Consider the following 121,896-nt stretch of genomic DNA (forward strand, 5'->3'; position numbering starts at 1 on the left):
TATTTTTTAAAGGGACAGTGTAAAAGAAAAAAAGAAGAAAAAAATAATAAAAAAAAATATATAAAGCACCCTATCCCATACGAAAATTGCGCCCACAAATGTAAACAGTGTTCACACCACACATGTGAGGTATCACCATGATCGTTAGAGTGAGGGCAATAATTCTAGCACAGGACCTACTCTGTAAATCTAAACAGGTAACCATTAAAAATTTGAAAAGCATCGCCTATGGATGTAGTTTGTCGCCATTCCACAAGTGTGCACAATCTTAAAGTGTGACATGCTAGGTATCTATTTACTCGGCGTAACAGTATCTTTCACATTATACAATAGTTAAAAAATAGTTTTTTTTTTTAATTCACTGAAGTCTATTTTTTTTTTAATACAGTGTGACCTAAACCACTGCGCAAATACAGTGTGACATAAAATATTGAAATGACCGCCAGTTTATTCTTTAGGGTCTCTGTTAAAATATATATATATATATATATATATATATATATATATGTAGCAATATTTCCAGGCATTGGGCCTGATATGATTCTGCCACTGTTAGCGGTAACACTTCCAACACATTTAAGTTGAAAACCCAAGTGTGAGAGCTGAGACAATGACCATTCCGGCATCTTTGGTTTGTTTTGTTTATTTTGTAATGGGGATGGGAGAAGGGAATGAATGGGATACTCCTCTGGCTCAACTAGGTTCAACTGGGACACTGTACAGAAAAATGGCTGTTAGCGCTATCTTGATGCCAGCTGAATGCCGGCCAACGCTCCCTGGCGCTTGAAGATACTGTTGAACTGTGCTGAAACTTCAACTTTAATACTCAGGCTAACTCCTGACACTCTGTTTAGCTCAAAAGTCTGCTTAACAGCTCCCTCCAGCCCTTCACTGACTGAGGTAGCTCCTTGTAACTGCTTGTGCTGCTGCAACCCTTAACACTGTACACTTAACTCTTCAGGGCCCAACCGCTGGCGTCCCTCTACACTTCAGGGTCCTCTAGCTAGGCACCCCCTCTGACACTTTAGGGGCCTCTCGCTAGGCACCCCCTGTAACACTTCAGGGTCCTCTTGCTAGGCACCCCCTCTAACACTTCAGGGTCCTCTCACTAGGCACCCCCCTTGACACTAGCTGGCTCCTGTATCCTTGGGACCTTCACCGGAGTGGTCCCCTCTACACTTCAGGCAGACCCTCAGGGGCAATTTACAGTACTCACGAACTTGGCATGCTTTCCTGGAACTGAACCCCTCTATCTCCACTGGTCCTCGGCACACCGGATCCTCTCTGCAGCTCAGCTCAGCTCTCTCTCGGGACTCTCAGGCAGCCACCCGAGACACCCGATCCTTCTGACAGGAGAAGAGACAGCCGTACCCTCCCTCCTGGGGCTCTGCTTTCCGCCAAAGACGCTGCGTCATGGATTTCCCTCAAACTTATTCCCAGAATCCTCTGCGGCAGAATCTGCCTTCTGGGGTAGATACAGGCCTGAATGAGCCACTGATTGGGTTTCCTCCACTGCCCAATGAGAATCCTCTCATGGAGCCAGTGGGGAGACTCCCCTCTCAGCAACCACACCTGGGAGACATGACAGCCCAACTGAAAATCATGGCCCTGCTGTTAGGCAGCCAAGGCCCACTATGCTTTTACTTAGCACCTACCTTGTAGGGTGCTACATATATATAATGTTTGGGGGCTCTAAGTCATTTTCTATCAAAAAATACTGATTTTAACTTACAACAAATGTCAGAAATAGGCCTGGTCTTTATGTGGTATTTTGTTAATCAAGTCCATCCAAATCTGCTAGTGCATCTAACATTACCCTCCCCCCAGACAGACGCCCTACGACAGGAAGTGTGTCTTTAGCCGGATCACAAGGTCAAATAAAAGGGGGGGGGGGGAACGAATGCATCCACAACACTCAAAGACTGGTAAGTTGCAATATATTACATTTTATTTTGATGAGCTGTTAGTGCCCACGCAGCAGGTGCAGTGATCTGAGAATTTGAAATGCCCTCTCTTCTGCCCCTGCTTTGTGCATGGCTTCACTTTGATGTGTCCCGCAAGCGATACACAGAGAAATGGGAGTAGAGCTGGACCACTGTACTGACTGCATGGGCATTGATAGCTCATCATCCATAGAGGTAAGTACAGCAGGGGGGGGGCGGAATGGTGTTAGTTCAGCTTTTCATTTTTTTCTGTAAAGATGAAGTAGCCCATTAAGTCTTACCATGTACTGAAGTTTTCTGCTAAAACATTGATGGGAAAAAGTAAAATGCACAGACCTCACTTTGCAAGCTCTGTAGACCAACACATGATTACAATGAGAAAATCTATCATTTATCAGTGAGACAAATGTATCCACTGGGAAAAAAGTACTGTAGTTCTTTTTGGATTTAAGTACACACTGAAGTGCATCTCCTAAGCCCTTTAACGTATTTCACAGCTCAAGTGATTAATCTTCAAGGAGCTACGCTGTGTGTTATGTGTGTGCACATCTCTGCTCTGCGCTGTCAGGTCATTTGTCACTACACTTCTTAGGTTTACAGGGAGGAGGTAAAACAGAATAAAAAGCATTAAAATATCAAATTGCAGACATTGAACTCTTTATGTGCTGTAGTTGTAATTTAGTCTCTCTTCCAAAAAAATAGATAAAAAGCCATAGCAATTAAACCCGCACAGGGTTTCCTAGAAGATTTAGGAAAGTAGGCTAAATGCTATTCCTATAAGAAAAAAAATACATTATAGTAAAAAAAAAAAAAAAACAAAGGTTCTATGTAAATGTATAACTTTAAGTGAAAATACATAACAAGGTCAATAAGAGAGCAATTGTGGTGTTCAACCACTTGATTGCTGGAAGATTTATCCCCCTTCATGACCAGGCCATTTTTTGCAAAGCGGCACTGCGTTATTTTAACTGAAATTGCGTGGTCATACAACGCTTTACAAAATAAAACGTATCTAATTTTTTTTCCCACAATTAGAGCTTTCAACTAAAATAAATGTTCCTACTCCTGATGTTCTCAGCAATACCATGTATATGTGCAATATTTTTTCCTGTAATATGGTCCAAATACAATAGCACAGATTTTGTATTTTTTATTCTACCTAAAACTCCCTGACCCTGACCCCGACACTGACCTTGATACTGTCTCTGACACTAATTTAGATCAAGCCCTAAGTGCCGGTTTACATATGTGCGGCTTGCGAGACCGCATGTAATTCGTAGCGCACTGCTCCTTCATTACAAGGGATCTCCAGTGCGGATGCGAATTCAGCCATACACTTTGTATGGCTGAATTCGCACTGTATCCGCACCAAAGACGCACATGAGGCATTTTTGCAGCCGCATCAGGATCGGATCGCACAGTGGTTCACACTTGTGCGATCCGATCCTGTGCGAACTGTCCGATCGCACTCATAGGCGTGCGCAGCCTATTAATTTAGGGTGTGCACCCCAAAGCTCAAACACATGTGTTTGTGTGTGTCTTCATATATATGACCCCAGCACATTTATCTCCCCTCCTTTTATCACATTGAAAGGCAAGTGCCTAAAGACTTCTCTTATGGCAGAGCCAGTAAGAGAGAGATTTTTCCCATCTTCATACCAGCACAAAAAGTGATAATGTTAATGTACATGGGGTGATTAGGGTGTGCCCAGGCACACCTGGCACACCCTGTGCGCACGCCTATGATCGCACTGCGATATGCGATCAAACTGTGGGTGTCGTTAACATTTAATTGACACCCCTGCGTATCGCATATGGCAGTGTGAACTGCCAGAGGTGCGGATGCGATGCGGGAACAGGCTGCGAATTCGCAGCCTTCCCTCATCGCTCAAGTGTGAACCGGCACTTAACAAGCTATTTTATCTTTATTTTATTTATTGTTATTTATTTTATTTTTTTGCGCACTTTTTTTGTTTACATTCTTCTCTAATCAGGAGAAAAAGACAATGTATTTTTTTTTATCTCCATTCAGATGAGAAGAATACAGAGGAGGGTTCTACAATTGGTTCTATCACAGTGATCATGTGATCAGTAAGCTGTCCTCCCAGCTGGCGATCATTAGAACGAAGCCTGCAAATGTTGGTAAAAGCTCTCTGTGCTGGGGTGCGCTATGGAGTGCGCATCCAGCACTAACATAGATGCGCATATATGCAGCCCAAAAAAAAGTCCACTTCTGTGAAGATGCATATGTGCACAAGCTTGGCAGGAATGGGTTAAACAGTATAAACCAGAGGTGTCAAACTCAATTTAATCGCGGGCCGCATCAGCATTATGATTGCCCTCAAAAGGGCCGGTTGTATCTTTAAGACTAGATGTCAAGAGCCTCTCCAACATCAGAAGTTGAGTCCCCCACCCTCCCTTACATCACAGTGCACCTCTCTTACCTTGTGGTGCTGCTGGGAAGAAGCTGGAGGCATTGCTGGAAAGCAGAAAGTATAAGGTCTGGAGGAGGACTGGAGCTCTCCTGCAGCTACAGGAGAGGTGTGAGGGCCACATAAAATGGCCTGGAGGGCTGGATTCGGCCCGCGGGCCTTGTGTTTGACACCTGTGGTATAAACAATACGAAAACATTACAACATCGTAAACAATACTCATACCACGTAATCTAACTGGCTTTACAATTAAAAAATCAGAACAATGGGGAGATTTACTAAGACTGAAGTACTCAGAATCTGGTGAAGCTGTGCATGGTACTCAATCAGCTTCTAAGTTCAGCTTGTTCACTTTAGATTTGACAAAAAAACCTGGAAGCTGATTGCATTACACCAGATTTTACATGCTCCAGCTTTAGTAAATCTCCACCAGTGTGATAAAATGAGAGCATAACTATGATTGTGAAATACCTAGGGCACCCCGGAAAAACAAAGTCTGAGGCCATAGATGGGCATTGGCAGATTTTCTCTTTGTATCATGAGTGGTTCCAGGGACACGTGTATATCCATGTTCTGAGAATGATTTCCTATTATCCTCTCCCCCCCCCCCTTCTTGAGCATGTTCTGAGAATATTTTCTCATTATACCCTAACCTCCCCACCCCCCGCCTTCTTTAGCATTGGTCTCCCATCTTTTTTGGTTTGCACTTACAATCAGTCTAATTGCGTTTTTTTTTAATAAATTCTAAAAGATGTCTTAATCTAATTTTTTATTTATTATTTTTCATTTATCATTTATTATTCATTGTTATTATTTATTGATTTCCACTCTTTTAGTGGACTATTTCCATTGTTTAGGTAACATGTCTTTCAGTTTAATGATCCTCAGCTCAGGTCCTCCAGCTGCACATTGCATCTCATTCAAGACGATTTGGCTAGCAGCTCTTTTTATACTAGTCTTCCCAGCCTTAGCCCTTTTCTCTAATCCATGTGCCTAATGGGTTAACTTGGAAAAGCTGGTGGACGGGTATTTAATCCCAGAGGCATGGGCATTAGTCAGACTAAACCAAGTTATAAAAACTGGCGCAAAGGGAGGAGAAAATTAGAAACTTAACAGATTCCACACTAGGGACCTAAAATGGCAGGAAATAAATAAATAAAATAGGACACAAAATTATAGGACACAAATTAACAGTCCATAAACAGTGGTCCATAAACTGGTAGTCCATATAATCAGGTCCATATGTGATCCATATGGGAAATCCAAAAAAGCACTCTGTAGGCTGCACTGATGACAAGTAGAAGCAACTTGGGAGCAAACTGTAGGGAAAACACAGGTGCCACTCTAAGTGCAGTATAAGGATTTATTCATAAAAAAACATGTATAAAGGTACTCACAAAGGAAAATACAAATAGGCATGGGAATATCCGTGAGGGTGAAAAAGGCCCATCATTCCAGTAAAATGTTCAGAATCGCTCGAGTGGTCACAATCCTCAGGACGTTACTCGGTGATAAACGCCACTTCCTGGTTGTTTGGAACGCACTAGGAGCTCTCCCCCTGTCACTTCCAGGTATGATGTAATGGCCTTTGTGAGTACCTTTATACATGTTTTTTTATGAATAAATCCTTATACTGCACTTAGAGTGGCGCCTGTGTTTTCCCTACATTAGTCAGACTAAGAAAGGAGGGGGGTCTAAATGTATTTCCATGCAGCCCTAGTGGTTTGACAGGTTTCTCAGTGGTGGCTCTGGTGATCTCTGTGGCGCCTTTCTACAGCGGCTCCAGAAGAGGAGTAGATTAGGCTGCTGTGATCCGGCCATCCCACCTCCACCAATCCTTGAAGCCGACACTGACTTCAGAGACTTGCTTACACTTACTCACGCTTGTGAGTGCAATGTATACTTTTTTTTAATCATCCGAAAAACCTGGTCACTACACTATGATCTGCTTGGCGCCCTCTCTCTCTTCACACAAATGAACCTCAAGACAAAGCATCATTTTTAAAAAAATAAATACTTCCATTATGTTTTTCTGTCTGACCCTACCCAAAAGAAGAAAAAGGAAAAGAAGATACTTCAGGGAAGTAAAAAAAGGGCTTTCATTCTACTAACCCAATCAGTTAGAGAAAGATGGGAGATAGGAGAGAGACATAGGAGAGAGGGGCAAGTTTAGCCTGGAAAGGGGCTTTAAGATTTGTTATATAATAGGGAACAATACATCTATATGTGTTAATTGTGCAATACTGAAAATGCACCTCTGGAACAAATTGTAGTGGACTTCTTGACATGTGACTGTGCCTAGGCACTGCTGTAGCCTCGTGGCTGTATATTTTCAGAGGCCAGCCATACACAATTTGAACTGTTATTGGGAAGGCTGAATGTACCAAGTTGATCGATCCATCAACTTGGGTACAACCAGCCTGACAGATTCTCTTTTGATCCATACAAGATTTGAACCGTTAATGGGAAGGCTGAATGTACCAAGCTGATCAATCCATCAACTTGGGTACAACCAGTCTGCCGGATTCTCTTTCTATTTTCGCTAGTAGCTGCTAAAGCCACTAGCAATAAGCTCTGTCTTCTCCCCCTTAGAGAGAAGTCAATTGCTGATTCCCCCGTCAGCACTGTCTGTGTTGATAGGAGAATTTTGTGAATTTCTTACCTGCAGCCCATGGATGGCTGGCCTTAGGCTGCCTCTGACAAGATTTGGAGTGAGATTTGGTGATGCTATTACTGTGCAATTCACTAAACACATGAAGGCTTGCTGGAGAGAAAGCTGTACCTGAGGACCTGCAATATACAAATCTCTTTGCTTCTACCTCATTCATTACACAAATCAGTGATTTCTTCTTTTCTGTTGCTGCTTCTTGATCATTACCACACTAGTCATCAAATCACCGGTTGTGAAATGAAGGGGCAAAGCCCTGGTCCTCTACAAGATGGCCACCTTCATGCAGGGAAGCAGTGTAGAACAAGGCATGGTAAGTCAGTAATAATGGTAAAAGATCAGCTGCAGGAAGTCTTCAAGAAATATTAGTGACTAGTCTATTGCCCTTTTCCTCTTTACTTTTTTAGGCACAGCCTCCACAGTACAGGCCCACTTTAAGCATTGTACAGTGTGAAGATCCTTTTTTCAACTCTTTCAGCTGTAAGGAGCTAACCTTAAGAAGACATATATAGTGCAAAGTAGAATGTACATTCTCATTGATCTCCGATAGGAAAAAGTAGCTGACATGCTTACTTATGGTGATGTGGGCATTTGCATAGGTCAAGATGTCACTTAGCAGAATTAAACCAGTCAACCAAGTTCATGTTTTACTTCATGAATCATTGATGCAATGTTTCCCTTCTCAATCACAGCTAAAAAAAAATCATGCAAACTCATGTGACAAGCACCATAAAGAGCCAAATTCATGACAAATAAATAAACACTGTTGAAGTTTAATCAGAATGAAATTCACTATTTATTTTTAAAAAGCTGAAGTATGAAGACATGCCCAAAACTGATTACTCTCACACAAAAGTTTGAATTGTTATGGCTTTGACTGAGGCTGTCAAAAAAGGTTATTCATATACTGTAACTCTTTCATTACCCATCAATCCAAATGCTTCTGTGCTGCACACCAAATCTAAGTAAAGCCCCGTACACACGTACTGATCGTCGGCCGAACGATCGGCCGTCTTTTGTCCAGGGCTGTCGTGTCTGTTGAAAACTGCAAAAGACTGCACACGAATTTTGTCGGCCAACAACAGCCGACTGCAGAAGTGATGTCATGTGATGGTTAACTTTCCTTGTCTTTTTTCTTTTCTGAGCATGCCCAGTCTTGCTAATCTGCTGTCTGTCGGCCGAAATCTGTACTGACTGGCGAACAATCGGCCGTTCTGGTGTTGGCCAACAAAAATTTTAATACCTGCACACCCGATTCTGTTCGGCCGAAAATGCGCTGTCGGAAGCATCATACTAACAATCGGCCGATCGGTCGGCGGCCGAATATTTACGGCCGACAATCGGTACGTGTGTATGGGGCTTTATTCTCTACCAATACCAATAACAGGTTAATTTTTGCAAAAGACAATGAAGTTAAAGTGTATCAGTCACCTGCATGGCCACATTTAATATAGAAATCAGCCCTGGCCCAAAAAGCTAAATGGCCCACATCTGTGTGTCTGACCAAATCTTTGAAAATAGGAAAAACAAATATCAGCTGCATTCCATTTAGCTCTTCTTGGAGTATTTTTAATAATCAGTGAATTGACTGCACTCCGTCATGTCTCCAACCCAAAACCAACCTTCCTGGATGCGTTTCGCAACTTTTTTGCTATCCTTGGGAGCAAGCTAAGAGTGGTGGAACGCACCAAGGAAGGTTGGTTTAGGGTTAGAGACATCACTGTATGCAGTCTATTGGAGTGTGGTTGATATTTTTTCCTATTTTTAATGGAGATGGACTGTAATGGCCGGAACCCAGGTTGTCCATGTGCAGGAAAGGCAGGTTTTGAGCGAGCTATTCCTCTATGTGTGTTTCTGTTCCAAATCTTGTTAAGCCCAGTGGGGTATTATTGGGGTAATTATATTCTTGAACCTTCTTTAACATATTTAATATATACAACATATTTTATTTGATCAATTTCAAATTTGAGGTTGAATAGATAAATACAGTTATCACCAGTCATAAAACATTTAAATCCCAACTCCAGCTTGAGAAAGAATACAAAAGTATAGACGCCAGCATTGGTAAAAGTAAGGAGCTCTGGCAGTTTTACTTACCTACTTTCTTGCTCTGTTCACTGCAGACTCACTGTTTACTGATCCTGCACTTCTCCTCTTCCTAGTTGAATGACACCCAGCATCATTCAACCCACTTCCTGTGAGCCTAGGGTGTCATGGCTCTACTCCCCATCCTGGACTCAGGGGAATGCTACAGAAATCGGTACCCGGTCACAACATGGCGCCATTCTCTGCAGCAATTAGAATCCACTCATTGCTGGAGGAAGACGAGGGTAAAAAGCATGTGATTTGACCAAACCAAAGACAGTTGGAAAAAAAGCTATTTATAACGTTGTATATATTTATTTTTATTGCTGTGGTTTTTGGTAACTAATTCTTTACTCACATATTAACTCAAATAGGCTCTATAGTATATCGGATTCAGATTGTGCTTCACCAGCATGTAATCAAAGAATTTCTGCAATTAATTTCTACAATTCAAAGTCTTCACATATCTCAGAAGTATTCCGGAGTGAATTGATTGGTTGCATGTTCATCAATACTAAAAGGTTACTCCAATTTGTTTAGGCAACAGGCACATTCTGTAGTAATTACGTGTTATTGCTCACCAGATCCAGATCCTGCTACATTTCTGTGTTTCAGTTCAAATAAAACCCTTTAAATAATTAAGGTTTGGCTGCGGTTCCTATTTTTCTATGTAATGGCATGCCTAATGGCACTTTCCCACTGCAAGTACCGGCTCGGCTCTACTCGGCCCTGCTTGGCCCGGTTTGGTTTTCCACTGCAGGGTACCGCATGGTACAGTGTTGGAACGGTTCGGTACGGTTTGGCAGTGGCGTCACTAGGGTTGGTGTCACCCGGTGCGGTAACTCATGGTGTCACCCCAACCCCTTTTAATAATGTGTTTTTATTTAACTAATGTAACTCGTAAATCATAGCTCCCATATAACACTAAATGTAATGGCAATAGCGACATTAATAACTAGGAGAATTAAAATGACCTTTAAATTACAATTTCATGCATCCTCCATGCATCTCTATGGGGCAGCGGATGTCATCGGAGACACCTCCGCTGACACCTGCTGACATCCGCATCCGATCCTGTGCGTGAAATCTGGACGGATGGAAACCCTATTTTTCCATCCGTTCAGGGATCGGATCGGATGATTGCAGAGAGGCGGTCCACTCTCATCCGATCCCCCATAGAAAGCAGCGGGAGCTGTGACACCTCCCTCTCCGCTCTGCAAGCGGAGACGGAGCCGTCATCCGCCGGCTCAGCGGGGATCGATCCTCGCTGAGCAGCACGGATCCGCCTACGGAGGCGGACCGTGTGAAAGAGCCCTGAGAGCCTGCCAGACTGGTTGATGTGTTTTTTGTTTGGACTACTTTATAGACTGTAGATATATATATATATTTAGCCTGCTCTGTTTCCCCCTTGTTGCAGTTTCTCTCTTTTTGCAGTGGAGACAGTGCTGAACTGGAAAGCTTCTCCAACAGAGGAGGAGCAACAAGCATTTTGGGGGAGACCAGGGATGAAGGAGGACTGCAGTGCAACTGGCTGCATTGGCAGCTGTACTCTGTGAAAGTGAAACTGCTCTTGATGAGAAAGGACTGCAGGCTGCAGCCACTACATGGATGGGACTTGACTACATTGCTGGATGGAGTGGAGAGAGCTGTGTGCAGAGCAGCAGAGCCCACTGAAAATCTGTCTTTGGTGGGCCAAGTCCAGGCTGGACTTCTGGGGAGTGGAGACCATTGCCAAAAGTAGGGCTGCAGCCTGCATTCAGAGAGAAGAGTTTGCGGTTACTGAGTCTGTCACTGTGCTAGCCAGCCTGTGCATAATGCAGCATTAATAAGGGACAGACAAATTGCACCAGTGCCACCAGATCAATTATTTGCACTAAGTTCACTTCACATCACCCGGCCTGGCCGCCCGCACATGACTACTCACCTCCTCTCCCTAGTCCCAGCGACTGGCTCCGCCCCCGCCCGCTCTGCCTGAACGTGAGAGCAGGGAGTGAGGGAGGGGAGGCTCAGGGCGCGTGGCCTGGCCCAGAGGAGGCGGAGCAAAGAAGTCCAGCCTAGGCACTGGCTGGCAGCAGACTGAGTGACACTGACACACTCACTGTCTGTCTGACACAGTACGTCTATGCGGCGGCGGCGCAGCGGCGATGCCGGCCCGGCAGCCAGCACAGTAAGAGACAAGAGAGGCAGAGCGGTGTCACCCTTCACCCGGCGGACACCCGGGTGCGGCCCGCCCCCCCCCCCGCACCCGGCTCGTGACGCCTCTGCGGTTTGGTATGGTTTGCTTTTCCACTAAAAGTAGTACTAAAGTAAGTGGGTGGGATAACAACGATTCTCTGACCAATCAGTGGCTAGTAGTGACAAACAGTCAGCTGCATGCAAAGGATCGTGGGATATGGTACCGGTATGGTACCTCTTGGAACCACAATCGAGGTGGTACTCTTTGAGCCGTACCGTTCGGTTCCATGTAGTGGAAAAGCGCCACCGTACCGTACCGAACTGTTCCTACATCGTACCATGCGGTACCAGCAGTGGAAAAGCACAAAAGCGAGCCGAACCGTTCGGTTCCATGCAGTGGAAAAGCACCATAACAGACCTTGGCTACCAATGGCATTGAAGTTATGGTCAGTATTTATATTTTATAAATGTGCATATCTTCTAAATCTATGAATCCAATGTCACACAAAAAACACCAGCACTTACTTATACAAAAGTGAATTTATTCTTTAAAATACTAATAAACAGATTGAAATTTAAAATAATTAGGGTTTTGATTGGCAGGGAACAGTAAATGTTAGAACTATGACATATTGCATACCAGTTTGTGCAGGAATTATCAAAACTCTGGCTCAAATTAATATGGATTTCAATATTGGGAAGTAAATTCAGTAAACTGAGAATTATTAGCAGCCATGGTAAGCGCTTGAGATTTTGCAGTATATGCTAAAATTATTGTTACCTGGTAAATAATGGAAGATATTTAGATAAACTGATAGAGATTGTGACATTACTTGTAAGTCATTGCCTACTATAAATCATGTGCTGGCCAAGCATGCAAAATACAGTTGTGTGTATTTGTAACATACATTCAATTGGTATTGATAATGAGAATTTTTTATCTCTTTATTTTACATTGGGTAGTAACATCAAAACATTCCAACACTTGTCATTTTTATCCATTGTTTTCTCTAATGATAACTTGCTATGATCAGTATTACCTATTTCCCTTTACAATTGTCATACAAATATGCTGAACTGGTTCATCAATAAGAAGACCTCTGGCTAACATAAGTCTAACCAAACATCAATAATTCCTAAATGCCGAGACCAAAATTGACAGTAAAAGTATAATTCTAAGCAGGGCCAGGAAAAGAGGTGGGCAGAAAGGATGGCTGCCCTGGGCGCAGCGTGTATTGTAGAAATGGGGGCGCCACAAGCTCCTTCTACTATAAGGCTGACAGGAGTAGTGACATTGGCATCACTAATTCTGTCAGCCCAACACTTGTAGCGGGAAGGAGAGGACGAGAGAGCCAGGAGGAGATGTGGGCTGTACTATCGCTCCTCCTCCTCCTCATTAGCGCACACATAATGAAGGGAGGGGGGCACAATTTGGTATCTTTGCCATGGGCACTGGATGATCTTGTCCCGGCAATGATTCTAAAGGCTTTCAGGCTGCAGTTGTATATTTTGTATTATATTATAGCTGACTTACCCAGATTCGTTTTTCAATTGTCAGTGGAGACAGATGTTGTCAGTCACAGCCTGGCTTGAGAGCCATTTGCCATGCAAAGTGTCAGCTGGTGGCTTTCAAAGGAAGGACAGTTATTATTGTATCCCAACATGAGACATCAGGCAGGTTGTGGATGGGAAGAGGATCATTTTGAAAGTATCCTCTTAAAGTGTTTCTAAAGGAAAGATGTTTTTTCAAAAAATAATAACAAACATGTCATACTTACCTGTGCAATGGTTTTGCACAGAGCTGCCCTGACCCTCATCTTTTTGGGTCACACGTCAGCAGTCCTTTCTCCTCCCCCCTGACGAGTGTCCCCAATAGCAAGTTTCTTGCTATGGGGGCACTCGAGCAGGCTTTCTCCCGAGCCACGTTGTGTGTTCTTGGCCCCACCCCCCCACTCTCTCCTCATTGGCTCACTGTCTGTGATTAACAGTAGCAGGAGCCAATAGTTTCCCCTGCTCTGTGAGCCAATGAGGAGCGAGAGACCCCGGAGAGCTGCTGCTCTCACTGGATCGTGATGGGGTTCAGGTAAGTATAAGGGGGCTGGGGAGGGGAGCTGCGCCCGATAGGGTTCTTTTACCCTAATGCGTAGAATGCATTAGGGTAAAAAACCTTGGGCCTTTAGAACCACTATAAATTGATGAGAAATTGTATTGATATGTCACTGATTACAGTATTACTATTTTTACACCTTATCTTTAAAGCTTGATTTCTTACAGCTTTAGATACATAGTTATAAAACGGGAAGTACTGAACATGGATCTGAAGACAGAACTTATATTCCATCTCTCTCAATAGCATTCCAAGCCATACCCCTCACCAATGCATCTTCAGTCTTTGAGACGCTGCATTTAGATGTAGATCATGAATCTCTTCTTTGTTTCTCCACCAGAGACAAAGTGAGATTCTCACTTCAATCCATCCCTAGTGAGGGATGCCTATGGCAAGGTTCTTATCTTCATTATACTTTTCTATCATAACTGAATGCATTTCTATTACCTGATCAGTCTTATTATACATGAAATCCAAGCAAGGTCTGTTTGCATCATGTCAAAAATGTGATAACTACAATGTATATAAAATCATTTTTTATTATTTTTTTTATATATATGGAACGCTCACACGCCTTGCGCAGGGGCCATGCTAAGGGGCCACACTACTCTGTATCGTTCCATTTGTAGTATATGCCCTGCCGAAGCGAGGATTTTTTTTATATATATATATATATATATATATATATATATATATATATATATATATATATATATATATATGGAACGCTCATAAAAATCATTTTTTAAACATAAAACAGTTTGATGATATCTCGCAGCAACAAAAGTATTAATGCACGCTCTGGTATTCACAAATATTAAGCCACATTGGCTGTTTGACTGATTTCAGTTGTTGAGATTATGCTAATAAATATTTCCTTGGGCTCTTTATGTGAGTGGGAGAATGATGAGGGTCAGAGGTTAATGTTCCTTTGGGGCCCTGTGCTATACACATCCTTGATCTTGCTTTTCTATATTCACTATGAAGTCTGCTGAAGCCATTTGCATGCAGTGCGGCCGACGTGCTGATAGACAATTTTTGCACAGCTGATTTTGTAATCATTTTACTCTTCCTTAAATCAGGTTTTATTGCAGACTTCTGTCTAGAATACAATGCAGAAAAATAACATTTGTTACAACCAAAAACAACAGACCATAAATTGTATTTTTATGTCTATTTTTATAGAAACTGAGATCAAAAGGAACATCTGTTAAACTGACAGCTAATGTATCTATTATTATAATTAACTGTCTGATATGTGGATACTGACATGCACTAAGCAATCTCATCTGTAGAAAATGCCCACACCACCTTCAGAGCTAATTCCGGGCTTGGTGTTAATCTGGAATGTTAGTGAAAGATGATTGCTACTCTATGATGCTATAATTTGCATGCCTTAGTAAAAAGTGGGGTTGCATGAGGATAAAAATAGAGAGATGGGAACCTAATGAGCCTAACAACAAGTTTCACTGGTTTTAAAGGGATAAATTTTTATACCTGGCTAGGAGAAGGCAATGGCTTCTTTCCCTGGTAGTGGATACTGCCTGACCCCCACTGGTGTGGACAAAACATTATTTAGATTAAATCAGGGGTTTCCAAACTACGGCCTGTGGGCCACATTCGGCACACTAAGAGATTGTATCCAGCCCCCAGCTAGGGTTAGTGGCATGTCCTTAACCACTTAAGCCCGGAAGATTTTACCCCCTTCCTGACCAGGGCCTATTTTGCGATTCGGCACTGCGTGACTTTAACGGACAATTGCGCGGTCGTGCGACGCTGTACCTAAACAAATTTGACGTCCTTTTTTTCCCACAAACAGAGCTTTCTTTTGGTGGTATTTGATCACCTGTGTGATTTTTACTTTTTGCGCTATAAACAAAAAAACAGCGTCAATTTTGCAAAAATAACAATATTTTTCAAATTTTTTATATGAAATTCCCCCAAAAAAAAAGTAAAAATCAAAATTTTTTAACATTTTGGGCCAATTTTTTTTTTACCATATGTTTGGTAAAAAAAATTGCAAAAAGCGTATTTTGATTGGTTTGCGCAAAAGTTATTGCGTTTACTAAGAAAGGAAAAGATTTTTGTCATTTTTGTTGTTTTTTTTTAACGCGTAATGGCGGCGATCTGCGATTTTTTTTGCGGGACTGTGACATTGCGGCGGACAGATCGGACCCTTGACTGACATTTTTGACACTTTTGGGGTTACCAGTGACATTTCTACAGTAATCAGTGCTATACATATGCACTGTTACTGTAAAATTACACTGGCAGTGAAGGGGTTAACTTTTTTTGAGAGGGAGGGGTTATTTGTGTCCCTAGGGGCATGATTCTAACTGTGATTGGCTGTGGCTTGAGGTGTAGGAACAGTGATCAACAGTCCTACATAGTAGAACCGTATGATCACCATTCCTACACAGGGGAGAATGACAGGCGGCTTGTTTACATCAGCCGCCTGCCTTTCTCCCTCTCCACCCGACGATCGCGAGTGACCAGATGTCCGCCGGTCACACGCGCGGGGGGGTCCGTGACCACGCGGGAGCGTGCCTCCGGCGATGCGCGCTCGCTCCCTAAACCCTCACAGGCTCTGCCTGCCCCTCACTGCCCTCTGCCTGTGAGGGGCTGACCGCCAACGTAAATAGTCATGCGGCGGACGGCAAGTGGTTAAAGTGTTACGAAACCCCCAACAGTAGAATCGGTCTGTATATGCAGTAAAGCATGTTTGTTATACTCACTGTGAAACCTACGTTTTTTGGGGTTTTTTTATTGGTTGAGCTAGATAGACTTGTGTCTTTTTACAACCTGACTAACTATGTAACTATGTAATAACTTGCATTGTGTATAAAGGCTGTGTGATCCTCTACACCAGTGATCCTAAAACTACGGCCCTCCAGCTGTTGCAGAACTACACGTCCCATGAGGCATTGTAAAACTCTGACATTCACAGCCATGACTAGGCATGATGGGAATTGTAGTTCCCGAACAGCTGGAGGGCCATAGTTTGAAGACCCCTGCTCTACACCTTCCACTGTCCCCAATATATTTCCTGATAATACAGAGCCAGGGGACGGGGTGCACATGCTCAGTTTGGTGTGTATTGATAGATAGTTTTTCTTTTGTCTTGGGGAAATGCATGTGATCAGCACAGGGCCAATCCGCACTGTCTAGACATGTTAAGACAGAGGATCAGGGAAGAATGAAAACTCCTCCTACAAGCTTTACTAGGAAATGATACAAGTCACAAGGCTGCTGTTGAGAAAAGTTTTTTAGCAGTTTATATTATTTACTAAAATAATTGCATTTCCATGTTCTGTGTACAGTGGGAGACCAGATATATTGAATGTAGGGTCCTGGGTTTAGTAATACTTTAATTTGCACAGATTGAGAACTAAAGTGGTTCTAAAGCCTCAAGGTTTTTCACCTTAACGCATTAAGGAGAAAAACCTTCTGTGCTGCAGCTTCCCCTCAAACCCTTTTTTTCTTACCTGTGCCTGATCCGATCCAGCGATGTGCACAAATGCAGCAGCTCAAGCCACTGTCTTCCTCTGTATTGTACAGATTGATAGCAGCAGAAGCCATTGGCTCCTGCTGCTGTCAATCAAATCCTATGACAGGGAAGCTGGGGAAGGGCCGAGCCACGCTGTCTGTGTCAATGGACGCAGCAGTGGGACTCTGGAAACGAGCCCGCACGGGTGCCCCCAGGGAATATGGCTTTCCGTGGGGGCACCCGATGAAGAGAACGGGCCTGGAGTGATGGCGGGGGACCCCAGAAGAAGAGGATTGAGGCTGCTCTGTGCAAAACTATTGCACAGAGCAGGTAAGTATGACATGTTTGTTATTTTTATTTTAAAAATAAATTGATGGTTTACAATTACTTTATGGTCTCCATTTGAGCCCTCCCGGGAGTACCCGGGCACTCTGATGGGTACCCTGATGTTTAGGGGAATTTTAATGTAAGAGTGGCTTTAATTGGGACCCCGATGTAAGGGGGGATTCTGATGGGATCCTGTTGTAGGGGGGCTCTTATGGGGATCCTGATTTAAGGGGGACTCTGATGGGGACCCTGATGACGATCCTGATGTACGAAGGGACTCAGATGGGTTTTTTCTGCCCATGGATATTTGTAAAATATACTCGTACTGAAAAGTCTGGAGACCCTTTGTTTAAATGAACAGGTGCGGACTGTCCCTAAAGTAAACCTGTTACAAACCTCAGCAGTTCAAGTCCTGCTGAGACTGAGGACACAAAGGGATTGATTTACTAAATAGGCTGTTCACTTTGCAAGGGAAATTTCCCTTAACTTTGTGAACGAGGTGAATCTCGACTAACTTCCATCATCTAACGATGTGCAAACAAAAAATATACATTTTATATATATTTATATATATTTTTTTTTTTTTCACCACATTCACTAAGCTAAGAGAAAATTTCCTTGCAAAGTGAAAATTTCCTTGCAAAAAGAAACAGCCTATTTGTATTTAGTGAATCAACCCCAAAGGCTAAAAGAGATAGTTTTACCCATTCTGAATAAGTACACTTACAACTGACCCCCTAGCAGAGTAGGTCAAACTGTCGCCCTAAATTCAAAATGAAAAAGAAGACGCAGCCATCTAAGTTTATCTATAGTATTTAATAGTTAAAACATACATTAATTAAAAGATTCCACTCACAAGATGTAGGGAATGCTCATGGGAATGTTTATAGAGTATATAGATATAGATATATATATATACAGTATTGTATGAAAATAAATATATACTGTAAAATTTTATATATATATATATATATATATATATATATATATACAGTGTATATATATATATATATATATATATATATATATATATATATATATATATATATATATATATATATTATACTATATATACACTCACTGGCCACTTTATTAGGTACACCTTGCTAGTACCAGATTGGACTCCCTTCCCTTTTGCCTTCAGAACTGCTTTAATTCTCTGTGGCATAGATTAAACAATGTGTTGGAAACATCCCTCAGAGATTCTGGTCCATATTGACATGATAGCTTCATGCAGTTACTGCAGATTTATCTGTTGCACATCCATGATGCAAATCTCCTGTTCCACCAAATCCCAAAGGTTCTCTATTGGTTTGAGATCTGGTGAATGTGGAGGCCATTGGAGTACAGTGGACTCATTGTCCAGTTTAACCACTTAAGCCCCGGAAAATTTTACCCCCTTCCTGACCAGGGGGTATTTTGCGATTCGGCACTGCTAGACTTTAACGGACAATTGCGTGGTCGTGCGACGCTGTACCTAAGCGAATTTGACGTTCTTTTTTTCCCACAAACAGAGCTTTCTTTTGGTGGTATTTGATCACCTGTGCGATTTTTTGATCATGCGCTATAAACAAAAAAAAGAGCGTCAATTTTGCAAAAATAACAATATTTTTCACATCTTTTTATATGAAATTCCCCAAAAAAAAAATGTAAAAATCAAAATTTTTTAACATTTTAGGCCAATTTGTTTTATGCTAAAAAAAATCGCAAAAAGCGTATTTTGATTGGTTTGCACAGAAGTTATTGCATTTACTAACTAAGGGAAAGATTTTTGTCATTTTTGTTGTTTTTATTTTTAACGCATAATGGCGGCGATCTGCGATTTTTTTTGCGGGACTGCGACATTGCGGCGGACAGATCGGACCCTTGACTGACATTTTTGACACTTTTGGAGTTACCAGTGACATTACTACAGTAATCAGTGCTATACATATGCACTGTTACTGTAAAATGACACTGGTAGTGAAGGAGTTAACTTTTTTTGAGAGGGAGGGGTGGTGTGTGTCCCTAGGGGCGTGATTCTTACTGTGATTGGCTGTGGCTTGAGGTGTAGGAACAGTGATCAACGGTCCTACATAGTAGAACCGTATGATCACTGTTCTTACACAGGGGAGAATGACAGGCGGCTTGTTTACATTAGCCGCCTGAATTTCTCCCGCTGTCACGGACGATCGCGAGTGCCCGGCGGACATCGAGTCCGCCGGCACACGCGCGGGGGGGTCCGTGACCGAGCTGGAGCGCACCTCCGGCGGCGCGCACTCGCTCCCCAGAGCCTCACAGGCTAGTGACATACCATACGTCACTTTGCCTGTGAGGGGCTGACCGCCGCAGTATATGTACTTGCGGCAGTCGGCAAGTGGTTAAGAAAGCAGTTTAAGAATATTGAGCTTTGTGACATTGTACATTATCCTGCTGGAAGTAGCCATCAGAAGATGGGTACACTGTAGACATAAATGGGAGGATGGACAAGGTAAGCAACAATACTCAGGTAGGCCGTGGCATTTAAACAATGCTCAACTGGTACTAAAAGGGCCAAAGTGTGGCAAAAAAATATTCCCCACACCATTACACCTCCACAAGCAGCCTGAACGAATACAGAATGACACTTAGCGAAGAACATCTGTATAAATTAGCAGAAGGCGATTACATATTTCTTGTTAGTACATAGGATACAAGGAAATGTGAATACATCACCATGTTCTTTAAATGGTGGTTACTGTCTTACCTCCTAAATTCCTTTACATAACACATATGTACTGTTCACATCAAGAGTTTGGCCAGTCAATGTCCTATATTTGTTAAATCCTACATCAAAGATAAAGTGCCTGACCCATAAAATGATTCCTCCCCTGCTGCAGAGAGAAAGGGAACGTACCGCTCCCATTTATGCATTTTTAGAACACAAGAACAGAAGAAACTGATTACTGTAGTATGGAGTGCAGAATGACACTTAGCAAAGAACATGTGTATTAAAATACAAGGGTGGTCTTAAAGGTCAGTAGGTAGAAATAATGCTGAACAGATTTCTTCAGTGGAGAATCACCTAAAGCTATGGCATAAGGTTTGCATATGGTATGACATTAGAGACTCAAACACAAAGCAAGATGAAAATTCACTTAACTATTTTAGTACATTTGTGTGCAGGACATGCCATGTTTACATAAATAAGCTGAATGCAAATCAGTGTTGCTTTTTGCACATGCAGGCATATTTAATAGGCATTGCAAAAAGTAAGGATAACGTGATGAACTATAGGAGCCAAAGAAATTTCAGTTACCATAAGTGTGAAAAAAATGATATGCGAATGGTTGTTAAAATTACTTTAGGGTACAGATCTTTGCACATTGTTTCATGTCTTATTTAAATAAAATTATAATATACTTTAAAATAGTAACCATTTTAAGTTTACACTTTATACCAGAAAGTATATTTTGTACTTTTATAGCAATTTATATTTTAAATCAGAACTCCAGGCAAAATAAAGAAGATAAAATGAATAGTTAAACGAATAAACAACAAAACTAGTTTTAGCTGCAATATTCACCTTTACTCCACATTTCCCCCCCCCCCCCGGCCCCTTTGGTTCTGGTATGGATTATAAGGGAACCCCATGCCATAATTTAAAAAAAAAAAAGGCATGCCCCCCCCCCAAATGGGAGGAACCCCATGCCTGAAGCCACAACTATCTATCAGTGCAGCAGCCATCATGTGTTCCCACCAGACTGCTGCGGGTAGTGCAGAACTTAGAAAAACTTTTTTGTGTTTCTACTCTGTCCTGACTGGTCACATGTGTTACACAACCCTGATGCCTGCATTCTGTGTGTTACACAACTGCAAACTCTGTGCAACGCTTCTGACCCCTGCACACTGTGCGTTACTCTCCCCTGATCCCTGCACTTTATAATCTCCTGACCATGGTACCCTGTGTGTGTTACATTCCTGGCCGCTGCTTCCTCTGCGTAACACTTCTGACCCCTGCACATTGTGCCTTACTCTACCCTGACCCCTACACTCTGTGCATTACACACCCCTGACTCCTGTACTCTGTGCATTACATACTCCTGACCCCTGCACTCTCAGGTTTACGTAATCCTGACCTCTGCACTCTGTGTGTTACACACCACTGAACCCTGCACTCTGTGCATTACATACTTCAGACCCCTGCACCCTCTGTTTTATGTAATCCTGACCCTGCAGTCTGTGCGTTACACACCACTGACCCCTGCACTCTGTATGCTGTACACTTCTGCACTATATACACTATGCTTTACATTACATACTCCTGACCCCTGCACTCTCGGGTTTACGTAATCCTGACCTCTGCACTCTGTGTGTTACACACCACTGACCCCTGCACTCTGTGCATTACATACTTCAGACCCCTGCACTCTCTGTTTTACATAATCCTGACCCATGCAGTCTGTGCATTACACACCACTGACCCCTGCACTCTGTGTGCTGTACACTTCTGCACTATATACACTATGCTTTACATTACGTACTCCTGACCAATGCACTTTTATGCTATATTGTACATTATATATTCCTGACCAAAGTATTCATTCATTCAATATTTTCTTGTTGCTAAGTAGTCGCTGACTATTTTAATGAAGTTCCTATGTAAGAAAGGCTCAGAAAAAGTTTTAGCTCTATTTCCACTGTGCAGAAAAAAAACATATGAAATTTATAAGTTTTGCTTTATAAAATTATTTGTTTTATAAAAATTATTGTTCTGAGATTTTTACATGTCTGATGGGTACAATGACATCCATTCGATTACATATGTACTGTATAAAGAGACATTTAGAGCTCAAATACATCTTTGTGGTACTTTAAGGCACGCATGCTAACAAGTACTGTTATGTGGTAACATGCGCCACCTTAGACCAGCCCAAGGCACAGCAGAAATGATGTATGCAAAATTTCTGGCAGCCCACAGCACTGTAGCACACTTTAGTGCGCTGCAAAACAGGTTCGTTAGCAAGGAACATCAGGGTGATTTCAGAATGAATGGCACTGCATTGCATCAGTGCATGCAACATTACATGTAGCTCATATTAAACCATTAAAATGTATTTTCAAAAATCATTTATTACCTTTTCTTCGAGTATTTTCTTTTTATTGTTTGTACGTAAACCTTTTACATTTGTGTTTCGATCGACGTTTATAGTACCAAAAAATACTATGATTTTAGTACCTTTATAAAAGGGACTAATCACAGAATATAATTTGTAGCTTACTCTAAGTCTGCATGCACACTTACAAATTTGCCGCGACTCTGCCCAGGTGTGAATGACAAATCACAGAACGCACATTTTGGATGCCATTCATTTGAATGGCACCTAAAATCGCAACCCGCATTGCATGAAGCTTGCCGCCCAAAAAAAAGTTAAGGAGTTTCTTTTGGGCGACAAGCTTCACTCAATGCAGTTTGATGCGATTTATCGTACAATTGTTGGCAAAACCGCACTATAATTTTAGGTGTCTTTCAAATTAATGGCATCTCAAATGTAAAATCATTAAAGGTCTGTAGGGTGGTGGCCAAACAGGACTGAGCTTCATTGAGTGATGGATTGCAGGGAAAGAAAATCCATCACTTCCCTTAGTAAAAGCATCACACAAAGTACACATAAAACACTGACTAGGCAAACATTTAACCCTTTGTTCACCCTAGATGTTTAAGACCTTCCCAGTCAGTGTCATTAGTACAGTGACAGTGCATATTTTTAGCACTGATCACTGTATTAGTGTCACTGGTTCCCACAAAGTGTAAAAAGTGTCAGTTGGTGTTAGATTGTCAGCCGTAATATCGCAGTCCTGCTATAAGTCAATGATCGCCACCATTACTAGTATGAAATAAATAAATGAATACAAATTCCAATATATATCCCATAGCTTGTAGCTATAACTTTTGCGCAAACCAATTAATATATGCTTATTGGATTTTTTTTTTTTACTAAAAATATGTAGCAGGATACATATTGGCCTACATTTATAAAGAAATTTGATTTTTTTTTTTTTTTTTTATATCTGTTTTATAGCAAAAAGTAAAAAAAAAAATATATATATATATATATATATATATATATATATATATATATATATATATATATATTTTTTTTTTTTTTTTTTTTCAAAATTTTTGGCCTTTTTTTGTTTTGTAACAAAAAAATAAAAAACTCAGAGGTGATCAAATACCACCAAGAGAAAGCTCTATTTGTGGGGGGAAAAATGGAAAACATTTTATTTGGGTACATCATCGTACAACCGTGTAATTGTCAGTTAAAATAACACAGTGCCATTTCACAAAAAAATGGCCTGGTCATGAAGGGGGGTAAATCTTCCAGAGGTCAAGTGGATATAGTGATAACTTGTCCTCCAATGCCCCCACCTGCAGAGCATGAATATGTGGGTTAGCACAAAACTAGGGGTTCAATGGCCAGAGGAAAGAGGCCCAGAGACAGGGGGCAGCCCCGTCTTGTGTTCCTATAAAGAGTTAGGCTGCGTTCACATATGTGCAAATTGGATGCAGGTTTCCTTGAATTCGCATGACAGGTGAGTGTCACCGGCTCTCAATGGAACCAGTTCACACGTCTGGGGCAGGTGCGGAGCAAATTGCAAAAGGGTCCTGTGCATGTTTGGTCAGGTTCAGGTGCAAATTCAGGCAAAAATCCAGACCTGAATCACACCTGAACCAGTGAACAGACACGCGCCAGACCCCAGGCACGAACCCGGCCTAAAGGAGGTAGACAACCCTTAATACTTTTTTAATTCTTTGATTCCCTTCTCTGAGCATTTTTTAAGTGTCTTAAATTTGTGTTTGTTTTTGTAGCATTGAATTAGTTGTTCAGGGAAAAAGGGGGGCACATTTAGCAACCGTCCTTTCCGTAAATAAGTGGTCTCTGGATTGTATAAGTCACTTTGAGGGCTGTCCAAACCATGGCTCTCAGGCTCTCACCCTCCCCATGCAGCAGTGTCTTTTGGATTGCATAAGTAACATTTAGGGTTGTCTTAGCCTTAGCACCAATCATTCCCTAAGGCTCCACGTACACGGGACGTTGTAAATGGCCGTTTAGGAGCAGTTGGGTGTTTTTTTCAGAAGCCCCTGAACCCACCTGCATGTTATCTTATCTGTCCATGTACACATGGTCGTTTACAGTCATTTGCAGGCTGTTGAGTTCAGGGACTTTTTTGGAACGCAATTATTTGCGTTCGAACGTGTGTTTCCAGGCGTTTTTCCATTTTAAAGGGAAATGATTTTTTTTACCTCTAGGAACGGTTTTAAACGCAAACGCCCACTAAACGCCCGCTAAACGCGGGTGCAAACGCAACACAACGGACGTTTTAAACGTCCTAGAAAAAAAAAAATTCCAGCATTCAAGAGACTTTTACTAGCGTCCCGTGTACATGGAGCCTTACTGTAGTGTCTTCTGTATAGTATAAATCACATTGAGGGCTATCCTTGTCTTGGTTTCTGTGCAGCACAGTGTCTTCTGGACAGTATTAGTCACATTGAACTCAGTTTACTCTGGTACGACCTGGAAGTCGTTGCGGCTTACAGTTAAGCCCCATACACACGTACCGATTGTCGGCCGTAAATATTCGGCCGACGACCGATCAGCCGATTGTAGGCTTGTTAGTATGATGCTTCCGACAGCCGACAGCGCATTTTTGGCCTAACAGAATCTGTCGTGCAGGCATTAAAATTTTTGTTGGCCAACACGAGAACAGCCGATTGTTCGGCAGGCAGTACAGATTTCGAGCAGATTAGCAAGACTGGGCATGCTCAGAAAAGAAAAAAGACAAGGAAAGTTAACCATCACATGACATCACTTCTGCAGTCGGCTGTTGTTGGCCGACAAAATTTGTGTGCAGTCTTTTGCAGTTTTCAACAGACACGACAGCCCTGGACAAAAGACGGCCGATCGTTCGGCCAACATTCGGTACGTGTGTACGGGGCTTTAGAGGCACAAGTCTGATAGAACTTGCCTTGAAGTAGTAGAGGAACCTTTTCTGAAGTCAGAGGGAATTCAGTAGTGCTAATTAAGACAGCTCTCATTGACTAACATGGGATTTCACATATCATGCTTGGGGTCTCACTAGTTGGATATCAAGTCGCAGCAGTGTGAATCGAGCCTGGGGGCTGTCCCAACTTTGGTATGCATTCTCTTAGTCTGTGTTCACACTGGGGGCGGCTTCAAAGTTGCCCGACTCTGAAGCTGTCCGTGCAGTGCAACTTCAGCGGGGCTTGCAAACGACTTCTCTAATAGAAGTCAATGCAAGTCGCCCCCAAAGTAGTGCAGGAACCTTTTTTCTAAGTCGGAGCGACTTGAGTTGCTCCTATTAGAACGGTTCCATTGCACTGAATGGAGCCTAACTCGTCAGGCAGCTAAGTCGCCTGACAAGTTGCCCCAGTGTGAACCCAGGCTAATACAGAAGTGTCTTCTAAATGGGAGGGCTGTCCCAGCCTTGGTATCTGTCCTCGTGATATAGTATATCTTCAGGATGGTATGCATTGGGATGGGTACTATGCTTGGTACCCTTCTCCCCCATCCAGCAGTGTCTTCTGGATGGTTAATGTTCCATTTATGCCTGTCCTAGCCTTGTTACCCACCCTCCCCATTCATCAGTGTCTTCTGGATGGTATAAGTCGCATTTAGAGGTGTCCTTTTCTTAGTACCCATCTACTCCATACAGCACAGCGTCTTCTGGATGGTATGTCACATTTAGTGCTATGCCAGCATTGGTCCCTTACATACAGCACATTGTTTACTAGATGGTTTAGGTGACATTAAGGACTATCCCAGCCTTTGTCCCCTTCATACAGCACAATGTTTCCTGTATGGTATAGGGGACATTGAGGGCTATCTCAGCCTTGGTCCACTCCATACAGCACAGTTTTTCCTGGAAGGTATAGGTGACACTGACGACTATCCCAGCCTTGGTCCTCTCCATACAGCACAGTATCTCCCGGATGATACAGATGAAATTGAGGATTATGCCAGCCCTGCTCCCCTTCATACAGCACAGTGTCTCCTGGATAGTATAGATGACATTGAGTACTATCCCAGCCTTGGTCCTTCCATACCGCACAGTGTCTCCTGGATGGTATAGATGGCATGAGGACTATCCCAGCCTTGGTCCCCTCCATACAGCACAGTGTCTCTTGTATGGTATAGATGACATTGTGGACTATCCCAGCCTTGGTTCCCTCCATAGAGCACAGTGTCTCCTGGATGGTATAGATGACATTGGAGACTATCCCAGCCTTGGTCCCTCCATAGAGCACAGTGTCTGCTGGATGGTATAGATGACACTGAGGACTATCCCAGCCTTGGTCCCTCCATAAAGCACAGTGTCTCCTGTATGGTATAGATGACATTGAGGACTATCCCAGCCTTGGTCCCTCCATACAGCACAGTGTCTCCTGGATGGTATAGGTGACATTGAGGACTATCCCAGCCTTGGTCCCTCCATACAGCACAGTGTCTCTTGTATGGTATAGGTGACATTGAGGACTATCCCAGCCTTGATCCCTCCATGCAGCACAGTGTCTCTTGTATGTTATAGGTGACATTGAGGACTATCCCATCCTTGGTCCCTCCATACAGCACAGTGTCTCCTGGATGGTATAGGTGGCATTGAGAATGGCATAGGTGACATTGAGGACTACCCCAGCTTTGGTCCCTCCATACAGCACAGTGTCTTCTGTATGGTATAGATGACATTGAGGACTATCCCAGCCTTGGTCCCTCCATACAGCACAGTGTCTCCTGGATGGTATAGATGACATTGAGGACTATCCCAGCCTTGTTCCCTCCATACAGCACAGTGTCTCCTGGATGGTATAGATGACATTGAGGACTATCCCAGCCTTGGTCCCTCTATACAGCACAGTGTCTCTTGTATGGTATAGATGACATTGAGGACTATCCCAGCCTTGGTCCCTCTATACAGCACAGTGTCTCTTGTATGGTATAGATGACATTGAGGACTATCCCAGCCTTGGTCCCTCTATACAGCACAGTGTCTCTTGGATGGTATAGATGACATTGAGGACTATCCCAGCCTTGTTCCCTCCATACAGCACAGTGTCTCCTGGATGGTATAGATGACATTGAGGACTATCCCAGCCTTGGTCCCTCTATACAGCACAGTGTCTCTTGTATGGTATAGATGACATTGAGGACTATCCCAGCCTTGGTCCCTCTATACAGCACAGTGTCTCTTGGATGGTATAGATGACATTGAGGACTATCCCAGCCTTGGTCCCTCCATACAGCACAGTGTCTCCTGGATGGTATAGGTGACATTGAGGACTATCCCAGCCTTGGTCCCTCCATACAGCACAGTGTCTCTTGTATGGTATAGGTGACATTGAGGACTATCCCAGCCTTGATCCCTCCATGCAGCACAGTGTCTCTTGTATGTTATAGGTGACATTGAGGACTATCCCATCCTTGGTCCCTCCATACAGCACAGTGTCTCCTGGATGGTATAGGTGGCATTGAGAATGGCATAGGTGACATTGAGGACTACCCCAGCTTTGGTCCCTCCATACAGCACAGTGTCTTCTGTATGGTATAGATGACATTGAGGACTATCCCAGCCTTGGTCCCTCCATACAGCACAGTGTCTCCTGGATGGTATAGATGACATTGAGGACTATCCCAGCCTTGTTCCCTCCATACAGCACAGTGTCTCCTGGATGGTATAGATGACATTGAGGACTATCCCAGCCTTGGTCCCTCTATACAGCACAGTGTCTCTTGTATGGTATAGATGACATTGAGGACTATCCCAGCCTTGGTCCCTCTATACAGCACAGTGTCTCTTGGATGGTATAGATGACATTGAGGACTATCCCAGCCTTGTTCCCTCCATACAGCACAGTGTCTCCTGGATGGTATAGATGACATTGAGGACTATCCCAGCCTTGGTCCCTCTATACAGCACAGTGTCTCTTGTATGGTATAGATGACATTGAGGACTATCCCAGCCTTGGTCCCTCTATACAGCACAGTGTCTCTTGGATGGTATAGATGACATTGAGGACTATCCCAGCCTTGGTCCCTCCATACAGCACAGTGTCTCCTGGATGGTATAGATGACATTGATATCCCAGCCTTGGTCCCCCATAGATGATGGTGATAGAGCAGAGTGAGAAGATGTATAGCAAGCAGTAGCTGGGTCCTGATTGCAGAGCAGGATGGAGCAGATCCCTCCTCCCCCACACGCCCCTCTGTTTATAATGCAGAGAATAGATCCGGGCTCTGCCAGTATTCTGTAGACAAGGACGGTGAGCCGGGGCTTGCAGTCTGCTGATCGCTGTACAGGACGATCGGCCTGATCTGGATTATAGTGCACATCGTGTGTGGATTGTATCGGGGGAGGATTACTGGATCTGATGGAGATGTCCTGCCCGGGGCTCAGATCTGTCCTGCTGACAGTGATCATCGTCTCCGGTATGTGTCCTGTCCTCATAGAACCTCATAGAGGAATAGGGGGGTCAGTCATCTCAGTTTTGGGCTGGATCCCCCCTTAGTATCTGATGTCTAACAAGAACTGTCACAGCACCTTCTCCTAGAAAACACAGCTGCTCTCATCTGCCTTGCAGTCTCACTCCTCTTGCTGCACATAAAATAAAGGGAGGATGAAGCTTGTAATGGCCAGGGCAGATGAGTGGACCTGTGATCCTATGTGTGATCTTGTCCCTTCAGCTCCTGGCCTATGGTGAGTTAGGAAGACATGTGGACTGACCCTTTAAATTGTTTTGTATTTGCTGACTTTTTGATGCATTGTATCATGTTGTTTGTAATCATCTTATCCAGTGATATAAACAACTTTGTACTACTGAACTAACTTTTTAGAAAAAAACAAACAAACAGGGCCCATTCTTATTTATTTATTTCAGGTACTTATATAGCGCTGTCAATTTACGCAGCGCTTTACATATACATTGCACATTCACATCAGTCCCTGCCCTCAAGGAGCTTACAATCTAAGGTCCCTAAGTCACATTCTTATTATATTATATGTGTATAACTGGTGTGCATGAGGCTGCCCATATATTACACAATTCTTTTGTACGATTTTCCATTAGTTTTACCAAAACCATATAATATGAGGTCAGACCTAAACACTTTCAATTTGTATGCAATCTGGCAGGCCCTTGCACTACAGAGTTGAAGGTAAATCTGAAAGAAATTGAATGAGAAAATTGTATAATGTATGGCCGGCTTAACGCTGGCTGCACTGATGTGCATTGTGTACAGACATCACCTTGCTTTACTTTAGAAAAAAAAAAACATTATTAAAACTTCTTAATGCTATTGTTGTGGTGCCCATAGGTGTGCGCACAGGGTGTGCCAGGTGTGCCTGGGCACACCCTAATCACCTCATGTCCATTAACATTATCACTTTTTGTGGCGGCAGGAAGATGGGAAAAATATCTCTTTTATTGGCTCTGCCATAAGAGAAGTCTTTACGCACTTCCCTTTTAATGTGCCGGCAAGGAGATAAATATGCTGGGGTCATATATATGTAGACACACACAAACACCTGTGTTTCAGCTTTGGGGTGAACACCCTTATTCAATAGGCTGTGAAAACCTATGGCGGTGCCTCACGGTGCGCTGTAATGCACCGTGCAAAAATGTAACATGTCCTACTTTTTTAGTGCACACCAACACAGCGTGAATGAAACCAATAGGACACAATGAATTGCCTTCTTCTTATGTTCGTTGGGCAATGCTTTTTTGGTGTGAATGGGCCCTTAGTAAGGAAGGACCATTGCTTTGAAATGTATGTGCCGAAAATTAGGAGCTCATTTACTTCTTTGCAGTGCATTAACGCATATTTTGTTGCGTGTTAACGTGCGTTGTGTTAAGGCAGCCCATTTATAATGAAATGGGCAGCTAATGCACCCGAACATGTATAAAATCGCACATTATTATTATTTATTTATTATTATTATACAGGATTTATATAGCGCCAACAGTTTGCGCAGCGCTTTACAATTTGAGGGAAGACAATACAGTTACAATACAATTCAATACAGGAGGAACTAGAGGGCCTTGCTCGTTAGAGCTTACAATCTAGAAGGGAGGGTAAAGTGAAACAAAAGGCAATAACCGTAGGGGATGGGTTGATGGAGAAAATGGAGGTACATTTATTAGGGGCTGGTAGGATAGGCTTCTTTGAAAAGGAGGGTTTTCAGAGATCACCTAAAAGCTAATAGAGTGGGAGATAATCGCACAGATAAGGGTAAGGAGTTCCATAGGATTGGAGAGGCTCTGGAAAAGTCCTGGAGGCGGGCATGGGAGGAGGTGACGAGGGGGCTAGAGAGCAGTAGGTTTTGAGAGATGATCAAACCAGACGTGTCTGTGCACTACAACACAGGTGCATTGCCTCGGATCATTTACAATGAATGACACTGCGATACGGCAATGCATGTTACGCACATTACCACGTGTTGCAGTAACGTATGCTGGAACACAAGTGTTACTGCAATGCTAAAGTCTGAATCCAGCCTTAGGGCCTATTCACACCTAACATAGTGGAATGCAGTTGGCTGCATTTTTAACTGCATTCCAACTGTATAGACAGTCCAAAATCAAGGTAATCCTATGGGCATAGGTCACATTATAGCAGTCAAAAAAAGTAGAGCATGCTGCATTTTTCAACAACGCGAACATGCAAAGAAGAATGCAAATGCATGCAAACGCATGACAGTTCACATAGAAGTCCAGGGAAAGAAAGAAGAAGGAACTGACCTCACAAGACAAATGCAGATAGAATAACATACGTCAACTGCATGTAAATGCACATAAAATTGCACATCAAATCCATGCATATGTGCAAGGAAAAAATGTGCAGTAGATGTGTAGTTTCTAGTGTGGAATTGTCTATTAGGTATCACATTTTTTGTGTTGCTGAACGGGGGTGCCTTTCTATGGCCGATTTCACACAGCTACACTGCTGTCTGACCACAGCTCGGATGCAGCGCAGCGTACCAGCAGTTTTCATGGGGGTTACCCATAGTTTTTGCATAGACCTCTATTATGTCCTGCGTTTTTGTCACATTTTTCTGGAAACTCAACAAAAGTTCAGCATGGTGCATTTTTAGTGTGCTTTCAGATAACGCACCAAAAAACGCAGGACAGAATAGAAGTCTTTGGGAAACCGTGGGTAACCCACACAAACTGCAGGCAGACTGGGCTGCACGACAGCCACCGCCAAACCAAAGTGCACCAGTGTGAAATGTACCTATGGCTAGGCTCACACTAGCCTGCATGGTAAAACGCAGGGAGCTGTGTGATACGCATTTTAGACGTTTTCAGTTTTGCTTTTCCGGTAACAGGCTGGGGGCTGCGGTGCTTGCTCTCCCATCTCCATAAACTTACAAGTTTGCCCAGCGTTTGTGCAGTGATCCTTTATATTACCTGGACCGTCTAGTGTCTGTAGGCACCTTACTAGCCAAGTGTTGTAGATCCTGTGTGATAAGTGCCTTCTTTATAGAGTTGGTATATGAGACTTTTTCATTTACCTTCATGCAGATTTGTGATGGATCACACGGAGAGGAAATAATGATTCAAGAACTGTATTATTCTGTGTAGGCCACTTTTATGATCAGACAAAATACTTGCAATTTGGCGAATTGACCTGGTTTTTGATTCTATATACCAGGGTTTCTCAACCAGGGTTCCTCCTGAGGTTGCTAGGGGTTCCTTGAGCAATGGGCAATTTCTGCCTCTCAGACAAGTTTCCAATGACACCATTGTTCCCTTTAGCGATCTGTAAGGGGGTAATTCTTCCCAATTATGACAAGAGTAAGGAGCATTCTTCCCACTGACTGTCACTAATGCGTCATGAGTTGTAGATTTTTAGTTTTTAGCAGGGGTTCCCAGAGACCAGAAATTTATTTCAAGGGTTCCTCTGAGTTGAAAAGGTTGGGAAAGGCTTCCTTATACTCTTTAGCATGGGTGTTAATAAATACATGTTGTCATTGTCAGCTTCTAAGGAATTCAAGAGACAGTCAGTAAATGAGGGTCCTTGCACATGGGACCTTCTTGGTGCAGTGCTCGTCCTGGCTGTTTCGAGTTACCAGGAGAACCAGATGCAGCACCCACTGCTTGCAGCCTGTCAAAGTCTGTGGCTGGATAGGGCTGAACACTGTGCTGAGTGGTACTGTTTAGGGCCCTATGTGTTCAGGAATGAAGGCCCACAAGACAGGTCTTCTGCGCTCCAAACCTTTGACCTTGAACACATAGGGCTTTAAACATGAGTACCACTAATTTAATGTTGAAAAATGTAAAGTAATGCACTTGGGTGCCAGAAACCAGAAAGCAAGCTACTCACTAGGGGGGGGACCTCTGGGTGAGTCTAGGATGGAAAAGGACCTGGGGGTACTGGAAGACAACAGGCTTGGCAGTGGCATGCAATGCTAAGCCGCTGCAAGCAAAGCCAACAGAATACTGGGATGTATAAAAAGGGGATTCACTCCAGAAATAAAGAGATTATTCTCCCACTCTACAAGATTCTGATCCAGCCACACCTGGAGTATGCTGTCCAGTTCTGGGCACCGGTCCTCAGGAAGGATGTACTGGAACTGGAAAGAGTCCAGAGAAGGGCAACAAAAATAATTAGGGGAATGGAGGGCATCAGCTATGAGGAAAGACTACAAGCACTGAACTTATTCTCTCTGGAGAAGAGACGACTGAGGGGGGATATGATATCAATGTACAAATACTGTACTGGCGACCCTAGCATAAGGAACAAACTATTCAGAGAAAGGAGATACAATAAGACACGTGGCCACTCACTAAAACTAGAGGAAAGGCGGTTTAACCTTAAAATACGTAGGGGGTTCTTCACTGTAAGAGCAGTAAGGATGTGGAATTCTCTTCCACAAGCAGTCGTATCAGCAGGGAGCATCAATAGTTTCAAAAAACTATTAGATGGGCACCTTAAAGACCACAACATACAGGGGTATACAATGTACAACATACAGGGGTATACAATGTACAACATACAGGGGTATACAATGTACAGTTAACAGCAAACACACGCGCACATCATAGGTGGAACTAGATGGACGGATGTCTTTTTTCGACCTCACTAACTATGTAACTATATAACTAAGGAACAGCATGTCCACCCACAATCTGCCATAGACGTTGACTGGCTGCAAGCAGCATGCTGGACGCTGCACCTGTCACTCCTGGGCGCACTAAAACGCCAGGAGTAACGCACTGCATTTAGACGTCCTGGTGTGTAAGGGGAAAGTCTCTTTTATCGGGGTATATTACAATTGAGATTTATTAATGATAAAATGTTGCCATGTTTGATGTCAATTACAATATATCTTTAACGGTGAAAAAATCCATTGATCAGATGACCTGTCACAATGAGTGTCCTCTGGAACTTGACCTTCTGCTACGCTTCTGATTATTAGTTATATTCGCTAATTAAATAGCTTTGGTTTTTGAAGCTTGTTTATTATATAATACATTGGTGTGGATTATATTTTAATGGAAAGTAAATGCACTCCGTGAAGGTTCCTGATTTATTATCCATATTTCCTGTATTTGATTATAGATGGTGGTTGTAAAATATAAACCACAGGGCCGGAGTTCACTTGTGAGCCCCGCTAGCTGCATGTTTCCCAATACTGAATAAAGAGAGTGATAAAGAGAGAAGTAAACTGCAGCCTTGAGGACGTGAATGTGTTTACTTAAGGCATCCAGACGCTGGAGAAATTCCTATTTATTTGAATTCCCCCATAGAGGAATTGGTGTTTAATAAAAGGAAGGACAGTTTCAGCTGGAGGCTCCTTTAGACTTGTCATGCGACTTTGAATACACAAAGTTGCATGACAATTCACAGCTCATTGATTTCAAGGGTCCTGTTCCAATCTATGTGACTTAAAGTCGCAGGGACTTTGAAAAAGGTTCCTGCAATACTTTGATGTGACTTTCTTGTAACTTGAGTGCCAGAGAGTGTACAGTAACTAAACGTCGCACTCCAAACTGTGCGACTTTGGAGTTGCACTAGTGTGAACTGAGCCTCAATAAGTGTGTTATTTTTTCATAAGCAATATATTTTAAATAATTTCAAACTTAAAATTAAAGTAATACTAAAGCTTTGTTTTCTTTCCTAAAATAACAAATATATTATACTTACCTGCTCTGTGCAATGGTTTTGCACACAGCAGCCCCAATCCTCTTCTTTTTGGGTCCCTCGTCCATGCTCCTGGCTCCTCCCCTTCCAGCTGTGCCCCGAGAGAAAGCTGTTTGCCCTGGGGGCACTGCTGCGTGCTCGCTACCGAGCCGCTGCTCTATGCGTCCAAAAGACACATAGAGCTGTGGCTTGCCCTGTCTCCTCATTGGCTTACTGGCTGTGATTGATAGCAGTGGGAGCCAATGAGCTCCCTGTCTCAGCCAATTAGGAGGGAGAGTTCCCATCCAGCCAAGGCTATCGTGAACTTTGCTGGATTGGAGGGGGGGGGGGCTCAGGTAAGTATTGAGGGGGCGTGCACACAGAAGTTTTCTTACCTTCATGCATAGAATGCATGAAGGTAAATATCCTTCAGCCTTTAGAACCACTTTAATATAATATTTAATAGAACATAAGCAAAATGGCCATAAATGACCTTTGGGGAACTCATGGGAATATCTGGTGGGGAAAAAAACTTTAATTGTCAAAATTAGTATTGAACATTTTTGCTGGTTTGCTGACTTTTCAGCCTGTTGGAAAATCTTCGGGTGACCCAGTGCGATCTTTGTTCTTCTCTCAGTACATGCACCCAGTCACGCAGGTCCCAGTGCATTCAAGGACAAGCAGATGATTGATCACCTGCTTGTCATTTTTAAGGAGATATCTCCACGATCTCTGGCTAGCTGAATTCACTTTGATTTACCCTTGCTGATGGCTATAGAGGATCAATCACAACATACTGTAAATGTTGGGCTGTGTTGGGAAACCTTGCCCATCACCATAGCAATGCATACAGGAGATGACTGGCAACTTTCAGCTCAGGAGGCAAGTACAAACCAGAGGCCCATGGCGCAGGGACTCGCCCCTTCTCCCACTCTCCCTCTTCCCGGCCTCCTCCTGACCCCCCATTCCAGGCTGAAGCTTTGCTCCAGGTACTCTCTACTCACAGGCCAAATCCTGGTTCCTGACCTGGTCAGCAGGGGGAAGTTGGGGGGAGCTAGGACAGCTCAGTCGGGGCTGCCTGGGGGAGAAGAGTCTCCGGTGGGGCATGGAACCGGCCTCTGCTCAGACACAGTTTACACCATCCATGCTGGGGGGGGGGGGCCCTGCATCTGTCCTTGTCTTCATCCCGCACTCAGTAGGTCAGCAGTGGGGACTTTTTACTTCTCTTCACCAGGAATCCTTTAGGAAGTCTGTGGCAGAAGCAGTGCAGCCTTTTTTCGGAGCATCAGAGTGACCCGGGGAGCAATTGCCCCCCTGCCCCCTGGCCCAGACCTCCCCTGAATGCATAGATAAGGCAATTTGCAGTTTTGCATCTCCAATACATAGACAAGGCACTCCAATGTTTTCAGTTCACTAAAAAAAAGGAAGAAATACATTGGTAAAGAGAAGTAGGAAATACGTTCCTTTTTTCAGCACAACGTGTTGTGATGCATCGCACCACATCAGAGCCCGCTGCAGTAAATAAAGATGAAAGTAATGTAAAAAAAAAAAAAATAGGAAACAGCGCAATCCATCATTTATGGTGCACCAGTTTTGCTACGTTCACAGCGCGCACCGAGGCCATGGTAGAATGTAGCCACAGGTGTGAATGAGCCCTCACATGTGCTAAGCCTATGAAACAAGGGAACCCTGATCCCTGCCGGAAAAATCAATACTAGACTAGAACTTGCATGGCTTTATTAAAACCCTGAGAGTTTGATCCGTGTAAGCATTTGATGCTGAATGATAATCTTATGAGGGCAGATCATTGAATTGTATGTTTGGGCAAAAAGAAAATGTAGTCAATACATCTCTCCAATACATGCACATTCCTCCTCGATTTATCTCTGCGATTACTTATGGATACCTGTTGATCCTGCCAAAAATCTAGGCAGTCCATATCTACCTATGCACTCCACTTCAATAAAAATCTCAAATAGTGTCATTAGCTTTGCATGGGTAGCCCTTGCAGGACTACAGAACCCATTTCCCTGTAATATAGAGTAGGGGGAGGTGTTCTGTAGTCCAAAACAGGAGCTAGAAGTGACAATGCAGTACAGTACAGTGAGTGGGCATTGTCACCCTAGAACTGGAAGTGTGTTGCTGGCAGGCTTATCAGGTGAAAAATAGAGGAAAAAAATGCTTAAAGTGTTACTAAACCCAGAACCTGCATTCACTATATTTGGTCTGCCGGATCAAATGCCAGGCGGGTGTCAGCAGACACATGTCCGCTGACATCCGCCTCCCCATAGAGGACAATGGGTGGCCCATGAAAAACGGACAGGTGGACCCAATCAGTCCGATCGTGTGAAAGGGTCCTAAAGTGTTACTAAACCCAGGACCCTGCATTCATCATATCTGGTCTCCCACAGTGCACAGAACATGGAAATGCAATAGCTTTAGTAAATATAAACTGCTAAATACCTTTTCTCACCAGCAGTATAAAGCAGCCTTGTGACTTCTATCAGTGTCTGGCCAAGCACTGGATAAAGTTTGTAGGAGGAGTTTTCATTTCCCTCTAACAGTCCTATGAGGCTGCACGACTCCTGACTTTCTGTCTGGACAGTGCTGATTGACCCTGTGCTGATCACAAACTGTCTCCCAAAAAAAAAAAAAACTTCTCTAGCAATACACACCAAATTGAGCATGTGCAGAATGCCTCCAAGACTCTGTTCTATCAGCAGATGGATTGGGGCACAGTAAAAGAAGGGAAGGATTAGAGAAGACAGGATTAAACAGCCTTTTTACACAATGCAGGGGATTAAGCCCTTACGTTCTACAATGAGTATAACAAGCATGCTTTACTGCATATACAGACTTATTTTACTGTTGTGGGCATAGTAACACTTTGTATAGGTTGTAAACAACCTTTTTTGTAAAAAAAAAAAAAACCTGTAAGACAAAGGCATAATGAGCTAGTATGCATCTCATACTAGCTCATACTTATCTTAGAATGAAGCTGTCTCAGCGGCGCCTGCACACCGATGAGACGGCTGACATCTTCCCTGACATTTCGTCTGGGTTCCTGGGCTTCAGCACTGTGAGTTGCCAGAGCCCACGATGACGTCACTCTCGCGCATGCGTGCGAGAGCCACCATTTACGGCATGGGCTTACCGTGCCAGACCTTCAAAACTAATTCGCCAATGACGTCATTGACTGCATGCACTCTGAATATGCAAGTTTAGGAGATATTCACAGTACCTATAGGTAACCCCTTTTATAGTCTTCCCTGTAGGTACAAGTTAAAAAAAAGAAACTTTACTTCTTTTTTAAGGTTGGGTTCACATATATGCGCATTGGATACGGGTTTCCCCACATCCAATTCGCATTACAGGCGAGTGTGACCGGCTCTTAATGTAGTCGGTCCACACAAAGAGGCCGTGGTCCAGATTGCAGAAGAATCCTGTGCGTCTTTGGGTCCGGTTCAGGTACGAATTTAGGCAAAAATTCGGACTTGAATCGCACCTGAAATGGTGAACAGACACGCACCAGACCCCAGGCCCAAACCCACGGCCGCACATATGTGAACCCAATCTTAAAAAGAAACTGAATGCAGTCATCACATCTAAGGACTGGTGAGCTGCGATGTATCACATATTCATTCTTGGGTTTACTTTAAGCTGTTGTGGGATTAATTAAAAAGATAGATCATGCTCTACCATTCTACACAACGGGTGAATAAAAGTTTACAAAAGTGCCAATAAAAAGTTTGCCATATGTTTGTACATGTATCCTTTGATCAAAGAATACAATATGAAGAATAAAGAGGTGTTGTTGATAGTATATGCGACACATTCACATGTAAAAGTTCATAGGAAAGGAGAACAGCTTGGCGAATGGATCTTATCTCATAAATGTTAGAAATAAAGAATAATCTAAAATATCATTTTCCTGTGTTTGATAAGCATCACGTGTACTTTTAAATGCCTCTTTTATGTATAGGAATTTTACACGCTGCGGGCAAACTTTAAAAATAAATTATCTTTAAAGTGTACTGTATTATGCCACGCTCGGGTGAATGTTTGACGAAACACGTTTGCTGGTCTAGTTCAACAATCACATTTTTAGGGCCTTAATAAACTACCCTCTGAGTGTAAAACTCTTTGTAGAATATGCTGCTATTTCATAATCGAAAGAATTTTCAGAATTCCATCGTGTATTTATTTCACACTCTCTCCTTCATATAAACAGCTTGGTCCCTGCAGGGATAGCATGCAGAATTCCATTGTATAACGCCATCAAAGAGATAACTTACAGCGTATTTCCACTTTTGCAGCCAGATCGAGATAACACCTACTTTATATTTGTTACATGTTCCCATTCGCATAATAAAACGTCAAAAACAAAAAACATTTTTACATGTGGAAAAATCCTGCTTGGCTTTCCCCTTCTATGTAATGTTAAGTAGAGGGTTGGGGAGTTTTCTTTACCATAATTAACACTGTATGTAATGTGCTGGCAGACCTCATTATCAGTTGCCATTATCAGTTGCACTGCCTGTCCTAACATTTTGTTAAATATCTCAAGGCTTGGGGCTCACACTGTATGCTAATGTATATAGGGCCAGGACAACCACACAGTATTGCCTCAAGATAGAAGCTCATGGGACTATTCCATATAACGTTTGGGCCAGCTGATATATTTTAAAGCGATATATTGCCCTATTGATTCTTATTAAATATAGGAACACACTGAGAGTGAGGCTATATACCCACCCCTCTCTACCGCCTTGAGCACTAACTCTTTGAAAGAGGAACGGCCCTCTATAAGAAAGTATCCTATGTAAAGATATTTTGTCCTACACCGTTTCACATATTGGCTTGGATACATAAGATATCCTAAGATCAATATCAGATGGTTGTCCTATAGTATGGTCCCGGCGCCCGCCCAGGGATTATCTTCCCTCGAGATAAGTACTGTGGGGTCTTTGCGGCCTGAGGAAGCGATTGGTGAAACGCGTCGGCACTAAAGACCCTTTAACTACACAGTGCTTGTCAAACCAGCTACCACATATGTCTTTTCCCCTTCATAAGGGAATGTTTTTATATAATTGGTATTGCCCTTGTATTTTTTGTTTTCATTTTTGATACAATAAAATATGGATTTTATTATATTATGAATATCACTCCGTTTGGCCTGTACAGTCCGACTCTTTCTTTTTTTTAGGTTTCTATATATACATTTGTGGACGATGCCCATATGTGCCACAGGTTTTTTCTAAACTATGTATCTTAATGTACTTTAAGATCTGCCCCTAAAATCTTCTAATTGCCCATTGCAATCTAATCTGAAAAAAATAAAAACCAACTGCTAATAGAGTTCTATGTATAAAATTACTTCTAAAGAAATACCTAGACAGGTAATAAATATTTTTACAATTATTTTTAGATATGGTGTGTAAATGGGAACACATAACTAACATATATATATATATATATATATATATATATATATATATATATATATATATATAAATAAAATAATCACAACAATAATAATAATAATTATAATAATAACTAAGATTTAAAAAAGAATAAAAGTTATAATTATATAATAAAAAGTGGTGTTTATTGAATTTGACTGCAAAAAGTAGAAATATACTTTAAAGTATAACTAAAGGCAAAGATTTTTTGTATAGTTTTGGATAGAGTGGAGATGGATTAGAATACCTGTCAGGTTTTTATTGCTAACTCTGCCACTGTTAGGGAGATTTACCTTCTCTATTTGACCTGTTTACCTTTATCATTGAAAGTAAAAGAAAATCCCAAATTTTGTGTTGCTCCTAGAACAGTAATAGTGGGGAAATCTTTCAATGGGGACACTAGTTCTGGGGACTCGGGAGACCCCAAGATATTCCCTTAATTTGCAGGGATTTCCACTTACTTCCTGTTTTGGCCATAGGACAAGAAGAGAAGGTAAATCTCCCCAATGGGACAAAGATGGCAAAAAAAAAAAAATTCTTACTTTATCCAAAATGAAAAAAAGAAAGGTTTTGCCCGATAGTTCTAATTTAAAGACTTGGGTGATGATTTCTCAAAAACTGAAGAAAAGGTAGGCTTGTGGCCAGTTACCAGTCATATTGTAGTTGGCAATTTTCTGGTGCAGCCGGGGAATGTCCATCGCTTGATCATGATTAACATATCTTTGAAGCATTTTGGGTCAGGCTGAACATCCAACCTTATGCCCCATACACACGTGCAGATTATCTGCAGACTTTTGTCTGCAGACTTACCAAAACCATATAATATGAGGTCAAACCTAAACACTTTCAATTTGTATGCAATCCGGCAGGCCCTTGCACTACATAGAAAAGGTAAATCTGCAGACAAAAGTCTGCAGATAATCTGCACGTGTGTATGGGGCATTAGAATCAGAACTTTGCAAAGTTTTGACCCTAATAGTTAACATGCAGCTAACTTCTTAAACAGCAGGCTAATTCTAACAGAGATAACTTTTAGTAAAAACAATTTTAGGGTCATAGGCCTACACCAACCATAAAGGTTTCATGTTTCCCACATTTAAAGAGACTTGTACTGGGGGAGATATAGATGTCACCATTGCTCAGAGAAAAAGTTGGTAGGCTGTTTTTGGCTTCAGTACTTTTGGACACACTGGGGTTAATTTACTAAAGGCAAAAAGACTGTGCACTTTGCAAAGTGCAGTTGCACTCCGAAAGTACAGTTGCTTCAAAGCTTAGTAAATGAGCTGACTTCTATCATCCAATCACATGCAAGCATAAATGCTGTTTTTTTTTTTTTTTTTTATATATATATATATATATATTTTCCTTGCATGTTATATAATAAGCTCTGGAGCAACTACACTTGGTCAGTGACTTAAAGGGGAACTGAACCCATTGATTTGACTGTTTTCCTAAACAGTTACTTTTAAGGCATGTTGTGAATGATAACTGTCACTGTTGCTTGTGCTCTCAACCAACTGTCAAGGCATGAAATGGCTTGTGTCATAAATGATCACATGGGCAACACCAGTGCTACTGTAGATCAAACATGATGGCTTCATGACGCCTTCCTTGGTTGTTAGTTTTGCTTTAAATAAAGTAAAGGAGGGTTATAACCCCTGTCATTTTTGCTGCCATCGTTTTCCAATTGCAGGGATTTTCCTTCACTTCCTGTCTCATATCTAAAACAGAAAACAGGAAGTGAGAGGAAATCCCTTCAAAGGAAAATTCCTGGTAGACACCAGGGTAACCAGAAATAGTACCCACCCAGCGAAAGATTTTCCCTTGGTTCTTGTTCTGGCAACCACTGAAAATTTGAGATTTTCTTTCACTTTTACTCTTGGTGATAATGGTCATAGGACAAATACAGGGGATGACACAGGGACCCAGACAGCAATAAATTAGGGGTCATAATCCCTCTCTACTCTACCCAAAACTAAGAAAATAGTTCCCTTCCTTTCTAGCTTAAAATGGAACTTCAGTCTTGCTCAGTACGGCGCCGCCATTGTAGTGTGTGTGCAGATGGGCCAAAGGATGGCCTTTGGGTCCTGACAGAAGTCCTCAGAATATAATGTAATTTCCGGAACATGTGCAAAGATGGCAACATTGTGGGACTTCCCTAATAACTGTCCTTGCGTACGTGTGGGTAAACCCCACATGTGCCCAGATGGTCAGCAGAGTTGTATAAAGTACTCGAAACCCATACTTGAGTAAAAGTACAAGTGCTCGATCAAAAAGTGACTTGAGTAGAAGTGGAAGGGCTCGATCAAAAAGTGACTTGAGTAGAAGTGGAAGTGCTCGATCAAAAAGTGACTTGAGTAGAAGTACTAAAGTATTCAACATTTTTTGTACTTAAGTATTGCTAGTAGTTTTTTTAAACATTTTGCTACTCAAGTACTGAAAGTAAAAGTACCAGTACTGTGTTATGTAGTTATTAAAGAAAGTCAAAAGTTTGAACATCATATTGTTTTTTATTATTCCAAATGCAGCTTTTATTTATACATACAGTAGCATTTATTTTCTTATGCGCAGATAATACACATGATTTGAGCTTCATGAAACCTGCCATCTACTGTTCTGGCAGTGGTCATTTTTATAATAGTAACGAGTAACTATGCAGCACAAAAAAAAATATCGGAGTAGAAGTATTGAAATCATCGAAAAAATGTAGTGAAGTAAAAGTGGAAGTAGGAGAATACAATTCTACTCTAGGAAAGTACAGATACCGCCTTTCGGTACTTAAGTACAGTAGTGAAGTAGTTCTACTTAGTTACTATACATCTCTGATGGTCAGGGAAAACCTGCGTGTGTGTGTGGATGTGCTGCAGGGCTCATTCGGGACCTGAAGCCCTGCAGCACATCTGAGCACGTACAAAGGGCGGGAGCATCATTCTCACTTAGGCAAGAAAAAAGGAGCACAAATACATGGCACCAGTAAAAAAAAAAATGATATCCAACTGCAAGAGAGGGAAGCGGGGACAAATCAGGCTAACATCACTTAGGCTAGGTTCACATCTATGCAGGTTGTGTTTGATGCAATTTTCTGGTGCCTTTTTGAACATGCATTTGTGATACATTTTGATTTTCACTAATAGGAAAGTATGACAGTTCTGTTCATGTAGTGTGACTTTGATTTAACTTTACACTCTCTGCCACTCAAGTAGCATCAAAGTCACATCAAAGTAGTGCAGGAACCTTTATGTGTCCAAAGTTGCATGTTAGGGTTAGGGTTAAGGTTAAATGTTAACCCTAACTCTAATGGTTAACCCTAGCCCTTAAACCTAATCTTAATATTTAACCCTAACCCTTAACCTTAACATTTAACCCTAACCCTAATATTCAACCCTAGCCAATAACCCCAACCCTAACATGCGACTTTGGACACATAAAGGTTCCTGCACTAATTTGATGTGACTTTGATGCTACTTGAGTGCCAGAGAATGTAAAGTCACATCAAAGTAGCATCAAAGTCACACTACATGAACAGAACTGTCATACTTTCCTATTGACAAGAAAAAAAAATGCATCAAAAACACTCCAAAACTGCATCAAAAGTGCAACACATGCATGATTGGCATGGGTCCATTGAAGTCTATTGCACACAAAACGCAATCTGCTGCGGGAAAAAAAGTCCCTGACCCTTTTCAAAAATGCAGCGGCTGAAAAACGCAACAGTGAAGTTGTCCTGTCTCCTTAGCAGAAAAACACCCCCAAAGCATAATGTTTCCACCTCAATGTTTGATGGTGGGGATGGTGTTCTTGGGGTCATAGGCAGAATTCCTCCTCCTCCATACACGGCGAGTTGAGTTGATGCCAAAGAGCTAGATTTTGGTCTCATCTGACCACAACACTTTCACCCAGTTCTCCTCTGAATCATTCAGATGTTCAAAAGCAAACTTAAGACGGGCCTTTGCATGTGCTTTCTTGAGCAGGGGAAACTTTGGGGGGGGGGGGGCTGCAGGATTTAAGTCCTTCACGGTGTAATGTGTTACCAATTGTTTTCTTGGCGACTATGGTCCCAGCTACTTTGAGATCTTTGACAAGATTCTCCCAAGTAGTTCTGGGCTGATTCCTCACCGTTCTCATGATCATTGAAACTCCACGAGGATAGATCTTGCATGGAGCCCCAGACTGAGGGAGATTGACAGTTTTTTGTGTTTCTTCCATTTGAGAATAATCGCACCAGCTGTTTTCACCCTCTCACCAAGCTGCTTGGCGATGGCCTTGTATCCCATTCTAGCCTTGTGTAGGTCTACAATCCTGTCCCTGACAGCTTTTTGGTCTTGGCCATGGTGGAGTATTTGGAATCAGATTGATTGTTTCTGTGGACAGGTGTCTTTTATACAGGTAACAAGCTGAGATTAGGAGCACTCCTTTTAAGAGAGTGCTCCTAATCTCAGCTTGTTACCTGTATAGAAGACACCTGCGAGCCAGAGATCTTGCTGATTGATAAGGTATCAAATACTTATTTCACTCATTAAAACGCAAATCAATGTATAACTTTTTTGAAATGCGGTTTTCTGGATATTTTTGTTGTTATTCCGTCTCTCACTGTTAAAAATAAACCTACCATTAAAATTATAGACTGATCATTTCTTTGTCAGTGGGCAAATGTACAAAATCAGCAGGGGGTGAAATATTTTTTTTTCCCTCACTGTATACGGTGGGATCTTACCCGGCTGTTCGGGGGCATCCCAGACACTTTCTGATAAATGAGGCCCACTTTCCCATGGTTTGTTTATGAGAAGGCTGAGTGACAAGGGGATGGTTGAGACATACAACAGTTTCATGTTTGCGATTATTAGTGTTGGTTGTGCAAGCACAGGCTTAGGGGCACTTAGCAGTGTTTTCTTAGGAAGCCCTGTGTTCGTAATGCTGCGTTGCCTCCATTGTCATTCTTCAGTCAGTTGATTTCCCTTAGTGCTTAGTGGACTGAAAGAAATTCTGTCTAAAAATCTTGCAGAGCAATCCAGGCATTTATCACATTGGTCTGAAGGTAAAGTTCCCCTTGTCAGTTTTGTATGCAAGCTTTTCTTTGTACTCGCTCGGCTCAGTCAACACGTATTTAGCGGTGTTTGAATGAAGAATATGATTTCCTTGTGAGCCATGAGAAGAGTTGCTTGCCAGGAGCATGCTGTTTGACTTTAGTGCATTAATCCCAGCTGTTTATCCTTCGCCTTGTGATATCCAATCAATCTAGAGCGTTGTCGGAACCTGCTTGCCAGAGATTCGTTCCAAAACTTTTTTTTTTGCTGTTCTTTCTGAAGTTTTCGTCCATGCTTTTAGCTCGTTCTTTTCACACACTTTTTTTTTTTTTAATGTTATTTTCAGAAACTGTCCAGAAAGATTTCTGAAAAAGATCAGATGTGCTGAAGACTTTCCTGTGCTGGGGAAACAGGCAGAAGGGACGGTATTAATTAAGGCAGAACTAAAGGCAAAACATTTTATTTTAGTTTAGTAGAGTGGAGAGGGCGTAGACCCCCTGGCAGGCTTTTATTCCTGCTTGTATCCTTGTTGGGGAGATTCACCCTCTCTATTTGTCCTATTCACTTTTATCATACAAAGTGAACGTGAAAGAAAATCCCAAATTTTGGATTGTCCCCACACAGTAATAGAGGGGGAATCTTTCAGTGGGACACTAGTTCTGGTGACAACCAGGGATTCCCTCAATTTTGGAGGGATTTCCTCTCACTTCCTCTTTGGCTATGGGACAGGAAGTGAAGGGAAATCGCCACATTGGGACATAGATGACAAAAAAATGACAGTTGTTATAACCCTCCTTTATACGCTATCCAAAATTTGTTCTTCTTTAAAGATACCCTTGAAGGACACCAGTATTGACAGAAATAAGGAGGCTTTTGTTGACTTTCACAAACTTAAAAATACAGATAAGAATGCCAGGCCAAAACGGATGAAAGAGTCCAAGATCATTTTAACGCTTTTCGAAGGAGGCAACACCATTCTCCCTTAATTTGGGTTCAATCTCACAGATCTGTATTAGGCCCCTTTCACACCAGCAGACCAATCAGGTCCATCTGTCAGTTTTTCAGGTGGACCCAATCGGACCACCCATTGATCTCTATGGGGTGGCGGATATATATATTTATGGACCTTACTTTTTTTTTGCGCAGGAAGATTCACATTCATTCATACATCCATAACATGTGCAAAGACTCTCAAAGTGATTTAGTGATCGTAGTATTTTTTTTTATTGGAAATGTCTTCTGTTTTTACAACATTTGTTCACGTTTAGTCACCAGACATCTTTTTTATTACCATGCAAAAATAACCAACACATGGCATTCCAAATTCTTGTCTTCATGGGTATTTGGGATCTACAGAAAAGGAATGAACTACCCAACAAGTGCCATCATCCTGGGTATTTGGGATCTACATTTCAATTGCATTAGGTAGATTAGGCCACTAGGGAAGTGGTCTCATGTGATTTGGCCATTACAAGGTAACGTAGAGCAGCATTTTCCATAGGACTCGATCCAGTTGGTCTTATATTCCCACCTGCAATTTTTTTGGGCAAGTGTACAGCATGTGATTTTGTATAATTTGTAAAAACTTTATTTAGGAGCAACAACTGGTGATCAAACACATAAAACTCTAAAGCTCTGTGTACATATTGTAAACACGCCAGGCACAGCATAAACGCATCTTTAATGCAATGTTTTTTTTGCTGGAGAAAGCAGGCATTCTCAAAGGCACATTTCACTTGTTTCTTATTTCAATGTCTGTGAACAGAGAGTCGCATCCAGTCAGGATGGTCCTGCAAGTAACTCCAATGTGTCTGATTTGCTACAGAATATGCATTTTTGCGATCACATTTATTGCATTAACAAACCAGGTTGAGAAAGATGGCTTTGGGTGTCGATGCATTGATTGCATCAACAAAGTCTACTTCCTCAGTATTTAATATACAGTATGCATGTAATGCTAGCGGAGATTTACTATGATAGTGTACATACAGATAATTCACTGACAACTGTGATTTACTAAGCAGCATGTGCTCTAGTGTGCAAACTTACAGCAGCTAAGTTGTCTTGTACCTAGAATAAAAATGTGAATTTTCACAAATGTCTTTAAGATGTATCTTACAATGATTATCCATTTTTTATTTATTTTTTATGTTGGAATAATACATCAAGTGAGTTACAAATTTGTTGTTAAAAAAACCCTTTTTCAAACTTTTCTGTTGCAACGTGTTATTGTTCAATGATAAAATACCCACACTTTATATGACTATACAATAGCTTCTCCATTTGCTCTGAGGGCTGCCTGCACACTTGAGATCAGAAAACGCCTGTTTTACAGACGTTTGACGTATATACAGTATATATTTTTTTTTTCTGCCTCTAAATGCCCCTCTATGTTAGCCCCTCTATGTTAGCCTATGTGTCCATGCACACATAGGCTTTTACCAAAGTTTAGAGTCAGGGGCGTGTACAGGTTGGAAAAAAACACATCACCTGTGTGTTGAAGAGAGAAGCTATTACGGCTGAAAAAAATGCCCAAACGTACCTAAATTCACCTAAGTGCTAGGCACGTTCGTTTAGCGCTAAAGCATTTATTGGTTTTAATTGCCAGAATAAATTAATATTTTAGCCAATGAATTGAATGAAAGCCCAAGCGCTTGACGGGTCTAAATGCATTTGCAAAAATGTGGCTTAGGTGCGTTTATGAACCTGCTTCCAGGAGAAAAGAATTCAGAAGAGCCCCAGTGTGCATGGGACCTGAAAGTATAGCAAACATTTTTTTTTTGTGCTGCTCCTTTGTTTGGTGTATGCTCCCATATCTTAGTGAGCAATTGTGATGCTTTTTATACTCCTTACTAAGCACAAGCAAATTGTAACCATTTATTCCTACTTCCCTACTGCTACTGTGTCACTTATATACATGTTTAGTGGGATGAACTCAACTGTAATAACAGAAAAAATTGCTATTCTGTAATGCAAAAACAAGTTGAACTTGTACTTGTGACACATGGCTGTCCAGCCAGCCTTTACTTGTTGGCCCATCAACGTGAACAAAGTATCAATATCCACTTTGCCTGACAGTTCTATATACAGCAGGCCACAAAAAGTCATGTTGATGTCTGGAGCTTTGTTATCAGACCTCACAGGATGGACAGAGACAAGACATGTTTCTGACCTGCAGCAAAACAAAGTTTTCTTTTACAATTTTCTTTCTCGCAGCAGTCCAAGTCAGTCAAGCTAAAATCTATAGACGCTGGAATAGTAGGCCATCTAACTGCTGGAGCTCTTTGGTGAGATAAATGTTCTTTAAACAACTATGCAATAGACATTATAAATGTTTTATTTATTACATAGTATGGGGAACGCTGCTAAAATTACAATTAAAATAAAATTAAAAGAACAGGTCGAGGAATTCTGGCAGCTAGATTTCTGTTCTTGCTGCCAAAAAATGGGGCTTTTCCACTGCATGGAACCGAACGGTTCGGCTTCGCTTTTGCGCTTTTCCACTGCATGGTACCGCATGGTACGGCCTTCGAACAGTTCGGTATGGTACGGCGTCGCTTTTCCACTACATGGAACCGAACGGTACGGCTCGCTTAAACAGTACCACCTCAGTTGTGGTTCCAAGAGGGCCGTACCTATACCATATCCCACAAGCCTTTGCATGCAGCCTTGACTGTTTGTCACTACTAGCCACTGATTGGTCAGAGAATCGTTTTTATCCCACCCACTTTACTTTAGTGGAAAAGCAAACCGTACCAAAGCGTACCGAACCGTTCCAACACCGTACCATGCGGTACCATGCAGTGGAAAACCAAACCGAGCCAAGCAGGGCCGAGTGGAGCCGAGCCAGTACTTGCAGTGGAAAAGTGCCAAAAGTCTCCAAAAGATTCAAAGATATAAAAGGCCAGCAGATGACTTGGCCCACCACATTCCACCTGTAAAATTCACTGCTGGGTGGACTGACCCTTGATAGTTTATTGAGTGGCTTGACATTAAGCCATCCTTGTCCGTTCTCTCTGCTTTTCCATGAAGTGCTTTTATGTAGAGTTTATAAAAATTGGGGAAAAAAAATAGTTCCAAAGATAGGGATAAGCAGAATCTATCTCTGAGTTAAGCAGAGCCTAAAGCCCCATAAACATAATCAGAAAATCGTACAAAAAATTCCGCTTTCGAATCAATCGTACAATAATCTGATCGTTTGTACACAGCTTTTGTTTGAAATTATCTGAAGGGACAAACACAAAAACTTTTCTCGTATGATACCAGATCGTATGATTTTCATTTAAAAAATACAGTTTTCGTCCAAAAATACAATACAAATAAAACACAAAATTCATAATTTCCGAATTTTTATTCTGTCGTACGAGTGATTGTAAAGTCTAATTTTTTTTTGAGTTAAAAATAACAAACATGTTATATTTCCCTGCTCTGTGAAGTGGTTTTGCACAAAGCAGCCCAGATCCTCCTCTTGGGTCCCTCTTCGGCTCTCCTGGCCCTCCCTCCTGTTGACTACCCCCACAGCAAGCAGCTTATTATGGGAGCACCCAAGCCGAGCTGCAGCTCCCTGTGTTCATTCAGACAAGGAGCTGTGGCCAGGCCCCGCACCCTCTCTCCCCTGATTGGCTCACTGAATTTAAATGACAGTAGCGGGAGCCAATGGCACCATGCTGCCATCTCAGCCTATAAGGAGAGAGAGTCTCGGGCAGCTGAGACACTCCTACAACATTACTGGATAGCGAGGGGCTTAGGTAAGTGTTAGTGGGGCTGAGAGGGGCTGCTGCACACAGAAGGCTTTTTAACTTAATGCATAGAATGCATTAAGATAACCTTCTGATTTTACAACCACTTTAAGTAACCCCTTTGTTTTGGATATGGAGACTAGCATGCGAAAAAAAATGATCATTCATCGGATAATCTCATCTTGTGTACTAGGCTTCAGTCTGAGTCCATGTTTGAGTAAATTCTTAATGATGCAGGGTATCTTATTTATTAGAAGGATGTAGATGCCTTTAAGCATGAGCAAAAAAAAAAAAAAAAGGTAGAAGAAAGACATCATAGAACAAAAAAGGCATATCCAGCACTTGTCAGAGGCTGTTCATCTTATGAAAGATTTCAGGATGCCCTCTGGGAAGAAATCTGAAGTTTCTTTTTTTCAGGCCTTGCATGGTAATGATAGCTTGTGAGCAAGCATGAAAGATCAGCCTTCCTCCTTGAAGGCTGTGGGGTCTGACCAAGTTCTCCTTTTTCTATGAGAGATAGAAGTGCTCCTTTGTTTGGCCTATGCACCTTCCATACCTTAGTGAGCAATCGTTGTACTGGTAACATAGATTTATTATCTTTTTTTTTTTTCTGGATGCAAAACTACAAATAAGGCCAAACCAGCCTTTTTTTCGAATGATGGATTGAACAGTGCTCTATGAGATGTTCAAAGCTTGGAATATTTTTTTTACAACCTAACCCTGCTTTAAACTTCTCCACAACTTTATTCCTGACCTGCCTGGTGTGTTCCTTGGCCTTCATGATGCTGTTTGTTCACTAAGGGTCCTTTCACACGGTCTTTCCGCCCAGCGGGCTAAATTTCGCTCAGCAGGGATCGATCCGCTGATCCCCGCTGAGCAGGCGGATGACAGGTCCATCTCCGCTTACTTTGCAGAGAAGGAGCTGTCAGATTCCCGATCTCCTCTATGGGAGATCGGATGAAAACGGACCGCCTGTCCAATTTCATCCAATACTATCCGATCCTCCAGAAAGGTTTCCATCTGTCTGGATTTCACAGACAGGATCAAGTAGCAGCGGGTGTCAGCGGAGATGTCACCGCTGACATCCACTGCTCCATAGGGCTACATGAAGCATCGGATCAGGTCCGCCTGAGAAAACCAACAGGTGGCCCTGATCGTTAAGCCCGTGTGAAAGTGGACCAAGGTTCTCTAACAAACCTCTGAGGGCTTCACAGAACAGCTGTAGTTATACTGAGAATAAATTACACACGGGTGGACTATTTTTTCAAATTAGGTGAATTCTGAATGCATTTGGCTCCACTATTTTAGTTAGGGGTATCAGAGTAAAGGGGACTGAATACAATTGTATGCCACACTGTTCAGATATTTATTTATAAAAACGATTGATAACCATTTAACATTTTTCTTCCACTTGACAATTAGGTGCCACTTTGTGTTGGTCTATCACATAAAATCCCAATAAAATACATTTACGTTTTTGGTTGTAACATGACAAAATGTAGAAAATGCCAAGGGGTATGAATACTTTTTCAAGGCACTATGCTTGCAGTGTATAGCTACAGAAGAATCTACCGTTCTAAAAGGAGTGACAGCATCTGATGTCTATCTTATCTTGTACATTACATAATAAGCCTTGTTTTTGTAGACCTGCCAAAACGCCTAGGTGCCTCTAAACCCCTGTGAGCCACCAGCCTAGCACTTAAACGGAGGAGTTTGTGGTTAGAGGGTATGGCAAATAATTAGAAGGCTTTTCTCCCAGACCCATCTGCTTAGAATTACAGAGAAGTTTTAATCCCCGGCATAACCTTGAGACAACTCGGAGCCCACAGGCAGATCAAAACAACAGCTGCCAAATAGATGAAATGGGGAAACAATTCAGTGTTCTGCTAAAATAAGTGTTCCAAAAGGCATACACATATCAAAGACAATGATCTGTTCTCTGGAATCATTTCTTATGTGTTAAAATTCCTTCTCCAATAAGGCGCACAAAGAATCATAGAGAAAAAAAACCTTGATTTCGTGAAAATAGCTGTGCCTAGATCTCATCCAACTCTGTTCCACGACAGCCTTTTAAAGCATGATGTAAAGGGGATAGGATTCATTATGGGATAGGATTCATTATGGGTTCAGCAGGCCGTGAAATGTCATCAGTTTATCAGAATCGCATGTGCATTACTTCATTGTTACTCCTAAATCACAAACCATGGGATATCTGCAGCCAGTTCACCGCCCTCTAACGGGGTACTAGCACAAAAAGTATATTTGCTCAGAGAATTGTTGTATGTTTTTGTTCCTCATCCATGCTCAGCAAAACATTATTAGTTCCACCTGTGGGAATTTGGGCATTCAGAAGTAATAGAACCCTACTGTTCACTGTGGCCTGGCATGCGTTTACGCAAGTAACAGCTGTGTTTCTTGCACAGTGGATCTTCTTCATGTCTGCACTAACACCGGGACAGAATGGTGGAACTTCAACCTCCCAATCAACATTGATTATTTTTGAGCCTCGTGCTGCTAGCAATAGTAAATAGATAATAAAGTATATCATATTTACTTGTTTTTTTATTTTTTATTTACATTACTCCAGTCACTTCCTGGTTTCTTGCCTAGGCAAAATGTCATACATCCTAGGAGTCTTCAGGAGGGGAGGAGAAGAAGAGGGGTTTTCTCAGCTAAACACGCTCTGCTAGACCAAAACAAAAAATTGGGGCCAAACATCTCCTGCGCTCCGAGAGGTTATCTTCTAACCACATCCAGCCACACTCATGCGGCTACTGAAGACTTTCTACTTGGCTTTGCTTGGATACTTTGGCCTTGCAGCCCCTTTTCAAGACCAGGGTATTCTGAGAACAAACACAAGTGCGCACTGGCCTAGTGCATTATACTCTATAAAGGTTTTATTGGATAAAAGGTATAAAAATACTCACAAACAGAGTCTTGGTAAAAGCATATCAAATGCTTCTCAGAGGCTCTGAGGAAGAGGCGAAGCCTCGAAACACGTAAGCCTAGCTTTCGAGGACGCTAAACCTTGGGGTTCTGATGCGGATGGCACTGTATCCATTTGATATGTTTTTACCAAGACTCTGTGAGTAATTTTATACCTTTTATCCAATAAAACTTTTATAGAGGATAATGCACTAGGCCGGTGCGCCCTTGTGCTTGTTCTTTCATTTAAGTACGCTCTGCTGCCTGCATGCTTGAGCTAAGGTCAAATGGATTCCAGGAAGTAAATGCTATATGAATCCTTTATCCTTACTCAAGATGGCCACTGCCAAAAATGCTGGGGGGGTTGTTTATCAAAGTAATTTCTCAACAAAATAAACCACAGTGACATAGATGGATGGGGAAGTTTATCCAAAATGAATGAAATAGTGTTTTTGGTTTGTGGCTCAGATGCAGTGAAGATCCGCTTTAAGGTATTTCTAGGTGTGCTATACACCGCGTCTTTCAGATTTATCAGGCTTTTTATTCTCTTTAGGTTTTTGTACCAATATTATCTGCTCCTAGTTTTCCATATACACCTTGCTAAATTATTTGGCAATCCTGGAAATTCAAGGTAGCAAAGCATGATCATCTCTCAATAACTATACAGTCTTTTGGCACCTGCAAAGCTTAACCTCCCTAGCGGTATTCCCGAGTGTGGCTCGGGATTAAATTTCAGTGCCAAAAGCGGTAACCCCGAGCCACACTCTGGGTACCGCCAGGTAGATCGCTGGATTCTGTAAGAGAGGGTACTCACCTTGTCCCCAAGATCCAGCGATGTATCCCGGCAGTGTGCGGCGGCGGATCTTCCTCCCGATGCTCTGTGTGCCCCGGCTTCCGTCTCCTGCGACGTGACGCTCGCAGGGGGGTGGAACCGGCGGCAAAATCAAACAGTAACACACACAAAACACACTGATACATTACAAAATAGAAAATTCACATTAGTTTGCCCCCCAGTGCCCTTTCCTGTAGTTTTACTGTACTTTATATATATATATATATATATATATATATATATATATATATATATATATATATATATATATATATACGTGTGTATGTATAGATATATATATATATGTGTGTATATATATATATGTATATATATATATACAGTATATATATATATACATACATACTTTAACTTATTTAAAGTTATTTATTATATTATAATTTATGATTTTGTGTTTCAAACTTTATCATACCCGAAATGTTATAAAGAAGAACGCACAGTAAAAAAAAAAATCATATGTAAATAGTTGGTTTGGGCTGCTTGTTCTTAAGAATTACATGCAAAATAATGGTACCGCTTTCAGCACCTAAAATCCGAAAGAATCATACCGCCAGGGAGGTTAAGAGACCCCTACCATCAAGTTGACTTTTATGTGGAAGTCTGTTGCCCATGCTGGGTCTTTTTCTAGCTTTGGTATTCTAAGATAGAACTGTCAGCAGGTGTATGTAACATAGATTCTTCAAGAATAGGCTATGAAGGCATTGTCCACCATACAGCCTGATTACCAGATCTTCCAGTCATGTCTTTCAAACTTGGAGTAGACAGAAGTGGTTGGCAAAGGTTGGTTTGCAGAGAATGGAACATAGATTATTGCCATGGTAGAAAAGCAGAAGCTTCTTTCTAGGATTTGTATTTTCTAAAACCAGTCCCTTTCTCCTTCCATTGACCTATTTAAAAATGAACATAACATCACCTGTTTTATTTTTTTAATTCAGGTATGGATGGTGAGCTGCACTTGTTTCAGTTTTATTAGCATAAACTTTCCAAAGAGGTGATTGGAAGCTGTTTTCCCAAATCCATGAACCTGTCTAAATAAAAAAATAAAAATAAAAAAGCAAAGCTTCATGTGGTAGTGCAGACCTCGTTTTACTTGTGAACAATGGGGTTGATTTACTAAAGGCAAAAAAGACTGTGCACTTTGCAAAGTGCAGTTGCTCCAGAGCTTAGTAAATGAGGTAAAGGTTCACTTTGCAGAGAATACCCAATCATATGGAAGGAAAATTATAAAAACTAAATTTTTGCTTGCACATGACTGAATGATGGAAGTCAGCTGAGCTTCTGTCCATTTACTAAGCTCTGGAGCAACTGCTCTTGCAATGTGCAAAATCTATTTCCCTTTAGTAAATCAACCCCAAAGTCTCCATTTGGGAAATGATAGAAGTAAAAATACCAGACTGCTGTCAGTAGATCCTGCACCATGTCAGGAAATTTCAGCTGGAACATATCCATTATCACCCGTTCCCTGTGCTTACATGAAATGCTGTCCCAAAGGTCAACTGTGGAAATAATTTACATTAACAGTGCTGTTCTACTAGTTAATTGTGTACCCATTTCATGAACGATTTATATAGTTCTATTTTTTTATACAGTATTTCATGTGTTACTTCCATCACGTGTGTTAAGTAAAGATATACAACCATGGAAAATGAATAAACAAAGCTAGAACTTGGTTAACACTATGACAGTTTTTTTCTTCCTTCCATGCTCGTTAGATCTTTGAACCTACAGCAATCAGCCAAAAGTTTCCAAACCATCACTTCAACTTTTTTTCCTAATTATAGTTTTATTGTGGTAACCCAATGATTGTTAAATGTCTTAATTAGTTATAGTTACCAGCATTTTGGTTATATAAGACGCTTCTAGTACCTGGCCCTCAACGCTGTTGTACTTACTACAAGACCTGTTGTCTTTTGGTATAGACTATAGAGCAAGGGGTCTCCAAACTTTTTAGGCAGAAGCAAATGGGACCCAGGGGGTTTTGCCATGTTGTGCTTGTATGCATAGCATATTAGCCCATAAGACACACTTACCAGTGAAACGGAGCCCTCCAGCGCTGACCTGTCACCACTCCTGGTGTTTCCATCTTCGCCTGGTCTTCCTTTTGCTCCCCAGGCGTGAGGATTTCACTGTACACAGAAGTCACCATTATGGCATGGCGCTCTATGCATTCAAGGCACACTCAATGTGCTATGAATACAGTGTACTGCACATGCACCAGTGACTTTATCAGCCGGGGCTGATGTGATTATTAACTAAACAACACAACTTGAGGCCATTAGGTACCTACAGGTAAAGCCTAGTGCACACTGCTGCTTTTTTGTGTATAACTTAGCCGGTTAAATGATAAAAAACTGACAGCTTAGGTCGGAGCCACTGTACTAACAATGAAACCCCCTGATGTTCTACAGCCCCCCGCCATAACACTCCTATCAGCGTTCTCAGCTATTGGCTGAGAGCGCCAATTGGGGCTGAGATCGGCAGACCTTTTTCAGGTCATGCCCCTTCTACAGATGGACCGGCTGCAGTATGCACTGGCCAAATGTCAGCTGGTTTCTAATAAGCCGGCCGAAGCCGCCAACGGCATGCGGCCCGTGTGTACAGGGATTAGGGCTTATTATAAGCTCACCTATAGGGAAAAGTGTAAAATTAGAGTTTAATACCACTTTAGGACATGGCATAAAATGTTTTGTGGTCATATTTGTCAATTAAATATCTTGACATTTTCTGTGATTGCCATAATATAACTTTAATCCTGGGTTTACACTAGAGGCAGTGTGCATTCACAGCGAATTCGCTGCGGATTCAGCACCGCATCTAAATTGCAACTAGTCTATGAAAACCAATTTTGGGGTATATGTTAAAGTACTGACAACCCGCAAGCGGTTTGCAAAACGCAGTGAACACCCATGCGATGCGATTCTGGTGCGGACAAAAAAATGGTGCTCCACCAGTTTGGTACGAATGCGGTGTGATTTGAGCCATAAAAATCCATGGTTGAAATCGAACCATGCAATTTACACATGAATGTGCTGCGATTCCCTATGTTCGGTCCCCGGCTTCATCCGGGGACAGGGCAAAGGGCTTTGTCCGCACTGTGTTTTCTCTGCAGGTACGATTGGAGGAATCTCCCATAGCAACAGGGTCACCATTGGTCCATAATTGGCGGTTAATGTTCATGCCGGATCCTGCCACAGCTGCCAGCCACCTGAAGAGGACCTGCCTGAGCGCCCACCCCCCCCCTTCCCCTTTTATGCATTAGTTTGTTATTTGTCAGTCACGGTGCTATTTAGTGGGGGTTCGTCTTCCAGTATAAGTCTGGAGGGACATGGTGATTGAGTTCTGTATTGGATCATTCGGTTAAGTTTTTAATTTAATGTTTTGCTGAAAGCTGGTTTTGGTTAATTGATTTGCTAATATTGGGTTACCCCTTAAATAAACAGTGTGGCCATTATATGATCAATTTACCACTTTACGACCGCCTGCCGCAGTTATACTGCGGCAGGCAGCCGCTCCTGGGCAAACCGTCGTAGCTATACACCGGTCACGCGCAGGCAGCTAGGGTGCGAGTGCGCGCCGCTGCCGCTGGCATGCTCCTGCCCCCCCCCCCTCGTCAGCAGGGACTCCGATGCATGGGGTAGGCAGCTCCGATTGCCGCCTGACACCCGCGATCAATCCCCGCTGAGAGAGAGAAGAACGGTCAGCTGTTGTAAACACAGCTGACCGTTCTTCTCCCTGGAATGATTACAGAGCTTATGTGATCCTTCTATATAGGAACACATCACTCTGACCCAGACGGCGTCTCCATGTGTTTTTTCCTGTCAAGCTCACGTTTTCATTACCTGGGCTTTTAGGATTGGATCATCTGTATTTCTCTCAGCATTTGACCAATTGTCATGATTCAATATTGCCACCTGTATGTGGGCTGGAATAAGACTGATCTACTTACCCATTCATTGGGGATCCGTTACAAGTGAGCCTATTAACCTCTGCAGACAGCAGACAGGGGACCTGTGTTTGGAGACAGTTTCGGCCATCTTCTCATCTCCATCTCTGACGCTCCTCTTACTTTCCCAGTCATCTTTCTTGGATCCTTCTTCCATCTTGACTTGGTCATCTCCTCAGGAGATACATGTACATTAGCACTCTGAACTTCATCACTCACACCCCTGATGAAGGGGAATCCCGCAACGCGTAGGGTGTTGGGTGCCCTTTGGAAGTCTGTGCTCTGTTATATCCTTGTCTGATAAGACAAGTATTTTACTGTGATATATGTTTTGTCATTTCATGTTTTTCATGTGTCCTATCCATTTAGTTGTTTGTATGCTTACTCAATAAAAATATGTTTTAAATTTTACACTGTGGTGTTATTTTGGCCCATTCCCTTTTCAGGGTTTTTTTTTCCTATATATAGGAACACAGGTCTCTGTGATCATTTCACAAGCCACACCCCCACAGTTAGAAAAACGCTCCTAGGTACTGTAGTAATGTCACTGGTCCCCTCAAAAGTGTCAAAAATGTCAGTCAGGGGTCCGATCTGTCTGCCACAATGTCGCAGTCCCGCAAAAAATCACAGATCGCCGCCATTACTAGTAAAAAAAACAAAACAATAAAAATGACATAAATCTTTCCCGTAGTTAATAGACGCGATAACTGTTGCACAAACCAATCAAAATACGCTTATTGCGATTTTTTTTTACTAAAAATATGTAGCCGAAAACAAATTGCCCTAAAATGTTAAAAAATTTAGATTTTTTTTTTTGGGAATGTTATATAGCAGAATGTGAAAAATATTGTTTTTTTTTGTGTTTTTTTTTTTCAGAATTGTCGCTCCTTTTTTGTTTATAGCGCAAAAAATAAAAATCTCACAGGTGATCAAATACCACAAAAAGAAAGCTCTATTTGTGATACAATTGTCCGTTAAAGTAACGCAGTCCCGAATCCCAAAATATGGCCTGGTCATTAAGGGAGCAAATCCTTCCGGTCCAGAAGTGGTAAAACTTATTTTGGTGTCAATCTCAGTTAATTTTTTAGCTACTTTGTACTGTTCCATACAAATTACATGTGGTGTCCTGCACTGCAACAGTGTGATCCTGGGCTTAATAATTTTTAGGTATTTACGTACGAAACCAAAAAAAAAAAAAAAGAGCAAAAAGCAAACTGAATTAAAAAAAGGAAGCACAAAAAATCATGCTAGCCATAGCAGCAGAGGTTTTTTTTCTGCTTTTTTGCAGATTTTGACTTGAAAAGCCAGTCTGGTGACACTGGCTCTTTCATATCGCCATCTCAGCTGTTCACTAAGAAAAGGAAATTGCAGGTGTCTGCAAACAGACCCACATACTATATATTACCAAATAAGTGCTTTCTGCTTGAAAGCATTTTTGTGTGGCAATTGCCCTTGAAGTTCCCTGCTACATCACATGCAGGTCATAGTGAGACAAAACAATCAAACAGCTCTTCAGTGGGTCAGTAAACATGTGTTTGCAGTTAGGTGAAGGCGAAAAATTCTCTGGAGGCAAAAATGTGCTAACTGAGAGCACTGCTGAAATCCTTTAAATAGAGAAGGCAGGTGCCAGCATCCCAAGCCAGCCGGGCGGTGTACAAAACACCCGCATCTCATGACAAGAGCTTTCCACGCTCAATCACACAAATCCTTCTTTTTACAATTTTAAAGGCATATTGGGTAGCAGGTTCACTTCCCAGTTACACCCCAGCTATTAACTTTATATGGATTTTCTAGTAAGGCATAAATGCAAAAACTATTTCTGTGCTTACAGTTAAATGTCCAATGTACTCATTTGTAATGCGTTATATAAGAAATTCTAAAAAATCAGCCCCTTCACTATTCACACCTGAGTGTATCATTTACAGGTGTGGTTTTTTTGGGCGTTTTTTTAGGCCCCTTTCACACATACGGTCCACTTGTCCATTTTTCATCCATCCGTTGACGAATGAAAAACGGACATCAATGTAAAACATTACATCTATAATTTATATCATAAATGAATAAATCTATCATTCTAATATCATATCATATCATATAATATCTATCATATCATATCTATCATATAATTAATCATATAATATTAATTACTATAATTAATATCATATAATTAATCATTATAATATAATTATAATTAATATAATATAATTAATTATAATATAATATAATTAATCATATAATAATATCATATAATATCTATCATATCATATCTATCATATAATTAATCATATAATATTAATTACTATAATTAATATAATATAATTAATCATTATAATTAATATAATATAATTAATTATAATATAATATAATTAATCATATAATAATATCATATAATATCCATCATATAATTTATCATATCATATTAATTACTATAATTAATATAATATAATTAATCATTATAATATAATTATAATTAATATAATATAATTAATATAATTAATCATATAATAATATCATATAATATTCATATCATATAATATCTATCTATCACAAATGAATAAATCTATCATTTATATCATATCTATCATTTACATCTATGTAAAAACAGATGACAAGGTATGATTATCCGTTAACATCCGTTTTCATCCCTTTCCGTCAATGTCGGTTTTTTGGAACGGATGAAAGCCCTATTTTTCACCCGTCAATAAACGGATCGGACGAAAAACGGATGTAAACAGACAAACGGTCCGTTTTTCATCCGTTTTTTCATTGGTAATGGATGTAAACAAAACGGATGAAAAAACTTATTAAAAAACGGATGAAAAACAGAGGAAAAACTGAGGAAAAAACGGATGAAAAAAACGGATGAAAAACTGATACATTTTGACATGACTGAATTGATGAACTGAACGTGAACATGTGTGAAAGGGGCCTTAGGTGTTTTTTCTGGCATTATTTGCAGGTGTTTGGAGGCAAGCATTGACATCTAATAAAAACGCTTGTAATCTGCCAAAAAAGAAGCTCATGTACTTTTTTGAGCTTCAGCCGTTTTGCTTCAGGAAACAAAACGCTCATATGTGAACAGGGGCCATTGAAATGAATGGGATTTTGCTTGTTGGGCATTTTGAGACTTCAGAGATTCAAGCATTTTACGAGCTGAAAAACGCTCCGGTGTGAACAGGGCCTTAGGCCTCATGCACACCGGACATTTTTACAGCTGCTGTTTTTGGCATCAAACTTTTTTTTCTACAGCCAGTAAACTCCCCAGCATGTTATCCTATGTGTCCATACACACATAGGCTGTTATCAGCAGTTTTTGGCAGGGGCGTTTTCTGGCTGGAAAAAAAACCTAGAACTAGTGGGTTTTGAGAGGAGTTTTTCAGCTGTAAAAATGCTCTAACTCTGATAAAAATAATAAATGGAGGGCCCTGAAGTAGAGGCTATGAAAGGGATTTGTCCATAAATTGTAAGTACAAAAAAACTTAGAAACAAACCTTGTTTGGATCATAGGCCCCTCATGGACTATTGACAAAACCCAGTATAATAAAATTTATATTTTTTATTGTGTATCAAAAAATTAAAAATATATATGTTACAACACATACCACATTGTAGATATTGAACTCTGATAATAGGTGAAAAAAGCTTAAAAATGCCAAAAAATGCAGAAAATTGCAGCTATTCTGTGTTTATCAGCGTTTTTGAGCCATAAGCTTTTATGAAAACAAAACAATAAGTGCAGCGCTAAGAACACAGTGTCAAATGTTATATATATATATATAAACATATTCAATCATGAAAAAAAAGTTCATAAAGGTGAGTCCCAGGTGAGGGAAACAAAAACCTCCAGGTTCTTAACCACTTTACCGCTGAGTACCGTAGTACTACTGCGGCAAAGTGGCTCTTGTAGGTCTGACGACGTAGACCTACGTCGCCAGACTCCTCCCCTGTAGGCGGCGCTCGCGCGCCGCCGGAGGCGCGCTCCCGCTGTTTTCATTCACAGTGGGAGTCGGGCTAAGGGAGGAGCGGCGGCGATCGCCGCTGCTCTGCCCCGATCGGCGGGGAATCCAGTTTGGAGATCCGCCTGCCTGTGTAAACAGAGCGGTGGATCTCCTAAGTGACAGGGAGTGACAGATCGGAGTGTTCAGCATAGCTGGACATCCGATCTGTCCTTGTCTCACACAGTCACCTCCCCCCACACACGTCAGTAAGCACCAGGCATACATTAACCCCTCCCTCTCCAATAAAATTAACCCCTTCCCTGCCAGTGTCATTTTTACAGCAACAGTGCATATTTATAGCACTGATTACTGCAGTAATGTCACTGGTACCCCCAAAAGTGTCAAAAATGTCAGTCAAGGGTCCAATCTGTCCGCCGCAATGTCGTAGTACCGCAAAAAAAATCGCAGATCGCCGCCATTACTCGTTAAAAAAAAAACACCAAAAATGACAAAAATCTTTTCCTTAGTTAGTAAACGCAATAACTTTTGCGCAAACCAATCAAAATACGCTTATTGCAATTTTTTTTACCAAACATGGGTAGCAGAAAACAAATTGGCCAAAAATTTAAAAAAAAATTGGTTTTTACATCTTTTTTGGGGGGGAATTTCATATAAAAAAATGTTAAAAATATTGTTATTTTTTCAAAATAAACGCTATTTTTTTGTTTATAGCGCAAAAAGTAAAAATCACACAGGTGATCAAATACCACCAAAAGAAAGCTCTGTTTGTGGGAAAAAAAGGACGTAAATTTCGTTTGGGTACGGCGTCGCATGACCGCGCAATTGTCAGTTAAATTCGCACAGTGCCGAATCGCAAAAAGTGGCCCAGACATAATACAGCAAAATGCTCCGGTGGTAAAGTGGTTAAGTGACGTTAAACGGTGAAGAAATCCCAACACCAAGGAGAACAATGAATGCGCTCACCGGAGGGTATGGACCCACTATACCGTATAGCAAATGGGTCATAGAGGCTGGTTACACTGGAAATCCCCAGAGGTAGCTGAATCACCTGAAGTTTCCTTAAGGTGGTCCGAGCGTTTCATATACGGATGCCAAGGAGTTATCAAACCCTCCCTCCCTTTGTGTGTTTTCAAGTTTATTTGAGCTTTTTCATGCTCTTTTGCCCATTTTTGGGCCCTTAGACATCTTTTCTGCTCGAAAGCTCCTCTCAACTGGTGGGGGTTTTTTTTCTGCCTGTAAGAGCAGCAATATGGAGGGGAGTTTCCAGGCAGCATATAACGGAAAGCGCAAAAAAGCTCAAAAGCCTGTATGAGCAGCTTCTTTGCGCTTCTTTGAGCTGCATTGTGCATGAGCCCTTAAGGTCAGGATCCTCTGCATTTAATTACAAATACCAAACACTTGCAATCATCAGTGTCACTTCAAATACGTTTGCATGGGTCCATGTAAGGGCAGAGTCTACTTCAGATACATGTCTAATCAGGTGGTTAGGTTTAGAGGGGTGCAGTATATGGATCATAAAGCAGAATTCATTTTTTTAGGTCTTTTAAAAAAATATTCAACTCCAAAAGCAAACATTTTATTTATTGCAGCTTACTGATTCTGAGATGTGATGACTGCACTGGTTTTCATTAAAAAAAAAAAAAAAATGTTATTCTCACCTGCACTGTGCAATGGTGTTAAACAGAGCAGCCCAAACCTCCTCTTCAGCGATCTTGGCTCCTCCTCTTCTGTGTCTGCCCCCATAGCCAGCGCTTGTGATGAGGGCAGACGTGTGGGCTCGATCCGGGCTGGGCGTTGTGGGTGTCCATTGACACACACAGCGTGGCTTGGCCCCATCCCCAACTAGCTACTCACAGGATTTGACTGACAGCTGCAGGAGCCAATAGTTTCTGCTGTTCTGGGATAAGCTTGTTAAAGTTGGGAGGAAGGAGAGAAGACTGGCAGATGGGCAGAGCTTTGGATCAATACTGGCCTTAGGGAAGGATTTGAAATGGGGGGCAGGCATGGCAAATGGCAAAAATGGCAAAAAATGTTTTACATTAATGCAAGGAATGCATTAATGTAAAAAAACGTTTCACCTTTAGAACCACTTAAATGATTTGTAAGCTGCAGTATAATACATTTTTGTTTTAAATATGTTTTAATATTTATTTTCTGTAAACAGTTTTTTATTTCTTTTGGCATTACCAATGCACATTTACACGTAAACAATGCAATTTTTTTTTTTGCATTTTCATTAGACTTGCTATTCGCTCCATTCACACCTAGGAGATTTGAATCGCTTGTTAACGCTCAAAAAGGAGCAGGAGCTTATTTTGGACATTAGCACTGTGTGTTGCAATTTTGGTTTATTTGCAAAGGAAGAATACACAAGAATACATAGATTAAACATCTGCTATGAAAAATAACACAGAACAATGTAAAACAGTCGACATAGCCCCCCCGAAGGAGCGCATGGCCATGGCATACAAGGCTAGAGAGCATCCATCCGGTTATTCCCTGGCCCGGGGTGGCGCCAACCAGGTCCAGGCCTGCTCCCCCCCCTCCGGCACCCCCAGGGGAACACACTGCGCCCCAAGGAGGAGAGCGGCCACCCAAACCCCATCTCACCGAAACATCTCCGGCCCCCGGGAAGCCGGTTCAATCACATCAGTACACCAAGGCAACCGATATGGCTATTTATAGTGCAAGAGCCACTTTAAGTGGCACTGATAGGACTATATTGATCCAAGGGGGACCACATCTGCAGAGCGTCAGAGCAGTGGGAGTAAGAAGAGTATAGGTAGGAATGAAAGCGAAGTAAAGAAAAGAAAGAATAAGAAAGAGGCAGGGGATGAGAAGGGGGTAGTAAGGGACAGGAGTGGTAAGGGGTTGGTGTCCAGGTCCACAAGATAAGGGTTCAGAGAGCTGCAGAGAGTCCTCCGCTCTTAAGCTACTGAGGGTATGCCCCTAAGTTTACAGGGGGCCTGCTAGATATCTCATCCAGAGGTCCCAAGTCTTCTCAAAGAGGCGCATTTTGTCTTGGAGGATGGCTACCATCCTCTCATTGACGATGATCAAGGTCAGCTTAGCCTTAAGCAGCTCCATCAATATCACTGGTGATCTCCAGGATCGAGCTATGGTGATTTTGGCCATCGTAAAAATAAAAGTAACCAGGCATTTGGTATGCTTGGAGGCCTGGTCAATATGTTTGCCTAGAAGCGCATGTAGAGGAGACTTGACCAGATTAATGTCGGTAAGTGAGTATATAAAATTATAAACTCGGATCCAGAATCTGCGGACCTTAGGACAGGTCCACCAGGTGTGTAAAACTGTGCCTGACTGGCCACAGCCACGAAAGCATTAAGGAGACGCCTCTCTGACCGCTGCCGCCAATCTGACCGGGACCATGTACCACCTCAAGAAGACTTTATAGTTGGCTTCTATCAAAGACGTATTATTCAAGGATTTTGAATTCAGCTGCACCAACTTGTTCCATTCCACCCTGTCTAGTTCCTCTCCCAAGTCTGCTTCCCAGCGGGTCATATAAGGCAGTTTAATACATCATGCAATACATTATATATCATAGATATGTAACCCGTCTGTTTATCAATTGAGTTATATAGGTACTCCATGGGGGTCGAAGTTGTTAGGTCACAGTGACGTTTCATAGACAGAAAAGCATTTAGTGTTGTTTTGTTACAATTTGTTTTTTTTTGTTCCATCTAACAACAAACTGGGCAAAAAAAAAAAAAAAAAAACATAAAAGATCCAAAAAATTTGCAAAAAATTGGTCAAAAGCGGAAAATGTGCTGCGGATACAGATCAAAAGCAAACTGAATAGGTGTGAATCAAGCCTTAAAGTGCAGAGGGGGATGTGCGAACTAAAGTTAATATGTGCTTTAAAATAAAATGTATTTAGATAACACTTCAGATTTCTTTTTTTTTGGTTGCAAATACTTGAATGTTTGGTCAGACTCTTGACAAAAATTTCCCAGCATACTGAAAAAGGTTTTTTTGCTGGTGTTGCAGATTTTTAGTTTGTTCACATTACAAATAAACAGTGGTATACTATTATAGGGGCAGTCCTGGCACTCTCCCAGGATTTAGAGCTGCAAGGGCAGCCTGGCATCTTCCATTGAAAATCGGTGATCAAGTTACCGCTTTTACAAGATGGAAAAGTCTGAGCTTATAAGGGTTTATATATTTTCCGTTGTTGAATAGAGTTTAAATTTCCCAAACCCAGCCCGCAGGCTGAAGTTGAAGAAAAATATTTGTCACCAACCGAAAAAAAAAAAAAACAAGATCATTTCTAATTATAAGTGATCTAAAAAAAAAAAAAAAAAGAGTGGCTCAAAAGACACGCAAGCCATTTTTGAATCAATATTTCTTTTAAGTAGAAGAAAAGCATGTGATGGTTGGGAAAACTGAGACATGAAGACTGTCCTTAAGGGAAGTATGACTAAGGAATACACTTGATGTGCTTTGAAGCTGTTAATCCGCACCCTCTACTGGAAAATTCCCATTGATAACTTGAGCAAGTTCTGCCTGGAGTCATCAGACTGACATATCTAGGCATTGAGAATACGTCTTTAAGTATTACAGTATCTTCACTTACAGGCTAGCAAGCAAATGTCAGTTCATAAAAGCTCCTCTTAAGATGTCTCTTCTATCAGAAGTGCTGAGCTACATGTGGCTTGTTTCCCAGACAAAGCAGGCCTTTGTTCTTTGTATCAGCGGAGATCTCCTTTAGAGGGAACTTGAGACAGAAATGTGCCTTTTATCTTCCACGTCTTGTCATCTTCAAGAAGAGCCACTAACTATAATAAACAAGTAAGCAGCCTTCCTCCCTGCAACCAAGTACAAAAACCTCAACATAAAAAAACTTTGTGCTTATCTGTAAAAGCGTGCTGACATTTTCATTATAATCACATTGGGGTGGATGATGGAAGAAAAAGCCTAGATGTTATTACATCAGATAACTGGGATTTTTGTAAAATGCTGAAACAACTTCAAATCGACTAGCTGAGATGGGTTACTGCACTTTGCACTTTAGCTTCTTGTACTGCACCAAAGCTGGACTTCCAGAACAGAAGGACAAAAAAAGAAGAAATGTAAAAAAACTAAAAACTCTATCAATTATAGCTAGTGTAAAAACTGCCATACATGGCACGGTTATGAAACAATTTCTGTTAAATTATCTGAAATTCAGAACATGGATGCCTCTGTCAGCACCATCTGACTCCACAAAAATGGAAAATTTGATTAAATACTTACCGTAATTATCCTTTCCTTGGTCAATCCATGGCAGCATACATGTGGTAGTATGCTGCCATGTTGGTGCCAGGAAAACAGAAAATTATATCAAATACCTACCATAATTTTCCTTTCCTGGCTCCAATCCAGGCAGTACACTACCTCATGTATGCTGCCATGTTGGCACCAGGAAAACAAAAAATTATATCAAATACTTACCTTAATTTTCCTTTCCTGGCTCCAACCCATGGCAGCATACTACCCCATTGGCACCAGGAGAACAGAAAATTCTATTAAATACCTACCGTAATTTTCCTTTCCTGGCTCTAATCCATAGCACAATACTACCACATGTATGCTGCCATGTTGGCACCAGGAAAACAAAAAATGATATCAAATATCTTCTGTAATTTTCCTTTCCTGGCTCCAACCCATGGCAGCATACTACCTCGTTGGCACCAGGAAAACAGAAAATGATATCAAATACCTACCGTAATTTTCCTTTCCTGGCTCCAATCCAGGCAGTACACTACCTCATGTATCCTGCCATGTTGGCACCAGGAAAACAAAAAGTTATATCAAATGCTTACCGTAATTTTCCTTTCCTGGCATTAACCCATGGCAGCATACTACCCCATTGGCACCAGGAGAACAGAAAATTCTATCAAATACCTACAGTGATTTTCCTTTCCTGGCTACAATCCATAGCACAATACTTCCACATGTATGCTGCCATGTTGGCACCAGGAAAACAAAAAATGATATCAAATACCTACCATAATTTTCCTTTCCTGGCTCCAACCCATGGCAGCATACTACCTCATTGGCACCAGGAAAACAGAAAATTATATCAAATACCTACCGTAATTTTCCTTTCCTGGCTCCAATCCATAGCAGTACACTACCTCATGTATGCTGCCATGTTAGCACCAGGAAAACAGAAATTTATATCAAATACCTACCATAATTTTCCTTTCCTGGCTCCAACCCATGGCAGCATACTACCTCGTTGGCACCAGAAAAAACAGAAAATGATATCAAATACCTACCGTAATTTTCCGTTCCTGGCTCCAATCCATGGCAGCATACTACCTCATGTATGCTGTCATGTTGGCCCCCGGAAAGTCAAATTTTCATTTGCCTTTTTGAAAGGAGCTGGTTAAAAAATTGGCCAGCGCCAGCAACCCTTCCTTTTCCATAGGCAAAAAAAAAAAAAAAATGCCAGTTTGCTCAACTGTCACTATTAGCAAACGTTCCGCTTTTGTGAAGAATATTCTCTCCAGCTTGTATAAATCCACCCTTTGGTGTTTCAAGTCATATTTTTATGTAATGTGCTGGGTCCCTGGCAGGCACTAGTAGTATTCACTACCAATACTTTTGTACAGATTTTTGTAAAGTTTGTATGGGGTGGGGGCAAGATGGAAATATGGAAGTTAACTCTCTACATAGCAAACCTGCAGAGTCTTGTTTTTTTTTATTTTTCCCTGCGAAGGTGACACATGTATAATTAAACTACACCAGGCACCAGCGAGGCCATTTCTACCAACATTTCTGTTTCTTGGAATTTAGTGGTGCACTTTGTAATCTATCTGTTGTGTCTTTATATAAATAGGTGTGTTTGTATATAAATAGGTGAAATACCCTTTAGGGATGTAAAAGCAAAGAGGATATATTGAGGATTCCAGTAGCTGACACAACAACAATTATTATAATTGCAGTAAGGAGATTTGATCCAGATTCCAAGTGAGATCATCTAAGTGTATGTCTATCTATGATATTATTGACAAGTATGGATAATGTAAAACAGTTGGTGTCATAACATTTCTACAGATTAACTTATCACTGAAAAGCAAGACTTCTACATAAAAAGCAGATCTAAATTCAATGGTCTATACATAGTGCATTGCATCTTAGATACTTTTGTAGCTTGTTATCCATAGCATTTAAGCATGCTTTGGTTTTTATTTTTAAACTGCTAGAGATCATTGTTTGGACTCCGTTGACCACTGATGGTCCATGAGAACATTGTGGTGGTCCCCAGGAGTTCTGCCGCAAAACAACATTGTGGCAGATGTTTTCCGCCCAATGTTGATTCCAGTTTTGTTGCTGAGAGTCAATACTGTAAGCACGCATTAATACCCGATGCCTCCTCTGTAGTTCTGGTTCCTGTGAACTCAGAGGGAGGCGCTAGGAGTAGTGCAGTGAGTGGAAGGTGAGGAAGGAGGGGCCTTTCTTTGGCAGCGCTAATCACAGAATGTGAGAGGGAGAATGGAGCTCAAACACATGGCTGGATAAGGAGTATGAGATCCAATGGTGCATCTATGTGTGTGCTGGGGCAGAGGGGGGCACAGAGCCGGAGCATTGTGTGTATAAGGCAGAAGTGAAATCCAAGGAAGGGGGGGCAGAGAGCCAGATAATTGTGTGTATAAGGCATGTAAAATTCATGTTAGTGGTCAGCGGGGTTCAAAATTGTGAGTTTAGTGGTTCATGAGGTCCGAAAGGTTGGCGACCACTGAGCTAGAGTATGTAATTCAAAAATATATAAAGTATTGTTAGAGGAAGGGTTCACAAGAAGTAAAGCTGGTCCATGTCTATATTATAAATTTACAGATAGTTAATGGATGTATCTGATCTGTGTTGATTTGATTATTGCCCACAAATAGGATAAATAAGAGCAAAAATGTGCACAGCACCTAATTAGCAAGCTATGAGATTTGTCTCCAGCCAAATCAAAGTTAAGAAACTGATGTGATTCTTAAAATAGAAGTATGGCCAAAACTTTCTGGTCATACTTCTCTTCTGGGTTACTGGAGTGTACTTACTTTTTCACTCCTCTGACCCAGATTCAGCCAGCTAAAGCCTGCTGTTGGCTGACGTCACAGAGCCGACCCAGGCTGGAAGGATCCTGACCATATTGTCTGGGTCCACCTAAATCTGGTAGGCTTAAAGGAGCTTTAAAGTCAGAAGGTTTCTTATCTTAATACATCCTATTCAATAAGATAAAAAACCTTCTGGGTGTAGCAGCCCCCCCCCCTCCAGCACCCCCTAATACTTACCTGAGCCCCATCCGTATCCAGCGATGTCCACGAGTCCCTCGGCCGTCTGGGACTCTCCCTCCTGATTGACTGAGCCAATCAGTCACAGCGCCATTGGCTCCCACTGCTGTTAATCAAAGTCAGTCAACCAATCAGGAGAGAGAGGGAGCAGGGCCGAACACACAGAGCTGGACACACAGAGCTGCATCTCGGCTCTGGTGCCCCCATAGCAAGCTGCTTGCTGTAGGGGCACTCGACAGGAGAGAGGGGCTAGAAGCAGCAATGTGGGACCTGAGAAGAGGAGGATTCAGACTGCCCTGTGCAAACCAACTGCACAGAGGAGTGACTTTACAATCACTTTGAAGGGGTTGTAAAGTCAGAAGGTTTTTTTTTATCTTACTACATTCTATGCATTAAGTTAAAAAACCTTTTGTGTGTAGCAGCCCCCCAATGCTTACCTGAGCCCCCTCTTGATCCAGCGATGTCCACGACTGTCCCAGCCATTCTCATTGGTTAAGATACAGCAGCGGCGCCATTGGCTCCCGCAGCTATCAATCGAAGTCAGTTAGCCAATGAGGAGAGATAGGGGCGGGGCCAAACCGAAGCATCATGTCTGAATGGATACACGGCGCTGTGACTTGGCTCAGGTGCCCCCATAGCAAGCTGCTTGCTGTGGGGGCACTCAAAGGGAGGGAGGGGCCAGGAGAGCCGAAGGGGGACCCGAGAAGAGGAGGATTTGGGCTGCTCTGTGCAAAACCAAATGCACAGAGGAGGGAAGATTACCATGTTTGTTATTTTTTTTTTTTGAGACTTCACAATCACTTTAACATTACTCTGTCCGCAGATTGAGAGCACTATTGTCCAAAGATGTCTGCTTTAAGCCAGGTACACATGTATCGAAATTCAGCTGGAACTGGATGAATTTAGATCCCTGTGCAGTCTTCTCTGTTCAACTGTTTGTTAGAATGCAGACACCCTAAGGCCCCTTTTACACGGGCTTTCTAATCAGGTCCACCTGTCAGTTTTTCAGCCGGACCTGATCGGATGCTCCATGCACATCTAAGGGGCAGCAGATATCAGCGGTGACATCTCCGCTGACACCCGCTACTATCCAATCCAATCCAATCCTGTCCATGAAATCCAGACGGATGGTGACCCTATTTTACATCCATCTGGAGGATCAGATCGGAAAGGATCGGATGAAAACAGACAGGCGGTCCGTTTTCATCCGATCTCTCATAGAGGAGAGCGGGGATCTGACAGCTCAGTCTCAGCACAGTGAGAGGAGATGGACCTGTCACCCTTGCTCAGCGGGATCAGCGGATCGATCCCCGCTGGAAAAAACAGAGTCTGCTGGGCAGAAAGCCCATGTGAAAGGACCCTTAGAAAGGAAATGTGCTACTGGCTGGATCACTAGGTGAAAAAAGCCTAAAATAAAAGAAAACAAATGCAGTCAACACATCTAAGGATTGGTAAGCTGAAATATATTACATTCTTATGTTTGGGTTTAATACAGCTGTAAACTAGCACATTATTGTTTTTCGTACAAAGAGCAATCATTATTCTTCTATAAAGTGATGAGATTAATTGTGTTGTGTGTTGTTCATAGACGATTGAAGATTAACAGTAATAACTCTTTCTCAAAAGCCTGGGATTCAAGCTGTCCCTCCATCATATAACACTTTGTGACCATGTTGGCCAATCTGATTCCACTCACCCAACATATAAGCAAACCCTTTGCTGGAGGTCAATAGCTAAGCTCAGGTGAGTGTGTCTGAAAGGCATGGATGATAAGAAGCAGAGTGTCTTGTATATGCGGGAGGGGTCGTTTGCCTGACAATCACAGCTGCACTAGATCTTCCACATTCTGTCTCCGTAATCAGTGTTGTTATATTAGAGAGCTGTGTTGCCTGAAGGCACAACTGGTTTACTGGCAGCCAATTAAACATCGCCCTACGCAACATAAGCATGAGTGCCTTATACTGCGAAAGTCAAGTATTATCTTCTTGTCTTCCAGTTACAGGACAAGCCTTTTATTTTGGGTAGTTCGAAAATGTGCATTTTATGACTGTATTTTCCCTTTAATTATTTCATGTTGCTGTGCTTTCAGACACAACACAGCAGATGGCTGTTTCCTAGATCTCCGATGGAGATTTACTAATGATCTGTCTGTTGTGGTGGAATTTTTAGACCCTTTTCATCAGAATTTTTGCATGTCTATTTATCCAGCATAAGAGAGGTAAAGCTGAACTCCTGGCAAAGAAAAAAATGCTCCCTTGCAGTATGGATGTCCTGGCACTACAAGGGTTCTTGATCTTGGCTTTATATTGAAAATACTGCCACCCTGAACTTTATTTACCCCCTTGATGTATTTATGGCTGGGTTCACACTGATACGGCTGTGGGTCACAGCGGGGGTCCGGTACGTTCCTGGTCACCGATTCAGGTGCAAATCAGGTCCCAATTTTTGGCTGAATTCGCACTTGAAACTGAACCAAAGACGCACAGGACCCTTTTGCAATGCAGACTGTGGCCGTCTATTAAGAGCTAGTCACACTCTCCTGTCATGCGCATTGGGTGAGAAAAAACGCATCCAATTTGCATCAGTGTGAACCAAGCCCAAAGGTTTCAATCATGTCTCCCCTTTTCCTTTTTTCCTCCAGACTGTGCATACTAAAGTAACATTTAACCTTTTTTTAATTAAAATAACATGTTATACTTACTTGCTCTGTGCAATAGCTTTGCACAAAGCAGGCCCGATCCCCTCTGGGGTCCCCAGCCGGCATTCCAGGCTCCTCTTCGGCGAGTGCCTTCGCAGGGCACCCAGCTTTCTCCCGAGCTGCCCTGTCTCATCACAGAATTTGAGTGACAGCAGCGTGAGCCAATGGCTCCCGCTGCTATCAATCTGACCAGTGAGGAGGGAGACAGTGGCAAGAGCTGCTGGCGTGCACATCATTGGATTGGATCGGGCTCAGGTAATGAAAAGAGGGGGGGGGGGGGTCTGGAGGGATCCTGCAACACAGAAGGTTTTTTACCCTAAAGCATAGAATGCTTTAAAGTAAAAATCCCCAAGGCTTTAGAACCACTTTAAGTGCCGGTTCACATATATGCAATGATAGACATTGCATGTGATTCAGAGCGCATTGCTCTGAAAATCACATGCGATGTCTCTGCGATGTGAACTCAGCCATACAGATTGTATGGTTGAATTTGCATCGCATTTGGACACAACTCGCACAGGACCCTTTTTTGGGTCCGCACCAGAATTGGATTGCATGGGTTTTCACACCTATGCAATCCGATCCATGTCCGAACTGACAGTTTGCACTGCGATATGCGAACTGATCTGGGGGTGTCGTTAACTTTTTATTGACACCCCCAGCGATTCGCATATGGCAGTGTGAAGTTGTGCAGTTGAACCCGCAGTGGATTCGCAGGGTTCCTGCATCGCATTTGTGTGAACCAGGACTAAGTTCCTGAAATCTTTACTGATATGTTTTATCCCTCAGACCTTTCACCATTTTTGGGCTCTTTCTATCTTATAAATATCTTTAAGTGAGATCCCCAGAACTAGACACAGGATTCTAAATAAGGTCTAACTAAAGATCTATATAGGGGAATCAGAACCTCCTTCCTCCTGCTGCTTCCCACTGCATGGCCACACTGTTTGCTCATTCATCAGAAATAAGTACCCCTAAATGTCTGTAGTGCTGACCAACACTGTACCCCCCGTATTGTACTCTATTAAGGGACTCTTTTTCTTCGGTGCATTATTGTACATTTAGAAACATTAAAATGAAGTTTCTATTGTTTTGACCAATCTTCCTGCAATGCCAAATAATTTTCCATATTAAAGACACCACCTGGAATGTCCACCCTATTACACACCTTTGTGTGATCAGCAAAAATATATACCTTGCCCACCAAATCTTTAGTATTATCACTTACAAATAGATTAAATAGAACTAGACCTTCATATCCATCAACAAGCACTTTAGACTATTATAAGCCCCACACAGCTGGATTCTCATGTGATCATCACATTCAATGCTTCAATTTGACCCAAACCCAATGTGGATTATACATATGACACTTTTGGCAGCTTTTCTTCAGCTTTCGACCAGAAAAATATTTCCTTTAAATCAAGTATTACACAGAATCTTTCATTCATTGTTTCCGCTCTCGTCCAGCTTGGAGCAACTAATTAAAACCGATTAAAGATACCTTAAGTCCCCCTTCACATCGGCACGATTTGACAGGTTAAATTGCATGTCAAATTGCAGCTTAGTGCCGGAAATCAGAGCATCCCAATCTGTGCGATGCCGACTTTGAGGCTCCACACCGATTTTCAAAAGTTGTTCCTGCACAACTTTTGGTGACTTCCGGGGCGATTTCAATAGATATCTGTGCATGAACAAATCTGTCCCCAAAAGTCGCACTGAAATGCAGCTTTGAAATTGTGCCAGTTCAGGTGAACTGGCACGATTTCAAAGCCACATTCAGTGTGAATGAAGGCTAGGATTCAGATATTTTGAACACTTTCCACCACAGTTATAAATACTTGGTTGTGCAAAACTGGGCTACAAATTGAAACCATGGGTGCTGGCAGATTGCTGGTTAGCATTTAGTTCCATGCGTGTGGTGTTTTGACAGTCGACGGTAGAGATCCAATAGTGAAAAAAAAAAACGGATTCTTATATGATCCCCGGTTCTATCCTTTTCTTTTAATCTTGGCCAATCTTGGAAATTGTAGAGTCAACAAACGCATGCATTTCCAAATGGTTGATATGGAATTAATATCTAAAACTTTGCTTTAGTTTTTGGAAGATTTACCCTAACGTTCCATTCTGCTCACAATGGCAACCAGGACAGAGAGGGCAAATCTCCCTATTAGGGACACAGACATCAAACAAAGCCTGACAGGGATTCTAATACTTTAACACTTTGTACAAAACTCCAAAAAAGTTTTGACTATACATAAGCTTTGATTACATCTAAAGCAGAATTCACAATTAAAGTAGAACTACAGGCAAAACCCATAACCCCAATCAGATGTTTTTTCTCCATCTGTGTCCCATTGCTGAGATTTCTCTTCACTTCCTGTCCAAGAGCCAAAAAGGAAGTGAGGGGAAATCCCTGCATACTAATGGAATTCCTTGGGGACCCCCAGATCACCAGAACGAGTGTCCCCATTGGAATATTTCCCTTATGTTACTTTTCTGGGGACAACCCAAAATTTGTGATTTTCTTACTTTCACTTTCAATGATAAAGGTAAACAGGACAAATAGAGAGGGTGAATCTCCTTAACGGGGGCACAGACAGCAATAAAAACTGACTGGGGTTCTAATCCATCCCCATTCTATCCAAAACGAAAAGTTTTGCCTTTAGAAGTCAATAATGATGGGCACATTTATTTGATTGCTGATGGGTCAAGCAGTTTCGTACATGTGACAATATGCAGGAACCTGCTTTTTGATAATTGGGTCAGCTCTTCTAATATTCTGTGTTGAAGCTTTGAACCGCATGATCCTTATTTCCTTGCTGTCACTTTCATGTTTGTGGTATCTGTGATGGTTTCCCCTCTAACAATGAACCTTTTCATCTTTCTTCATTACCAGATTTTTCATCATTTGCACGAAAACAGATTAGCAGAGTTTAGAGAAGCCAATTCTCTATACTGTTGTATCTCCTGCATTTTGGGCACATTACCCTTTTCAGGCATTGATGATGACAGAATTATATTTATTTGGGCAAGGTGTACAGGAAGCATTGTGCAATACAGCTAGCATGTTCATCCAAAGTAAACCAGGTTACAGTTTATGTCTGATAACTTAGTTCTTATTGATTCATTAATAATGGAACCTGTTGTTTTATTTGCCAATTTTATGTAATGTTGTATTTTTACAGTAAAAAGACAGTTGATTTGTAATCCCAGTATTAAGGGATCAGTACGCCCCAAAACTGGTAATTATTTAGTTGCTGAAGAGGTAAATAACCTGATAGAGAGGCCCGGAGTAAAAGAAAAGCAAGACATGAACAGAGGGCCGGCATGACAGGGGTTAAAGGGTCATGGGATGGAGAAATAGTTAAAAAGAAAAATATATATATATGTACTTAGTTTTAATTGGTTCCGGAGTGGGAGTAATTAATGGATGGGAGGAGTTGCAGGAGGGGGATTGGCTAGGCAGAAGTGGGGGCAGATCTTCAGTTGAAGGGAGATCAGCCAGGGGAAAACTTCCCTCCTGCCCGCCCTGTTATTTTACCCCCCACTTTTGATTACGCACTTTATTGGGATTGGGGAATTGGGTTTACTGTTATCAAGCGGATGGCGGGGTGCAAGGTCCTTGTAGGTTACTGTGGGCACTAAAAAGGGTACTTGGTAGGGACCCATCTGAGGTACGGATCCCAGTTGTTATAATAGAGGTATCTGCGGCTGGTTGTCTCCGAGTCGGTGGTGTTATGGCTGGAGGCCTGTTTTAAGTAGGTTGCAGGTATTTCTTCTTGTGAGTGAAGCCTACTAGGACCTTGAGGCTCCAGCTCTACTGTATTTACATTGTATTCACGTTGTTATGTTTTATGTTATTTATTACTTTGGTTAATAAAAGGCTGCTTTTGCCATTAACTCTAGTTGATTGTCAGCGTGGTTATTAAAGGGTTGGAGGGAGCGGTATAGGTCAAAGTGGAAGATGGCAAGACATCTTTAGTACGAAGCAATGGGAGGGGAGAAGCCGCTCAGGTGTGTGTTCCAAACCTGGTGCAGGTCAGATCCGTAATCCAAGAACTGTAGAAATCCAAAATTTGAGACCGCACTTAAGGTCTATGTTGAAATCAAAAGGTATCCTTTATTCTTCATAAAAGAAATAGACAGACAGTGTGCAGACAGACGTGCCAGGTTGACGCGTTTCACTACGCTGTAGGTCGCTTACTCATAACCACATAACCATATGAGTAAGCGACCTACAGCATCGTGAAACGCGTCAACCTGGCACGTCTGTCTGCACACTGTCTGTCTCTTTCATTTATGAAGAATAAAGAATACCTTTTGATTTCAACATACACCTTGAGTGCGGTCTCAAATTTTGGATTTCTACAAGACATCTTTAGTACCCTAGTCAAGATGCTAAAACTCTGTTGGTAAAATATCTGCTTTAGACTTTCTGGATCTACACAACTGTTGTGGCCATTATGTGGGGGTCAGAATCTTTAATGTATTTTATATTATGGATAATGCAGTACGAGGTTCTGGAAAACCAGTGGTGGGAACATTTATAAATCCCAGGTGGACATGAGCTTGGAAATATGACTGGGGGATCTCACTGAAGTATCCAGAACATGTCAGAAACCAAGGATTGACTCAGCTCACCAGGCTTGATGTAACTAAAATATACTTTTTTGGGGACCCTATAAAAATAGTCCAGTCAATAGATTGTAGTATGTTACTGTTGCTAATATCCACATATTTATACGTGCAACCATCTTTTTTCTTTTCTCTGTATTAACATTTTTTCAAGTTCAGAGTAGTACCCAATATAAATTCTATGTTCCCCCTTAGAACTTGACAAATCTATCCGAGATCAGTGTTGGCACAACAGTTGGAATGGTTTCTAAAATAAGAGCTAACTTACAAGGTATATTAGTCAAAACAGCCAAAGAACAGTGCTTTGATGGTCCAAGAGCTGATTTCTATGGCTGAGGCTTGAAAAGGTTTATCATTTTTCTACTGAAACTGAAATTTCAGGAGAAAAACACCTCATTTAAGCAACTACTCCTCCAAATATTTGACTTTTAAAGCTGATATCCAGCCAAACAGCTTAAAGTGGAAATGTGAGCAAAATAAAAAAAAATGATATATATGATATAGCCTTTCTGTCTTTGGTTTACTCAGTCCCCCATAACAGTTTTATTAACCATTGAGCCTGCCAGTAAGTCTGATGTTTGTTAACTTCCTTTTATAGACCAAACAGTCCATCAACCAGCAAACGCGGAAGTTAGAGGTTTTCAACAAATTATTTAACACTGACAGGGGCGCTTACAATGGCCAGCTTATATCCATGTAGTTATAAACTTTACATAACTTTGTATAAACTTTATATAACTATAGGTTTACATGTCCTTTAATGCACAGTGGTTTTAATATAAAATAAACTGTTATAACTTCCAAAAAATGACTAGCCAGGTCCTGCACCTCACTGCAAACTATACTGCAGTTAAACAGACCATGTCACAATCCATGTCTATTAGGGTAAATATATCTAATTAAAGTTTCAACATAAGCATATGGCAAGCTATATTATACTGAACATTCTTTGTCTTCATTCTGCTGAAAATCTTTTTAATCACCCTGATACTTTCAACTTATTTTTTATATGCATGCAGCTTCTCCCCCTCCCCCAGACCTGCTGTCAGCTTAAATTCTGCTATAGACCAAGGAAAAACTGCATTGGCAGTATTTGCAAACAGTGTAAGGCTTTCCCATCCCCTGCCAGGACCTCTTATTGCGTCAGGATTGGGGACAGGGAGCAGCTGCATGTGTCTGGATTGCAGAGGTGTCAGAGATGAGAAAAAAAAAAGAGGTCTATTTTCAGCACAGTGGGGGAAAAGTATTTTCAAAATACAGCATATACTACAGCTTGGGATGGTTATCCTATTTGGCATGAGGTGCTGACAGAGTCTCTTTAAAATACGAGGTGGTATAAAAATGTTTGGAGACTAGTTTTGTAACACGCCAACAGATGGCAGCACAAGGCTTCACACACAGTCATAGACCTTCATAAGTCAGCGTGCCAAAAGACATCCTGTGTACATCGGGAGCTGTGCAACTGGCGCTGTTCTGACCACGTGCCTTACCACGTCTGCTATTTTATCATGGACAGCAAGTTGGAACAAACGTGAGTTTCTTGCTGAAAACAACATAATCTCACTTCCGCACCAACCCTACTCACCATGGCGGCGGTTCCCCATCCGGAGGAGACTTCATGGAACTATAGGACAGAACCATTGCAAGGACTGTGATATACTAACACCTGGTGGCATACCCACATGGCCTTCCTCCATGTGATATATGGAGAGATGCTTCCATAGTACAATTTGTTTGGTGGCCCCAGGCTCTACTACCCCTGGGCTAATCATCTCTCTATATATATACCGAGTTCTGTACCTATCCATGATTGTCCCTTCGTTATTCATTACCATTTGTCTGCGGTGACAGTTATCCTGCAGATCAATTTCACAGAACCTTTTTCTTTGATCACAAGCAGGCTCCAGACGAAGCTTCTTTATGAGGCGAAACATGTAGAGCAACCTGATCAAGCATACTACTAATTTCTGTCATCATGCTTCTAAGTATACAAATATGTACATGTAGTCGCGTCAAGTGACTAAGAATATGAATATATGTATGACCACATCAAATAGAACTGCTGTATGTTATCTATTCCTGACTGGATAACCCATTTTGGCTCCAGTCAACTTTTTAATCAACAATTTTGTTTCTGTTTTGTTTTATGTTTTGTGTGTTTGCTCTCTGTGTTATGTTATTTGAATAAAATTGAAATTTTTTCTAAGAAAAATTTATGTGCCGGAAAATCCTTCCTTCCCAACCTCTCAATAAATTCTATGTAACAATTTGAGGATTGGCACCTTTAATAGTAACTTAAATGCTCAGATGGCTGCTATCTGACGGCATTATTATCAAACAACCCTACTCACCAGATTTGGCTCCTGCAGACTTCGTTCTTTTCCCGAAGATGAAGATCCAGCTCAAAGGTTGCCATTTTTACAGTGTTGCGGAGATCCAACACGAATCGCAGAAGATGCTTGACACGCTTCGAAAAAGAAGACTTCCAGGACACATTCCAGAAGCTGCAGTAATGCTGGGAGCGCTGTATTGCTGTGCAAGGGGGCTATTTTGAAGGTGATCGTGTGTAAACGTAGATAAAGTTCTTGTAAACAGAGCTAGTCTTGAAACTTTTGATACCACCTCGTACAACCAAACTCTCCAAATTACCTGCATTCTAACCAATCAGAGAAACATTCCCCAGTAATTTTTTACAGTGATTTGCAGAAACTCACAATTGGTGCTTCTCAATCCTCAACGCCTCTTTCCCAAACTTTCGGAGAGGGAAGTACTCACTGTAGGGTCAGATGATTTCACTCCTTACACTCCTCAGGGTGGCACCAGGGGGGCAGTGCATGACAGCAGGACCACCCTATAGGTCAAAGCCATGGTCATAGACATTATTTGAAGATTGTGCTGCAATCACAGGCTGCAGAGACAAAGGGAACAGCAACAATTGCTGAACATGAGGTATGGTGCTACCTATTCAATTGGTTATTCAAAAGGGTTTTATCATTACTTTAGAACTGAAGTTTCCAAAAAACAAATTTCCTACAGCTTTAGTGACCTAACTTACCTGTAATGAAGGTAAGTTAGGTCACTAAAGTGCAGACTGCTGGATCCTGTGCAAGTCTTCAGTGCAAGGATGCCAGTCCTATTTCTGTTCTTGAACTTCCAGCACTGTGGTAGTTAAAGTATAACTAATGGCAAACTTTTTTTTAGGGTGGAGTTAGATTAGAACATCGGTTTATTTTGCTGTCTGTGGCCTTGTTAAAGAAATTCATCCTCCTTGTTTTTTTGGGTTTTGGGTTTTTTTGGGTTGTCCCAAGAAAAGTAAAAGTGGGGAAAAGTAAAAGAGGTCCTCCTGATGAGGACCAACCCCCTCCTCCACTCTCATCCTTTAAAAGAAACCCATGCATTGATTACATTGCATGTATCACAATCTGTGCATGGGGGAAAGAATCTTGTCATTCATCAAGCTGTCCCCCATGTACAGATCAGGCTACATTCAGTATAACCAATGCATGGTGCATGGGCTTCTCTCAGTGGATTAGAGGGAAGAAGGTGGCGGCATCTGCACATTTTCACTGTGTTATTAAAAATGAGCTACAGATTTAAAATGGTTTGTTGTTCTTTTTCAGGTCTGGGAAGTGGATCCAATGTGCTATTAACAGACAGGTCACAGCACAGGTCCTTGGAGAAAACCGCATGGAGATCCTACAAAGAATCACAATGTCACCACATGCTAAAACATCTTCACAATGGAGCTCGAGTCACTGTGCAGATGCCTCCAGTGATCGAGGGACAGTGGGTCTCAACAGGGTAAACACATTTCATCCTCATATTAAAAAGATTTTGTTTTCTTGTCTAATTTAAAGGTTTGAAATGACCAACACACATTAGGCCCCTATCACCCATTACGCTTGAATGTCTACAAGTTTAGATGTCAGCCAGGCTCTTCATTGGGCATGGAAGATGAGAAGAGATATCATATAATCAGGCCACCATTGCTGAGTGAAGGAGAACAGAGAGAAAATGGAAATTTCTAATGTTTAAATTCAATATTCCCCAATCAGTCATAGAAATAAGCAAACCTTTGCAGCCTTTTGCAAAATGTAAACCCTTTATTCAGCCACCCCTATATGAATGTTGTGAATAAATGTCTTCAGTTCTGCCAGGTTTATGTCAGAATCGGGTAAATACATCTGGCAGGAGAGAGGTGAGCTGCGTATACATTCCACTATCCCAGTAGAATTCAGCGAAACCCTACGTTTATTTCAGTTCCCCTAAACATATGATTAAAAGGCTCTTCAGCTTGGGGCATTCACTGCATTTTGGGGTATAGACCTATTATAATAAGTGTGTATCACAAACAGTGAGCCGTAGTGACCACTGCTGTCAAACTTTTGAGCTGCAGTGTCCGCAGGGCAACCAATGCGTAATTCTGACACTGTTTTTGCGCTTACTCTGGCTTGACAGTTCCTGTGTCCACTCATGAGCTAGTAGAGCTTCCAGCCACAACAGGCAGTCTCCTGTTTCCTTGTGGTCTGGCATGGGACATGCCAGGGGAACCTGTCTATGGAGAGTTTCCTTGCTGTCTGGCTTTAGAAGTGCTTGGCAAATTGTGGCTGTTTTTTTTTTTTTTTACATTTATATTTAGAATCTAGTACATTCATTCCTTACGAGGCTGTAACTCACAGGTTTTAATTCTCATGTCAGAGTGGGCTCTTTGAGAGTTTCAGAAAACAGAACCAACTCTATTATGCTTTGTGGTCATTAATGTAGCTGAGATTTTTTTTTTAAAAGCCGCACTCCCCACAACTGACATAGCCCTTGCAGATTATATAAACACATAGATGTTGTGCTCCAGAAAATAATTTACTATTGTGCTCTACAAACACTAGAGGGGGAAAAAATCATACTTGAATTAAAGTGTTACTAAACCCACAATAGTAAAACCAGCCTGTATATGCAGTAAAGCATGCTTGTTATACTCACTGTGGAACCTAAGGGGTTAATCCACTGCATTGTGTAAAAAGGCTGTTTAATCCTGTCTCCTTCCCCCTCTTCCAGAGTCCCCAAACCATCTCTGGATAGTACGGAGGATAGGTTACAATTTGCATACGCTCAGTTTGGTGTGTATTGCTAAAGTTTTTTTTTTTTTTCTTGGGAGAGTGCATGTGATCAGCACAGGGCCAATCAGCATTGTCCAGACAGAGGGTCAGGAGTCCTACATTTCCATGTTCTGTGTACTGTGGGAAACCAGATATAGTGAATGCAGAGTCCTGGATTTAGTAAAACACTTTAGGGCCCTTTCATGCTATTGGAGTGATCGGGTCTGCTTGTCTGTTTTCCATGGGCCACCCATTGTCCTCTATGGGGATGCAGATGCCAGCGGACATGTGTCTGTTGACACCTGCCTTGCATCTGATCTGACAAGATCTGCTGAAAACAGACTTATGGCGATACGTTCGCCATCTGTCCAGCTGGTCGGATCAGATGACAATCGGATGGAAACAGATGGTGTTTGCGGTTCTTAAACTGGAAGGCCCCAGTTTATTTTAAAGTAAAACTAAAATTCCTGTTACTGGCCCATCATATATGAAAGCGTCTTAGGTTCCATTCCCACCAGGAAGTTTGACCACGCGCACACTTTTTTTTTTTTGCACATTTCTGCGTGTTCCTGCGCATTTCATTTAGGGCAGTCCATTAAATTCAATGGACTGCCCTATATGCAGGAAACATAGCGCCACACCAAAATGTATATTAGCAAGATACGACAGGGTGTCATTAAGAATAATGAACTTCTTCACGTCTGCAAATGGGCAGTGCGTTTTTGTGCGTGGCGGGATTGTGAGTGCATTCTTGCAATGCACTGGTGTGAACAAAGCTTTAAAGGTGAGCTCCAGGAATTATATCTGAAAAGGCAACAGTATATAAATAGAAGGTATGAATTTCACTTACTTCCTGCTGTCCCTTCTGAGATAAAGCTCTCCTAAAAACAGAAATGAAGTGCAGTGGTACTGTTACTCTAATGTTTTCTTATTAAGTTAGTCACAGCAATGGAAATCTATGGGTCTGCCATTGCAAACACTAATTTATTTTAGAAAATAGCAAGACAGTAATTATTGCTAGCTTCTATGACAGCTGCTAGAGATAATCGCAAGTAAAATCCGGCAGGATGGTTGTACCCAAGTTGATCAATCGTTCAACTTGGTATATTCAGCCTGCCCATACACGTTTTAAATGTCGGCTGAGATTCGAACAGTCAATGGCTAGCCTAAGAGACACAGCCGGAAACAATAGAAGATCTATCCAAAGCCAAAGAATATCCCCTCATAAAAAGCCTTGTTGCTCGTTGGAAGATACCCCTTCACCTCTTGGTCCTGTGTCAACTTAGAAACGTTGGGTTTCCCATCACCTTCTTTACAAAGGACAGTGGTCACCAGGACCAGTAGAGAAGGTAAATCTATCCAACAGGAAAAAAGAGCAATAAAAACTTGATAAGATTCTAACTCTTCCCTATTCTATCCGAAACTAAAAAAAAAAAAAAAAAATTGGCTTTACATATACTTTACATGTTTAATATTGGCTCCTAAAAATTAATAAATAATACGGGGGGGGGGGGGTAGGTTGTTTATCAGCCAGTTAGCTGCCAGTTTTAATTTTTATAAGAAATGTTATAACATATTGCTTTGGGTAGACAAGGGATACGTAAGTTGTTATTGTTTTCCGTAACCCCAATAGGGAGATTTAACCTCCTGTCCAGTCCTGTGACAGGATACAAAAAAAAAGGGGAGCAGTTATTACTGGGACAGGAAGACACAGACAAATAGCAATGCTATAGCTTCTGCCTTTCATTAATATCTTATGAATATCTTGTCATATTTTTACAGATGTGAACTTCGATCAGGACCAGAATTCATCACAAGATCCTACAGATTTTATAATAATAATACATTTAAAGCTTATCAGTTCTATTACGGAGGAAACCATTGTACAAATCCCACATACACCTTGGTCATTCGTGGAAAGATCCGTCTCCGGCAAGCATCTTGGATCATCCGTGGTGGGACAGAGGCTGATTATCAGTTGCACAGTGTACAAGTGATACCCCACAGTGAAAACATGGCTGAAAAACTGACCTGGATGGTAAACACCACCTGTCCTGGTATTATACCCTCTGGCATGCCCTGGAAAACAGATGGCACTTACGATTTGTGGAAGGAAGACAACAGTTGTAGATGTTTAGAGGCTCTTAACTTTGCAATGCATGAACTTCAGCTCATCCGTGTGGAAAAGCAATATTTACATCACAACTTGGATCATTTAGTAGAAGAATTGTTCTTAGGGGATGTTCATACTGACAGCTCCCAGAGGATGTATTATAGACCATCCAGTTACCAGCCTGCTTTACAGAATGCCAAGGTAAGCACTATTATTTATAATCCTATTTATGATATGGATGACCATATAGCTGACCAAAAAGAGAGAGGAGCTTCCATAACCCTCCATTTAAAGCCCATCACCCTTTTAAAACCTACCTTAATTTTGTCTTCCCTAATTTGCCTTGACTCCAATATGGCAACTTTTGCTCAAATGTAAGGAAATTTTACTCATAACTAGTGACACTTTAGGGAACTTCTTCTGAGGAAAATAAAGACTGCCATAGCTGACTCTGTTCTGAAAATGTGAGTTATCATGCTGCTCTTTTGGCTTCAGTGTTTGTAGCATCTGACTAGAGCAAGGATGCTGATGAAGCATTATGGCTTCACTTTTTTTCCTTGTTTCATACTGATTCTGGGTTTGTGACTTAGAATACTGTTCCCTTCACTAGACATTTTAATAAATTATACCTTTAAGTATGCACAAGATGCACTTTGCTTGTTTTAACTTGTGTTTATTAGATTAACCACTTCAGCTCCGGAAGGTTTTACCCCTTTAATGACCAGGCCATTTTTTGCGATTCTGCACTGCGTTACTTTAACGAAAAATGGCGTGGTCGTGCAATACTGTACCCAAGATTGCTTTAATAAAGGCCTGGATTCTTTCCTAGGTGTACATAATATAAATGGGTACTAATATTTATAGGTAAAGTAATCCAGGGAATATCCAATTGCCTGTCGGAGGATCAGGAAGGATTTTTTTTTCCCTGCTGTAGCAAATTGGATCATGCTTTGCTGGGATTTTTCGCCTTCCCCTGGATCAACTGCAGGTATAGGATTGTATATGGGATTGTATGGTTGGGTTTCCTTTACTGTGTTTTGCTTTTTATTGGTTGAGCCAGATGGACTTGTGTCTTTTTTTAACCTGACTAACAATGTAACAATGTATATAATGACCTTCATATGCCATAAATGTCTATGCATAAAAAAGTTCTATTAGAACAAGTCCACTTAAAGGATGGCTGCAGCTCTTCTTTTTAAGGGTACTGGGTTCCTTTGTAAGCTGTAAAGATAAATGGTAAAGAAGGCGCCACCATCTAAGTGTATCTGTTTAATAAAAAGTAATAAAAAAACAAAGCTTCCTCTGGTTTGACAAAGGAGTGGAATCGTTCTGAAACATATTACCACCTACTTTGCGACGTCATCACGCCCCAATGTCGTTTCGGGTCCAAGCCCCCCATGCCTGCTTGCTTTACAGCTTGGTTGTGGTTTTCACCTGCAGCTTTCTCTGCCTGCCAGCCTGCCCAGCAGAACTCCTTCAGCGTACATCCAGCCACGCTCTCATTCATTCATAGCGGGAGTCACGTATGTTCCATCCAGCCTCCTCTTGACCTCTGCAAGCTTGACACTAACCAGCCATATGGCATTGATGATTTGCCTGTATCCCTTTCAGTTTTGTGAGTGCAATCTTTTATCCTTGCCTTTATTTACTTTTTTAATAAACAGATACACTTAGATGGAGGTGCCTTCTTTTCCATTTATCTAAAGCAAAAATGTCCTTTATTGTCCTTTAAATTGATCAGTGTATGATTGAGCCGGCCTGCTGCGAGTAATTATGTTGCGGCGTAACCCTTGCGTCCATGGCAGTAAAAGGGTTAAAGTCAGCTGAAATGCTTAGGCAGTAAGAAGTATAACATAATCTTAATATGTTTTTCTCAGGACCAGAAAAATAACATTAGTAAAACATGATATGTGCTTTGCGTAAAAAAGAACCTAATTAAGGAGAACACAGGCAGTCAATTCAAGGTTGGCCTTTTCATCTGCGCTTGTCCGCTGCTTGCCGTTTTATTTAGTCTAATTGCAGCTCCTCAGAGACCATGTTAAGTAACAAGACCCTGAGCCGAAGAGCCATTTTCACACACAAACCTGTTTGTTTAAGCTCTTATCTTCCCCTGGGGTAATCTGAGCGTGATAAGGTTCAAACGTGAAGTGAAGTCAACGGCACTGTTTGTCAGTGTTGTCATCCTTCCATTAGTTTTGTTATTACAAATAATAATCTAGCTGTGTAGCTTAAATCCAGGCAAGCACACTCATAAAGTTTAAACATTTGCTGAACTGGCCAGGCGGGGGAATAACCAACGATGTCAAATTCTCCACTTGTTAGTGGCTTCACTTGTGGCTGCAAATGAGAGATAATGAAAGGCCCGGGCCTGCCATGTAGTGGAATTCCGCCATAACCACAGAATCAGCGTGGAAGAAAATTGGCCTTGTTCCAAATTCCTGCAGCTCTCATACAACTTCAAGGTGCTAAATCAAACTTTCGAAATACATCTATGAAGAACTGCAGCTCAAGGGCTTCTTTTAGGATTCTATATGTTCATTTTAGCTTGAAATTTACAAAATAAGGGCTTCATAAATTATCTTGTATAAGCCATGTCTGAGCAGAAAGATTTCGAGTAAATCAGAACAGGATTTTGAATATGCCCTTGTTCTCTCTATGAACTTTTAAACAGTAGCAAACCTGGGACTGCCAATATAGCCTTGTCAGCGACAGCTGCCACTGGATTTACTTCTAGGTGCACCTAGAAAGAAAGACTTTTCTTAAAAGTGGTTCCAAAAATAAATTATAGAAATAATATGTTTAAATTAATTAAAAATTGGAAACCGCCAAAAAGCCCCTTCATTTTGCCTTCCTAACTGACCCCAATGCTTTCTGCCAAAATGGTGAATTTTGCTAAATTATCCAGATTTTCCACATAAAATAAAAAAAAAAAAAAATCTTAATTGTGCTTTATTAGTATCCCTGGAAATCCTCCTTAAGACCTCTTTCACGCATGGAGCTGGGGGGGAGGGTGCATAAAAACAGGTGGTTTAACCAAGGTTTTATTGCCCCCTGGCTACCCACCAAATGCCTACTATGCAGCCAGAGAGGGCTGTTCAAATTTAACATGACATGGAAAAGATAAAATTGTAAAAAATAAAACTAAAAAAACATATCTAAGATTTCATTCATGGAGCAGTGGTCCTCAACCCTGGCCTAAAGGGCCCACTAACAGGCCAGGTTTGCAAGATAACTGAAATACATCCCAGGTGATATCATTTGCTGCTCAGTGATTGCAGTATTCTAGTCTGCATCTCCCCAAGGTAATACTTAAAATCTGGCCTGTTAGTGGGCCCTGAGGACCGGAGTTGAGGACCACTGCTCTAGGGGACACAGCAGCTCTACAGCTGCAGATCCTAAATTCACAGGTTTGCAGGTGAGGGCGAGTGACCCATAATGCACACTGTCTGCATTTAGAGCTGCACATGCACATACTTGTCAAATTAGGATTTTTGTACATGCTATTGTCTACGGCTGTACGCAATCGCCTATGACTCCCGGACACAGAAGTATGCTAATCCTTGATGGTGCATGGCCCTTTGTGGCCATGTAATCAAGGCCTAAAACACCCCTCTTCTACACAAACACATAATATGTGCATGAAAGACCTAACGATAATACCAACACACTAAGGGCCAATTCAGTGAGCATCAGTTAGTTGCCCTTAATCGGTGTGAGTTGCAGTTCATTGTTACAGCGCATTGCAGTGTTAATATTGTTTTCTATTTTTTCAATTTTCTTTTAAATTGCATCAATTCAACTCTTTGTCGGCAGTGCATTGCATAGCATTGCAGTGCATTGTAATGAAACATATGCCCGTGTACCTTTCATTTTTGCCATTTCGCAAAAAGACATTTAAAATTTGCAAATATTTTTTTTTCATTAACTCAATACAGTTTTATCGTATAGATTTAGTAGGATTATTTTGTAAGTTATGTTGTGTTTGTGTCTGCCTAATATATTGTTACGTTAATTTTTAGCGAAAATATAGTTTTGATAAATGTTTTTACAACTATTGCAAAAATCATTAGCACCTTTTTGTTTTACCAGTCCTTTGCTTTCAGAAAATGTATGGTTTGAGGGGTTTTTTTTTTACAAACTCTGAAAGGTGTACTTGAAAAATAATAACCTCCAGATTTTTAGAGTAAAGCTGGCTATACAATATGAAAATTTCTTTTGAAAATGTTCAGTTGTTCAATTTTCTAATCGTTAGTGGGGTCAAATCGACATTTGTTTTAGACCATAGTGAAGAGGAAATTTGAAGGTGCTGGATGGCAGTGAATGTGGTTTTCATTTGTGAAATTACATTAATTCAAAAATCGAATGTTAAAAGTAAACCAGTTTTTGAAGTACTTTTGAAAAACATTCGTCTAGTCATCAAATGTAGGAAGAATTTTCATATGAACATTCGTTCAAAAATATTTTAGCATATAGCCAGCTTAAGTTGCCTATTTATAGTTTTACATACCTTTGATTTTCACTGTTTTACAAAAGCCACAGTTTAAAATTTTCAGATATTTGTTATTTACGCAATACAATTTTAGATATAGCAGGAATTTTGTTAGAATTTTGTAAATTGTGTTTGTTCCGCTAATAATGATTTTATTGTAGGGTCTTTTACAAACTCTGAAAGCTGGGAAAAAAAGGGAAGAAGTGCAGTTTAAAAGTGGACCACAGGGCCTGGTAGGGAAAGGGTTAAAGATGGCTGGTAAAGTAAAGATATGGATAGGGTCGAAGGAACTAAACTAAAAAGCATGACACTCACTAAAAAATGTTCAGCATCTGACACTTTCATGAGTATCAAATGTCTGAACTCCCATATTGTTCTGCGGTTCCTTCTGTTGGACCATACATCTCTACAAGACACAGTAATAATGTAGTGGCCAGCAGGAAGTTTTACTGATGTTTTTTAAATTACTGACAGTGTCACTTTAAAGGAAACCTCTGTCTTAATTTCCAAAGTTAGATAAACTGTACCTGAGTGGCCTATGTCTGCACAGCAAGTATAGCTCAAGAATAAACTTTTTGAAATATATGTAGTTCATCTGGAGGGGAATGATTTATTTATTTATTTATGTTTTTTTTTTTACAAAACTAGAGATTGACTGAATATATGGATACATATTATTCATTTGGTGTTCGGTTTCTTTCAGACATGCCTGAGGCTGCCTAAGGGTGCCAAATGGACATATCATGATTATCTACAATGTTTCTTTAACTTCATATGTCATTTAACTATAAATAACTGTATTAGATGATGCATTATAAATAGACAGAGATTCCAGTAATTGCAGAAGCCTGTCTTTTATGTACTGTATATACATTTTGTTTGATCTCAGCAAGGCTGGTGAAGGAATTAGGTTCGCTGCTCCATACATCCCAATTATCAGATGCTCCTTGCAAGTTGTAACAAGACATGCACCTATTTGTTAGAACTTTTACATTTCCTTTTTCAAAACTAAAAAGTCAGTCAAATTGCACATGATTCAAATTGAAAGGACACACTGCACATTTAATTTGCTTTTAGATTAATTGTCAAGATAGAAATGTGAGAGCTGCCATTACTGCTGCAAGGTCTGGAATCACTATTCTTATTCACTACTTAGTAAGCCACCACCCTGAAACAATTATATGGGTCTAGAGCTTCAGCTTCACTTCTTGTTTTTGGCATCAAATGAAGAGAAGGTAGCAGCACATCCGAGAATAAAAGCCATTCCTTTATTAAATATCCATTAAATAGTACATCGAAGGGGCGTGTCCAAGGCGCGGATCCGGACGGTCGCATGTGAGAGACGCTCCGAGCACGGTTGAGCCTTCTAATCACTCCCCGGGGCCTTTTCGCTTGGAAATTTTATTCCCAAACTACCTGATCACCCCCGTGGGACCTTCTAGTGTATGCCTACCCCCAAGAAACGCAGGAAGAAGCCCGTTCAGCGGTCCCTGATGACATATCTTCTCCGAGTCAGGGAGAAGACTATGGCCCAAGATGGCGCTCACGGCTCACAGGCTTCGGCTGAAGCCTCGACCCAGGCAGTTCCTACTCCTGTCTCATCGGATCGCAGTGAGTACGCTCCACAACTGACTAAGGCAGACCTGGAGGATAGCCTTGCTAGCATGTACGACCGGATTGCACAAAAGTTCCAGGCTGAACTCCATAAGTCCACGAATACTCTCACTGCAGAGATAGCGGCCTTAGGTGGCAGGACGGACATGTTAGAGACTAAGCATGATGAGCTGACACTGGCTCATGCCGACCTGAGGAAAGTACATGAGTCGCTCTCGGAAACGGTTGTCCAGCTTCAATCACACCTAGAAGATCTGGACAACCGCAATCGGAGAAATAATTTGCGGGTGCGGGGGGTACCGGAGACCACCACAGATTTAGTAGCCGCAATGAAGAAGCTTTTTGGTTCTCTCCTCCCTGAGCACCCTGCCTCGTCCTTTGCGTGTGACAGGCTCCACAGAGCCCTCAGGCCTAAACCCACCCCAGACAAACCCCCAAGGGATATAGTGATGTGCCTTAAGGACTATGTCGTGAAAGAAGACATCCTCAGAGCTGCACGTACCACACAGCATATCCAACTGGAGGGGGTCACTATACAAATATACCCCGACATCTCCCCAACGACCTTGGATAAAAGGAGAAAGATGAAGGAAGTCACGTCTGTGCTCCAGACAGCCAGGATCCGGTATCGCTGGGGATTCCCTTTCAAACTTACGGTTCCCCATAATGGCTCCACCTATACAGTATTCAATGTGGTGGAAGGAAAGGAGCTCCTGGTGAAGCTGGGACTCATGGAACCCCAAAACAATCATAGGCTTCCTTCTACCCCCCGTCCATCTGCTATTTGGGCGACACCGTCACCACAGAGAGCCAACAACGGTGGAACCCGATCTAGGGATCGTGCTCCTTGATCACCTCTAACATGTAAACTTATGGGAGTCGAGCTAGCCCTGATTGGCAGCCCCCCCCCCCCGTGCCTTATTCTCTTTCTCCTATTTGGATTTGAGTACTGTATTCATATGCTGGAGGACGGGGGGGGGGGAGGGTATGGGTATTTTTGGATGCTCCAGGATGGTTTTTTTTGTTTTCTCTGGGCACCCTTGAAGGGACTTTATGCATTTTTGATTGAAATTTTTTTTTTTTTTTCATCTTCCTGCAGGAGTTGTTTTTCCTTTTTCTTTTTTTTTTTTGGGGCCATATAGAAGGCTCTCTGTGCCCGCCCATTTATTCCCCCCACTCTTCAGCACTTACTGTATTGCCGAGAATTCCCCGCACGATATTTGCAGCGGGGAAAGCAGCGGTACACAGCTTGATGCTGCAGGTTTGCTTCAAACCTAAAAGAGTGTAGGACGGTTTAGTCCTAAGTTACTCCTCTTTTGGAACCGGGGTTCTGTCCCCCGATGTTCTCCAGTGACTTGAACTGTGCATTTTTGTATTTTTTATTTATTTTTTTTTTGTTTATTGTTCTCTATATGAAAATAAGTTTCTCCCTTTTGTTCTATGTGTTCCTGATCTTATGTAGACCACCGGGTGCTGACGGGGATTTATCATCGGTTCTCCCGATCAATACACGGCCCATTGAGGTATCCTATCACTTGTTTAATTTTATCTCCATTGATATAATAGTGCCTTTTAGCCAATGGGGTAGCAACTTTCTCTTATATATCCAGTTATGGGATTGCGAGTAATCTCACATAATGTGAGGGGTTTTAATACACCTCAGAAGAGGCGGAAAGCATTCCGCTCCTATAGGCACCTGGGAGCGGATATCATTATGCTACAGGAGACGCATTTCTCTGCCCTGAACCACCCCAAATGTTTTGATAAAGCATATAATCAGGTCTATTTCACCACATATACTTCCAAGTCTAGGGGTGTCATGGTCCTGGTTCGTGGCTCCCTGCATTTTGATGTCCAACAGGTGTTTAGGGACCCAGACAGCAGATTTATCATAATACAGGGTACTATCCAGGGTAAATCAATTACAATTGCTAACCTGTATGCCCCTAATGTATCACAGGGTTCTTTTTTTCAACATTTTTTCCAGATCTTGGAGCGATACTCCTCTGCACATGTCCTGGTTGGAGGCGATTTCAACTTGGTGGCACATCCTATGTTGGACAAGAGCAGATCGGTGAGCACGGCCAATGCCTTCCCACGAGCATTACATAAATCATTGACCAACTTTCAATTAATAGATACATGGAGGGCACTTAATGTGGGGGTGAGAGAGTATACCCACTACTCGCACCCACATGACAGCTATGCCAGGTTGGACTATGTGTTCAGCTCTCCAGTTCTGTTAGCAAACTCTTCCTCGGCAGGTATTCATGTATGCCCATGGTCTGATCATCATATAGTATCTTTTGCTACGGAACATGTAGGTCTCCCGTTCTCCGCGTCCAACTGGAGAATGAATGACTCTATCTTTTCTAACCTAGAGACATTCACCACAGTAACTGAACACCTCCATGAATACTTTGCCCTTAATGACAACGGTGAAGTGTCTCCCCCTATGCTCTGGGCTGCCCATAAGGCAGTGATGAGGGGAAAGTTGATTGAGCTGGCCACCCAAGCCAAAAGGAAAAGACTGGCTGATATCCGCTTGTTGACCTCTGACCTACATAGACTATATCACCTACATAGCCAAACCCACTCTCCAGAGGTACAACATCAAATCTCACAAAAGAGAGTTGCTTTGGACTCTATTTTATCCTTGGCCACTGAGAAATCACTGAAGTGGGCGAAAGCAAGATTTCTATTACATAGTAATACAGCCTCGGCCGTGTTCACCAGGAAGCTCCACCAGTCTCTCCAACCGGCACATGTATATAAGGTAAGGGATGAAGGGGGCAGATTGGTCTCACATCCTAAAGAGGTACTGAATGTTTTTTCTCGGTTTTATAAGAAATTGCTTTCCCCTCCGGAGGTCGGCGACCAGGATGTATCTTATTCATGGGTAGATAATTTAGATTTACCGGTTCTATCTGGGGAGCAGCTTGGCAGTTTGAACGCCCCATGCACGGAAGAGGAAGTGGCAGCTGTGATCAAATCCCTTAAAACTTCTAAAGCTCCAGGCCCTGACGGATTTACGTCCACATATTATAAGAAATTTATAGACTTTTTATCTCCTAAATTGGCACGGGTCTTTAATTTTGTTTTACAAGGTAATCCGCTTCCCCCGGATATGCTACACGCCAACATGACTTTAATCCCTAAACCTAACAAGGATCACTCTCTACCCCAAAATTATAGGCCGATTTCTGTCCTTAACAACGATCTTAAAATCTTGGGGAGACTGTTAGCAGCTCGATTAGCACCTATAATCTCATCCCTGGTGGCCCCAGAACAGACAGGATTTATTCCATCCAGGTACATAACAGACAATATCCGCCTAGCGTCGGATATCATTCAGGATGCCGACCTATTCCACCGTAAGGCCTTGATACTGGGACTTGATATCAACAAAGCATTTGATAGTGTGCTTTGGCCATATTTGGATGTCATTCTGGCTAAGTTTGGTTTCCGGGGGGCTTTCGTGCATGGCTTTAGGGCTTTATACCGGGATCCCCAAACTAAAATAAAGCTGCCGGGCTGCTCTTCGGATCTTTTCCCCCTGGGTAGGGGCACCAGACAAGGGTGCCCCCTCTCACCATTTTTATTCGCACTGGCCATAGAACCCCTGGCTAGGGCTATCTGTAGTAATCCAGAGATCAAGGGATACACGAAGGGTTCGGAGGAACATAAAATTAGTTTGTACGCTGACGATGTGTTGGTGTTCCTGCCGGACCCTTTGGTCTCTCTCCCTAACTTGATACAGGTATTGAGGGACTTTGAGAGGGTCTCAGGCCTGAGTGTTAACCTTTCTAAATGTTCAGCCCTTTCGGTGAACATCCCTCAAGAAATAATGGACACTATCACTACCACATTTGGTTTTCCAGTCTCGAAACAGTCCCTGCAGTATTTGGGGGTACGTCTAGCTCCGTCCCTGTCAGCTATGTATAGCGTTAACTACCCTCAAGCTTTTGCCAAGGTAAAACAATGGTTGTCCCTCTGGCACTCTTTCCCAATCCCTTTCATGGGAAGGATAGTGGCAGTTAAGATGTCTATATTGCCAAAACTATTATACCTCTTTCGTGCCCTGCCGATTGTACTCCGGAGGGGGGATGTGGAGGACGTTCAAAGGGCAGTGAACAGATTCATATGGAAAGATAAGAGGCCCAGATGCGGAAAACCCACGGTTTATAGGCCTCTTTCTCAAGGGGGACTGGGAGTCCCTAGCCTGTGGCATTATTATCTGGCTGCTAGACTGGCCCAGACCGCACAATGGCATGCGGGAGCCCCGCTGCCACCTTGGCTGAGGTTTGAGACCGAGTCTGTTCGCCCCTTTAACCTTCAGGGCCTACTTTGGTCCTCCATGTCGCACCCTCGGGACTTCAAACAGCTTAATAGTATAGTATGGCACACTCTAAAGCTTTGGTCAGCATGTCATGACAGGTACCAGCTGCGCTCATCTAGACCTCCTTTAATGTCCTTTGTAGGTAATAAAAGCTTTGCACCGGCATTTACATCTCCTGACACCTATAACTGGTGGATACAACACTCCTTGACCACCCTCCACGCCTTGTTCCAAGATAACTCCTTTTACTCTTTTGAAGGCCTTAGGAACAGATATAATGTCCCGGATTCTGAACTCCATAGATTTATTCAAATCAGAGACTTTTATAGCTCTCAGGGCCCTTTGACAGGCTGCCTTGAATCTTCCCCCTTTGAATTAATCTGCCGTACCTCATCTAGAGATAGAGGGGTAATTTCGAGATTGTATAGTTACCTCAATGGCCTCCACCTACCTGACAAATCTCGGGCCATGTTGGCGTGGGAGGCTGATCTCGGAGTGGAACTGTCAGTTGAGTCGTGGTCTTCCATGCTACAAAATATGCATAAATGTACTAAATCAATGTCAGTGAAGGACACGGTCGTGAAGATCCACACTAGGTGGTACTTTACACCGGACAGGGTCCATAGGTTTTATCAGGTGGTCTCCGATCGCTGCTTTCGTGGCTGTGGTGCTCCGGGCACCATACTTCACACTTTTTGGGAATGTGGCAGACTATCTATGGTTTGGAATAGGGTATCAGAGGTGGTTTCCCAAATGCTGACATCAAGAATATCCATTACACCCCAGATGGGACTACTGTTTGCTAAAATTCCTGGTGCCCCTGCACCAATTCAGAGACTAGCACACACACTATGTTGCTCTGTGCTGTGGGCGGTGGCCCTTAACTGGCGGTCGGAGACGGTCCCTTGGACTCAGGTGATGTCGAGAATGGAGGCGATTAGGAGTATGGAGAGGGTCCATCACACATTATATGATACTATGCATATCTTCCATAAAAAATGGGAGAATTGGGTTGTGGGCTAATCCTGCTTTAAGTTTTCATGAGGTTACCCTTTTTCAGCACTCGGTGGTCTACTTGGGGGTCCTACCCCAGACAATAATTTATATCTCAGGAACAATCTGTTAATACTGTTACTGTTAGTTTTTCCGAAGTATGCACTAAGAAACTTGATATGATCAGAATATCAGGCTAATATACTATAGCACATTTATTATGACATCGATTTCCATGCCTTGCTTTCCAACTGGGACTCTGATATGTCTTATCATTCTTTGCCTTCTACAAACACATGACTATGCCCCTGGTTATTCAGCATGTGATGTCGCTGCCTTACATAACTTGATATACTGTATACCTTTTCATTTTTTTCTCTTTGGTATACATATTTACCTTACCATGTGCTATATATGACTTGTTTGGAATAATTTGTACTGACACAGCTTTGATATGTCATACTTTGGTTTTGTTTTTTTGTTTTTTTGGCTTTCTTGTTTATAAAGCCCAATAAAAACGTTTGTATTAAATAGTACATCGAAACATACACATAGCTTACAGCCGATCAGTAGAAGCGTTTCAAACTCCTGTTCCATCTTCATTACTTGGAATTACTCTGTAATGAGTAAGCACAGGAGTGTGAAATGCGTATACTGATCTGCTGTGAGCTATGTGTATGTGTCGAAGTAGCATTTAATGGATATTTAATAAAAGAATTGCTTTTATTCTCGGATGTGCCGCTACCTTCTCTTGGCAACTTTAAGTTTCAGCTCCCTCCATAAATTTTCTATAGAATTAAGGGCTGGAGACCTTAATGTGTTTCTTCTTAAGCCACTCCTTTGTTGCCTTGGCAGTATGTTTTGGGTCATTGTCATGCTGAAAGACCCATCCATGACCCATCTTCAGTGTTCTTGCTGAGGGAAGAAAGTTTTCATCAGAGATATTACAATACGTGGCCCCATCCATTGGTCCCTCAGTGTGGGAAAGTCAGTCTGTATTATAAAATCTTGGATGAGAACCTTCTTCTGTCAGCCAGAACACTGAATATGGGTCGTGGATGGGTCTTCCAGCATGACAATGACCCAAAACATATTGCCAAGGCAACAAAGGAGTGGCTCAAGAAGAAGCACATTAGGGTGATGGAGTGGCCTAGTCAGTCTGCAGACCTTAATCCTATAGAAAATCTATTAAGGGAGCTGAAACTTCAATTAGTCAAGAGCCAGCCAAGAAACCTTAAGGATTTACAGAAGATCAGTAAACAAAACTGGACTAAAATCCCTCCTGAGATGTGTGCAAACCTGGTTATCAACTACAGGAAACATCTTACCTTTGTGCTTGCCAACAAGGGTTTCCCCACCAAGTACTAAGTTATGTTTTGCTTGGGGATCAAATACTTATTTTACTCACTGTACTGCACCCTAATTTATAACATGTTTTATGTGTTTTTCTGGATTTTTGGTTGATATTCTGTCTCTATCATTTAAAATACACCTATGATAAAAATTGTAGACCCTTCATTTTTTTTGTACATAGGCAAACTTACAAAAATCTACAGGGGATCAAATAATTATTTTCCTGACTGTACATGCTTGGTTAAAAAACACTCTCTGACTGGATGAGGTGGAGATCTTGACATCATCACCTGGCCTCTCTACCTCCTCCAATCAGGGGTCACTTTGTATTTAACTACTTGCCGACCGCTCACATGGAGCGTACTGCGGCAAAGTGGCTCGATTCCATCCAGCGACGTAGACCTTCGTCGCTGGACTCCTCCCCCCCAGGGGCTCGCTCCCGCTGTATTCAGACACATCGAGAGTCGGGCCAGGGGAGGAGAGGCGGTGATCACCGCCGCTCTTCCCCGATCATCGGGGATCGAGTAAGGAAATCCGCCCGCTTGTGTAAACAAAGCGGGCGTATCTCCTATGTGACAGGCAGGGACAGAATACAGGATTCAGCATAGCTGAACCTGCGATCTGTGCCTGTGTCACACAGTTCCCTCCCCCCACACACTTCAGTAAGCACCAGGCATATATTTAACCCCTTTGGGAATCCACAGCAAGCTACCTCAAGCCAGTGCAAGGTTGGAGGGAGTAGTCAGTGACTTTGCAGTGCAAGCAGTGTCAGACGTTCAATGTTCTACAGTCCTGGATCTTTTGGACTTAAGTCAGAGTTTCAGCACAGCTTTCAGAGATACAGTGTGTTCAAAGCGCCAGTAAGCGTTGGCTAGCGTCAGCTGGCGTCAAGACAACGCTTACGGGTATTTTTGCTGTAAAGTCCCGGAATTGTACATAGTTCGAGCCAAAGCAGTATCCCACTCATTCCCTTCTCCCATCCCCTAAAAATACAATAAAACAACCAAACAAAGATTTTGTCAATGTGTCAGTTCTCACACGCAGGGTCGCAGCTCACATAGGCTGGAGAGGTAACCGGTGACAATGGCAGACCCACTCAGGCCATAGTCCTGGACATATTGCTACAAATATTACAGCTAAGAAAAACATAAATGAAAAAAAAATGGTGCCCAGGTGCACATGGGGCTCATCTTTGTGGTAGATATGAGCTGGTTACGTATTAGTCCAATCTGGGTTGAATCCCAAACACTTTAGATAATTTTGTGCATGTCTGATTTAGATGGTTATACAATAATTCTACATCTTTTACAATTATACAATAATGAAAAATAAAGTTTATATGTGGGATTCATATCTATTAGACTTGTGTAAGTACTTCTACATACAAAATATAGTCAGCTTAAAGAAAAACTTTAGGCAACAAGTGATTTTGGGGAACTGACCAAAGTGCTAAAGTAATATCCCAACTGGTGCTTTAGGTAGCCCTAAGTATCTGCTGCAACTTGGCATAATTTGACCAGAACATGCAGGCATCACCACTCCTGGGTAAAAGCTTAGTTCCTTCCCAAAACAATGGTTATATGAGTCAGGGAAGGTGGTCAACAGTAGTTGGTTATGTAGTAGAACAAGGCATTTGCATATTTCAAAGGTATTCTTTTATGGAGTAAACTTTTAAGAGTGTAAATAAATTCGTCTGAGTTTTAAAATGTGTTATGATTTGCTTCATAGGGCCCCTAAAATACTCCATTCAAAAGATCATTATAAACGTCTTCCATTGTTATAGTTGGGTAGTTTTAAGCACACCCAGCCCTGTGTTTGCCTCAATGAAAGTATACTTAATGGAAGAAAGCCTTGACTTTGTTCTCTCTTCCTCCAACTGGATGGATATTGTCTATTGCGGATACAGGATATCCTCAACAATATTATTTTCATTACATAAGATCAAAAGCCCTAATACTAGCACTGCTTTATTTAAATCACATTTATATTATCCGTTGCTGCCAACAAAATTGTAATTTTCTGCTAGTCACACAAAGACATTTTTGAATTGCTTTGAGTAAACCAGCCAACAGATACAGATTCAACCTGTTTAACTGGTTTAGCATGTAATATTTCATACTAAATTGTGTACAAAGCTGACCTCTTCAGTTCAACAGCACGTGTCACAGATATTCCAGCAAATACTATGCACAGAATGCACAGAGAAGCAAAGAAAATTTCTTGTTAAGAGGCCTGTATATCCAGGGCATCTTGGCCCTTCTTAACTATTTAAGTATTTAAGGGGTTGCTAAAATTAACCTTAATAGCCTAATTAGCTGAGCTTTTCCCCAAGCCTAATCTAATAGGTCTGGTTGTCTCAATTTGGCATAGGCCTTATTAGTAGAAGAGATATGCCCCTCTTGATGACTGGTGTTGAAATAAAGTACTGTAAGGGGAACTGATGACTGATGGAAAGTGTATTAGAAAGCAGGATCCAAAGACATTAGCAGCACATAAGTGGGAGGCAGCAGCAGACAACAGGAAAGATGTAGTGGGTCATGACTGTCATATGACAGCACGATCATAAGCGCTTAAGTGGTATCCCCCACTGGGTAAAGGTGTAACTGGTCCAACCCAATAGATGTCTTTTCCTCCATTATGGGTCATGCAAGGAAGAAAGAGATCTCTGAAGATGTCTGCGTGCTGATGAAACGCGTAAGTTGTAACACACGTAGTGTCGTCACATGGGAGCCGAGTGGAACGCAAACCGGAAGGTACACGCTCATAGCTGTAGTACCCTGTCCCGCTCTAGCTCACCCATTTTACCGTGACGGTCACGCACTTTCTTTATTGCTTTATATGATTTTATGGAATTTATGCCACCAATTTTATGTATACCCTAAGTGGGAAATACATTTTTATTATTCAAAATACTACACTATCTGGAGTTTTGTTTCCTTGCATGACCCATATTGGAGGAAAAGACATTTATCGGATTAGACCCGTTACACCTTTACCCAGTGGGTGATACCACTTAAGCGCTTATGGTCGTGCTGTCATTGACAGTCATGACCCCCCACATCTGGTGAGTGATTTCATCTTTTCACGCGTGGGCCATGTACCACAGGAGGAAGTCAGCTTAATTGTAAGCTAAAGGGGATTAGCATCTTATTTTCAAGCACCTGCACTTTAAATATAAAGACTGTGTTTTAAAACATTGGTTTTGGACATTTGCAAAGACTGTTCGCTGATTCACTTTATGTGCACTGAGCACTTTTGTTTTGGTACAATATATTGAACTTATTGCACTTGATATATATTTATATATTCATTTTTTTTGTATACTCACGTGAGTATATTTATTTATAATGTATTAGTGATTTAATTAATTATTGCACAATAGATATTTGTTGCACATACCCATTGATTTAATAAACATGTGCACTTACGGCACAATTTAAATTATAATTATTTTGGTTTATTAATACTTGGGCAAGCGCTGAGGCTGGTTACTCTACTAGAGGCCATTTTTATCCATTTACTAATTTACTCTTCAGCTGCTGTAAATCTTAAAATTGACAGTTAGGCCTTCATATCCAGTGGCGCAAGGGCTATACCCTCTCTAGGTATAACACTTACATACAGACAACAGGAAAACTGAAAAAAAAAAAAAACGATTTGCGGAATTAATGGTTTATAAGCAAGGAGATCCTTGCACTGCAGGTACTTAGGTACAGCTTCCTCTCCAGCAAGACCACAGAAAAACAATGAGTATCAAGTAATGCCCCCATCAACTGTCACTACAGAACAAAGGAAGACATTGCAAGTCTTCCAAGAGTAGCAGATCTAAGAAAGCAAGAATGGGTAAGACCACAGAGCATAGGCACTGTTACATGTGAAGAAGTGTACTGTAACTTTTCAGAAGTAATTCAAGGTATTCAATATCAAGGGAGCTGCCACAATTAATCTTACAAGATACTCTATATATGACATCAGTTCTTCCCTTTTTGAGTATACGTCATGTTTTAAACCATGTTAACAGATGGTGCACAGTTCTTCTACACCACCATTACACACTTTGAGACACTAAACTAATATTAACACAAATGTAAAAACCAACAATCACAATTTTTTTAATAAAAAAATCTTGTTAAAAGTACCTTGAAGTCTAACTTTAGGCTTGCCAGATAGCAGTAGAAACCTAAAAGAGTTTCTAACTCTTCCCTCCCATCCCTTCCATTAGATCAATTGAATTGGAAATCAGAGCTTGCTAGCAAGGAAAGGAACATACACTTGAAAGAAATTCTGCCTGCTCTTTGGCTGCTTCTGCCCCATTGCAGAAATGTTGCATCAATTGAAGAGTCTCCTCTTCTAAGCCCAGAGGGGGCAGACAGCAATATAAACCTCTGTCAACCTCTGTCTGTCAGTTCAAACCCTTCCCCACTCTGTCAAAAATTTGAAAAAAGATTTCCTCAAGTTGGGATTTAATATAAATTGGTCACCTGATTTTAGACCAATTTCACTCCAGATGCTTTAATACATCTCTGTATGTTTGAAGTTATCTACTGCATTTAGCCCCCAGTTCTGTTTACTTGAATGGGAACTCGCAGATCAATTAATGAATGATGATAAATAATTATGAGCAAATTTTTAAATGGCTTTCAGGAAAACTCCTTAATGTTATCCTTCATTTTTTAAATGCAATTTTGTGTGCTGAAAATGCAGTCTAGCATAACAGGGCTGTTAAACAGATGTATATTATAATATGTATGTGTATAAAGTATGTATTAAAAAATGCTAGGCTATGTTGAACAGGGGAAGTTATACTTTCATTCCAAGCAAAAGTCAGTGTCTCGGATTTATGAAATATGTAGTGCTGTAAAAAGTGATACATGTGACAGCAGTGTAGAGATACAGATCTCTGCAGACAAACATTTCCTTTATGGAAAAGCAGCACAATATTCTAATCAAGATCAAAGGGGGCTTTGATATAACATCAAACACAGCCTTTTCCTTAATCTTAACCTTTCCTGCGCCGGAGTGCCCTAGCAAAGATTTGCCAGTCTAAGGATACTGGGCAGAGACAGCAAAACCATTTAGCAACTGCATCTAAATGTGATTTTGTAGGGTCATAAAGGACTCCAAGCAAATATGCAAAATCCTAAGTAATATAGTTATGTATTCATTATGTGAAAAAAAATATTTTTAATTGCAACTAGTGTTAGTACTCAAATCTGTCTTGAGAACAACCTGCTGTAATGTCCTGTGAACAAAAAGTGCAGCACTAAAAAAATCTAAAATAATAATGAGTGTCCAAATGAGTGCTATAACGTAATATACATATAGCGAGAACAATAACCACATATCAAACTATAATGAGGCTAGTCCATCTGCTAAGGATCCAGTCAAAGAAATTGTAAGTCCTTGGAGAAGCGTGTCATTCAAACGCAATAATGAATATAGGGAGAAGAAGATATTCTGATTAAGTAGGTTAAATGAAAAGCCACCAGTGCACTTCTTATAGATAAAGTCAACTCAAATAGCTCCCCTCCACTGTGCCTATGCACTCACCAGACATTTGATAATTCGGGTAAATACAGTGCATCTGCATACCTACCAACTTTCATAAGGGCATATTTTTAGTACTAATACTTTTAGTACTGCCTCCATGGCCCGCTTCCACTTAGACTATGTTAGCATTTATGCAGATTGCCATGTATTTACAGGCTTCTAAGCAGGTCAGTATTAGCAAAACGGTGGTACTAAAATAAATATGCTAATTCATGGAAGAAAAAAATATTTGAGAACAAAAATGTGGGAGCCACCATTGCTGCCTTTTTTTAGGGGGAAGTTTTGGGATGTCATCCTGGTCCTAACTTCTCTTTTTACCAAGTCACTGACCTGGAAGAAGCATGTGGCTAGCCAAGTCTAACAAGGCTTTCTGAGCGGCATACTTGTTCCAGGTCATTAACCATATAAATAGTGAAGCCAGGGTGAAATTTTTAAAAATAAAGTGAGCAATGACAGGGCCTTTATTCCTAACTCCGAGGTTTATTTTAAAGTTCAATAAATTTACTAAATTTATTTTAAAGTAAAACTGTCATGGGGGAAATATGGAGGCTATCATTGCAATCCTCTCATTCTAAAACTGCTAGTTGTCTGGGTGTCATACTGACCCTCGTTTCAGTACTTTGAGTCATTGTCCAGGTATAAACATGCCGATAAGCACTTTTGACTCCATACTTGTTTAGGACACTGATTTACAGTATCAAAGGAAGACAGGATAACAGCTGCACTACTAGATTATTAAAAGAAGGTCGGCAATAGCAACCCAGCATCTCTTTTATGACAAGTTTCTTTTAAAGCGGTTGTAAACTGCTGCACGTTTTTGTTTTTTTTTTACTTGCAAGGCAAAGGCATAATGTGCTAGTATGCATCGCATACGTTTAGGAGATATTTACATGACCTATAGGTAAGCCTTATTATAGGCTTACCCATGAGTAAAATTTAAAGATGGAAGTTTATTTCCTCTTTAAAGGATCCTTGGCTTTACCTATGTAGAGGACAGAAACAGGTCCACTTTAATCCACCCCTTCCTAGCTGCATATACTCACCTTTCCTTCACTGTCCCACCACACTACCACAATAAGCTGAAGCAATAAAAATAAACCCTTTCTTTCTTTCTAGTTTAGTCTAGTTGGAGCCCAATCTGGGCTAAGGACTCTCCTCACCCCAATGTAACAGTGGTCGGCCAGTCACCAAGCACCAACTCTGTCACATAAGAGAAAGGGGACTTAGTCACATACTCCTTCATACTTAGAACTACTAGGTGTGCTCTTCACTCGTGGAAGCTGAAGGTAGCCGTAGGTGAAGGTGCTCATAGCAATCAGATTTCTTCCTGTTTCTAAATTTGGCCAGCTTCTTTTTGTTGCTTTGTGCAGCATTGTGACTTTTCTTTTTTAATAGCACTAGAATTTAAGAAATGTAATCTTATACAGCAGAAGTCTCCAAACTTTCTAAACAAAGGGGCAGTGTACAATCCTTCAAACTTAACAAGGGCCGGATTGTGGCCAGTGGGAGTAGAAAATGTCCTGGCGTCGATAACAGTGCCCCTTCATTGTCAGCCATGAGATCAATAGTACCCCGATATTGGTGTCAGTAGGTGGAATATTGTCCCATCATTGGTCTAAGTGGGAAGAATAATGTCCTAGCATTGGTGTTAGTAGAAGTTATGCCCCACTGTTGGTGTGATTGGAAGGAATTATACCCCATTTTTAACGTCAGTGGGAGAAATAATACCCAAGGGCCGGATAAAAGCAAGCAAAGGGTCTCATCCGTCCCCCGAGCCACAGTTTGGAGACCACTGATATATAGGTTAAACTAGCATACAGTTAAGAGCAATATAAACCACCTTTGTTAATTAAGTTTTTTTCATGCAAATCTAAAAGAGGACTAGTTCAATAAAGGGACCAATGGATTTGGGTCTAAAGGAGGGATTGCCCCTTCAAAAGAGAGATTTTTGGAAGCATACATTTATATTGTGTTGCTAGAAGTGGCTTCTTTATTGATCCATAATAAGAATTGCACAAGAGATGAGCATAGACTAGAGGGGTTCCACACACACAGGCTGTGTGTGCGTGAAACATGTGAAAAGTGTCTGCTCATCTCCTTTGCAATTGGTTTATGAATCAATAAAGAATCCAGATTACCCAAACAGCTTTGCCGGTTATAGAGACAGTTAACTGCTATAGTATAGTCATTTAAAATGGAACAGTCTTTGCTGTGTTGACTGGCAGAAGACACTGTGCAAGTCTGTTCTTCTATAAAAGCTTCTACCTGTCTGTCAGCACTTGTTTTTCTAAAAGTGTACACTGACCCACTCATGCACAGCTTAGTGTACAGTCTCAGCACAATTATGTGCAGAGACAAAGTAACTCCCATGCGCATGTTTAGGAGTTATATCATCTGAGCCCAGCTATGTCATTGTCCACCTACAGGCAGGGAGAAGAAAAGTGTCAAAACTGTATTCCCTTCAAAGAGAAGTAATTAGATCAAAGCATATTTATGTGTTAGAATGGCCAGGCCAAAGTCCAGACCTAAATGTAATTGAGAATCTGTGGCAAGACTTGAAAATTGCTGTTCACAGACACTCTCCATCCAATCTGACAGAGCTTGAGCTATTTTTCAAAGAAGAATGGGCAAAGATTTTCACTCTTCATATGTGCAAAGCTGGTAGAGACATATTCAAAAAGACTTGCAGCTGTAATTGCAGGGAAAGGTGGTTCTACAAAGTATTGACTTAGGCGGGCTGAATACAAATGCAAACCACACTTTTCACATATCTATTTGTAAAAAAATTTTGAAAACCATTTATCATTTTCCTTCCACTTCACAATTATGTGCCACTTTGTGTTGGTCTATGACATAAAATCCCAGTAAAATTAATCTATGTTTTTGGTTGTAATATGACAAAATGTGTAAATTTTTAAGGTGTATAAATACTCTTTCAAGGCACTGTATCCTTTAACTGCAACAAAGTGGTGTCATCCTGCTGTGTGACAAAGTATGTAATTCTCATGACTGAATGGGCAAAATGAAACACCTTTGGCTGCTAAAACAACATATATATTTCATCTATGTATTTGGATGTTTGACTGTAATTCAGCTTTGAGATTTGTAATTCAAAACAATGACCATATCCCTAAACACAGTTACTGTAATTAGTATGTGGCAAACTATATTTTATGCTCTGATTTCTTTATACTTCTTTTTCAGAACCATGATCAATCATGCATCGCCTGCAGAGTCATATTTCGATCTGATGAACACCATCCTCCAATCTTACCTCCCAAAGCTGACCTAACTATTGGATTGAATGGAGAATGGGTGAGCCAGCGCTGTGAGGTCCGACCAGAAGTACTCTTCCTTACCAGACACTTTATCTTCCATGATAAAAACAATACCTGGGAAGGATATTACTACCACTACTCAGATCCTATCTGCAAACATCCTTCCTTTACTATCTATGCCAAGGGGCGCTACAGCAGAGGAATGACGTCAACAAAGGTCATGGGAGGGACTGAATTTGTCTTCAAAGGTAAGACATGGTAGTTTAACTGTATCTCTGCAACGATTTATCCCCTGAAGAAACCCAAAGGGTGAAACACGTTAAGATTTTGCCACCACTATATCGTCTTGAAAACAAGGATCATATGAAATGGGTTATGAGTATAAATGTTTTTATGTGGCCTTTACATTTTAACCTATTTTTGAATAAATAATTATTTTTTTTAATGAAATATTGTTGTTCAGTATGATGCGCCTGAAAAGTCCCAATACCACTTTTTCCAGTTTTGTCTAATTATAAGGGATGTGGTGCTATAACCTAATGGCGATTCACCCACATTTTTTTTCCAGCTTTCGCAGCTATCTTCTGTGACCTACAAAACGATTTTATAGGGATGAGGAGATCAGGAGGTTTTTGTATTTCAAAACAGTAATACAGGCTAAAGTGACCTTGCTGCTCCCCCATAAATACAGTATCTTTAGTGTTGATCCTCTAGGACAGAAACTTTTCTTTCAGGTTCAAATATTTTATCTTTTTTTTTTTTTTTTTTACAGTAAATCATATGAAGGTGACTCCAATGGACTATGCCACAGCTTCTCTACTCAACGTTTTCAATGGTAACGAGTGTGGGGCAGAAGGTTCCTGGAAAGTAGGTGTGGAGCAAGATGTTACTCATACAAATGGCTGTGTGGCTTTGGGAATAAGACTTCCACACACTGAATATGAGCTATTTAGGATGGAGCAAGACTCCAGAGGAAGGTATTTACTTTTCAATGGCCAAAGACCAAGTGATGGCTCTAGTCCAGATAGACCTGAAAAGAGAGCAACATCCTACCAAGTGCCACTTGTGCAGTGTGCCTCTTCACCACTTAGACTGGAAGAGGCAATTGATGGAGCCCAGAGACTCGGATCAGGAACGCACCTACTTGCATCATCCACATTCATTTGTTTTCCTTTACCATATTTGTGTTTATTTGTACTACTTTATTTTTGGACCAGCTGAAATAACTTAAGAAGAAGTGCCCTTTGTATTTTAATTTAATGGGACCAAGGACCTCTTATTTCATTGAAGAAATTATACTTGATGCACTTGGTTGGATGCCCAAGAAATGGTGCCCTGGCTATCATACCTTACCCTATCTCCTTCTAAATCTCCAACTGACATTTGCCCTTAACCTAACCTGACCTTGCCTTATTTGGTTGCACAACAGTAATTGCACTTTATGTCAGCTGACAATTTTCTGTTAATATATTGATGAGAAAATAAGTAGTTTACAGCCACTGATGTACACATCTAGTCTGTGCCATATTGCTGTTGTGACATAACTATGCTCCATATTGCTTACCAAATTCCTAACAGTGTTGAAAAATCAGGATGGATTTTGTACAGTATTGTGCCTCTAAGCTAAAGACTGATGTTTTTTATGAACTGGCTCCATTGTTGTCCAAGGGGGTATCCGTCATATAGTCCCTTCATCATCAAATGGGTCGGAATATTTGCTGTATATATCTTTATAATGTACATATATGTATATGAAAGATGCATTGATTTATATTGACGTATTACACATTTTACACCAAAGAATAAAGAGTTGAGAATTTCTGGGTAAATGTTGTGTCAATGGTACATAAATTGTGGTGAAAAACTCAGGGGACAGTAATAAATCCCCGACTCGCTCTAGCCTTTCTCTACTTTACTAAAAAAAAAATATGTTTTTACATTTCTGTCTGTGTTGCTGTTGGACAAATTCCCTGACATACTGTCTGCCTGAAACCATGATTACCATGACAAGGAAGGGAAATCTCTATAATGGAGACTCAAATAGCACTAGAAATCTCACTGAAAATAAAAAAATGGCTAAACATTGAGCAGTACAGCCAATCACAATTCAACTTTCTCCGTAGGCTGACGATTGGTTGGTTACTGCATACTGCCTTACACAATAAGCCTGCTTCTGCAGATTTTACATTGTAGTTGTTCCACACTCATAAATCACCAACCTCACAGAAATCACCTGTACACCCGTGCAAGGAAGGACAATGATGGGTATGGCTAGGGACCTAAAGTAAACCCGCACTGAGAGAAAATTGGAGGCTGCCACTGCTGACCTGCTCAGTTGCTTGCGTGCCACCGACTTTAACACTTTGAGACACTGATCTAGAAAAAGCACTGGGATTAGGGTTATAAGTCAGCGCAAGGCCAAAAATCCTACTCTTCATTCCTAGGAATGAAGAGTGGCTAAGTTCACACCTATGCGCTTGGTGGTGGTCGTGTTTGCAGGGGAAAACTCTTTAAAATTGAAGCCGTGGTGCAAAGGCAACATGCCATTTCCGGAACAGGAAAACATGCTGCATTTTCAGATGCATGAGGCGGCCATTAGGATTTAATGACAGCCCTGTGTGTCTTCTAAATAGCAGTGCAGGTTGCCTACAGGTGCAGGAATGCATGCGATCTAGATATTCCTGCAGCTGCATATACCTGAAAACTGGCAAACTGGCTAATTGTCACTCTGTGGTACCCCTGTTTGTTCAAAACAAGCTGGTTGTTAGACCTGCTTCTGTCCAACAGTTCTGCTGGAAAACCAGCATTTGATCAGCGTTTGCTGCCAGTGGCTGCAGCGTTGATCTGTGAATTCTGGCAGGGAGGAGCCCCTGCTGAAAAAAATAGTAACGCAGGGGAGATCCCTGCATCCACATTGCTTGTGTGGATGCACTGGTTGAATGAAAAAAAAAAAAACTGCCTGTGTCTACACAGCTTTAAAAAGGACATTGGATGTAATAAAGTCATTACATCCATTTAGGCCATCGGAAGTTACGCTTTTTTTTTTTTTTTAGGCGCAAAGAATATTTATTTCTATCCAGAACGATGTGCTACAATCTGATTGTTCAACTTTTATACTTTTTACTTTGACCCTAGGTTCACACTTTTTTGACTGACATTTGGGTGAAAATGTTTGAATCTTAGGTGAAAGTTATCAGGAACTTGAGTACATTGATAAATATAATTTTTTCGGTACAAAAAAAAAATCATACAAACAACTAACTAATTAAGGATTAAAAAAGATTAACAGAGTATATGAACAATTCTCCAGTATATCCAAACTCCGCTTCATTTACTCCAATTTACATGGTATGGATACATTCAAGGTGAGGCTACACACACAAAAGATAGAAATACATTACTCATCTAAACATAATCGACTGCACAATTCAGTTGTGAGCTTCACTCTGTACAATGAGAGTTATCTAAATCTATTACGCATTAAAGTGTATGTGAAATCTAGGAGTGAACTTCTCTTATTTGCTCCCATTTGTTCTTTTTTTTTTCTGTATTTTTTATTTTTGTACATCAATTTGGAAAAAAAAAAAAAATGTTGATTCTGCCAGAAATTCAGAGCTGTCCTGTTCACTCTATCAGTGTTATCTCAAAGAGAATCAGTTCTGCTTAGCTCCCTTTCCTAAACTACAAAACTTCCTTCCTCTATGTGGTGGAGATAAGAAGTTTTCTTTAGTTCAGAAAAGACAAACCGGACAATGCTAATACTATTCCTTCCTTATGATTTCATTCAGTAAAGGCCCACAAAAGGAAATTAGGAGCTAAGTGCATTTTCCCAGAATTTTTTCCAGTTATTTTTCTTTTCTTGCAGAGTCTTTAGAGGGATAAAACATGTTGAAATGTGTATGTATTGCAAAGTTGTACATTTTGTTTTGCCGTGACATACACTTTAGAGATCTAAACATTATTTACATTTTTATTTGTGAATAATCCCTGTTACCGACCTCCGCCTAGGAATTTCTACCATTCTGCAGACTTCCCATTGCCAAAGTTGGCAGACTAGTCAGCAAACCTGCCTGCAGATAGGATTTGATTGAATGAGTTAAACTATAAACAGTACAAATAATGAGATGGATATGCAGTCAGAGGCGTAACTAGGGTCTCCAGCGCCTTGGCGAGGAGCTGTATTGCCCCCCTCCGAGAAAGAGAGAGCGTTTGACAGAGAGAGACAGAGGGGGAGGGTTTGACAGAGAGATGGGGTGACAGAGAGAGAGGGGGTGACAGAGAGAGAGGGGGGAGAGAGGGGATGACAGGGGGAGAGAGAAAGGCGGGGTGACAGGGAGAGAGAGAGAGAGGGGGGGTGACAGGGAGAGAGAGAGAGGGGGGTGACAGGGAGAGAGAGAGAGGGGGAGAGAGAGGGGGGGAAAGAGAGAGGGGATGACAGGGAGAGAGAGGGGGTGACAGGGAGAGAGAGAGGGGGGTGAAAGGGGGAGAGAGGGGGTGACAGGGGGAGAGAGAGGGGGTGAAAGGGGGTGACAGGGGGAGAGAGAGAGGGGGTGACAGGGGGAGAGAGAGGGGGGTGACAGGGGGAGAGAGAGAGGGGGTGACAGGGGGAGAGAGAGAGGGGGGGTGACAGGGGGAGAGAGAGGGGGGTGACAGGGAGAGAGAGAGGGGGGTGAGAGGGGGACACACAGCAGCTCTCTGTACCTGAGAGGCTAGCCAGGCCTTCCGTCACTGCAGAGTGCATTCACCCACTGCTGAACTGGAGCTGCCTAGAGGACAGGGCCGTCTTTATTATTGATTGGACCCTGGGCAAAAATTTTCCTGGGGCCCCCGCTAGACTCAAAATGAGTTTTTACTGCTTCAGATATAAATGAACTTGGTCAGTGATCACTATGAATCACTGACTCATCATTAAGAGAGGGGCCGGTAAATTACACATTCACTTGCCCCTTCCCTGCTCTCCATCCACAAAGCTTCCCCCGCAGCAGCTGGCAGGAGGGGGAAACCAGGCAGCACTGTGGTGGATGGGGGACCAAGGAGTACACAAGAGCTTGGGGCAGCAGGCGGTGGATAGGACTGGTGGCATATAGAGGAATAGACCCCCTTTATTTTCCTCCTGTAGCAGCTGAAAAGCTGCAGGAGGAAAATGAAGGGGATTGGTTCCTTTATATGTCACCCCTCCTATTCAGGTGTACAGGTGGCTGTATGGGAACCCTGGAGCATGCAATTGTGGCAGTGCTGGTGGGGAAGGGGGATGAGCGGCAGTGCTGGAGGGGGGGGTATGAGTGTCAGTGCTATGGGGGGAGGGATGATGAGTGTCAATGCTACGGGGGGTGGGATGATGAGTGTCAGTGGTACGGGGGGTGGGATGATGAGTGTCAGTGGTACGGGGGTGGGATGATGAGTGTCAGTGCTACGGGGGGGTGGGATGAGATGAGTGTGTCAGGGCTGGGGAGAGGGGGTGGGAGGAGTGTCAGGGCTGGGGATGGATGGGATGAGTGTCAGGGCTGGGGAGGAATGTCAGTGCTAGGGATGGATGGGATGAGTGTCAGTGCTAAGGATGGATGGGATGAGTGTCAGGGCTGGGGGGGGTGGTAGGAGTGTCAGTGCTAGGGATGGATAGGATGAGTGTCAGAGCTGGGGGGGAGGAGTGTCAATGCTAGAGATGGATGGGATGAGTGTCAGGGCTGGGGGGGTGGAAGGATTGTCAGTGCTAGGGATGGATAGGATGAGTGTCAGGGCTGGGGGGGAGTGTCAATGCTAGGGATGGATGGGATGAGTGTCAGGGCTGGGGGGGTGTCAGTGCTAGGGATGGATAGGATGAGTGTCAGAGCTGGGGGGGGTGTCAGTGCTAGGGATGGATAGGATGAGTGTCAGAGCTGGGGGGAGTGTCAATTATAGGGATGGATGGGATGAGTGTCAGGGCTGGGGGGAGGAGTGTCAGTGCTAGGGATGGATGGGAGGAGTGTCAGAGCTGGGGGGGAGGAGTGTCAATGCTAGGGATGGATGGGATGAGTGTCAGGGCTGGGGGCGAGTGTTAGTGCTAGGGATGGATGGGATGAGTGTCAGGGCTGGGGGGGAGGAGTGTCAGTGCTAGGGTTGGATGGGAGGAGTGTCAGAGCTGGGGGGGAGGAGTGTCAATACTAGGGATGGATGGGATGAGTGTCAGGGCTGGGGAGGGAGTGTCAGTGCTAGGGATGGATGGGATGAGTGTCAGGGCTGGGGGGAGGAGTGTCAGTGCTAGGGATGGATGGGAGGAGTGTCAGGGCTGGGGGGGAGGAGTGTCAGTGCTACGGATGGATGGGAGGAGTGTCAGTGCTAGGGATGGATGGGATGAGTGTCAGGGCTGGGGGGGAGGAGTGTCAATGCTAGGGATGGATGGGATGAGTGTCAGGGCTGGGGGGGAGGAATGTCAATGCTAGGGATGGATGGGATGAGTGTCAGGGCTGGGGGGAGGAGTGTCAGTGCTAGGGATGGATGGGAGGAGTGTCAGTGCTAGGGAGGGATAAAATCAGCAACAGTGGTGGGGACTGGATTCAGTGACATTGCTGTCTCTCTCGGCTCCCTCCGCTCCACGTGTCTCCTGTGACATCCATCCTCATTCAGCTGAACAACCAATCACAATTGCAGCTCCTCCTCCATCACTGTACTGGGTAAGCAGATTCGGCTCTCAGAGAGAATGCCCCTTCATCAGCCTGCAGCTGCACGAACCCGGCTGAGACTGTGTGGGCGGGTCCGCTGCGCTGTGCAGCAAGTGTCCCTGTTCCGTCTGGAGTGTAACCAGAGAAGTCAGCGGCACCCCCCCCCCCCCCCACAGTGGCGAGACACCAAGGCCCGGTCGCAAGTGCGACTGCTGCTGTCACTTGTAAATACAGAAGCAGTGCTTCTGTATTTAGCAAACAGCCAGCATGGGACCAGCACCAGAGGTGGCCGAACATTTTGGAGGCTCAAGGGGCCCCCAAACAATGACTGGGCCCTGGGCAGGTGCCCCTTTTTGCCCTGCGTTAAAGACGGCTATGCTAGAGGAGTCGACTGATGAGGTCATGTGGGCGGAGCCCTGTGATGAGGGGAGCCGCTCATCCATGGAGCTCCGACACTGACTGTCGCCTCCTGCCCTGGACATAGACAGAGAGCTGCGGCTTCCGAGGTTGGAGCGGGGGGGGGGCGCCGGCCGCCGGGGACGCAGGCTGGAAGGAGGAGCGGTAATTCACTGCGTCTGCTACACTACGCTGCCAGTGTTTTTGCGCCCCCCCCCCCCTCGGCCTGCGCCATTGGCGGGCGCCGTTCTGGCCAACCCCACGGTACACCCCTGTATGCAGTGGGTGATTAGCCATAGCAACCAAACAGTTTTCAGCTTACTGGAGTTAGTCAAACTGATTTATGATTCATATGGGTTACAGCTCTATGATTTCCAATGGCTTCTCTTTTCCTCATCATCTTTTTAATGGCAAGTAAAAGGCTATTGAGGACAATTCCAAATTACAGGAAATCATAGCAGCCAATTGGGTTTTTGTTTTAATCATCTTTTGGTATTAAAAAAGGACCATAGCTGTTTGTCTAAGAAAGCTCTTCTTTGTACCATAATATGGGCCTAAGTAGAGGGATATTGGGCTTCCGCTGAAGAAGTCGTGCCCAGTGATGCAACGTGTCATAGGGTTTGGCTCCGCTCAATAACTTCCACTATCACACCAAAGGAGTAAGGTCTGGCCGCAGCAGAAGCAGTAATTTCATCTTTTCAATGTGGGTAGTTCTTGTGGATTTTAATAAAGGCTACCTTTTAATAAATATTGCTTAGATTTTTCTAGACTTTTTCTTTTCTGCTTTTTCCACTGTTAATGTGATGTATTTGCCCTAAATAATCACGGAAGTCGGAGATTGGAAGCTTTTAATTTCGAGGAATGCAGAGTGCCTGGATTATTTGGGCACTATTTGTCCTCTTTATCTGAGTGAGGTCTTACATTGTGGTGAGCAGTTATTTTGCATGGAGCGTGAAGGTGCACATGGTATTATACGAATACAGGAAGATTTTGGCACGGGGATCACATATAAAAATTGGTTCTCAACCTCACTAGATTTTACTAAGTATTGAAGTACATGCTGTTTTTTCAACTTTCACATTTGGATTTTTGGCCTTTTTGTATATTTGATCTACATGGTGAAGAAGTATTTGTTGTATTTTATTGTATGTTGAGCGCTGCATGTTCTTTGAGACATGTGACCAGCAGATGACCAGATTTACAGGTCTTGCATGCTCATAGAAGTGTGTAGTGATGCAAAAACTGTCTAAGGCAAACAAACCCCTTTTAGTTAAAATGCTATGTAGATTAAACAAACTAGTTGTCATGGAACTATTCTGCAAGAATTTGTTGTATTTTGTATGTTAGTGACTTAGACATGGGTGTATGTTTCATTGTGCACACAGCATATGTACTGTCATTTTACAAACCATAATTCATCATAATTACATTTCAGAGCCTATTTGTAACAGGAAACCAAGATTCTGGAGGTTAAATGTATAGTTCTGATCAGTGGTTTCAGCATCAGTTCTAGTGATGATCATACTTCAGGGCATCAAGGTCAAAGTCTTTCATACTGAGAGGGGATTAGATGAAAGGATCTCCTATCCTAGGGCCAGACACATTCCACGGAGATAGACAATGAATGTTCTACACCTGCATAGGCATAGTTCTCTACAGCAGCACTTTTTGTACTCTATTTGTATTCCATTATTAGAAAACATTCACTGAAAGTAACCTCCTGATAAAAAGATTATATATTGTACTGTGACTTTTCACCATAAAGGAAGGCCAATATGGTAAAATGCATTCCCTATTTATTAGTAACAAACAGGATATTAAAGTTTGTCTCAGACCTCTATATACTAGGGCATAACTACAAAACATGGGGCCCATAGCCAAATCTGGATGGAGCTTCTGGCTAACTTTCTGTGTAGCAGCAGGCGGTGTCAACTTTGGCAATATATGCAATTGATCTTAACACAAAGTATGCCCAATTAAAGAACAGGTAGCAGGAGAAGTTTCAGCAAAGTAAGTACACTATGAGGGTAAAGAGTTTTGGGTAAATGTTATAGCATTATTTGCAATAATGATAACCATAATGATGTAATATGATAAAATAATACATGATCTTGCGCACTATTACTTTTTACCCTAAAGCAAACATCTTTAAATGTAGGCTTATTTAAGCTTTTTCATAGAACTTAGCTGTCCTGTAAGGTTTTAGTTGCTTAGCTACACTGCAATTTTTGACTGCATAAGGCATACAGGTTTAATTGCACTTTGTAGCAGAAGTTCCAAGGGCAATACATTGACACTGCTAAGACAAAAAAAATAAATGCTGCTTACTGCACAGAGATGAATCTGTCACTGGTGATGATCCTGAGGTCAGACTTTAGCACTTCTTCTTGTATACTGGAGAGTTCACAGTTTAGTTTTTCCTAACAGCCTCTCTAATGAGATCCCCCTCAATCTCATAATGACAAGGTTTCCCTTGCATCAAGGGGAACCTAATTTTAACACTGGTCTTTGCATACAATTTTAACTCTATCTCAGGCATGCAACAAATGGCCTACCTGACTATGGCAGACTTTTTTGCAACTATGCCACAATTGTCTTAATAAAACTGTTATTGTCCAAGGTTCATAAAAATGTCAAGCTCCTTCTTTAGCTCCATTGCCTTAGTCAGATCCTGATATGCCCAACCTATCAGAGGTGGACATAGAAGGGGATGAAGAAGACCTAGAAGGAGGTGTTAGAGGAGGCTGCAAAATTCTCACATCCAGGTTCCTATGCACCTGATGTTATGCTTTCACACAATATGCTTGTCAATGAGGATATGCCTATTTCTGCTGTGCACAAAAGCCTCAGCATTGTCGCATTCAAATCTCCCTATCTTGTTGTGCCCCTTTGGTTACAAAGAGATAAAAAAACAGAATGGGCAATTTATGATTGAGAAGCTCCCAAAGGTTCCTTGTACATTTGCAGGCTCAGCTCTGCAACCAGATATTGCTGCTGTGAAATTGCAACTAACAGGACTAGGGTAATGAATAATCAACATCCTGTATTCCAGGACTCAATTTTGGGGCAAACAATTACAGCAATTGCCTTCTGCTCTGCTCTTTTGTGTGGATGCAGCAAGTAATTATACAATTTTTCCAGAATGGCCCTGTTTTCCATTCATTTGCGCAGAATCCTGTGGTTTAATGCCTTTTCAGCTGAAGCTGCCTGTAAAAGACACCTCACATGTATGCCCTTTGAAAGTAGATGTCTCTTTGGTGAGGTACTTGGCAAATTCATCACAGATGTCACAGGAGGAGAGGTTCTGCTTCCACAATAGAAAGTTCAGAATACCCTGACTCAGGAGCCTCTATATCTTTAAAAGGCAGAGCACCTCAATGTTCCACCCAAGTTTTAACTACTAAACCAAAGTTCAACCCTTCCCTGTGGCACTTTTTCCCAATAAAGGGACACGCTCACTCCTAAGAAAGGGGAGTGTCCGTTACGGTTTGCTTATCTTTGGGTCACAGATGCCAAAGAACTGTGGGTTCAATCGGTGATGCTAATGAATACAAAGTATAGTTCGAAATTCTACCCCCTAACCTCTTTCTGCTCTCAAATCAACCAAAATCTACCCAAGGACGGTCAGATTTTCAGAATGCCCTAAACCATCTTTTGTCCCAGGGTCTAGTTAGGCCAGTACCCTTACAGGACAGGTTCAAGGGATTGTATTCAAACATATTCACATTACCAAAATCCAAGGGGGTATTCATCATTCATTTAGCAATGAATCTCTGTGACAAGGGGAATACTTGGCATCCATGTACACCTCATTAGCACTTTCTAAGCTTTGCAGTAAAAGACAATCACTTACAGTTTGACGCACTGACATTTGGTCTATCCCGTGCCAAAGGGTATTCATACAAGGTCCTCACATCTCTTCTTGCTCTTCTAAGAACTCAGGGTATCAAGGTTACAAGTTACCTAGTTGGCCTTCATCTGAAGGACTCATCTTCCTTCCAGTTATCTGCAAATGCAATTCTTCAGGCTTTCAGTTGGATGATCAACTTCCAAGAAACTGCTCTCTGAACTTCGCCTTTCCTGGAATACTTGTGCTTCATTTTGGATATATTCCAAGCAAAAGAACCTTTCCAGAGAAAAAACTGCTTGGGACTTAGGATTAAAGAGACACCCCTCTGTAAGATTCTCCATGAAACTTCAAGGCTGATCAATTTGCCCAATTTCATTCAAGAAATGTCAAACACCACAACTTGGTGGCATAAAACAAGCAGGTTCCTTCTCTCTACTAACCCAAGCTATTGTCCAGCCAAGCAAGGAATCCCCTAGCTTTGTGGATCTTCAACTCAGGTTTAACAATGGGGAAGTAATTTATTTCATATCACTGGCAAGTTATAAAGACAATCAGTTTTTCAGGCTGGGAAGGAGTATTCTAATCCCTCACAGTTCAGGGAACATGGTTATCAGTGTAAGCCAAGCTCCTTATCAATATCCTAAAGTTTAGAATGATAAGGAAGGCTCTGTAACACCGGACTCCCCTTTTGCAAGGCAACTAATCAGGGTGCAATCAGAAAAAGCCATGGCTGTAGCCTACATAAACCACCAAGGGTGCACCAGGAGTCATGTACAGTATCTCACAAAAGTGAGTACACCCCTCACATTTTTGTAAATATTTTATTATATCTTTTCTTGTGACAACATTGTAGAAATGACACTTTGCTACAATGTAAAGTAGCGAGTGTACAGCTTGTATAACAGAGCATTAAGAGCTCAATAGAACATTAAGAGCGCACTTCTGGAAGAAAGGTCAATCATTCCCATAGACACACTCCTAAACCTTGTGGACAGCCTTCCCAGGAGAGTTGAAGCTGTTATAGCTGCAAAGGGTGGGCCAATTCCATATTGTACCCTACGGACTAAGGCTAGGATTCCATTAAAGTTCATGTGCATGTAAAGGCAGACATTACAATACTTTTGACAATATAGAGTATACAGTGCATGCAGAAAGTATCCACAGCGTTTCAGTTTTTCCACAATTTGTTATGTTACAGCCTTATTCCAAAATGGATTAAATTAATTATTTTCTTCAAAATTCTACAAACAATACCCCATAATGGCAACGTAAAAGAAGTTTCTTTAAAATCTTTGCAAATGTATTAAAAATAAAAAAATCACAAGTACATACAGTAAGTATTCACAACCTTTGCTCAATACTTTGTTGAAGCACCTTTAGCACCAATTACAGCCTTGAGTCTTTTTGAGTATAATGCTACAGGCTTGGCATAGCTATTTTTGGGCAGTTTTCCCATTCTTCTTTGAAGGAGCATCAAGCTCCATCAGGTTGGATAGGGAGAGTCAGTGCACAGCTATTTTCAGATCTCTCCAGAGATGTTCAGTCAGGTTCAAGTCTGGGCTCTGGCTGGGCCACTCAAGGACATTAATAGAGTTGTCCCATAGCCACTCCTTTGTTATCTTGGCTGTGTGCTTAGGGTCGTTGTCCTGTTGGAAGATGATCCTTCGCCCCAGTCTGAGGTCCAGAGCACTCTGGAGCAGGTTTTCATCATGGATGTCTCTGTACATTGCTGCATTCATCTTTCCCCCGATCCTGACTAGTTTCCCAGTTCCTGCCGCTGAAAAACATCCCCACAGTATGATGCTGCCACCACCATGCTTCACTGTAGGGATGGTATTGGCCAGGTGATGAGCGGTGCCTGGTTTCCTCCAGACATGACGCTTGCCTTTCAGGCCAAAAAAAATAAATTTTTGTTTCATTAGACCAGAGATTTTTTTTTTCAGAAAAAATGAGAGTCCTTCAGGTGCCTTTTGGAAAATTCCAGGTGGGCTGTCATGTGGTTTTTACTGAGGATCGGCTTCCATCTGGCCACTCTACCATACAAGCCTAAATGGTAACGTAATAAATAAAAACAAACGTGCAGCGCTAAACAAGTGATATGTGAAAATAATAATTCAAATAACAAAAATAGTGAAAATACTGAAAGTCCATATATAAGAGTCCCAGGTGAAAAGCATGAAGATTTCCAAGGTGGTGTATATGATCCAAATGGACACCAAATCCCAACACAGACAGAGGAAAAAAATTAATATATGCGCTCACCAGAAAAGGTGGACCCAAAATATCGTACGACAAATGGGTCAGATCGGCTCATACAATGACAGATGGATCTTCCACTGGGTGCTACAGTTCCAGATGCTCGAGTTTGCAATCAATGGATGAGTGTAGTAAGATGGAAATGTACTCATTCTCCAAATGACATGTAAGGAATAATCCAAAACAAAGCAAACATAGTGTAATACCGCTTTAGAATTTATTAAAATACAGAAAAGGGGTACACTTACAAACGACCAGGAACATAGGCAGCATGTAAAAGACAAACAAAGCAGGCAGTCTTTGGCATGGTCCTAGCTGTCTGAGGCAAAATGCTGACGCGTTTCATCAAATATGATTTTCTCAAAGATAAATGCCAGCCAAAAATATCTAGTGCACTAGTATATATAAACACTATAATTAGATAAGTCGTATCCCATCTGTATTCACTGCCAAGCACCGCTATACCGGCCAAAATGGCGGCAGCGTGCGGTCCAAGCCTCGTTCTCACAGAAACCAGATGACGCAATGTCACTTACGGGAATAACCGAAAGTGAAGTGAGACACACGTCATCACAGGAGGCTCGCCGTCTAGCAGATACACATAGCGGAGACTGTAAGCAGACGAGGCAGCGGTCGGACACACAAAACATCTAATTACAAATCATACATAATGCGGCCACCAGATAATCCCACAGATGAGATCTCCAGAAATGTGAAAAACACACATTATATTGTATGAAAAAAAAAAAAAAGGCCCGATCTATGCAAATATAGCCACAAAACACATAGATGACTAACATGCCATCTAGTGGACAAATTGGGGAACTGCATAGTTAAATATATTCTTAATAGGGACAAACTGCAAGTGAGAACCAAAAACGAATCAATAAATAAAAATAGTAATCAAAAAATGAAAATAGAATAGAAACATTAGAATATGATAAAAATATTTATGTATAAAAACAAGAGAGGAAAAACGCGAAATGAATTACCATGGAAGAAATAGCAGAAACCATGGAAACAAAATATATCGAGGGAATCAATGACTACACCAAAAACTCAAGCTGTATTGATGAAGGCATTAATATCCCACTCGATATTAAGGCCGTGTGGAAAGTAGGATTTCAAAGTATAAATCCAATAGGTTTCACACCGTGAAACACCTCGTTTTTTGGACCCACCTCTCCATGGGGGAACAAAGTGATCTATAATTTGAAATAAAGTACCCTTTGGATTTTTTTGATAATGTAACAGATAATGCTTGGACACATTGTGATTGTCTTTACCTTTAATAATGTTGGCAATGTGTTCATTGACTCACACGTTGAATGATCTAGTGGTACGCCCCACGTATTGCTTGTGATAAGGAAAGGTCAACAGGTAAACCACCTGGGTAGTGATGCATGGAGAAAAACTTAATATGGTAAACACAACTTGTGACAGTGGACCGGAAGGATAAAAATTTCCTACTGCTGTCACAGTTGAGTTCACGTACTCTACATCTCCGACATGGATAGAAACCTACCAGATCCGCAAAAAAGTAGGTTTAGCTGGAGGGTCCAACACATTAGGAGCTATTTTCCCCCTAAGGGAAGGGGCACCTCTAAAGGTGACTCTCGGTCTCTCAGGAAGAACAGGATCTAGAACACGGTCATTCCTCAACACGACCCAATGTTTGAGGAAAACTCCACTTAGTGAATTCAGAATTGTCCATGGCCCCTACCGGACCCACCAGCAACCGAGCTCTATCTATTTTAGAGACTTCAGCAATGGTGGAATCCAGGGAATCAGATCCATACCCTTTAGCCACAAACCTCTCCTTCAAAACTTGGGATTGTTGGAAGAAGTCACTATTATGAGTGCAATTCCTACGAAGCCTGATAAATTGGCTTTTAGGAACTCCAACTAGCCATGCTTTATGATGGCAACGGTCCGTAGGGAGATAAAGTCTGTGGCTTTAAAAAATGTAAATTGGTTATCAATCAAAGAAATGTTAAGATCGAGGAAATGGATGTTGTTACCACTACATTCATATGTTAGATGAATCCCCTGATCATTCACATTCAGAGAGGTCATAAAGGACTCCAGAGATAATCTGTCACCCTTCAAGAGGAGGAGGATGTCATCTATATAGCGAACCCACAACATCACCTCAGGTCTGTTCAGAGGATAGACGACATCCTTCCACTTGGCCATAAAGAGATTGGCCAAACTGGGGGCAAATTTAGCCCCCATGGCCACACCCCTTTGCTGCAAATAAAATTGTCCATTAAACCAGAATAGATGTGGCCAGTGGCAAACAACAACAATTACAGGATAAACTCTCGATGGGAAGAGGAAATGGACAAATCACTTTTTAAAAAGTGTTCCACTGCTCTAAAACCCAATGTATGTGGAATACACGTGTATAGGGAAGTGACATCAGCTGTCACCATTAAATGTTCTCCTTCTACACGTAAACCACCAAGGATGTTGATGACATCCCTAGCGTCCTTGATGTAGGATGGTGTTTCACACACAAGGGGTTGCAAGAAATGGTCAATGTATTTTTTGATGCGAGAGGTGATGGAATCAATTCCGCTCACAATCGGACGACCCGGATTTTTGTGGACTTTGGCCAAATAATACATGACCGGTATTCTAGGGGCAATAGGCACTAAAAAAGATTTCTCTTTTTTATTTAGAATATGGTCCTTATATCCTCTATCAATCAGTTTGACCAAGTCCCTTTTATACTGAAAGGTTGGGTTAGTAGGTAACTTGATATAAGTATCTTCATCACCGAAAATCTTCTCCATTTCAAAGCAATAATCTGTTTTGTCAAGGACAACGATTCCGCCCCCCTTATCGGCGGGGCGGATTACAAGATCCTTATTTTCACAAAGGGTTTTTAGACCGGCTCTGAGTTGAGGAAGTGGGTGTGGTCTTTTGATAGGTAACTCAGCAAGATCTTTTAAAACTAAATCCCTAAAGACTGCTACTGACGAAGCAACAGGTCTTAGAGGATTAAACACAGATGGAT

At 41.8% G+C, this 121,896-nt stretch overlaps 1 protein-coding gene across 1 annotated transcript; it reads left to right on the plus strand.

The window, feature by feature from the left end:
- The first annotated feature begins 28,600 nt into the window (after window positions 1-28,600).
- On the plus strand, window positions 28,601-107,541 carry APCDD1 (APC down-regulated 1). The gene is made up of 5 exons (XM_082258519.1): window positions 28,601-28,689; window positions 80,533-80,713; window positions 83,788-84,319; window positions 105,661-105,982; window positions 106,507-107,541. Exons 1-5 carry the CDS (start codon window positions 28,632-28,634, stop codon window positions 106,953-106,955), a joined length of 1,542 nt encoding a protein of 513 aa, XP_082114645.1. The 5' UTR covers window positions 28,601-28,631; the 3' UTR covers window positions 106,956-107,541.
- The last annotated feature ends 14,355 nt before the right edge of the window (window positions 107,542-121,896 follow it).

The sequence above is a fragment of the Pelophylax lessonae genome (genome assembly GCF_965119305.1).
Source record: "Pelophylax lessonae genome assembly, chromosome: 5".
Taxonomy (NCBI): Eukaryota; Metazoa; Chordata; class Amphibia; order Anura; family Ranidae; genus Pelophylax; species Pelophylax lessonae.

Bases quoted from the DNA above. Each gene is read 5' to 3' on its own strand.
- APCDD1 (XM_082258519.1), top strand. From the start codon at position 28,632: ATGGAGATGTCCTGCCCGGGGCTCAGATCTGTCCTGCTGACAGTGATC. The intron at 84,320-105,660 runs GTAAGCACTATT...CTTCTTTTTCAG, and splicing joins CTGCTTTACAGAATGCCAAG to AACCATGATCAATCATGCAT. The intron at 105,983-106,506 runs GTAAGACATGGT...TTTTTTTTACAG, and splicing joins GACTGAATTTGTCTTCAAAG to TAAATCATATGAAGGTGACT.